This window comes from Ostrinia nubilalis, chromosome 2, assembly GCF_963855985.1.
Source record: "Ostrinia nubilalis chromosome 2, ilOstNubi1.1, whole genome shotgun sequence".
Lineage (NCBI taxonomy): Eukaryota > Metazoa > Arthropoda > Insecta > Lepidoptera > Crambidae > Ostrinia > Ostrinia nubilalis.
This window is the reverse complement of record NC_087089.1, coordinates 6,838,903-6,983,081: the sequence shown is the minus strand read 5'-3', so window position 1 is coordinate 6,983,081 and position 144,179 is coordinate 6,838,903. Positions and strand designations below refer to the sequence as shown.

Below are 144,179 nucleotides of genomic sequence, written 5' to 3'. Positions count from 1 at the left end.
TTTTGGGACCCACATTTATAAAAATATCAACTTTATCCTTTGTTTTAATTAACGAATAATCTATTTAAATGTATATTACATCAAATTCTATTAATATTTTGCTGTTTCAATAAACAATAATTTGATTTTCTTTAGTTGAAAAAGAGTCTACAGCTTTTAGCGTCATTCCCTCGCCACGCACTGATTTTATAATTTTGCGCTTTAATATGTATTTAGAGTGCATGACATTTAGTTGAGTTTAAAGTACGATACGAAGTTATCCTCAGACCATACTGGCTTTGCGGTAGCCGTTTTTTGAATTAGTGCAAACGTGCCAGTTGTTGGGGAAACATGTGTTAATCCAGTCACTTCGTCAGTCCCTAGTTGAGTAGCTTTATTGATTACAATAGGAAATTGTATATAATTTAATAGTATTTACGTGTGGTTTTTTGGCTATTTTCGGCACATCGTATTAAGCATCTTATAATATAAAGTTAATCTGCATTTGTGTTAAGTTTTACTCCAAATCGTCAGTCCCTAGAGCGTCAGGCCCTAGCTTTAAACGGCACTTGGGACTAAATTACTAGTTAGGGAATGATGTTTTTTATATAGTGATAATAACAAAACAACTACATTATGTATATTAACTTATCTGTAAATGTTAAGGTTATAAGTTTTATACTTTATTAGAAGTCATATAGGAGTAATGTAGTATGAAAAAATTGAAAATTATAATATCTCCTAAAATAAAGCATAAAGTGACTGGCCCTTTTAGACATAACATAATTAATTAATAACCTATTATTTACACTAATAAAGTATTCAAAAGCATCTTAAAAAAGTTACGGACAAAATGACGTCGAAAATATACAGATTTTTATGGAATGACCCTTATACATGAACTAAAAAAAACATACACTCGAATTGAAAACCTCCACCTTTTTTTGAAGTCGGTTAAAAACAGGGAAAATACTGAAAGATACTAATTAGACCCAGAAAACTCCAAAAAAATTAACTTAATTTGTAGAATTTTCACCGCATGGTGTCCACCAGTAAATTCCACAATTTAAAACTAAGTAGGTACTGAGCTGGATCATTTTGATTTTCAAAGAAAGATTCAAAAAATGCTCTTTACTTACATGACGCAGTAACACTGAGTTTTGGTCTTACTCAAGTAATTATTTAAAGTAATAAGTTAAGGTAAGTAATATTATTAAGGTACGAAGTCACGGACAAAACTAGTCAGCTTCATACTAACATAGTATAGAAATGACTATGTTAGTCTGAAGCTGACAATTCATTACCCAAAGGGCTCTTGTTTTACGTTAAACTATCACTGCCTAATCAGTTGGAGGCCAAGGCTGGAGTTGTTGGCAAAATTTATGGCTAGCCTAACTTTGACACTATTGTTTGAATCATGACTAATCTTAGTAGTAGTAGTAAAGAATATTTTATTCCCTTCTCCCACCGCCAATCTACCGCTGGGGGCAGATAAAACTTTTAACATTTTAATTATCCCATTTTTACCTACCTAAATATAAAAACAACCTTTGTCACCTGGAACTATTTCAAAATACAAAAAGCAATTAACCAAAGGCGGGTCATAAAAAACAAGGCTGAAACATCGTTTTAACTAATGAATGTTTTGTATCGTGAAATGTTTTATTTCACTAAAATAAAAACAGACAATCTGTTTGCGTGAGTGTACCATAAGCAAACTAAACAGTTTTAAATAAACTATACCTAGACGACAAAATACGTTACTAATGCATTGTAGTTATAAAATTATTATCAAACATTAAATCACTGTATAAACAGCAGCAAAGTCGACCATTTTAAAAATTGATTGAAACCTAATAATGGATACAATGAATTTCACAAATATGGAGGGCCGACCACTCAGCGATCGGGTTCAGTGATTAATGGACTCGTTAATTACTTTTGAAATCAATATTTCTATTTTATAACATAATTACAGATACGTTACAGTCTTATTAAGTGGTTGTAACTGTTCATCCACGTGTAATATTTGAAGTTGAGAATGTACCTAATATTTATTTACCTACGTACTGATGAGTAATCCATATTAATAGGTTGGTATTAGAGACTTTTGAAATTAAGTCTGTTGGTCTGATTTTATGCTTAAAACAATGAACACAATGTTAATAACCCTAGTTCAGGGATAAATTGAAACAGATGCAAGTAAATGGGCATCTGGGAAGAGAGTTTTGATCACAATTAAATAAATTGTTTTGATCGGTGGACTAAGCGTACATGCCCTTTTATGACAGTTCCAGTGGGTCTAGACAAGTGGCACTTTTTGATCGAATCGAAAATCGAATCCATTGGAACTCCATACAAAAAAAACTTCTCTACCATCTTTTGACATAAAAACTGTCACATTTAACATTTTTTGTCTAGGGTGGCTGTTCCTACGCGAGCAAAGACTCAGGTAAAAGCTAGTGTAGTTTAATAAAGATACCTACTTGATTTTATTTGTGGCACCGCTCGAGTCTAATATTTATTTATTATTTCAGTAATACCAAGAGAGAGTTGTCTCAAAGAACTGTACACATTCACAGAAGCAAGATTATGGCACTTGTTAGAAATAGTAGTTAAGTTTTCTACTGCAGAACTACCAGAAACTGAATACTAGTTCTAGTTATTCTAGCCTGTCTCTTAGAAACACAGAATTTCAGTTGCCTCTAGCACTGAATAAATACTGTTTGAAATTCGAGGAATGATAATAGTTATCCTTCTAAAAATGTGGTATGAAATAATTTAAATAGACAAAGTTTTATTAATAGTTCAAGTAAAACAACATCCTTTAGTTCAGTACGTATAATAAACAAACAAAAGTTTAACCAAACCTAATGAATCCACAGGAAATATGATCAGTACCATCAATACACTCAACCTAAATAAACTCTAACCCCCTTACTAATACAAGTTGAACAGTAGTTTAAAGGGACATTTCCAATACTAGACGTCACTTTAAACAAGTGTTTAACGAGTGGATAGCTTTTATTAGTAAGGGGATAAAAATCGGTGTACACTCAGTTACAACTGAGTTACTAAGTTGACTAAACTCAGTCAGAATCAGACTAACTCCAGCCCAACAGCCGAGGGAAGACTTCTGGTGTTAAATGCTAAAATGCAGATGCCCCAATTCAACTGAGGAACGTTGACCGCGGCCGCGCTCAGCATACCAATTAGAGGCGCTCTGGAGTACAGTCGGCCACGATAGCGAAAGGTAAATTGCAAACTAGTATGAGTAGGTACTACTAGTTTTCTCGAAAATCTACAAGTGAAGGTAACATTTCATAAAATGAAAATGGAAAACTGGTGAAGGTAGTAAACCGATGTTATAAAAATTGGATGTTAAGATGTGTTTATTCAATAATGTCCTTTCACATCATAAAGTGATTAATAAAAATCTTTTACCTAAAAAGAAAGGCCGTTGGGGCACAAAAGTTCTCGAATGGCGACCGCGGACCGAAAGACGTAGCGTGGGCAATCTACCCACTAGGTGGACCGACGATCTGGTGAAGGTTGCGGCACGTCGCGGGAAGAGCCTGGATGCGGGCAGCGCAGGACGGGTCATTATGGAAATCCTTAGGGGGGGCCTTGGTCCAGCAGTGCAATCATTTGGCTGAAATGAACGAACGAACCTAAAAAATGGGGTGCTATCAAAGCACTATCACGCAACGGACTGTACAGTGTATTCTCGCGCCGGAAATATTTTTGACACTTGAAACCTTCTGAACCCGCAAACTAATTAAAAAGAGACGTGACTGCTAAACAAAAAATATTAGATTAAATTTTTGGCCTAATTAGATTCGTGATCCTGTTAACAAGTCTGTCATTTTCAGTGAATGTCGGTACGTTTTTTACAGCCGTTTGTCAGATGTCCTTTTTGATAAACCGTTTTGTTTTCTCAATGTTTTAAATTAATCCAACCAAATTAAATTTTACTAATTAAGTAATTAATTGTATCCTAAAAAGTAAAAAAACATTAGATGATAATATTTTTTCTCCGAAATGTAAATTCGTTTAAAAGGGCAAAAATTTATTCAATAGGACAGCTTTCCCAAAATTTTCATGTCAGCAATGTAACATTTAAAACAGAAACTGGAGAGTTAGGTTTACAACACCCTTAGATAGGGTTTTAAATAATTAATTTGAAGCATATTTTATTTCAGACTACAACACACTGGACCCTTTAGTTATTAAACAATGTCTCCTAAAGTCCAAAATTTTGCAGAACTAACCCCAAAGTACATTAAGTATTTCTCTCCGCAAAGCATGATTAAACAACAATGAAAACAGAAACGAGTTCCAAAAAGTTTCCGACTGCCTTATTAGATTTTGTCCGCGGAGAACATCCTTGATGAAATTATATCCACCGAAAGAAAAAAATGTATTTAAGAATGAAGAATGTTCACTAATTTTGTTTTTTAGCTTTCTGTATTCTCTGTTAAAAATAAAAAATACACGTGAAAGAATTATTTCGATACGTCAATTAGTTTCCAAGATATTGAATTTTAAAAGTGCGGGCGGCGGCCGGCCCGCCATTTTATGCGCGTGACGTCATATTACAGTGACTGGCTCATATTTGTATGGGTGGAATCTTGCAAGCTCAATTAAGACCCACTTCCAGGCAACCGATTAAGCTGAAATTTCGCAAACACATGTGATTTGGATGACCATGCAATATTATGATGACATGGAGCTGATCTGATGATGGAGCTGGAAGGTGGCCATAGGAACTCTATAATTAAACGACTTAAATCCATCGAGTTTGGGTTCGTTCGTTTTGTATTGATGAGTACTTTAATTCTATATAGTAATCAGGGTCTAATGATGGAGCTGGAAGGTAATTCGCAATAAAACGACACAATCGCATCAAGTTTGGGTTTGGTTCAATTTTAATTTTTCTGATGGGTCTGGGTGTTAATATGTATAATAAGTTTGTATTTACAAAAAAAAATGTATTTAAGTATGTTTATATCCGTTTTCTAGTGAGCGGACACTGTGAATGTACGTCACGCGGGGTCACGTGACCGTCGGCGGCACTCAATATTTAAGCGAACTTTGAATGCCTATAAAATCATAACTACTGGGTATTTTTGAATGAAATAAAAACTAATGTATTTGTAAATGTAAAAGCCTAACTGTAAAATAGGTTTCAAGTGATTTTGCATACCTAGTAACATTCTCAATTCCGAAATCATAGCTCCGCTTAATTCTTTTCAATTTTAAGTTTTAATTTTCGCAAAAGGCCCCACATTTTTATTTTAACGAGATGAAAAATTGCCGACAGTAGTGGAATTGTTTTGTCATCCAGCGCAAAGCGTTTGCCTTTTTTTATTTTTCGCCGGCCCTTTTTATTTTACAGTTTAAAAATAATTTGAGTAGGTAGCTATCTACCTACAGGGTCTGGAACGCGGCCCTTTAGAAACCATTTCTTGCAGTAAAACCGTTATTTTCGTTGAATTAGAAACTTAAACGTTATTTATAACGTGTGGTTAAAACGAGCACATAAATCAACCCGCCCAATGTGTGCTGGACTGTAAGAGATTTCCATCGGGACCTGCAACATGTTTTTCTTCCCGTTTAATACATCTGTTTCCGTTGTGGCTTCAATCAACAGTTAACCCGGGCTTTCTTTGAATAATAATATAGGGGTTTGTGCTACAATAATAGTAATGCTGTGTGTTCTTTTAACCTCGGATAGAGTCTGGGACAAAATACCCTCCAACTAAACGCATACGATCAAGCAAAGTTACCACATATCTTGAATATGTCCCATATTGATTCCATATTGATATCTCTCCAGCATTCCATGAAATTTTTCAGCGAAAAATTCTACAACATACGCTCAATTCATCCTTATGGATCCAATTGGAATCCAAAAGACTTAAGTTTCTTTTTCCCGTTTTGGTTGACGTGACGTAATTAGGGATTACGTCACGTCAACCAAAACTTTATCTTGTCTGTTAAGGGTCAATAGAAGGTTGCTGGGCTAATCCAAAGTTTCCCAAAACGAATTATTTAATATTTCTAGGAAATAAAAAGGAATGAAAGCTTTTTAGAATTAGTGTTATATACGAGTAAGTAGGTACTTATCTGAAGATCCGCGCTTACACGGGAGCCTAATGTACAATGTCAAACTCGCTACATTTTGCAATTCAATCTCGTTTCATCCGCTTAATGGACGTGACTCAGATAATAATCCAATTACGATTTGCGCAAATGGCATAGATTCTTAGACTCGTACTGCTGTTTGGAGCAGGGTTGCCAGTTGAGACATTCCCACAGAAAAATAAATATTACCTATTCTATCTATGGGAGGTCAATTACATTTCTTCAAAAGTCTTCATTTTAATTGTTTCAAATTAGTGTTTATAGGACTTGTTACTTCAAAGAATAAAATATCAAATGATTTCTCTCTCTTCACATGGATCGCCACTTGTTTGTGCCGTAATATACTTCAATAAAACGAGAGTACATAGATTATAACATACTCGTATAATTTTCTCTCATTTCTGGTACCTACATAGACTTGTTTCACAAATCAAATTATCCCATTTTTTTTATCCACAATGAGGAAGCTCTTAGCCTGTATCTCACCTGATGGTAAGTGATGATCAGGCCAAACATTGCGATGTTTTACCTAACTAAACTGAAAAGCACTACCAAAAGTGCATTCTAAATCTTTCTGAAATGCCCTACATTACAGAAAACCTCAGAACATTAAAGTCGTTGCCAAGTTGTGGTTACTATCCATTTAAAATATTGATTTATTTCTAGAAGTTATATTACACTACAGCTTTTTATGTTATCACTACCCATTTTGGTAAATAGGCGTTTAACTGTTAATCGTATAGTGTTGTATTGGTGGTCCTTCAAACAAGAGATCAATATTATATAATATATAATAAAATACAATAATAATATACAATAATATTAATATAGAGAAGCAACCCTATTACAACGTTCGTTTGCCCTATCATCGCTTTAGAAGTAAGTTCCAATGAGATACCCTAACATAAACACGTAGACATCTTCTTATTCGAGAGAAACTTGTTACGAAAATAGTCAGCCCAAATGAAAATATTATAGAAAAATATTCAGAGAAAATACAGCCCCTGAAACTAGGGTAATTTTTGATTGAATATCATGTAGATTCAGTCCAAAATATTTCAGTAAATCTTGTTCAATTATTCGGGAAAACCCAACCAAAGTTAAAGATAGGTATTTTTGTTCGAAAAAATAGGATGATGATTTATGTGGAAAAAAGAAAAACAAACAGCATTCCGCGTTGTCGTTTTGCAAACAAACATACGTATGTAAATTCGACAAATATTTTACCAGTGTTATTATACGTGTTACCGAAATCTTGACTGTAACCGCTATGCAAACGGATGATGCATACTCACGCAAAAAATAAATGTGACCGAATCAAAAGGTTACCCGCAAGTTGGAGGGTAGAGTAGGGATACTATCCGATAGGATCCATCCGGACACTGTCCGGCGTTTCGGTTTGTCCGGAATTTCAGCTTAAATAGAGATGTCAAAAGAATTTGTTACACTTCATTTTGGAAATTGGAATTAATTCTACAACTTTACTATTTTCCATTACCATTTTGCTATTTACCTATAACCTGCTTTTTGCACACGTAAAACTGTACCTACTGGATGCGGGACCGGTCGTTGTTGAAATCCTTGGGGAAGGACTTTATCCGGCTGTGGACATACAATGTATTCTAGAATTTTATTCTTTAGAACTTTTTTCAGTAATTTAGTTTGCAAAGGAAATAAAACATATACCTACTGCCCAAATCCTTCAAAGAACAATGGCCTTTTGTGACCATATCACATAATTATTTTTAACGGCCGGCTTTATGCCAAAACCCTGGCAACCCTACCGTAGAGGAATACAACAAACGTGAATGAGGTTACCCTTTTATTTTGAAGGCGGTCAAAAGTCATAAAGAGGGATGTAGGTATGTCGGCGAGCTGCGTCCTCGCAACACACATTGTGTGAGAATACCATTTTCAAAACATTTTTAAGGCCGGGTAGCAGAGAAAATGGCGAAAATGAGGTTTTCATTTTTCATTTTTGAGGTACTAAACAGTAAAATTAAATGATAAGATTTTTTTTGGGCATAGTTGAGGATATTTTCTAGGGCTATTAACGGATGGAAACACGATTTGATGAAGTTGACTCGATAGAATAAATTCCCAAAGTTACCTCTATTCGTTTTCTATTTATGGTTTTATTTTTAAAATAAGCGATTTGAGATTCTGAATCTTTTACTAAACTAAAGTTCAGAAATAACTTGAGGGCTTTTAACGGATGAAATTTTTATATTGCGTCTTATTTAGTTGCTATGTTAAAAAATGTGGAAAAAATCGCCCATGACGGCTTGGACAATCTCAATCAGTCGCGCGGTGGCGCTTACGGAGGTCGGACGCGTGTCAGTTTTATGCACGTGACAGTTCGCAATTTGTCAATATTTTTGACAATGATGACTTTGATGAGTCACAGTATAATAATATCAGTGTTACTGGAGAAAGCTAAAATTTTGATAATTAAGAATTATGAATTTTGTCTACCTATTGAAATTTAAATCGTTGGCATCCTTTTAAACTAAGACTCTACTCATGATACATAGTACATTCCTCAAATATGAGACAAAAGCAATGAGTTAAAATTACATTTTAATAGTACCTACCTACATACAATCGACTTACACTCTTTAGAAGAGCACACTTACACAAATAAATAATAAAAAATTAGGTCAGTGGGTCAAATATAGGGGCAGCTGCACGTCACTAAAAGACGATTCTGTTTACTCGGCATCTGGGCTGGAGAACATCCTTCATCCTTGCTTACAGATGCAAATGTAAATAGAGTTATAACTGGACAAATTTTACATGAAATGTTTAACAGTAATCAGTTTTTGCGTGAAAGAGTAACAAACATCCAGACATCATGACATCCAGACATCCAAACTTTCGCCTTTATAATATTAGTAGGATATTTCACAATCCAAAAAAATATTTACTATTTAGCATTTACTTACAGTAAATATTAGTTTGGATATTGAAATATTTAAAATAAAAAAAAGAATAAAACAAAATAGGGTTTCAAATTACCTATCTATAAATATCTAATATTATAAAGAGGTAAAGTTTGTGTGTTTGTATATTTTTTAAATTGTAAGGGGTAATCTCGGGATCTACTGAACCGATTTTAAAAAATCTTTCACCAATAGATAGCCACGTTATATCTGAGTGTAATAGGTTATATAAAAACCGAAAAATTCCACGCGGGCGAAGCGGCGGACGGAAAGCTAGTTTATTTATAATTATGTAAGAGCATAATTATTAAAGTCGAAATCAAACATTCTTTATTTGTGTGGACCTATATTAACGAGAGATTATAAGACGTCAAATATTTCAAGAAAAAAATTAAAAACTATTATAAAGCTAAATTTTGCTCTCATGGAGCCTTTACCTAATCTGACACTGACAAATTAAGACTTAGTGAAGAAACTAATAATAAAACTATTTAACTGTCCTGCAATGAAAAGCTTGATCGGGTACAACACCTCAAGTTATTTCAGAACTTGATTTCATTCAAAGACTCCGAATATCAAATCGCTTAGGTATCTAAAGTCAAACGATTCTGAAATGTCAAGTGGCATAAAGTTGGGACTAATGAATAACCCGTTAAGATAGTAGCGCCCTCCTGTCAATGACATACCTGGAACGATAGAGTATTGGACAACTAATAAAAATGCTTTGTCCTAAATGACTGACGGATATCGTAGAGACCTAAAAGTTGGAAGGTGTGTTCTTTGTATGACGTAGGCATCTCATAAGAAAAGATTTTCCGAAATGGGGTCATGAAATGAATGGGGTGAAAAAAGGGGGCAAAGTTTGTATGGGACAAAGTGATTCCTTGGTTCGATCTACTTGAAATTTAGCTTAATATAATTCATGAAAGACGTGTGGAAAGGGTAGAAAGTAATTTTGGCAGTCATTTTCTTCGAAGTTGATATACTACTTATATCAATACTACTTAGTGCCTTTGATTTAATTACTTTTTATTTTTACAAGTGTTTGAAAACTCCATGTCAGATTGTGTTCAATGTCAAGTGAAATTTTAAATTCAAATGTCTCAATCTCAATGAGGAGACTCTATATTTATTCCTAAAATTCCCCTAACACCGTCAAATTACCCTTTCGAATTCAAGACAGTGCAGTTTCCCATCAGTCTACTTTGTAATGACTATAAACAAAGCTCAAAGTCAAACTCTAGGGACCTCTGCTTAAACTCCCATGAGTGCACAGAGGTACGCAGGTAACCGCGTGTGATGCTCATAGTAATTTTCGATACAGAACCTCGTACATACGTCACACATATTATAGAAAGAAAACACCCAGACCAATACAAACAAATATGTTTCTGAAATTTTAGTATGATATTTTTATTTATTAATAAACAAAGAGACTGAACAAAATTGATGCGTGTACTGATTAATGTTATTAACCACATGCAAAGCTTCGTGAATTGCAACAACTATAATTTATTATCCAAGCTCCAAATAATCGCTACTAAGAGTAACTTATCATAAAATGTTTTTCCAATCGCTCAAGCTCCCAAGGGCTTACCGATAGGTCGGGTGACGTAATCTTGAAATTCTTTAAGCCGGCGCAGAACTTCCAGCAGGTCGGGCGACGCCACGGCCACTTTGAACCGTGTTTACTTCTGCAGTTATATTTTATATTTATTCGATTCTAGAATATATTCCCAAAAAGTCTGAAAGGTGTTTTAATTTGTATCACTTGGATATGATTTGTATTAGAAAGTGTTGTGAGTATGACCAGGCTTGTTCATCTACGCGAGTTTACATCGAAAACAAAACACGCACCATGGCCCACCTACAGGATACTATTCGACAAGGCCTCACATACGAGCGAACATTGACTTACGCACGCGTATTCTTGTGTATGATGGAAGAAAATAAAGAAAATGGTGTACTAAATACTGTGCAGTATGAGTTTTTTTAATGAGCTTTTTAGTTTTTTTAATATTATTCATGCTAAATCATGTATTTCCTCCGCCATTTTCCGCAGTTTGGCACCTCACGTCACATCATTTTACCGAAGTCAGCCCTATAGCTTCGGCGCAGTGCCGATCACTGACTTTTGTCAACAAAATGGTGCTTGACTCTTGAGACAGGCTAAATTACACCATATTGTTTATGACATTGAGCATACATTTTTTTAAATACCTTCGCGAAGTAAAACTTCTGTACGTAGTACTTATTATTATTCTGTGGTATGACGCTTGAAGGGAAGGAAGTCAACCTAACCTAACCAACTGCGTATTTCTATACTGTGTAGCTGGAAATTGTGGCGGGAGCTCTTTGGCGCGCAGTCTTCGGCGAAGAATTGCGCGCGCAGATTTTGACAGCGCGAAATACCTACTTTAGAAGAAATACCAAGCCTTAATGATGCTGATTCACAAAGGGAGAATGGATCTGTATATTTACAAAGCCACTAAATTAATTGCTGCCTATTTAGCTAAAATATCTGAATTGTAATAATATTTTTATGACTCAAGGACTCATGGCGTTCAAAACCTTGGATTCTCCAAATCATTTAGGACGTAAAATCAATCAACATTCTCCCTTTGCGATAGTTAGGGCTAGTTCATTACTAGCCCCAACTATCGCAAAAAACATTCATCCCCGTCTTTACGTACCTAGTAGATATGACCATTAGGTACTTGTCACTCGGTATTGTGTTTTGCTAAGTCTATTTAGCTTATTTTCTTGTTAATTTATTCTAGCTACATCTTAGGTATTCTATTTATTTAATAAAGTAAGAAATACTCCCAACAATAGCCAAGTCCAATTACTGGTAACCGACATTGTGATGAGTTATCACAATGCAAATATAATTAATATTTAAATTCCAGTTAGTCTCACAAACAACACGACAAATTCAATTTGCACTCTGAATAATTAATAACAATAACCAAGAAAGAGGCGATGTATATGACGAGAATTTCTGAATTTTAAATAACTTGATTTGACACGTTATCTTTGAAGACTGTCGATTGCCCTTATTAAAAAGCGAAATTTCAAACTTATAGAGATAACCAATTATTATATCTTCCTTTGGTGCAGTAACTAAACCAGCCATTCCTTTTTAAATATTTAACCCGCAGGTGGTCTGCCGAGTCTAAAATGCATACCTGTCTAGATCTCTTTTAAAAATGTGAAATATCCGAGAAAAGCTCACCTTTGCATTCATCGCCAACAAGCGTGCAATAGTATACACCCCTCGGAGATCTGAATTACAAATCGTGCCACTCCGCCTAGCCTCAGCTCTGTAACTTTTATATTTTTCAACGAAAATGCTTACAACGTTACCAAATTGAATTACCCGCTTGGAGTAAGTAAAAACACGCCTTTGAGAGAATTCCGAGAGGGTTCTCATGATCAAACTCCAAACAGAAAGCTGAATATGACCGCAGAATTTATAATAAGTTTCCAATTCCAATAGTTGTCAAGAATTTTGAGAAAGATGGTTTGGAGATTAGACTAAAATATTATCGGATTCTAGGAAATTTCCTGCCAGGCCTAACAAGATAAATTTTGCATGCTGCGCACCGATTTAATTTGCGATTTGTAGTCTAACCCCATTTTGTATGCTTGTTCATTCGGGATGGGATAAGACCTAATGTTTCTTTCAATTTTCTGCCGCATTACCTTTTTTGGAAGGGAAACCCACTGAGGATCAAGTTTCAATATACGAGCCTAATATTTATAATAGTCATATTTATTTATTTAACAATAAAACTAGCTATCTACATTCCAGTAGGTAATCAATTTCTCAAGCAGTATCTACCTTAAGTATATTGAAAATAGGTAACGATAAGTAACTATAACTCAATGATAAACTAGTCATGATACATTTAGGACTTAGATAAACAAAGTATAAATAATGAAACTAAATAACTTGGAGATTAGATTTTCCCTTGAAACACCTCCTACATAACACTAACAGAATGACTAAACTTCTGAGCAAACGGGTCTTCGGCTCTATAACGGAGGCTGAACAGTAGAGCGTGCAGTTAAGGTATTCATCACGATTTACATGTAAATGAGACTAACAGTTAAAGGCTTTACCCAAACGTAGCCGGCTGGCTACCAAAGTTCTCTCAGGCAGGCATGCCACAGGAAAATAATTTTAGCTAGTATGATATCTCGAGACTTCCTGGCGGCGAAGAAGCGTGATGTTTGGCAGTTTTGTTTTATTTTCTAAAATGTGTGTTTAGCCGAATTATCATCATCAGTCAGTCGCCACTATAGGACACTATCCAATTTAATAAAGACATATGGCCTAGAGCTAACATACTTAACGCTGGCACAGGCATCAGCCTGATATTCGAATATTTCTCACTTTGTCGTCTCTTACGACATCCATGTAAAAGTGAGGGTAGTCTTATTCCACCACCGACATCATTAGGCTACTGTCGCCTAAAATTGAGTAGAAGATCGTTACATTCTTTGCATTCACACATACATACATGTACAAAAATTATCTTTGCTTACTATATCCATTTTACTATGGCACAGCTATCCCGTGCGTAATCGATTGGCTGAATTTCAGAGCAAATGTTTTAGTGATAAAACAAAAAGTTTGTTGAGTTTAGAATTTACATTTTAATATTGAATGCTTTTCCTATTCCTGCCTTTCATTAGAAAAAATTGGTAAAATGACAGATCAGTCTCTATTAGTACGAGTATGTAGGCCCTTATACACGTGCTCGGTAATCTATAAAATCCAGTAAATGACAATTAATCGATAGTTTATCCAAGTAACGATACCCAAAATAACCACAAACCTCTCGGGACAGAGCTCGAACAACACTTCGTGGTCGCAACTACCCGAAATTGTATTTTCTAGCGGCAAATATGGCAACACTTTTGAAGGGAAACGCCGCTCGAGCCGAATGAGATTAGTATCGAGTGACAGGAAAGTAGCGTACTTTGTCGCCAAAAGTGTCCGCCTGGGAGGTATCGAATATCTAAAGTTTTAAATTCAAATACTTTTCGAGCTTATTTTTAAGGGCCTATTAAAACGACTCCACGAGTTCAGGCTTAATTGGTATAGCTAGAGAGATTGTTTTATCAGGAAAAAACAAAAACTAGTAAACAATATTAATCATAATAGATGATTAGGCTATTAATTATTACTTATCAAATAATTTAGGAAAGATTTTAATAAGGATGATAAAGCACTACAGGTATATAGGAACCAAAATTAATCCACTTGACGTCTATTGCCGATTAAATAATCTACAAATTATAAAAATATCAGTTCACGTCACAAAATATTATGTAAGCTATCGTGGTATAGGTTTATTTTCATTTACATGGTGTTCTAAATATGGACTAGGTAAGTACTCTTTTAGACAAATATCTCAATACAAACATAAAAAAACACACAAAAAGTTTACTTCATGTTTTATGACATGCGGAAACAATAAATCAAAATCATCCAATATTAGATAACACGCAAAACAGAACCTCAATTCGCGAATTGAGTAAAAAACTAGAGTCAAATTCCATCAAATATGTACTTGTCACAGGTGCTCTCGCCAAATAAGGGTCCTGTTTTTCTACCCGACACCGCCAAAAGAATTGTAATGTACCTAATACATTTGCGCTACATACATAGATCACTTAGCCTAATAGATACCGCATGAAAAACCTTTCAGTTCTGTGTTCAACTTAAAATAGCATCACAGTTTAAAACTTAAGAAAACTACTTTTGTGTTTCAGCAAAAAAATACTTTAAGAAGTGAAAATATCGGACGTTAGATCGTCCGATTCAACCAAGTCAGAAGCCCATATCTCATAAACTAAAATTGGCATTGTGGCCTCAGTTTAATATTCTGCAATTTAGAAGACGATTTCAACTTTATATCTGTCCTAGAAGGATTATCAACTGTGCCTATTGTTTTTATAATCTCCGCGAAAAAGAGTAGTTACATCAAGCTCGTTATCAGCTCACTGCACTGCATTTTTCCAGACAAAAAGAAGACCGCAAATGAATCAAAATGGTGTTCGTTTTTTTGTAAGTAGTTGTATTTACAATGCTTTTTAGACTTAAGTTGATTGTACAACCAAGAAGGTGCTGGTGCCTATCAGTCAAAGTTGTCTGTGGTTACATACCAAATATCCCCGTGTTTGAGTTAACTTGTAGATAGGGGATCGCGGGAATCGGGGACATTTCGTAATGGACTCGTCGAAAGTGAATAGCTCCTATTTACCGGCTCCTTGTCGTGTTGAGGTGCGTTAACACTTCTTATTTGATCGGTGGAAGCTCGACTTTTTCAATATCTTATTGCTTTTTATTTTACTTATTTTGTGATTATTTTATTAGATAAATACTTTTTTGTATGTATATTATTATCGTTTCGATTAGACTTATTTTCCTTTTTCTAAAGGCGGGCTATATAACTATTTTCCTAATTAAGTGAATAAATGTATTACTTTCAGTTTATAATACATTAGACGATAAAACCTCAATCACAGATATACTTATCAGATTATCTCTAAGCAGCTCTGATAATCTTATTCACAAACAATTTGCTGAATAACCATTGATAATACACTGAAATCGCTTTTACACACACAAGAGTACAAGAAAATAAACGAACCTAAACAAAATACTCCTTGTGTTACATGCAAACTAAAATGGAATACCAAAATCATATTTTATATGAACCCATTCGTTTAGAATTACGTTCATTGCAATTTAACCCGAAGTTTGAGATAGCGAGGCATTTAAATAAAATTAGACTTTCCCCGATAACGATCTCTAGCGTTCAAGTAGGCATTAGGAGGAGAAAGTTGTAAGTATAAATTAGCGCCAGACAGCTGTTCATATCGCCAGATGTCTTTTTCCGAAATACAAATTCTTTTTTAGATATTTCGCTTTTTAAATCTCGCAGTTTGTACAACCTTTTGCCTTTGACAGTCGTCCTAGATTACCTTAATTTATTGAGGCATTTAGTAAATACTTCAATCTCAATATTAAATTTCTAACCAGAGGTAGATCAATGGTTAGCTGCTATGCTGGAACATAGGCTTATATGGCAATAGTTACCGTAACGAAAAATAGTATTTTGCTTCGGGCCATTCGACGACTAGCTTTCAAAAGATGTCGAATTTGACAAATTGACTTGATTTTCACGAGTCTAAATGCTTCGTTTTTCTCTATAACGTGATGATCTCTTTTGCTCTACCTGAGCGGCGCCATTTTGTCGCGGATGTTGTATTTTTTTTTCATCGTAGCGCTCAATTCAACAGATGATTTTACAGGTATGGTTTTGATCTTAACTAAGTAGTAAAATCCACCACCTCAAAGAACATAATATTATAAGAAAGAGGTACCGAAGCCAAAGAACCTTTTCCTTTATCACAACATAACTTAAGATGGACTTTACCGATTTCATTTTTGTCTTTTTTATTCAAGTTTGCTAATAATTTGTGGACGGTTTTTTTGGAAAGAAAAATTAAGAAAACTGCGCAAAAAAATTGATAATTTTCAGAAATCTTATGCGTTCAAAGTCGCGGGCACAGCTAGTATACATTATAACTTGCAATCCCAAGCCAAGAAAGCGACATCTGGTGAGTTAAAGATTTTTTGCCCTCCTTTCTTAAAACTTGTATAGGAATGGACCCGGCAGATGCAAAATGAACGTCGGCAGAATGATTGAGGTCCAGGAAGGAAAACGTATTGACAATTATCCTACCTGTGACCTACTTAAAAGTAGATAAAGGTAGAGTGTCCGAATTTTCCTCTTGGCTTACCTTTGTATGAATTTTCGAGTCTTTGAAGCTTATTTTTAACTGTAGCGGTAGGTGCTTAGCTATAAGCAGTTCCACTTAATGCAATGGCAACATTTTGGGAACTGAAGGTCTGATGATAAGATTAGAATGATGAATACATACAACATGATTTATTTTTGACACAAAATTTTGGCTCGAGATGTAAATACACACTTAGCATTGTCATAATATGTATTAACATACTTGTAAGGTTATCAGAACAATTTTAATTTCAATATATTAATAAATACCAGGAAGAACCTAATGCATCAATAAAAAAACAAATAACTTTTTCATATGCAGTTGACTAATTCTACGGAATCCCGAACTCTAACTGTTCATCGGAGTATATCACTGATATCAATTTCGCCTGTATTTATATTTGCTAGATAGTTGACTCGACGAATCGCCCCGGGGCTACATAAAAAGAAAATCGCGGTCGCGAAATAAGCGAACTGATAACCGTATCGACCATCCCAGCAGCAAGTATGCTGACACACTATGATTTCTCTGCTACGAAGTATTTATGAATATCTGATTCTGTTACCTACTTTAGGTTACCTTAATAAGGCTAATTGTTAATAACAAGTAGATAAACAGCCGTTTATATCGTTTCTGTGTCGGCCACAAATTAGGGCACACACCATTTTAAATAAGGTTGCTGACTCTACATATTCAATAACGAAGCAACGATAACATTAAATTATAAAATCAATAAAAGTAAGTTTCAAAACTTGTCTTATCAAAGTGGTATGAATATTGTAAAAAATCAATAAAAGTAGGTAAGTTTTAAAATAAGAAAGAAAGAAAGAAAGAAAATAATTTTATTTTGACAACCACAGATTCAGGCAATAAAGACATTACATAAAAAAAAATATATTACTAAGTTGCCAAAAAAGGTCACCCACTCAGTAATATCTTGACAGTGTGACTGCCAAGACACTGATTTTCAGTGGGTGCCTTTTTGCAGCGCTATTTATCAAAAACAAAAAAAGAGTAAAAAAATAATAATAAAAATCATAAATTAAGCATTCAATACATTGATCAATTATAAAAAATTTTAAATTAAATAATAACAAGATGCATAATTAATTAAATTAAAACATAAGTAACAATACTAATAATACATACATAGACATGTCAAAAACAACAAATAAGGCTTTTATCAAAGTGGTTTTAAAACGATATTTGTTCACAAGAACATCACTACGCCGCGTGCCCACCGCCCGCGCCCGCTGAGCCCCCGCGCGCGGCTGTCACTCATCTCTTTTGTTTTTTACATCGTTCACATCAGACTGCATCAGACTACATCAGAGCAACTACGCAATTTTAATGTATTTCCTTGTAACAAGATATTCTTGGTAGTAAACCGTTTGAAACACGAAACAGCGTCTCCTTCATTCATAAGAATCCCGAACAATTTTTGGCGACCGTGACAGGACTCCGCAAAAAGGAGAAATTCGAGGCGATGCACGGACTCGACGTGGAAGGCTTGGACAAAATGGCGGCATAGAAGAAAATGAGAAAAAACGGCGGAGGCTTGGCGTTTGGAGCGCTGAACTCGAGGATAGTGCTCGTTCCAATCCTATCATTTCATCCAAGATCCGTGTAGCTTTTTTCTGCGCAATTTTCACCGTTAATTTGCTCATAACTTGTATTTCCCAAAACATTTCTATGTAACATTGGATTCATATAATTTATTTCTTTTGCATTTGTCTTCAACATCTTTTAAACCCTAGTCAACTAGCAGTGCTGCTAAGTCAAAGTGCTTATCCACCCGGCTGAAATTTTCAGAACCGGTGCGCGCGCTCGCACCCAACGCTTTGGCTCGGACCCCACGCTTGGGAACCCCTTGTGTATGCTACGGCACCCAGCAATTATCCTCAACCTTCGCTACTTCACAGCTGCTTCAAGGGTTTGCTTCAAACAGAGGTATTTATAGTGCCTTTTATTATTTTGTTGTGCAAAGTGCGGTGAAGCGTTTGTTTTGTTCATTTCATTTTCAAGTGCAAGTAATTACCAAAGTTTGAGTTGTTGTTTAATTTGTTGCAATGGCTGACGCTAAGGAGCTTAGGATAAAGAGAGGGTCGATAAAGGGCAGATTGACAAATTTCAAAGGTTATTTGCAATTGTTAAAAGGTTTGACAACGTTGACTGCGCTGCAGACTAAAGAGTTACAAAATAGACTAGCAAAGATAGAAGAGTTATTCTCTGAATATGACACAGTGCAGTCTAATCTAGAGCTTAAAGAACATACTAGTGAAACTCCTTCAGAGTCTATTTTTGCTGAAAGATATGAGACAGAAAATATATTTTATTCAGTTATTGCAGAAGCCCAAGAATTGATTGAGAGGAATATTGTAGATTGTTCAGGAAACTCAGCGACTGAAACTATAAATAATGCAAATTTTCAAAATTCAATGGTAAACAATGTTAAATTACCCATTGTTCAGTTGCCTACATTTAGTGGTGATTTAAACAAGTGGTTGGAATTTCATGACGTTTTTGCTTCTCTAATTCATGAAAATGTTACTTTGTCAAAAATTATTAAATTTCAATATTTAAAGGGCTCATTGATAGGAAATGCTGCTTCAGTAATTGAGTCACTGGAGCTTTCCGATGCCAACTATGATATTGCATGGAACTTGATTTGTGATCGCTTTAACAATAAACATCAGTTGGTTCACTCACATCTCAGGTCATTATTTGATATTCCCATAAACAACAAGGAATGTGAGCAATCATTGAGGTTTCTAGTTGACCATATTTCTAAAAATCTAAGAGCATTGAGTAGTTTGGGGGAGAACACAGACAATTGGGATTCTTTAATAATTTTTATGTACTCTGCCAAGTTAAATAGTGTTACTTGTAGCAAATGGGAGGAACACAAAATTAACATGACAAACAAGCCAACATTAGAAGATTTTTATCAATTTTTAAGGAAAAGAGCAGATCTAGTTGAATTGCTCTCAGCGGGAGGTAGTGACAAAGGTTTCAAGCCACCCAACAAATTTCAAAGGGCTTTTGTTGCTGCGTCTTCTGATAGGGCCATGGCAGGCCAACAACAGAGGTCATGTATGGTTTGTGATGGTGAGCACTTGGTTTACTATTGCAAAAAATTTCTAAATATGTCACCGGAGAACAGACTTCAACAAATTCTCAAGTTAAAAGCATGCATTAACTGTCTCCGTAGCGGGCATTTTGTTCACCAGTGCAAATCAGGGCCATGCAATATATGTAAAAGAAAACATAACTCTCTTTTGCACTCAGATAAGTCCAATGAACCTGTACAGGGTGCAGAAGAGAGGTCAACAGTTACTAAATCTACTTCACTATCAACATGTATTTCAAATCAAGTATTGTTGTGTACAGCTAATGTCATATTAACAAACAATGAGACAAATCAAAGCCATCAGGCTCGATGTCTACTAGACTCGGGGAGTCAATCATCATTTGTGAGCAAGGATCTGAAAGACAAATTAGGTATAAAGGGTGATTTCATGAATTCAGTATGTGTCACTGGTATAAATAATATGTCATTTGAAGCTTTGCAGCGCTGTCAGTTACAGGTACAATCTTGCACAGGCAAGTTTAAAATTCAAGTTAATGCATTTGTTCTTAATGAGATAACCAGTGCGCTGCCAAGTCAGGAAATTGATGTATCAAGTATTAACATTCCAAATAACATACAGTTAGCAGATCCTAACTATTATCAACCTTCCAAAATAGACATGCTGTTGGGAGCAGATGTGTTTTGGGATGTCATAAGTACAGAACAAATAAGGTTAGGAAAGGACAAGCCAGTTTTGCAAAATTCTATTTTTGGCTGGTTATTAGCAGGGCCAGTCATGTGCAATGCAAATTCTAACGAGAGGATTGCATGTAATTTCAGTCAAGATATTAGTCATCAGCTGCAAAGATTTTGGGAGTTGGAAGAGGTACCATCCAAGCCAGTGATGTCTCCTGAAGATGAAGCATGCGAACAGCACTTCCTGAAATACACTCAGCGCTTAGAAGATGGTAGATTTTGCGTCAGAATGCCCTTGAAAACAGAGCCTGAAAAATTAGGTAATTCTTATTATTTAGCTCGCAAGAGATTTGAGTCTTTAGAAAGGCGTTTTCAAAGGCAACCTGAGGTAAAAGAGCAATATGTTAATTTTATACAGGAGTATCAGGACCTGGGTCATGCGTCGGAGATTGAGAGACCAGACAGAGCTGTGATTTTGCCTCATCATCCTGTTCTTAAGGAGCAGCATGAGTCTACTAAGTGTAGAGTAGTATTTGATGCATCTGCTAAGACAACTTCTGGTTTATCGCTCAATGATGTCATGATGGTGGGTCCCAGGGTTCAGGACGACATTTTTTCTATACTCGCCAGATTCAGAGAACATAATTACATACTTACTGGAGATATAGAAAAGATGTATCGTCAAATTCTCATACATCCATGTCAAAGGCATTTGCAAGTAATTTTGTGGCGAGAAAACACGTATGAGCCTCTGAAGTACTTGCAGTTGAATACCGTGACCTATGGTACGTCAGCGGCTCCATTCTTAAGTACTAGATGTCTAGTTCAGTTAGCATACGAATGTCAAGACCCAGCTATAAAGCAAGTAATATTGCATGACTTCTATGTTGATGATTTGAACACTGGGCACTCAGATGAAACAAGCTTAAAATACATTTATGAACAAGTCACTGAGAAGTTAAAATCAGCAGGTTTTAACTTACGCAAAATCAAAAGTAATTCTATTAAGCTGTTAAATTTTATTTCAAATGAAGCAAACGAGAATGCAATGCAAGAGAACTTAAAGTTGTCAACAGCTGCTAATGTTTTAGGAATAGAGTGGGATCCTAACATAGATTGCATTCTCATGTCAATATCAAAGCTGCCAAGTAGTAACAATATTGAAAAATGTACAAAACGGATGATATTGTCAATTTCATCAAGCATCTTTGATCCACTTGGTTTGTTATCTGTTTGTATAATTACATGTAAAATAATACTTCAGTTACTATGGACACAAAAAATTGGATGGGACGACAACATTCCCCAAACAATTAATGAAATTTGGCATAGATTCATAGCTAATTTGAATTGTTTGAAGAAATTGACAATACCAAGACATGCTATGTGTGCAAATCCTATTGTAATAGAACTGCATGTCTTTTCTGACGCATCTATGAAGGCTTATGCCGCATGTGTGTATTTACATTCAACGGATGCGTCAGGAAATACAACAGTGCGACTGTTATGTGCTAAATCAAAGGTGGCGCCTTTGAAAGCGTCAACTATACCCAGGCTTGAATTGTGCGGAGCTGTACTTGCTGCCCGCCTTTGTGATAGAGTCAGTAATACATTACGTTGTTCAATAAACAAAAAACATTTTTGGTGTGATTCTAAAGTTGTCCTGGGTTGGTTGAGCTTGTCTTCAAACAGGTTGAGTGCGTTTGTGTCTCACCGGGTGGCTGAGATTAATGATTTGTGTAATGATGTTAAATGGAAATATGTTCCATCATCCTATAATCCTGCGGATCTCGCCTCACGAGGGGTGTACCCTGATGAGGTGCAGTCCTTGTCGCTGTGGTGGGAAGGACCCGCGTTCTTGAGAGAACCAGCGGATCATTGGCCTAGTCAGCTGACCGGAGATGCACTGGCGAACTTACCTGAAATACGCACACATGTTGTAACTTGCGATGCACCTGATACAAAGAATTGTATAATCGAATTTGAAAAATATTCAAGTTTTCTAAAACTAAGACGCATTATGGCTTATGTGTGTCGATTTATTCATAATTGCAAGACAAAAAATGTAAATGATAGACATTTCAATGGATTAGATGCTGATGAGTTACAAAATTCAGAACTAAGGTTGGCAAAGTTGGCACAATTTGAATGTACATCAATTAGCAAAGATAAATATAAAACCGTACCTTCATTGTACAATTTGTCTCCAACAGTGGACGAAACTGGCTTAGTCCGTGTAGGTGGTAGAATAGAGAATTCAGACTATTCGTTTGATAAAAGGCATCCGATAGTTATTGATGGAAAGCATCATTATTCTAGACTATTGTTTGAGTATTTCCACATTAAGCTGATGCATGCAGGTCCACAGTTGCTGCTTTCAGTCGTTAGAGAACATTATTGGCCCCTAGGTGGCAGACTAGTGGCGAAAAGAACATGTAACAGATGTATTATTTGCAAGCGAATGAAAGGAGTAACTGCTAAACAAATAATGGGTAACTTACCACCTCAGCGCGTCAATCCTGGGTTTCCGTTTGAAGTCACAGGCACTGATTATGCAGGGCCTTTCCTAATAGTTAACAAGAAGGGAAGAGGCGCAAGGTTAATAAAATGCTATTTATGTGTTTTCATATGTTTCAAAACTAAGGCTGTACATCTAGAACTTGTAAGCGATTTGTCAACTGAAGCTTTTATTTTGGCCTTGCGCCGATTCATGTCACGCCGAGGAAAGCCTCGCCAAATCTTTTGTGACAACGGCACTAATTTTGTTGGAGCTAGTCGAGAGATTGCTCGGCTTGTAGAAACCTGTAGTCCTTCAATGTCAGACCTTGCAAACGAAGGTATTAATTTTAAGTTTTCACCGGTTTATTCACCGCATTTTGGAGGCCTATACGAAGCAGCTGTGAAATCAGCAAAATTTCATATGAAAAGGGTTGTAGGGAACACGCATTTAACTTTCGAAGAGCTAACGACTCTATTTGCGCAGATAGAAGCCATCCTCAATTCTAGACCTCTAGTTCCACTATCTTCCCATCCCAATGACCTTTCCCCTCTCACTCCCGGGCACTTCCTCGTAGGGAGACCTCTAACGTCATTGCCAACGCCTGATTTAAAGGACGCTAATCCAAGCCGTCTTCACAGATATGCCCGCATAGAGCAAGCCAGGCAGCATTTCTGGACAAGATGGAGCCGGGAATACATTTGCGAACTACAACAACGCACCAAGTGGCAGACCAAGCACCCTAACATCGAGCCGGGCCAACTGGTGCTAATAAGAGACGAGCGTTGCCCGCCATTGAAATGGCCACTCGGGCGCATCACATCGGTGTACCCAGGTTCCGACGGCGCCATCCGGGTCGTCGACATTTTGACATCGCAGGGTCAGATCCGTCGAGCTATAAACCGGGTCTGCCCCCTGCTCGACGAGGAGTAGCAGCGGCACGATTCTTCGAGGAGGGCGGAGGTTGTTCACAAGAACATCACTACGCCGCGTGCCCACCGCCCGCGCCCGCTGAGCCCCCGCGCGCGGCTGTCACTCATCTCTTTTGTTTTTTACATCGTTCACATCAGACTACATCAGAGCAACTACGCAATTTTAATGTATTTCCTTGTAACAAGATATTCTTGGTAGTAAACCGTTTGAAACACGAAACAGCGTCTCCTTCATTCATAAGAATCCCGAACAATATTCATTTTTTTTTGGAATACAGATAAATACGACTTAATAATGAATCAAAAAATCAAAATTATCTTTATTTGTGTAGACTATATAATATTTAATTAAATTAGTACTTACAAATTGTCAAATGCTCTTAAGGAGCCTATATATGACTCTTTTTTTTTGTCCTACTAGCGCTACCAAATAGGTACTAACTACGTGTAGCTTTCCACATCCAATTATTTGAATGTTGAAAGTTGCCTAAACTAAAGCCACAGTTTTAATCAATTGAACAGTATAGAGTAAACAGAGCTCTTATTTTCGTAGCAATAGGGTAAGGGGCCCTTTGAGCAACGAAGCGTAACATTAATTTCTCTGTTCACGTGTAAACAACAACAATCACTGATAAATTGAGATTCTTATCTCGGGCTGCTTCTGACGTACACTATGGAAGTTACATACGAGTACATTTATTGGTATTTCCTTATTTTTTATGAGTTAATTTGTATTGAAAATACGCGGATATTTTTACATTTAACTTGAAAAACACGCATCAATCTTTTAAAAATCATTTAGAAATGGAAATACTGAATATCCAAAGTTGTAAATATAATTGGGTTATTTGAGGTGTTTGTTTATATTTTTTGGTTTTCCTAATAAATAAAACAAAAATAAGATTTTAAAAATCAATCATTAGTACATTTCTCATTAAGAAAACCGGTTCAAAGTGAAAAATAACAATTAAAGCCAAAAAACATTGAGATTTAGTATGTAAAATAAACAAGTTATCCAAAAACAAAACGTGTGTTGTGGTTGCGACTCTAACGCGCTCTGATAAGACAGGGCAAGATATTTGGCACATGCCCTCGCCCTAAACGATAAACAGAGGTCTAGCAGGAATTCAATTTGGAAAGTATAACTCCCTCAATGATGGACACGAGTTTTTCGGCCATGTTTATTTGGGTCAAGCCCTAACAACGACATGTGAAGCGCGGTTCAACGGCTCTCAGTAACTACTAAGTAAATATTGACGTTTCCACAAGCCTCCAAAATTACATTAGCGACGACAGTGAATTCTTTCACTTAAAGTAAACTTCGGAAGTATTTTTTCGCTTAAAGAAAGGTGAGTACGTTTTAAGACTATTTTCCTGTTCGATGAAATAATATTAAGTACTTACACGAAAGAAAAAAACAGTTGCTATTTACTTTTACGCTTGTAGATGGTTTCAAAAGCGAAATATTATTCCTGTTTCTAAATTGAAGTACTATAAATTAGTAACTAAGTAAACAACAAGGATGGTAGAAACCACATTTCTTTTTGAAACTGAAACAAGAAAAATGATAAAACTCAACCCCAGTGAATGCGGAGTTATCCTTATAAAGCAGAAAATGCGACAATAGATGTGAATTTCACACCTATCATCCGCTCTCTCGTGATCTCTAAAAATCTCGCGATGTCTACAAGGAAATGAAATTCCCTCTTCTATTAGGTTCGGTGTTCATATCACGGCTGGGCGACTGAGCGTTCCGGTCCACTTGCCGATCGCTTCTGCGTGTTACCAACGTGTGACACATTACGCTCGTTAGCGAGGAACGGAACGCAATAAAACAAATTGTATTTATTATCTATGTTGCTACTACGTGTGCAAGTTACGTGAAGAGGAAGCGCGGGAAACGTCGGTTTCGGTGGACGTCTTTTTTTGGAGAAATTATTTTTTCATTAATTTTCTATTTATAGGATCAGATAAGTAGTGCAGTGTAGTTTGTTAACTTAATTTTTATTTATATATCATATTAGTGTATCATATCTCATCACATATTGGGTAAGTTTTAACTTTTTAACTTTCCATTTCGTCCAATGGACGACGATCCTCATGACCCGGGTGGGACAGCCCCCCCGGTATCTAATTACGTTACTATTTCACGTAATAGTTCATGTCTGGACACTGAAGGATCGGTAACTGATAATAATAACTGTGAGTCAAATGTTTCGCATGCAAAACGCAAACGAACTTTATCTAGAAAAGTTTGCAAACATTGTAACAAAAAAAGGAGGAGCCGTCATAATAAATCTAATGTGTTCGATTCAACAAACGTTTTTGAATGTCAGTGTATTCTTAGTAGCAGTACTAATGAATTACAGGATGCGCCCATAGTTTCTTCATTAGATCCATCTCCATCCACTGCGAATTTGTCGGCCAATGAAAACTTAACCAACTCCCCAAGTGCCCCAGTTGCTAGACCTTCTTATGTAGCTTCAGATTTGGCACCATATGTTGTTCACATACAAAGAGTTCCATCTGACCCTAATGAAAACTGCTCCATTCATCCTATATCATTTGGCTTTTTCTTAAAAAAGAATGGGATTAGAAACATCATTGATGGTAGTTTAAAAAGAATTGGAAGGAACCGATTATCAATATCTTTCTCCAAATTTGAAGATGCTAACTCATTTCTAGATAACGGGAGTTTGAAGTTCAATAAATATAAAGCGTTCATACCTTCTTTTAATGTGACACGTATGGGTGTGGTGAGAGGTGTGCCGACAGACTGGACTGAAGAAGAGATTGTGAGCAATATTTCAGTACCAATAGGTTGTGGGAAAATTCTGAAAGCTAGGCGTCTTAAAAGGAAAAATATAGTTAATGGTGAGGCTCAGTTTGTACCTATAGAAACAGTGGTGTTAACTTTTGACGGTCAGGTCCTCCCTAAGAGAGTGTTTTTATGTTTTAACTCACTGCCCGTTGACCTGTATATCTATCCCACCATTCAATGTTTTAGCTGCTGTCGGTATGGCCACGTGAAAAGTCAATGCCGTTCAACTCCTAGATGCTTTAAGTGTGGTCTAGGCCACTCAGGACATACCTGTTCAGTGGAGGAAGATGAAATAAGGTGTTGTTTATGTTCAGGTCTTCATATGGCTACTAGCAAAGTATGTCCTGAATATAATAGGCAAAAGAACATAAAGGAATCTATGGCAAAAGACTGCATTACATATGCTGAGGCACTTAAATTACATCCTCCTTGTTCTAAATCTTATGCAGATGTTTTAGTATCTCCTACACCTCAGAATTCATACAATCATGTGTCATCAAATTACTCTAATAAGACCTCATACAAAAAAACTGTTTTCTTAAAGCCTAGATCTCCTCCTAGGTTCTCTAAAGGTTATGACAAATCTGCTCATGATGAAATCATTCAAGGATATAACTCTGAAATCTCTCCAAGTAAAAGTATTTTAATTAACAGCGATGAGAAATACTCAAACTCTTTAAGTAATTTATCATTAAAAGAATTAATTGTAGCCCTGATTAATTCTCTGCAAACTAATTTGTCATCCCTACCGTCCAACGCTGCCTCAATCAAAGATAGATTATTAGACAAAATTTCACATAACGAACAAAGCTTCAGCAATTCAATGGAATTGCCGCAGCATTTTAACTAAAAAAAGTGACCTTTTATATTTAATAAATAAAGAAAATCCATTTATTATTGCTCTACAGGAAACATGGCTTAAGCCTGTTTCCATTTTTAAAGTGCCTAAGTTTTCCTGTGTTAGAGAAGATCGTAGTGATGGGTATGGAGGCGTGGCTATTCTTATTAGTCACTCTACTCCGTTTTCCCATGTCCCAATTCCTCAGCACAGTAGTGATTTTTCTATTATTGCAGTTTCAGTAAATCATATAACTTTTGTCTCAATTTATATTCCTCATCCTACTTCCCACATTTATGATGAAATAGATAACATTATTGGCAACCTTCCTTATCCTATTATTATTATGGGTGATTTTAACGCTCAACATGAAGCTTGGGGAAGTAGTAGTTCTAATTATTACGGTAATAGGATTTTAGAAATTTTAGATAACAATCATTTATGTATCTTAAACTCTGGCGTTGCAACCCGCAGGACTGCGCCTCATGAAGGAGTGAGCGCTCCTGACTTATCTCTTTGTTCTACTAATTTAGCCTCGTCATTATCATGGTCAACATTACCTTCATCGTATGGCAGCGACCATTTCCCAGTTGTCATTGAATTCCCAGATATTAATAGGAATGTGAATAATCGCGAACCTCGAATGAAATACAGACTGGACCGAGCTGATTGGAGCCTATTTAAGGACAAGGTGGAACAAGGGCTTTCATCTCTACCGGTAGTTAGTGAAAACAATCAATCAGCATGTGCTGAAGCTTTAGCCTCTTTATTAATCGAATCTGCTAATCAGGTATTTCCTATTAAAAACGGTCGTCATACTAATAAAATCCCCTCACCACCTTGGTGGGATAGCGAGTGCTCAGATGCTGTTAGGAAAAGAAAGGAAGCGGAAAAGAATTACTGTGCTATTTCAACAGAAGCTAATTTTAACTTATTAGTTGAAATAATGTCAAATACCAAAAAATTATTAAAACGCAAAAAGTGGGAAGGCTGGAGAAACTTTTGCTTATGCATCTCGCCAGATGTTTCCCCTTCTTTTGTTTGGACTAACATAAGAAAATTTAGATCTGCTTTTAAAGAATCCCAGCCGCCGTCTCTTAATGATACTTTAATTGAAGATTTTTTAGATAAACTTGCTCCACCTTCTGTTGCTGAGAATATTTCTATACCCAATGATGCTTTTTTATTTACAAACATTGAACATACAGTTCTTAGCGACCCTTTTTCACTTTCTGAGCTTAAAGGAATTTTAACTTATGTTAAAGACTCTGCGCCGGGTGGCGATGGGATCCCCTACTCATTTCTGTGTAACCTTAGTAATTCTAGCTTGTTATATTATCTAACTCTTGTAAATTCTATTTTCAATTCTGGTTGCGTTCCACCTTCATGGAAATCTCAGGAAGTAATTCCAATTTTGAAACCCCATAAGCCACGAGAAGACTCCAACTCTTACAGACCAATTGCACTCTCATCCATTCTTATGAAAGTAGCTGAGCACTTAATTAAAAACCGGTTGGAATGGTTTATGGAGAGTAAAGGCTTGCTCAGCAAGAGTCAATACGGTTTCAGAAAAGGGAAGAGTTGTGCAGATAGTATTGGCATTTTTTGCACTGATATTAGATTGGCGTTTTCATGTGGCGCTTCAGTTCTTTCGGCTTTTCTTGATATAACAGCAGCATATGATAATGTGTTGTTAACTGTTCTTAGAAGTAAACTTTTACAACTACAAGTTCCCGGTTTGCTCGTAAATTTCATCCTAAATATCTTATCTATGCGAACTATAAATGTTATTCATGATAACAAAATCTCATCCAGGTTATTAAGTAAGGGCCTTCCTCAAGGTTCCGTCTTGAGTCCTTTATTATTTAACATCTATAGCTATGATTTAGAACCTTCTATGAATAACAGTGCACATATTTTACAATATGCTGATGATCTGCTCCTCTATGTTAGTGGTAATAATATACAGTTAATGTGTGAGTCTCTTACATATTCTCTCTCCCTATTAAAATCATGGTTAGACAAAAATGGCCTTAGCCTTTCCCCTCCTAAAAGCTCAATAGTTTTGTTTTCTAGAATCCGTTTTCCACCCCCAATTAGTGTTTATTTTGATAATCAACCAATCCCGGTTAAAAATGAAGCCAAATTTCTAGGAATCATTTTAGATTCCAAAATGACAGGTCTTCCGCATTTCTATTACATCAGTTCTAAATGTGAGCGACTATTAAATATTCTCAGATGTCTAACTGGTGTCTGGTGGGGCGCTCATCCGTTCTGTTTAAAGCTTTTATATAATGCCCTTATCAGGAGTATCCTCGATTACGGAACTTTCTTTCTTGAACCCTGCAGTATAGTGGGGCTTCGTAAATTGGATTTGATCCAAAATAAAGCTCTTCGATTAGTAACTGGTGCCATGAAGTCGAGCCCTATTATTGCTCTTCAAGTCGAGTGTGTCGATCCACCTCTTAAGCTACGTCGTCAATACTTAAGTGATAGATTTTTATTCCGAGCATTACAGTTTTCGAATCACCCTCTCCATTCAAAACTTACAGCTCTTTTAGAATATGTAGAATCTTCCTCATACTGGTATCACAAATCTCCTCCGTGTCTAGTAATCAGTTATCGTAAATACATATCTCTGCAAGCTCCTACCCATAGTTCCTCTTATCTGCCAATTTTTTGTAGTAAATATGAAGAGTTAATGTTCTCCCCAGAGATTTATTTTGATTTGGGTGTTTACAAAGATGATCGAAATGCCCTCACAAACTTTAATTTTATGATTGACAGGGATTGGTCTAACTGGCAACACATGTATTGTGATGCATCAAAGCATTCTACCAATAGCCAAGTAGGCGTTGGAGTCTATCATGAGCAATTAAAAATAGTTCAAAAAATCAAATTTCCCCCAGAAACATCTGTATTTACAGCTGAATGTTTCGGCCTTTTCAAATCTCTTGAATACATCTTAATTATGAAATTGCAACAAACTATTATTTTCACTGATTCAAAAAGTGCTCTTCAAGCTCTTGTTAAATTCCCTTTTAAGTCAAATACTTTCTACCCTGTAATCATGGATTGCAGGCGGCTACTATACAATTGCTTCTTAAAAGATTTGAAAGTTGTATTTGGTTGGATTCCTGGTCACAGTAATATTCCCGGGAATGAAAGGGCCGATCGCTTAGCTAATGATGCAATTTCCTGTGGTGACCTGTTTCCATATAAAAATTACAGTCATGACTTACTTTCACTTCCCAAACTCTCCCTTAGGGAATCTTGGGAAAGTCAATGGACTGACAGCAGTCAAACTAAAGCGAAACACTACAGGAATATTCAACCACATGTTCCTCTCAAACCGTGGTTTTTCAAACTGAAGCTGGATAAGGCAGGGACTAGTAGCCTCATTCGTATGCGACTGGGTCATGTTTGCCTCCCCTTTCATTTGGCTAGATTAAAGATTGTAAACAGCGACAAATGCGACTGTGGAGACGCAAATGAAGTGGGTGACCTAAACCATTGTCTATTTTCATGCCCTAAATATGACCGCTCCTCTTTTATATCTTCCTTACTGACCCTCCGTGTCCCTTTTCCTACTTGCATTAATTCTCTTTTATATACGAACGACCTCTCTATATATAAATGTATCTCTATTTATTTATCTAATAATAATTTAAAGGTTTAGTTTTCCTAATTTCCTATTAACACTTCCTACCAGTTCCTACCTATACTGATCCTAGCCCTAAATTCCGAAATTCCGCTTTTTTATTGACATCCGTTTCCCTACCTTGACATTGGCAAATGCGCAAACCGCGCGAGCCATATATAAAAAAAAAAAAAAAAAAAAAAAAGTTACGTGAAATATGGGTCGGTAATAGGGGCAAATATCTGTCGGCGTTTTTATTGCTTTTTTTGTTTTAATTAGCTCACAACGCAATGTAAATAAATTAAAACATTTCGTAATGGCGCCGCTCTAGTGGCAATAATGCTTTTTAAAGCTTCACAATCCAGCCTTCACGAGCAGGGAAGGATCAGAAAATCATAGAACACGTTAAACATTCAACAAATAACCACATCACAATACACGCTCGAAATACAATATTACCCATTTATGCCTGAATACGCAACGACAAACCTTGCAGACGTGTTTGAATATAAATTCGCCGACGCAACGCAGCCCCCAATCCCCAATAATACTTTTATCTACACTCCTCCAAAGAAAAATTCATGAATCTTCATATTTATTCATGATAGTAACCGCAATGCGCTGGATAGATGACAGTGTCTTTGTTACAATTAAGGACGATTCGCATTTACATAGGGCCGCCGGAATTCGTAGAAAGACAAAAAATATAACAAGGATGATTGGCTCATCTTATTTTCATCTTCACATACATATGAAAACCACTATTTCACTCTAGCTGAAACTACTTCTGTATGAATATTCGCAAAATATGTTTATTGCAAATAATGTTACTACACATTTCTGATCTATTAACGTTTTAAAATGGAAAATAATTTTAAAGTGCTTCAGCTATAAATATTGTGCCTCTCAGTCGTCTTCATTCGATTAAGCCCTAAATCTTATTTTTCAGGTTTATTTCGACCCTAATCCTTCGGACGATGAAGAGAAGACGTAAAATTTCCTCAAACTCAGACATCTGTATCAACCCTTGCATAAACTCGGGGACATTATGCAAAAATATGCCGTTAATGACATTAAGATCTAAAACAACAAAAAGAGGAGTAAAACTTGACGTCATTAAAGCGCTGCAATTTATTATGTAAATCGTACGGTCTGTTTAATGAATTCGAGCAGCGATTGGATGGCGAATTTCTGGCCATTCATTTAGGATGGCGTAAAACCGTTCACTTTATAGATTTTATGAAACTCCCCTAACCTTCTTTTACAACATCGTAAATCGGTCATCTAGACAACTTTGTTTATTGTTTACAGCTAAATTATAGACCTTAATACTTTGAACTTGACCTGTTAAACCAGGCTCGGAACTTTCATTAGCAAATATTATAGTACCACTTTAAAATAATGGGCTTATAGTTTAGTCCTCATCAGGATTAACTTCCATTAGAGCTAATATTCACCTGGAAACTTCTGAAGCACGATCATTTTATATGCAGACCTCCACGACTAATGCCTTAGGGCTATGTAAAATCTAAACTTAGATTTTCGTTACAGATTTGTAATTTTAGATTTTGATGTTAGTTCTAAACTTCCATCAAAAGTTAAGTTAAAATAAAATTCAACAAATTAATCAGAAGCTAGCTACATGGATCTTTTATGTTTTTATGAAATAATTTACCTTATTAACTATGTTGATTGAACGTGCTGAAAAGCTTCTGCATTAGAATTCCATGCCACCTACATCAATTTCGTATTCATTGGTCCACTCACAAAAGCGGATTCGAATTCATGTTAATTACACACACATCGTTTTAGCTTTCAGTAGGTAAACTCAATGAATATTATTCAGAATTCACATGCAGGTTACCGCTAATTTATTTGTCTGAAGAACGTGTCTTGATTAAACTAGGTTAAACCTAATTTACTTTTACCTTGTGCTTTGCTATGTACCTACCTATCCTACCTGCTATGTTTATGTAGTTAATAAATTGTGTTTGTTAATAGATCTGATGTGCAAGATGCACCGCGGGCTCTTTACTAGGATTTGCTAAATTCCTCTTCTTTTTTGAAGTTTCCTTCTATTCCTCTAACTGTTCATTCGTTTCAGCCGAAAGACGTCCATTGCTGGACAACGGCCTCCCCCTAACTTAGTTGATCTTGAAGAAATTGCCTGAAAGTCCTGAATCTATCTGTCTCTTCTCTCGTCGCTGCTCAATTTTAAATGATGTCTCTGTTATTATGCAATAAAGAGTATCAATTAACCTAACTTCTTATGGAGTTCAAATTTATATTTATAGAAAATCTTTTTCTTGTTATTCCACCTACACAGAGCAAAATGGACAGTAGGTATATTGCAAAATTAATTAGTGAACTAGAAAACCATTGGGATTTTCGTATATTCCCAAAGTCCGATAACTTCCTGAACTTTGTTCAGCTATTTTAAAGAAGCTTTGCAAACAAAGAAGTTTCTTGAACTATGTCGATTACATTTGCACAGGTTCTTTTAAAAGCGTTTTACATTGTAAAATGTAAAAGTAAATAAACAGAAATATGGAGCAGGTTCAAACGTCTCTAAGTGTTTTTTTAATATGATCTTTGTTATGCCTTGCAAAAGGTGCTATTGGATTACTTGCAAGACGGTGTGCTATTTTTGGGGATGAGGTACAATTGGCATTTGAAACCAACATTATAAATACTGAATTATGGCATATAATATTTGTAAGAGGTTGTAAGGAAAATGGAAATTTATAATCTAAAAACCGGAAAGGACGACAGCCAAGACGGGGATCTTGAGCAATTAAAAACCCCCCATTTTATCAGGGGAACCCTAAACCAGCAGAAAGAGGGCAGGCGGCTGTAAGCCATTGAATAAACTCGAGAACAGTTAAGCGAGTGGGAATAGCTTTACTCACTCCTTTATCGGCTTCTCTCAGGCACCCTAAACAAATTTGAAAGCAATCGGAAAATTTGCTCAACGGAATTATAGCAACAAATTACAATATTAAAATTAGTTCGCGCGCATTATAGGCAGGTTGATAAATAAATAATTTGTTGTTTAAATGCTTCTCAATGATCGCTTTGAAATCATACCCAATTTCGAATGTAATTAACGTTTGTAATTCAAATATTTACTTGCGAATCGAGTTAGGCGAAACAAAGATTTACTTGAATTATATTGAAATTAAGTTTGGGATAAGTAATCGGGATCGGAGAAAACATTTACGTTCAATTTACGAAACAATACTTTTCGTATTGCAACTCAAATTAAAAGCTTAACATTAAATAAGATAAAATTGATAGATATCTTATCGAGAATGTCAATTTGACTTTCAAGGGTTCTTAGACCCCAGTTTACCAAGTAGTTGTACATATTATTAACAACTTTCTCATTTGTTTTTAAATATAGGTAATACAAATTCCACACAGCTTACGACCGCAGTCTTTGGAGGAACACTAGTTTATGTGGTCGCGATCCTCACCTGATGAGGGGCCGAGGAAGAAGAAGAATACCATCGTCACCATCATGATTTACAATTATTGTTCAAATATTGTTAGGTACTTCCTCTATGTATTTGCTCGTATTTTGCGCAGTTTTCTATTTTTCTATTTTGTACTTGTTGTAAACCGTATGGAACCATTAGGTGTACGTTACCTATTAACAACCTCTACTAAGTAAGGACGCCAAGCTAATTTATGTAGGTGTAATGTACCTTCTCAGTTCATCGTGATTGCTGAGTAACCACTGACGCATTAGTGCATCACTCATTTGAGCCAGAAATGGAGACATCACTAATCATGATGATACTATGTGATATCGTAACATACCTTCATGGTAAAAGACTAGAAAGAAGAATTATTAAGGTGAAAATGTGCCTATACAGAAGCAATAAGAACTCTAGTAACTCTAATGCACACAGATAAAATGTTCGACGTTTAGTTCGAGAACGGATGACACTGATACTAGAACATTTCATAAAGCGGCTCGTTGTTCTATTACAAGTAAATGCTCTAGCTCTAGTCTATACTCGCCTGTAGGTACTTATCGCCATGATTCGTAGAATAATGGCAGCTATGCCAGTGACTAGAAATATCAGCAGATTATTTAGCTGGAACCGTCATATAATACTGACAACTGCATGTGCTTCGTTAGCGGACCCGCACGTACAACAAATGGCCCATTATTGACCCGCAGTCCCTGCGTGTGTCGCCAAATGAATACAGCAGGGAAAAGTGGTGGAAAATTTCAATCTGAGGTCACCAGCGCGGGAATTTCAAACACCGACCCTGAGTCAGTTATATAGTGTCCAGTCGGAGTATGTAAAATATTTAAAGTGGAAGCGGCTGAGGCACGTACAGCACTCAAATGCCACGGTTGCCCGTTTTTATGGAACTCACTCCATAATAAATGTATGGCTATGTAGGTTTTCAGCAGAAACGTGTTTACAAAATGCTTATTACACGTACTTACAGGTCCATATTGTTGCAGTTTTATTCGAAAAGTTGACGTCGAGAGCTTTCGTGTGAGCGCCGAAATGATATTCTGAGCGTTTTGTGTTATGCAACTTTTGGCGAATTTTTAGCGAGTTTTCCTTTTGGTGGCACACGGAAATTGAACAAGTTGAGTTACTTGAAATAGTAGGTAACGAAAATAGACGTATGATGGAAAGTACGGTCAGTATTGCAACTCAAAATAGATTCAAGCGTTTTATTCTTTAAGGCATAAATATTGTAAAACAACGAACTCAAATAAGTATGTATTGAGAAGCAATCAATTACAGACTTTAATCTTGTTTTTAACTTTGAATCAAGTTACGAAAGTCGTTTTAAAATAAGAGCCTAATATCGAGGTATATTTAGATCACAGGCTTGAATCTGTTTTTGAGTTTCAAATTCAAGAATCGAATAAAATTAATATTTAACCTAACAATATTCAAATGTAATCTTAAACATCGAGTAGAATACATGCCTTTAATGACATCCATATTCGGCCGAAACTTTCGGAAACAACGTCACATCTCGCGAAAGATCAAACGCCTCCGTTTAATTCTGTCACACAAAGACAAAACGAAGTAACGTGCCTCATTGTTCTTTAGAACGGGTCAGGATTAAAATAATTTTAAGATAAGAGACAAAGGGAAGGGACGGGCCCAGGCCTAGATGTACCGCCAGATTAACTAAGTACACTAATTTTAGTAAGTAGATACTGGGCTTTATAAGGTATCTGGGTAGTTCTACAAATCAGGGAATTTTACAGGGCTCAACTTGCAGCTCCTTAAATTACCAATCAATAGTTTTCGTTTTTTAATAAAGTTTAACTCACATAGTACTTGGTCACTGAATTTCAACACGTTTTAATAAAAACATCCCAGACAAAAATGGCTTCAAATGGGAAAAATTCTCATTTCCCTGTGGGGTGACATTCCAGAATTCATGATGTAAATCACAATAAAAAATATATAAAAATATAATTAGTCAAAAATAACATTGTATTGAAAGTAACCATTAGTGTATCTTTCATTTAACCTATATGGATTATGTTTGAATTCCCTATTTACATAATTTTTTAATTGCTGAACAAAGGCGACACGAATTAAGTATCACTTCCCTGCCACCTATAAACACGTTAAAATCTGTAACAAAACAAAGGGTAAGCCACGTTGTCGTTCTTATGTATTTAAGTATGCAGTTAAGTTCGCCTAGTGAAACGTTTATTTCGCCCAAATCGTCAGTCAGTTAGACACAGCTACGCTGTTATCATCGTCTGTCGTGTCTGGGCCAGACAACTTCTCACTCATCTGTTACGTATTTATAACAGTATTTTATATTATTTTAGGGCAATTATGAAACAATATTGTCAAACTCGCTTGCGTCCATTGACTGATAATATTAAATTTGATATGAAGTTTATATATTTCATGATTTTGGCAAAATACATCAAAAATCTCACTTCCCTGTGTATCATTTCCCTGGGTTTACGAAGAAAATGGAAAAGTTAATATCGACTAACCAGCAAAACTTACTGCCATATAAAGGCATTTTACAAATACACTAAGTGCAGGCAAATGCATACACTCCATTGAAACTGGATACTCCATTTTGACTTGCTTGACTCTATACAAACTTTTAGCTGTTTTTGCAGTAACGTGTGCGAACACTTCCAAATAGGCATCGTAAAATATTCTTCCATGAAAGCAAATGTTGATGACGCTTAAACTGAATCCGAAACTGAGACCAGTAATGCCTGCAACACCAGTATTTTGATTCATCAGACTTGGTTGACCTTACGAGTGTACTGGGACTGAATGAACATTGATGATCCTGATGGATTGCTGGAGATGCCGAAAATAGATACTAACGAATTGTTTCCAGTCGAAGAAAAGCGTCGATGAAAGAAGAGGAAGATAATAGAAGGAGATACGAATAGTAGGGAAAAGTCAAAGAGATCAGGTGACGGAAAAGGAAGCAACCTAAATGAGTTCCATGTTCAATTGATAGTGGACCTTTATGATGCACATAAAAGTATTTTTTATTATTTTTAGAGTAAAGACTATAAACTCAAATGCATCTTTCAGTTACATTTTCACTATCCTGTATATGTTCTCACTTCCCTGTCCATCGAAAATAGAAAAACCGCTATAAAATCAATATTTATCATAATTTTGTCTGGCCCGTTAAAAATTAGATATGTTGTAGTATATTCTCGGTCTTTAGTCACTGTTTATACTGATTACTAACAAAAACTGGAGATTCATTTTATGGTCCTAAATAATTCCACCGTGAGTAGAACTACCCATCTCTCATACAGTCGGGGCTGAACTGCAAATATTGATGTTTGAGATACTTACGAGTAGCACCAGATCTTTTATTGCAATAACATATCGATACCTCTGGGCTCAAAGGTCGTAAAGGACAAAATACCGAAAATGAGTTATTTATACAGTTTTACTCAGAATTTAATTCTCTATCGATCTGTATATTTAGTTTGTCGAATTTCCCAAAAAAAGTGCCTTTACGACCCATCATTTTTGATAAGCTAAACAGAATTCAACGTGAAAATTGGGATGTAAATACCATTTGATTTTTTAGTACAGTTACCATGGTAGTAAAGAACAAGTAAACACAAATTTCTGGGCGTATAATATACATGTAGTATATCTATTGTCCTATAAGACCTAACATTTTCATACCAAAGTCTAAATAATTTGTCCTTTACGCCCTTAGATTACCTCAACAAATATTTTAAAAATCTACATTAAAATAACTGAAAAGGTAAAATTTATAGACGTTTCTTATTGTATTTAAGTATGTGCGTTTGGAAAACACGAAAGAACTAAAAAAGTCATCAAAAATATGTAATAAAACTATTTTAGAGTGTAACATTTATGTGATTTATACATATAAAATGATGACATCTACCCACATCGGGTAAAGTAAAGTTGCTTTTTATTATTTCTCATATTTGAAGAAACTAGGTATTTGTCAGGTAAAAGATAATTTAAAAAAATGATTTAAGAAAATAAAAACATGCTATAAAATAAATAACGTATTAAAAATGAAAAAGTTTGATTTGTTAAAAATATTATGAAAAAAAAGTCACCTTACTGTATGTACCTTAAGGTGTCATTATTTTGTATGCACAAATCACACAAATGCTACACTTTACAATTGTTTTTAATTATTTCCTAGTAATTTTGACTAACGCTCTTGGTCAAAACCACTTTTGAGTTTTGACTGTAATAATTATAATAAATAAGTGTAGTTTCTAAAGTTATTTGGATCAGCTAATAAAATATAACTAGTAGGAAAAACTTTTGAAACCAACATGGGAAAATATAGTGTCAGTTGAGACATAATCTACTAAAAAGCGTGAATGCACTTTTTTTCAAAGTTATATTTTTATATTAAAAATAATAATTAGCTTTTAAAAACGGTATTATGTAGGAGTAAAGTAAGTGGATGTACTTTACTGGAATGAAAAACTTTCTTCTTGTAATCTTACTTACCTAACCTTTCTACTTTTGTACCAAGTAGGTACAATGACATAATTTCAAGCTACTATGAACAATAATGTTTAATCTATTTAGAATTTAGAATAATTATAGTTTAGTTTTCGTTTGTCCTTAATAATTCTATCCTATCTGCATTATCATAAGATCAACTGGTTTACAGACTGCCCTATGAAATTAAGTCCGCCATTTGTAGTTTTTTGAAACAATAATAATGAATAAATAAATAAATAAAATCAAATTGGTGTCGCCTTTTCGTATAAAGTAGACATTTATGAAGTTTTATTTAAAAGCGTCATAATATTTATTTTCTAAATTCGCTCTTATTTCGGAAATGGTATCTTCTAGTTCGAAGATACCATTACATAATTTAATGCACACAATTTTTTGAAGCGACGAAAAATCATTTTGTTTCATTTAAAAGACCATAATTCATTTAAAATATGTGATGAAATGGTATATTACATATCAGATACCATAACACATTAAATATTTAAGCTAAATTATCAATTTACCCTTGCATAATACCTTACCTGGGTGTTCCGTTACGACCTATGAAAACCTATAAAACTATGTAAATTGTCATTGTACTACCTTGGTTTTGTAGTTTTGTGAAATAAAAATAGACTTACGTCCTGAGTAACTTGCCTAGGACGAATATTTGAGGGGCGTAAAGGTCTTTTTATTGTAATTTTGAGGGCGTAAAGGAAATTTATCTCAGTAAATACAGCTCTAGTCCAGTTTTTCAATTCCTCCTCGGAAAATGCTGTGAATTCTAAGCACTTTCTTCCTAGGTCATATTTTAATAGCTCTAAAAACAAAAAAGTTACTGTCGAATAAAAAAATAAAAAAACGTTTTTTGCTTCTCCTGAAAAGTCGTACTTTGTCCTTTACGACCTTTGAGCCCAGAGGTATCGATATTTAGCTTTTCCCAGCAGTCATATTTTTGGATTGTAGCACCAAAAGAGTTTCTATGACAAATAGTCTAACAGTTAAATCGTAATACTAACTTGTTTACTATTTTTCAAAAAATGATACTTCATGCTATGTATATTCATCATGGAACACGATGTTTTGTGAGGAAAATCCAAATATTTTTCCTAGCACTATTTATGGATATAGTAACACACCACACAGTTAACATGGTGCTAAATAGCTTAGTTAGGCACAAAGCCATAGCATGCACTGATCGATATTATGTTATGACGCCCCTCTAATGCGTCAATTTACTGCCATTTATTATTGCATGGCTTTGTTGGTAATAATTACGTTAGAAATGTGTGTGACCTTATTAGTGATAAAATACACAAAGCTGATTTGATTTTCTATAATAAGTATATGTGTCTGCATTTGGGAGTTAATTAAGGTAGGTAGAGATCGTAAAAAGTGTGCATTCTTAGTTGCGCAATAGTAACGTAAAGTTATCAGTTATGAATTTTAATTCCGATGCGGTATATTTACTTTATACTGAAAGATATGACACAAAAAATGAAAGTCGGAAGTAAAAACCCACAATCATGTTTCATGTTGTCAATTTTCAAGACATTTGACACAAACTTGCGCTAACATTAACAAGTGAACCTCAACCTTTGGGGAGCAAAGTTTCCGAACCTTGACTGAACAATTTATCTACCAGAAATGTTGAAACTCTCTAACATGCGGTAACTTATTCGAGTGTTACAGAATTTTTCCTGAAAAGTACTGAGATGACGTTCTTCTTTAGCACAACTTTCCGTTCCACTCGACCTCGGAGAAAATCAACGTAATAACTTCGAGCAAGTCAGCTGTCGTCCCTTAGGAAATACCCTTAGAGGATGTAAGCAAAACAACGTATCCAGCTGTTCTGTAATTGCGGGTTAAAGAAAAAAATGGAGCAAACACAAAAGGAAATTACTTTCCAATACGCCGCATGTGAATCCCCGCGTGGGAACAGGACAAATATTCCCCTGCAGCAGACCGTGTGACGTCAAATAGCGTTCAGGTTACCTAGCAGAACACTTTTAAAGCGAACACGAGTGAAACTAAAATGATAGACGGAGCTGAAGCAAATATTTTTATGCATGAGTGCTTCTAAACGGTAGGTACAATCTTTTCAACTGCTCGCGAAAGATGTGGTTCGTTTTCATATTTAAATCATTGCTTTTGAAAACCTCTCCAGGCAACCATATTTTCAATTAGAAAGTACTTATAACGTTGTTGGTGGGTTTAAAATTAATTTCCAATTAGTTATTAATAACTATCGGGCGACGTTTAATATGAATAGAGAGCTCTATTAATAGGCATGAATCATTTCTATCGGCCCATCAATAAAATTGCTTGTATTTGGGAGGCAGAATCACCGCTTAATGGAAGATAATGAATAAAACATGACTAGCGCTTGTATATGTAACGCAGAATGCTTAGAACTTGTAATTCTGCTGGGCTATTAATAACATTTGAATGAAAACATTCCTAATATTTTAGTATTTTTGGGCTTAGCTACTTTGTACTTAATTATTGTAATAGATTATTTCTGAATTCGATGTTAGTTAACTGTTTAGGGTAATTAATTGCAGACAATTTTTAAACTGTGCTTATGTGAATAATGAAGGCAAGAACGCAAGAAAATGAAAAGCAAATTCCATTCCATTTTGATTCCACAAAGCTTTACCCAACACATAAAATCCGCTGCAAACATTTCAGCGACAAACAAAAGATTTACACGGATTACTACCTGTAGTACGTTCTCTAAGGCTGGCTTGCACACTTGCACCATCTTACTTTAGTTTTGACAAACGTTAAAAATCTCTAAAACTCCATACAAAAAACACCGGTTATCGTTATAGTTACGGTCAAAGTTAGGTGGTGCAACTCAGCCTAAGGGCAGAGACTGCACACGAGCGGACACAAGACAGATGGGTATCGAGTTGGTACGCAAAGTGCTCGCTTCCGATAGACGCCAGCTACCACGGGGACGCATACTTACAAAGTTTGAATGCGTTCATGCTCTGAAATTATTGTTGGTCACATTTATTTTACCTTGAAGTCATAAAAATAGAGACGAACTTTAACTTTACACGGATTACTTACTACCTGTAGTCGTTCTCTAAGGGCAGAGGCTGCACACGAGCGGACACAAGACAGATGGGTATCGAGATGGTACCTATTACGGGGAGGCATATTTGCAAAGACTGAATGTGTTCCTTCCTGCTCTGAATTCATTGTGGAGTTTGGAACCCGGGACCCCTGAGTCTGAGACTGGTGTTATTACCACTAAACCACGAGTAGGTTACGTTGTATACTCTCAAAGACAAAATCTTTAGTGGAGATAGATAATAAAGCATGTGTCTCAACAAACCACAACTATGTATAGACATTGAAAATATGCCACCGGACGAAGGCAACATTCTAGATAAAAGATCCGCTTCGTACAAGTATTTCTACACGTAGTAATAGACACTCACTCTATTTCTTTAAACCATCATTTTATAGCATACAGGGACTAAGTACATACCTACAGAACTTATTTTTTGAAAGTTTCACCCAGAAATCTCCAAGCATCCTTGAGAAGAGTGATTTGAAAGTTGAAAGGAATCTTGGCAGTTTTAAAGTTCTGAAACTCCAAAAGCAGCAGAAAACATATCGCCTGCGAAAGTGTTCGATACGATCTCATATAAAATTGAATTACAAACACTCCGCTGTAACCTTCGTAGGAATATTTCGTTATCATTCAATTCAATTTGATGCATGAGTTTTAACAACGTTCCATCTTCAATCAATACGAAGCTCGTATGAAAACGTTTACTTCCACAATATCATTAGCTGGTACAAACGGACGGCAGGCAGTCGGCCGGCCTGAAAATAACGCAATAATGTGTCACATACCGCCATAATTCTGTTAGGGAGTGCTCGGATTGCAATTAAGTTCCGATTCTGTTATACCTAACACATGTACAGGCAGAAGCAGTTCAACCAACCCCAAAATTGGCAAATCAGAACTTTCTATGGAAGTAATAAGCTTCAATCTCAATGACAAAATGTGACGTTAAGGTAAGTTAAAGTGCTATCGTACTCATGCGCATTCGTTTCTGACCATGATATTCTGAGTAACCTTGCCGAAATCAACTTTATGTAGGATTTGAGGAAATGCAATATTACTGTTTTACGACGAGGTTCATTTAAAGGAGATTAGTCAAATTACCTCCTAATTCACGTGATAAATGATAAAATTAAGTTCACAGTGCAACTTGTCAATCCCTTAGGTAAGTGAACCTCAGTAGTAGTAAATATGCTATTCTCCTTCACACAATATGTTCCCGAAATTGACCTTTATTTTCATTATGATAAATTTAAAAGTGGTAAATCGTGGAATTTCCAGGTAAAATCCCAATCACATTAAAAATGGAATCTTTGAATACCAAATGCTCATTAAAACCGTTAAAAATTCCATAGAATTTCGTTAAGTCCATCTTAGGGGAATTTCATTATCGTCGACAATCTAAGAAATTCACTTTGTTTAGTATTCCTCCGGTGCATTGGAGCCAACTTAGGGGCAGTAGCGACTAGCGATGAAGTTTGCGGTCCCCGCGGTATAACTTTGCACCAAGTTATTCTGTCGCACCAAGTCTATGTTTGACAGAGATAAGTAGCTGGATTTATACAATGGACCCTTTTATGTCTACTTTGTCCGAGTACCCAGTCATTTTACAGTCCGTGCCAAAAGAAAATGGTAATTTTTCAAACAAATAAGTTAGAAAAATAACTTTGAAACTGACTTTCTCTCGCAGCGATTTGACTAGTTAAGGCTATTTTTAATTGCAAATTGAAATAATATTGAAGATACTGATAAAGATTACCTAATTTCTGTTTTAGTTTCTGACGTCCACTGCTGGACAAACGAAGACCAAGGATTTCCATAAGGTCCTGCGGTTATAAATTTATAAAATTACCTGACTCTATTTACATGGACTAAAAATCGTAGAAGGGACGGCATAGCACGTACATATCGCACATTCAATATGACCGCATCGCGACAAAGGCATTGTGGTAAAAGTTTGAGTGATTTGCAGCAAAAAAATATCTGCACCTCGACAATTTCTCTCGGACTAGTCAGGTGGTCTAGTTGGGGTTCCAATCACGTTCCACCCGATACGTAGGTGCTCGTATACACGTTGTGTGCCGCACCGCAGCGCTGCGATCTCTTTTGTGCACTGAACTCGATAACGATCCGACTGTTGCACTAACATCTTGTTCTTTTAGGTCTAAATAAAAGTCTTTAGTTTATCTAGGAGATTTACTCACGCGGCACTTGATAAAAGAATAAGATAAGCGATAAAACATCACTACAATATTAATAGTTGTTAAATTCAAGTACCTACCTACTCGTAAAATTCATTCAATTCAGTCATCGCTCAGCTAAGTTATTTTTGCATGTTTATTTTCTCTATATGTTGAAAGATTGTTTGATCTCGAAATTGAATCTGACCCCAATGATTCGTCTAGGGAGGCAGATCTCTTAAAATGTATTGTCAAGTGAGGTTGCGTGATATTGTAGAGAAGCTTCGAATTAGAACGATCCAACTCGTACGACATTCGAGAACATAATGATTAGTCTAGTCGTGATCTAATCTTGGAGGTAGATAGCACGCACCCACTCAGTTCGGAGTAAAATAACTCATAAAAGCTAAAAAAACTCATTTATTTTTGCAAATATACTTTTGAAAAGAACTTTTACACGTCCCAATATTAACCCTACCACTGCTTCGGGACAATAAATGGGCCAGTTCTGAGAAGAAGCAGCGCAAACTCGGTCACTATTGTCAGCCTGTACAAAAATGCTTCAACAGTAACAGTGTAAAAAGTTGTGTGTTTACTCAAATAAAGCGTAAACTCGATCCAATTAGCGCAGTTCCATTCGGAAGCGATCAGCCGTCAATCTAGTGTAATTGGGGGTGGGCAGCGTGGAAAACATTAACCTTACTTACTGCAGATGTAGCGAAGCGAAAAGCCTCTAACCAAAATACTCGTAAACACAATTTTTACTTTACTAGCGGCTGCCCGCGACTTCGTACGCGTGGACCCCGTTTTACCCCTTATTTAGTTTTGTAAAATCCGTTCTTAACGGATGTCTACTCGACACCCTATAAGAAACCTAGACGTGTCAAATTTCAAGTTTGTAGGTGTTAAAGTTTCTGAGATTTCGTGATTAATCAGTGAGTAATTAGTAGGTACACACATAAGTTGTTAGAGGTAATAGTTGTTATAGAATTTTAAATAATAGTACCCTCCATTCTGATTTGGGTTTCGCTTCTGATGGAATTTGATAACATTTGTTTAATATAAGTAATGTTATGATTGGCATTACTTCAATATTGACTCTCCGACCCGAGTTTAAAACTCTGTCCAAACTTGTTTGGCAATATTGGAATGTTAAAAAGCACTTTTGCTTTGAAAATATCTCAATGGGCCCCAGCCGACCGCACAATGACCGTATTCAAATGAAGCGGACTATCAAATTGGAAATCAAATCGTTTTGGTTCGGACGTAAGAGTAGCGATTGGAATTGACTTGTCTAAAGCCAAAGATTAATGAATGCTAATAAACCAAATGGAATTCTACGGAATCATTTTGGATCCTTACCCACTATCACTATACGCACATATTGTATTATACTGTAAACGTTTATACGTTACATAAGGAATAAAGAACTAGGTGACAACTCAAAACGTACTAGAAAACTTAGTATTTTTAATACCACGAGTAATAAAACTTTTACATGTTTTCCTAGCCAGATACTATTGTCACACATTGAAGTGAAAGTATTTAATTAAGCATAGCTTACTGAATAATCCAGACAATCCAACACGAATTCCTTGAGAGAAAAAGGGACGCCCGCTCGTGCATATAGTACCTACCAGCAACTTGTATGAACGCAACGTAACTATTCCTTTACGTATCATAAAAATTCAAGTTTTAATAGGCTACAAAATGAATAGCATGGCAAAATGAGACTTAAACATAAATCCGAATGTCCAGCGAACATGCCCCGAGCCTTCCCTAAAACTGGCGAATCACGCTCGAATTTTCCTCGATCATCCCACGCAGAATCCGCGCCAGTATCATCACATGAAAATCTCAGCGGTATAACATGAGATTCCAGTAATTACCCTTCCAAAAGTACGTGAGCTGGCTCACAAGCAGGAAACATAACATAAAATATTAACGATAAGCTAAATCTCTTTAAAATCTCCAATAAACCTTCACAGATATTAAATATCTTATCACGAAATTATGAAACTTCCCAATCAGTTTTCTTGACACACCACGATAAATATTAGCGTGTAAACAATCTGACTTGCGTAATGAAAATCTAATAACCTCCCATGTGTACCCATTAAGCCGGTGGTTTAATAATAATAAATTCTTTGTAATTAAACGCAATAGGATTAGCTTGGTTGGTACAACAAAGGCGTGCAGTATGTAAAGCCAATCCCCGCGGAGCCCGGAGCACGTTGAGACCAAAGTGTAGTTTGCTAGGTGTTAATTATACAGGGTGAATTTGAAATCTACGCTGTTATACCGCTACTAAAAGACCAAATCTATTCTTTTGTTAAAGTACCTAGTATACTTACTTATGACGACGTTGTGTTTAATGAAAGCTTTCTTTCTGTTCGTTTACAGTCATGAAATGTAAGTTATGTAACTTTAAAAGCCGAGACGTCGTGTTAAAGAGAATGCACAATTTATTTTAACTTATGTTATCCATTCTTTGGTGTTCAATACTTTCACAACCTTTGACACAAACAGTGATGGTTATTTAACCCGCTGTATGTAGAGATTATACATAGGTATTTTCTAGAACTAAAATCCTTCTGAAAACTATAAAACCTGTATTGAGTAAAAACTATACAGGGTGTTTCTTGTAAGGTGTCAAGCCGAAGGCAGGTGATAGGTGAGGACTAGACCTATCGATTTCACCCCCATGTATGTTCTACGATTTTTCGTAGTTTAGAAGTTATCGTTAATTTTGTGATTTTTTCAAATTTAATGACCTAGTAGGCTTTAAAGTTTTTTATCTTTTTTTTGAGTTGACTTTTCTCAGGTTTCTTTTTTTTGACAGATTCCCTATTAATTGCAGATGTTTAAAAAAAATAATCACCTTCCTATCTTTGATGCAAGATACAAAATTTTTGCTAGAAACATAAAAAATATGCTTTTAGCAGAACATTCTAAAATTTTCAAGTTGAAAAGTTCGAAAAAAAAAAAACTTCCATAGGTCCAAAATAATTTTAAAAACTGCGCAGTTTTCTGAAATTTCATAATAACACAAAAAAACATGTACTTAATAGGCCATTATTTTCTGTAATCGCTCCACTAAAGTGGTAAGTCGGAGATTCCGTTACATGTTTTTGACTTTCTTAGGACTAACTAATGTTTGCAATCTCCTAAGTTTACGTTACGTAGAACACATTTAGAGACAATAACTGAACAGAACATTTTTTTATCCACAACGAGGAAGCTCTTGCCCTTCATCTGACCTGATGGAAACTGACGGAATCTTAAGCCACAGAGGAATTGACTGTCCTAAATAGGTGGTCTTACCACTAGACCACAGTGGTGATTCTTACTTTACGATTAAATTTGATATACCTACCTATTAGTGTATGAGAGAAACGGAAAGTGTGTGTGTGTGTGTGTGTGTATGTATGTTTATGTGTGTGAGAGAGAGAGAGATACGCACATACACACACACACACACACACACACACAAACTCTTTCTGTTTCTCTCACACACTAATAGGTAGGTATATCAAATTTAATCGTAAAGTAAGAATCACCACTGTGGTCTAGTGGTAAGACCACCTATTTAATTTTAGGACAGTCAATTTCTCTGTGGCTTAACAGTCAATTAATTTCTCTGTGGCTTAAGATTCCGGGTGAAGCTCGCTGATCATCCATCAGTTTCCATCAGGTCAGATGAAGGGCAAGAGCTTCCTCGTTGTGGATAAAAAAATGTTCTGTTCAGTTATTGTCTCTAAATGTGTTCTACGTAACGTAAACTTAGGAGATTGCAAACATTAGTTAGTCCTAAGAAAGTCAAAAACATGTAACGGAATCTCCGACTTACCACTTTAGTGGAGCGATTACAGAAAATAATGGCCTATTAAGTACATGTTTTTTTGTGTTATTATGAAAGTTCAGAAAACTGCGCAGTTTTTAAAATTATTTTGGACCTATGCAAGTTTTTTTTTTTCGAACTTTTCAGGTTGAAAATTTTAGAATGTTCTGCTAAAAGCATATTTTTTATGTTTCTAGCAAAAATTTTGTATCTTGCATCAAAGATAGGAAGGTGATTATTTTTTTCAAACATCTGCAATTAATAGGGAATCTGTCAAAAAAAAGAAACCTGAGAAAAGTCAACCCAAAAAAAAGATAAAAAAATTTAAAGCCTACTAGGTCATAAAATTTGAAAAAATCACAAAATTAACGATAACTTCTAAACTATGAAAAATCGTAGAACATACATGGGGGTGAAATCAATAGGTCTAGTGCTCACCTATCACCTGCCTTCGGCTTGACACCTTACAAGAAACACCCTGTATACCTACTTTAACTTCAATTTCAAGCTAAACACTGCCATAATGTAAATTTTTCAACATATCGCCTCATTTTCCACATTTACGAATACAATTTCAATTTAGTTCCTCAAAAATTCTCAATTGTATTCTATTCGAATCTGAGTCAATTAACAAACGAATACGAGTACAGTACACTTAACCGATAAGCTCTATACAACTCTCTAACGACTATCCAGCGTTGCTCCTGGCACCACTACGTGGCCGAGTAGCCAATGTAAACACCGTAACGATGGTACGTGCCGAAATTCATACAAGCCCTCCGTCTCTCGTACACGTGTATTTTTAAAACACGAAAACCCAATATTCGTACAGGCAATACGTTTTGCGGCTCACCTATCATGAATTTATTGTGATAGCGATATAGATTTGTGAACGAGGCAAGCTGAAATAGATGGACGCAAATAAATTCTCCAGAAAAAATACGGGTTACATAGAATTGGTGGACCGTAAACTAAATAAATAAGCTGAAAACAATAGGCTTGCGAATGTTAGGACAACAGACGGGTTTGGTTATGGCCGCAGAGTACATAGTGCCTGTACAACTGCATAACTTACTGCCTTTGGCCATTGTTAGTACAATTGAGTTACTCAGCGTGGTGTAACTTCACCTATCTATTTAGATGGTCTTGCTAGTATTGATGAGGCAATGATCTGCTCTACATTATGCCAAATACTCTCACTAGGTAAGGTATAATCAATTTTGAACCTGAGCGACTCATTTCCCTTGGGTCCTTTCTTAACGCTCTGGGTTATGGTATCTTTTTCGTACGGGTAAGTATTTGGATGCGTAAAATTCTCTTTTTCCATTGAATTTTACGAAAAATGTATTAAACAAAAGAATAACGGCGACTAAATGTAGGTATTATGTCACACATTTATAATAATAAACACATTAGCGCCGAGTTAAAGTGAGTTAAATCTAATTTATGCAGGAAATAAAACATGTGAGGTTGTAAATATTCATAACCAGGAAACCAATTTATCCGCACATAATAAATCTAAATAATTGTCGCTCAACGTAAGACTAAGTAAGTCATAAGAATAGCTGAAATAAGTTACACGTGATTATTTTTATGTTTCGGGATAGTTTTCTCAAACTTTTCTGACTTAGTTACGAGCTCAGATCATAGGTTACGAGTACTAAGTACTACTACTACTAGTTGGCTTTATTAAAGAAGTAAGTAGTATGATGAATATGAATACAAAATAAGATAAGTATTATGAATTACCATGAGGTCACGGAAAAGTAAAATAGGACCATTCTTCCCGTGAATTATTGTACCTACGTACCTAGGTAGTAGGTTAGGTACTTACGTAACGTATGTAATAACTTAAAAAACATAAGTATTACGCAATGTATGACCTTAAGGATGGGATAATGTATGTTTTGCAAAATTCATGTTATTGTTTTAATAGCTCAACAGTATTTCCTTTAAGCGTACCTATGCTATTTTCATGAAGTATACCGTCTCCGGCACTTTCGCTGATGCTACTCTGTGCTTACTGGCTTATTAATAATGTACCGTGTGTGTGAATGCCAGCTGCAGCCAAGACATAATGAGATGTAAGGCAAACGCTCCTGGCACTCGCCTCATCATGCTTCAGTGTGCAAATTTAATGCGCCATGGCTGAATTCCATTCGGAAATCAAATTACTCTTGTGCTCATCATGGAGTTAAGTAGGTACGTTCAGCATATTAATAATAAGATATTATCGGTGTACGCACGGACATTACCCTCAGGCGACGCGGTCTCACTATCTAAAAGAAAATGTCACTCTGTAAAATTTCTTATAGATAGCTAAGAATTTAATCAGTATGGAGAAGTGAATTTTCTCCTTTCTGCATCGACTCTAGCAACTCTACTTCAAAACCACTCTAGTCTAAGTAGAATTTCAAACCGAGATGTTTGGTCCATGCCCAGCAGAAGTCGAACAGTCACTAATCAAATTCTGAGCCAGAAAAAATATTTCTTATAATTCTCCACAGAGAACGACACACTTGGCTGAATCCTTTCTCGTCATAAACAAGGGGCGGAACGGACCGAAGTAATCAATTCCCGCTTCCCCGATCTGCACGTGACCAAAATTTAGGCGCGAAAGAAAAATATCACGTCACAGTCGCTGTCAAAACAAGCCCATAAATATTATCCGGTCGTTGTTTACACTAGTTACGACTGTTTTACAGTTTTGCAGCTTTCGTGCTTGATGGAAACGAAAGGTTTTTCGGCACCCTCTTTCGTATTCGCTGACAACTTTTCGCGTTACGCTGATTCCTAACTCATTTACAAGTTTAACAGAGTTACCTTACTAAATAACCTCGTGAGGAAAGTGCTAGAGTCCTCAGTTAGTATAAAAACAGAAACTCTTTTGAGGTTTCGTGTTTTGAAGTCTTTTATGTCTCTGATGTAGAACTTTATTCATTTTATATTTTATGAACTAGAAACTGCGCTGATTTTCATAGATTTCAATAAAATTATCAAGCATCAATAACAAGAAAAAGATTTTTATCCTAATTATCTAAAATGACATTATTAAATAATAATAACATGAAAAATAAAGAAAGTAGGTACGTACTGTATTTTTTTGTAAACATGTTTGTTGGACAACCAATCCGATTCTGAAAATGTTTTCACATTAGTACAGATTGTCTTTACAATAAACCATTTTGTTTACCCCAGGAATAAGAAAGTACTATTACAGAAGTTACAGTCTTAAACTTTCTTCTTATTCTGTTGGGTTGTAATAACTGTTTAACTCAGATCACAAGCCTGCTCTAAATAAATTGTTATTTTAAATGACGTTTTCTTATAATTCTGTGGTAATTGTGGGAAAAAATGGCCAGTTTCACCACCAATTTCAAGACGTTTGGAATTTCGTAGTCAACTTACTAATATTAGCCCTAGGATTAATCAACGGACCACAATAACCTAGAAAACCGCTGGATGCAGGCACGGATCTAGGAGGCCAAACCGGGGCGCCCCGGGCGGCAGCCTAAGGGGAATGAAAATGGAAAGAAGAGGTGCTATGTGAGAAAAATATTTCACAAAGCGCAAGTTATTCAATCGGTAACGAAGGTTTGACTTATGGTCCACAACAATCCTCCATCGCGTTCGGTCTTGAACTTCGCGTTTGATCTTGCTCCAAGTCTTGTCGATTTTCTTCGTCTCGTCTGCTACAGTGCGCCCCCAAATTTGCTTGGGGCAAAGATCGGTAACGAAGTGCCCAGTTGGTTTTTTAACACATCTCCCGCATATGATAGTCATGAACGCGTCGTCCTTTTTTTAGGCATCTCAAACGATAGAACAAGTAAAATTTTGCCCCGGTTAGAAATAGCATAGATCCGTGGCTGGATGTGAACGAGATCACATGAATCAAGTGATGACCGAGATAGAATCAACACTCGCCCGACCTTAAGTCTGATTGGAAAAACTTTTCGAATTGAACTTTCCCCGCATCAGGGGCTCATTTCCTCTAATTGTTCGACCTCGTCCTGGCCAAGTTGAAACAAGACGAGATATTGTATCTTGCGGGAAGGAGTATTTGGAAATAGCTCGAGGCGCAAAATCCAATATTAGCTTTAAGAGTATTAAAGCAACATTTAAATTGAAATTTCGCAAAATTTCTAAACTCTATCATTAGTGTTTAGGCTGGGCGTTGATACTTAATGAAACTTTATGGTTATTCATAAGACAGATATCAAGTTATAGGGTACAAAATTATTTTATAACACACAAAAAGACACATTGGCTTTATTTATATTTTTAGGGTTCCGTACCTCAAAAGGAAAAAACGGAACCCTTATAGGATCACTTTGTTGTCCGTCTGTCTGTCTGTCAAGACCCTTTATCTCAAGAACGCGTAGACGTATCAAGCTGAAATTCACATAAAATACTCAGGTCTATTGTCCCTTTAAGCTGTGAAAATATCAAACTTCTAAGCCAAGCCAATCAAAAGATACAGCCGATTATGTCGATATTTTAACAAATTTTCGACACTCGCAAAGGAATCAAAACCTACAGGATACTTCCCGTAAACTCAGAATCTTGAAATTTGGCATGAAGAATTGTCATATAATGCAAATATAGGAAAAATTGCGAAAATCACATTTTTTTAGTTATATAATATAATAAAAATATTTTAATAAAATGAAACTTACTACCTTATTTCTCACGAACGAATAAAGGTATCAAATTGAAATTTATACCAAATACCTAGGTCTATTGTCCCTTTAAGCAGTGAAAAAATCAAACTTCTAAGTTAACGCGATCAAAAGATACAGCAGTTTATACCGACACCTTAGACGAATTTCCGTCACACGCTAGGGAATCAAAACCTACAAGGTACTTCCCGTGAACTCAGAATCTTGAAATTCAGCACGAAGCAACGTTATATAGTACAGGTAAAGGAAAAATTGCGAAAATGATAAATTTGAAGTTACATAAAATATTAAAATATTATTTTTGTTTCATCATCATCATCATCATTTCAGCCACAGGACGTCCACTGCTGAACATAGGCCTCCCCCAATGACTTCCACATCGCACGGTTGGTAGCGGCCTGCATCCAGCGCCTTCCCGCTACCTTTATCAGGTCGTCGGTTCACCTTGTGGGTGGTCCATACGCTGCGGCAGGTTATACAGAAGACTGAGGAGTATAACTTGCCACTATGCTTGGCGTTCGTGGACTATGAGAAGGCCTTTGATTCGATTGAGACGTGGGCAGTGCTGCAGTCTCTTCAGCGGTGCCGTATCGACTATCGGTACATCGAGGTACTAAAGTGCTTGTAAAAAAACGCCACCATGTCGGTCCGAGTACAGGAGCAAAGCACGAGGGCGATTCCTCTACAGCGAGGCGTAAGACAGGGAGATGTTATATCTCCGAAACTCTTCACCGCGGCATTGGAAGACGCTTTCAAACTCCTGGAATGGAAAGGATAAGGCATAAACGTTAACGGCGAGTACATCACTCACCTTCGGTTTGCCGACGATATCGTGGTCATGGCAGAATCGCTGGAGGACCTCGGCACCATGCTGGAAGACCTTAATCGAGTTTCCCAACAGGTAGGCCTTCGTATGAACATGGACAAAACGAAGCTTATTTTTGTTTACAGAACATAAAATATTTTTTTAATAATTATAAACTTACTACCTACCCTTTTTCACATGAACGCGTAGAGATATTAAAGTTGAAATTCATATCAAACACTTCTTAAATCTAATTGCCTCTAAACTGTGAAAAATTCTAAATCAACGCAAAAATTCATACCGCTGAGGTAGGTTCGCCACTACTCGCAACGGAATCAAAACTTAAAGACTACTACGATATCTAGTAAGTAATTTGATTTAATACGTCATAAATTGTAAACCGCTACGTTTGTACGGCGGAACCCTCGGTGTGCGAGTCCGACTCGCACTTGGCCGGTTTTTTTAAATAACAGTGAAATGTTTATACATATGTTTTATTTTTCCCATTTATCGTAAGAAAAATTACATTTAGAATGTAGCTATATCTCACCCACAGGTGTGACAGTTACAGTACTATAGGTAGGTGAGGCTACCAACGGGTTCTTGACGGTGTCATCGTAGCAGCAGACCAAGTCGCGCCTGTAGCAAACCCGAGTGAAATACATAATTTTCTTGCCCACACATTTGCCGCGTGGTATGCACTCTCCTCTCTTATCAGCGCATAATGGATCTGAAATAAAAGAGGACTTAAATAATTGCATTGGTAATAGATCGTTTTTCATCTGATAGAGGTGTCACACTCGACAGAATATCAACCCACAGTTACTTTTTCAGGTAGATAAAACAATAATCTTCGAGTTTTTAAATTTTGTGATAGGTATGTTTGATGTGCTGTCGATTTGTTTAGGTACTATTTGTAAAGCTAAAAGTGCTTCAGATCAAACATAAAACTGGTTTTACATACGTATGTTAATCGAGAAGAACATCTCTTGCCCATTTTTACTTAAAGTATGGTAGACATAATCTCTATAAAGCTGTGGATATTTAGTCATTGCATGGCTCCCATCGCCCAAAAACACGAAACAAACTACACAAAAAAATATCGTTTTCTTTAACATAATTAGTTAATTACGTTACCAATTCTTGCCAAGAAAATTACAAGTGAAACATAAATCCTTGGCTAGTGCAAGGCATGACGCAGGTAATGGAGGGTGTAACGGGCAATTAGTCTATTAATTGGTTTATTTTACAGCTTTTGTTAATGGGAAATTGTAAGGTAGGTTCGCCTAATAAGGCCTCTATTAAAACTCAATGTTATTGATGTTTTATTGTCAAATGCGAATGAGTTTAAAAATTTTACGGGACGGGCCACACTAAGCGAACCTACCTTTGTAATTAGCTAGATTTGACGAGGTTTTTGAGTTTCACTTTTATGAGGTTTTTATTTGTTTTGATTAGTTTTGATAAATTCTAAATCTACTAGCTAGCTGCGAGTAGTCTTGTACATTAAAATATATTATCGTGTAGATATTGCGTGTAACAGCGCATTTGGTTAATCTTTTAATAATAATCAAAGCTGATAATACAAAATAAATAGATTAGACATATTTATTTATGTATTAATGACGGGCTAGGAACAACAAATACCTGCCTACCTATGTAGGTAGGTATAAGTAGGTACAGCTCAGTGTTAGCGCACTAGGTTTGTCACTTTTCTCATTATTGGTAGGTAGGTACAGTCGCAGAATGAAAAGGTTCGTCACCTTAGTGTCGGTTTTCGCTTGCACTAGGTACTGTAAGAGTCAAACCTGCCAACATAACCGTGCAAGAAACATTGCTGCTAACATTTAAATAAATATGTCGTTTGCTAACGAATAAGGTTTTGTTTGTTTATTTTTCTATCCCATCAGTGCAATGTTACAAAATGTAGTTTTTTTATTTAATAGATAATGGCAGGTTGAATCAACAAGAAGGTTTTAGTTTATCAATCATAATAATCTTCTTGACAAGTTAAATCGTCAAACAACTTTGATCTGAATAATTTTGAACTTTACTGACGAACAGTTAAAGATTATTTTCTCTAACTCGAGATTATTCTGTAACATAGTTTCAAAAGGTAATATGTGCTCGCGATTCGTTGAAGGAATCAATTTGAAAACTGACGAACCTTTTCATTCCGTGACTGTACATATAGACAAAAAATGTATGAACAGCACATGCAAATCCACCCCTTTATCTCACAGCTGCCCTTTACTTACAGCGACCTACCCCGGCTTCACACGGATGTGCGGAACTTTTCTCTTAAATCACTATCTATTGACGAAAACCGCATCAAAATCCGTTGCGTAGTTTAAAAGATCTAAGCACAGACAGTACAGCTTCTTATTATGTTGAAATACTTAAGTACAAGAGGTCCCATCAACTCACTTATAAACTACAACACGAAAGTAGGCCGAGTGTACATTTTTCTTCACATAAAACGAGAGTAGATTGGCCCCGGAAAATATTTCCAAAACAGACATTCCCCGCATAAGCAGTTAGAGGAGGTTGCGGTTGTTTTGTGCCTCCGAAACATATATTAGCAATATTAAGGGAGTTATGATGCGTCGCAAACCGCGCGGAGTTCGCGCCGAAATTAGGTTAGTTTACGTTGACGCTCGGCCAGTTTACGAGGAAGGCAAAGCGAATCGTAAAACTTTTATTTCAGTGACATCAGCCTAGCAACTTTACTGTACCGTAAACTAAGCTGGGTTCTTCCAACGCACGCACGTATCCCAATACACGTGCCTACACGCGGTCAATTCAATAAAGTAGACCAACATAGTTCGGCTATTTATTAACGTGGCGAAAAGGGACTAGCACAGGGTGTACAAAATAAGAGCAGACTTTTAAAGTTACAATTTGTACGAAGTCATATTCAACAACAATCCTGTTAGCATAGTAAACGTAAATGTTTTGTTTTTGTTTAGTTGTTAATGAGTTTACTTACCTAAATAGAACAGAATTGGTTTAACATACATTCTATGCAAACGTGCCTACACAACCTACAATATACCTACACAACAAAACAGCTGTGAGCCCATTTTGTCCTGAAAATGTAAGTTCGGGGACATTGAATGGAGGTCTATAAGCGTTATCTTATACATATTATGTATAATCGATACGGAACTTTAAAAATCAATGTTGGAGGTATTGTTGACAAGTACTTACGTATACTTATTTACGTATTTCAGCTCGTTATCAGCGCCAGATAGAATCATTTTATTGATAAATTTTGGCTTTCTATCAAACGGTATGGAGACACGTACCAACGGATTGTAACCTACGCATGAATTACCTAATTAATTTAGACATTTAAGTTATTTCTACCTGTAAATTTATCTATACTACCTGTATAATACATAATTTTTTAAAAGTTGTTTTAACTTTCCAGTTATTGAAGTTTCATCGTCATAACCTTTTAAATTTTTTTGTCTTGTCACCTCGGACCTCTCTCATCATAAGCAAAGAACATAATTTTAAACTCTCTTTACTTGTAATTGCTACTTATTTATCAAATCAATTAAATGTACATTACCTACTTTGATTTATGTAAAATTTTTCATATTATGTAGTTGAAGAGAAGATTAATTTTAAATTTTAATTAAAAAACTATGTAGGTAGGTAGGTAGCTAGACAGCTAGAGACCTAATCGTGACATCAGCAAGATAAAATATAAAAATGTATTATTTATCGTCTATAAAAATTTCAGGCTAGCCTATTTAATACAATTATACAATATTTCCTCTTTATTATCAGTATAGTAGACTAGTATAGATTACATTGCAAGACCTTCGTCCATGACATGACCCACACCCTATCCTAGTAAAGGCAAACGTTCAAAACTGTTAGATTGAAATATTCATCGATAGTAACAAGTCAGATTGTTCTAACATCTTCAGTCTTACATGTTTATTTTCGAACCCTTTTACTTGTATTTCGCCTCGAAGTGTTTACGACTCTGCCTTTGTTATTTTGTTAGGTACGTGCAAAGTACGTATCTACGTTCGGTTCGTGGTGTTGGACTTCGGAGTCAATCTCGTGTAGGCCTTTGTATTCTTTGGTTTCTAAGATTAAAGATCGATCGATACAGAGTGTAAGGGACCAGTTGGATTAAAATTGAATCAGCGGGTTGAGATTATTTTAAAATAATTCATAGACCTATTCTAGAAAATCTGGTAACTCTAGTCGAAGTAAATATTCCTGAAAACAATAACGAAACTTAAGTACCATCCTTGACTGCATCTGGAATGCAACATCAGGTGCGATTCCGGTCAAATACCTGCCTTGTCCTGCATAAAAAAAGTAATAATTTTTTATTTTCACGCTTCTAAGTATCCAAGGATACAAGGGTTCATAAAGAGCTCTAGGATTGTAAAATAGGCAAAAAGTCATGTAACTATTTTTTACTGTTTTAAAGATTATATCATGAATATTATGATGATACACATAATCATGTACGAGTGAAATAATTTTTCAAACAAAAACCTACCCCTATAACAATTTTCCAGCACCTTCACACCCTGTATGATTTACGTATTAACATCAAAGAATTTTGTTCAGTTTAAACATCAGTCTCACAGAATCCTAATCTGATAAGCAGGGGCTCGGCACGATTAACTCAGTGTGTACGCAAACATTTAGCGGATCGATTGTGTTCCTTATAAATAGTTAGTGATAAGCATGTGGGACAAAATGTTCATGTTATTTCTGATGGGTTTGTTTTACCTTTTTTGGAAAGTAACACAAAAGGAGCACAGCAAACAAAAGTTTCATATAAAATTTTTACTATTTTACATTTATTCGTCCGCGTGCGCTTTCTTCGTTTGGCCATTCTTTCTTTTCAATCCGAAGAGTGTACATAATGCGAGGTAAGTAACAGACGAACATTCTAATGCTAATTGGTTCCTAAGAAATAATAAAAATGTCTTAATTTAATATTATTTAAAAATAAGTTTTCGTATCAATGATATTTAGCCACAATGTTAAATTATAAAATAACAAAAGCAACACACTCGTGGGAAACTGGTGAAATTACAGGTAATTTGACATGTTGCCAGACCCCCCGAATTCACATGGTAGGTATACAATCTTACACAATTTTTTATCTAGGTAGGCAAATAATAGATTACTCGTATAAGTATTATCTATCTTCCATGCGTAATACGAGTTCTCTGTTGTTTTAAATCAAAAATCTCACATTATACCAACCTCTTATTATACCATTTTTGGTTTTCATCCCGTAGAAACGGTTACAATAATTACTAAGTAAATAATTTTTAGGTATTTATTTTATTCACTGGTCGATCATTTCCTCAGCGATATTAAAACGTTATCGTTTTCTTTGTGTCACTTTATTATACAATACTATCAGTAATAGAATAACTGCAGATTGGTCAATTTATTTATCATTTATTTGCCTTGCTTCTAACTAGTCAAACATTTTAATCATTATAAAACAATGTTAAAAAATCCCCTAACGACACACAAAATTATCTACCATGTCTGTTGTGACAATTAGTTCTTTAGGCCAGGACTTAGGCTGAGTTGCACCACCTTATTTTAACCGTAACAATAACATTAACCGGTTTGTATGGAGTTTGACAGATTTGACTTTTGTCAAAGTTAAAGAAAGATGGTGCAACTCAGCCTTAGTAAATCACATTTAAATATTTATAGAGGGCTGGATCCAGAACTAATCCCTGCGGTACCCCAGCCACAATTGGATGAAAAGATGTAATTTTATACTGAGAGCCCTATATTAACTTTAAAGATATTATCTCAAATAACAACTATTACATTCACATAATGGTCACATCATGGTTTTTCCTAGTTTATAATTGCAATTGCAAGGGGAAATATCCAGCCATCATATTATTATAACCATTTAGCTCTATACAATACTTTGTCAGCATGTTTTGAATAAAATTGCATTGCCATGTATTAATTTCCCGATTTCCCGATGATCACCGTCGTCATTCCAAAAGATCAAACACAGATATTTCTTGTTCTCTTTTCCATCTTTCTTTTCTTTTCTGACTGAAGTCAGTAAATAATATTTTCAATACCTAAGTAAATCATGAATCAAAAAAATAATAAAAAACATTGCTTGATCCTGAAATTCATATCTCAAGTTTGTTATCATGTAGGTCGTTGATATTGACTTGTTATTTATATTTTAATTAAACATACATTAATTTGTTTCTTGCCTGGATTAGACGAAGTTAATAAGCAACTCACGGATATGAGCATATCATGTGAACTAATAACAGTAGAAGTTAATTAACATGAGTATCAGACGGGTCATAATAATAACCCTCGGGTAGGTGGATCCTGTTTTTATTATAAACGTCACTGAGTGTCACCGACTACGTAAATGCACTACACATCACTGCATCGCATCATTAGCAATTTAGTGAATACATAGTGAACCAAAGTAGTAATAATTCACGTATTGAACAATAATGCCAGCGCAGTTGATGATTCGAATCTCGCAGGAAGCAAGTGTTAAGGACGAAGCACACTTATCAACCCGGAAACGGATCGTAACCGTATCAACTCGAGGCGGTCAATATTCTTTGTATGAAACTCCGTACTGCAACGCACACTTATCCGCACCGTAACGTAAATTAATAAACGGTGTTGATCCCTTTCTTGGTTGATAAGTGTGCCTCATGACCTTAGTGGGATGAACACGAGCATTTATTTATATCCTGTCATGGGCGTTTACAGTTTCATCAATGGAGTCTCCATTGCAAAGCGACGACCTCTCTAATTTACCAGAGGCGGTGGGATGTTTACATTCATTAGCATCTATTTAATTATGTTTATCAGTCATAGCGCAGACGACAGCTCATCAAAATTGCACTATGGCATCATTAGTAGCTGTAATACTTTGATGCTATTTTGTAACAAAATATGATTAGCTGACGATTATTTAAACTCTATTTTCCTGCGGCCAAGATGAGCTGCTCATCTTCCATAATATCGTGATGTTATTGGTGGCTCATGGAGCAGCCATAAAAAACTTGACAGCTGTCAAGAGCCGAAAGGAAGCTCTCTGTAGTAGAAGTACCTAGTTGAGGCTGAAATTACTATTTAAATCGATTTGTACTTAATTATTTTCACACTTAATACATTTTAAAATTCACACTACTCTTTCTCTTGCTCTATGTCCAACTACCATTAGGTATGTGATATAAATTGAACATACAATTTGTAACATTGATTTCACCCAAAATCTACATTTCAGTAATGTATGTACTCGTATTTTTATTTACTGAAAAAGTATTCAACGAATTCTATGAGGAAGACATTAGCATATCAACACATTGACCTATTCTTTACTCAACAATATGTATAAATTGGGCTTTAAATTCAATTGATTGAGTAATCAATTAATAAAATTAAAGAAACAATAAAAAAGAGCTTGGTTTTTGAAAATAAGTAGGTAATTTGAATTTGTAAATCTTTCGCTAAAATATGTTCGTTTGTTTTTGCTGAAAAAGGGCGTAGTACCACAGAATAATAAGGCTGAGTTGCACCACCTAACTGTGACCGTAACTATGACGATAACCGGTGTCTTTTGTATGGAGTTTAACAGATTTTTGACGTTTGTCAAAGTTAAAGTAAGATGGTGCAACCCAGCCTTATAAGTACTTCGGTAGTACTTCTGTTATTTATTTATTAACTTATATCATATTTTTATTTATCACCATAGAGTTGCCAACCTAGTGACCTATAATAGATAAATTATAGATTTATTTGTTTGTATGACGTAAATTGCTATGTTAAACACAGTTGTGCGCATTATTTAATAAGAATAAAATTATTACTAACAGTAAATTGAGTCATAATTGTTCAAGTTATTATTCAGTAGGCATAGTAACAAGTCCGCCCTTCAGTAGGAAATCTCAGATTTAAATTATACGTTGTATAGAACATGTTTTTATCTAAATACATGTTGATTGAGCCGAACAAACCAACACAGAGAAGTGATTTACATACATTTGGGTATACTGCAGTGTTGCCACATTCGCATTGATGTGATTTCGTATTTGCGTACTCGCTGCGGTCTGTTTTCGTATTGCCATACCCACTAACAGGGCATACTGCAGTTTCATTATGACAATACAATACAGCCATACAGTGGTCAGTCCTTAGTGATATATTGCCATCAACCTATACTTGTAGTAAACAAGTTGGATATAAAAAAGGCATTTTTATTACGACGCCGTAGTAAACCACGAGGACACGTAAATTAAAATCCAAGAATAAGTTTGAAAGTCATCATTAATGTGGATGATATTATAATTTTATAATGTCATTATTTTGTTATTTTAATCCTAATAAAAATGAGATAATTACGTAAATCTCTCCCAAAAAAAATTTCAGGTTCGGTGCTTGGTTAATCAAGCCCATCACAAGGTTCTACGAGATAGAATGGGATCTGCGCAATGGCAAGGTCTTGGCCGAAGACAGGGGCGCCGTCATAGTCGCCAACCACCAGTCTAGTTTAGACATTTTAGGTAAGATCAAATGAGCCTCGAGTGAATGAGAATCGAGATCCGACGAACGTGGGTTCGAATCCCACCGCGCGCCGGTCGACTATTGTGGTGAGCCCACTCGTACGTAACACAAGCTTATTTTAGCTAAACATGAGGGGCTAACGGGACTATTAGTAATTTGTGCAATACAAATTGCTAATAATCTTTTAAAAAAAATAGTTTATTTAAATTATAACTTATGGTTCAAAACCAATCATTTATCTATACCAGTTAAATCAGTTCTTTTGCTTGAGCTGAATTAGTTCAGCTGTATCTAAAACGTTAATTCAGTCAAACAAATAATTAACTCCAATTTCGACACTAAACTTGCTTCCTTTTATAACATAATCATGACAATTAATTAATTAAATCAAGTTGCAAAACAAAGGACGTCATACATATAGGTACTTACGTCAAAAAATTCTGATACATTCGACTGCCTATGCGGTCACAGATTAATGATATCGATAAAAGAGAAATACTCGTAAAATAATCGACTTACTTATAAAGATAATAGTAATCATCGTGTCATTATCTGTAACAATTAATATGATTGTAAAACGTATTTTTCGTGTAAAGTGCCTACTCATTACAAAGTTGGGCCTGAAAATTGAAATATTTGGCTATAGCATTATGAAGGTAGAGTCAGCGGCATCAGACAATTTAATAACAAACTCGCATTTTAACAACCACTTAAAATACCAAGTTATTTAACATTATACTGTCGTCGTGACATACACCAAAAAAGTATGACTGTAAATGAACTTTCACTGAAAATGCATTTTCTTTCAGGAATGTTCAACATTTGGCACGTGGCGTACAAAATGACAGCGATAGCCAAAAGCGAGGTTTTCTACGTGTGGCCCTTCGGGTTGTCGGCGTACCTTGCTGGGGTTGTGTTCATTAACAGGTCCGACGCCAAAAACGCCTACAAGAAGTTGGAGATCACGTCGAAAGTGATGGTGAATGAAAAGGTAAACAAAATCTACCCTATTATTGAAAATTTAACAAAAAAAAAGAAAAAAGAGATCTCTGGGTTCGATTTCCATATGGAGCACATGAAGTGTTAAATAATTTGAATGGACTAAAATAGTATCAACCTAAAAATAATACGAGTGCGTCATGACCTTTGCTCAGAGAGCACGTCAACATCTTTTATCATATTTGTCATCACTTAATTTCCTTGTATTATTATTATGTGCCGTGTTCTAATAACATCTCGCTCCATTGTAATCAAGGCTTTGTATACCAACCTTTCCCAAACATCCTTAATAACGCCATCTGTGAAACTGGTGAGCAATTTCATGTAGGTGCGAGAATCATGAAACATGAAGGTTTAAACCTAACCCATAGTCACTATTTAACTTGAGAGTTTCGATATAGATGGTAGTTACAACAAAAAATAAATAGGTCTATGTTTTGAGAGTACTTCATATCTAGTTTTGGGTTTATAATTATAACTTTATCTCTCAAATCATTGAATAAAGTAATAATAACCTGATAATATTATAACCCGATTATCGATTTTTGATAAAATTTAACGTGAGAATGTTATCAGTAAAACTTCTTATTACTCAATACTCGTACTTATTTATGTTTATTTAAAAGCATTTACAACACTACAAACACACATACAAAACTCAACACATATATACTGTACTGAAGAATGACTAATGCTTGTTGAACATTATTAATATACATTGGCATTTTATTTGTAGACGAAGATCTGGGTGTTCCCTGAAGGCACCAGAAACAAGGACTACACCAAGCTGCTGCCTTTCAAGAGGGGCGCGTTTTCCATGGCCGTGGCGGCGCAAGTGCCCATCATTCCCGTGGTCTTCTCCCCATACTACTTCATCAATAAAAACAAGTACATCTTCGATAAAGGTAAGCTCTACATACATTGATTTATCGACACATTCTTTGCACTCTATGTAAAATCTGCTAACAGTCTAGAAACGAATGTTAACTAACGCCCATATTCACAAACGATGCTTGCTTATGTGAAGCAGCAAATCGAACGCACAGCGTTATATAAAGCTCTGTGATTGGTTCGTGTGTGACCCTGTGCATCCACGCGTACTGTGAGACCTCATAGTAATGTTTGTGAATACAGGCGTAAGTATACGACGTGAAAAAGACTTGATATTGACAAAGAAACTTGTAAAAAGTATCGCGAAATATATTTTTCGTGTAAGCATCATCTCTAGCTGACTGAACCCCAAGGCTGCAATAGCTTCACCAATCCATTTTTTACATTCCAGGTCAAGTGGTAGTCCAGTGCCTGGATCCAATAAGCACCGAGGGTTTGACCAGCGAAGATGTGCCAGATCTCATCAACCGAGTCCATGAAAAGATGTCAGCTGCTTACAGGGAAATCGCCAAAGAAGTGATAGACAAATTGCCAGCCAAATACCCTTTCACTTTAAAAGGATAACTAAAAATTATGTTAATTTTAATTCTAGATTAATTTTAGTATTATTGGTTAGATTTTTGATCTCATACAAAAAAATCTAATGGACGTAGATTATTCAAAAGTAGATCTTTTTATATCTAATTGATCACAAATTATTAAACCACACTGTAGGTAATGCAATCATGATTAAATATGCTAACTTTGGATCAAGTTGAATAACTATTCGTTATGGTGATAATTCCGTCTGTGAAGACAGATGATTCTCTATTTTATTTTTATTATATTGATTTAATTTAACCCTTTCAATGAGGTTCATTCGTTTCAGCCGAATGACGTCCACAGCTGGACAAAGGCCCCCCATGGATTTCCACAACGGCCGGTCCTGCGCCGCCCGCATCCAGGAACTTCCCGTGTTCAATGTGGTTCAAATCAGCGAAAATAATGCGAAATCGCATGTTTTGAAAAGAGGACAAAAATACAAACACCAAAGATAATGTTAGTAGAGGCTTGAAAAACTTTTATCTATAACTCTATCTTCTATCTTATCGTTACCTTGAAATTGTAGTACTGTGACTGACATTATATTCAGGCAAGTTAACTGTTTTATGTAAACTGTTATTTTTGGAATGCCAATTAATGTGGACAAAATCCTAAACACTATTTTGTAAATAACTGGTAGGTAACTAAGTAGGTATTTACTCATATGGGTATTTAGCCTTGAACACACAACGCCGTTGGATATTATTTGTCATTAATTGTTAGTTTTTAATAGGTACTTATTTCAAAATATTCAAATAATTGATAGAAGCAAGTTAACATGTTGTTGATATTACCTTATTTTAGTGACGGGCATGCACTATCATGCCGAAAACCGTAAATAGGTAGGTATTGTAGGTAGGTACATATAAAATAAATATAAGTAAATTATAATAAGTTTTTTATTACTAAAGTAATTAAAACAAAATTGTTGTTTTTATTTCTTCACTAGCGGCCGCCCGCGACTTCGTACGCGTGGATCCCGTTTTACCCCCTTCATCTATCTCACGCGGTTTAAATTTTTTCATACAAATGTTTTTTTCGCGCTAACTCCCGTTCCCGTGAGAATTTTGCAATATCCTGTTGTAACTAAGCTTTAAGTTTACTAAGGTACCTGCATGCCAAATTTCAAGCGTCTACCTTAAGCGGTTCAGATTTTTCATACAAAAGGATTTTCCCGCTAATTCCCGATCCCGTGGGAATTTCTAAGTATACTATAACCTGCCCAGGAGTATGAAGTATAATTGTACCAAGTTTCGTTAAAATCCGTCGAGTAGTTTTTGTTTCTATAAGGAACATACAGGCGGACAGACAGACAGACAGACAGACAAACATTTTACTGATTGCATTTTTGGCATCAGTATCGATCACTAATCACCCTCTGGTAGTTATTTTGAAAATATATTTCATGTAGGACAGAATTGACCTCTCTACAGATTTATTATAAGTATAGATAACAAAGAAGATATTGGTGTCCTACCCAACAGTTTTTGATATTTACTCGTACCTACCAAGCGTTTGAGTAAACTGGTTAATATTATGATGAAAAGTATAGTAAGATATTACAACAACCTAAGTATTAGTGCTACTACTACTACCACTACTACTTACTCCTAGCTAAAAAAGTCAGATAAATTAACTAATGGTCCAAAATAACTTAAACTGCCATCCGGGTATAAATATCTTATTTATAAATCACTGTTAAGTTACGCTAAGCATGTTTATTTATTTACAATCTGTGCATATCGCAAAAGGCCGAGGTCGCACGAGCCGTAAATAGAATTATTATATTAGTTACATAATATTAGAATATTAACAGGCTTTTTTAAAGGTGAGGCTTATAGCAGTGGTAGAGGCCGCATCTGCTAATGGACGAGAGTCAAATCATAGGCTAATCAGACAAATGACCTTATTGGTACAGAATACAGTTTATCTAAATAAAAATTAGTATCACAATCCTGTTTTTAAAAAGGGTAACGTAACGACTCTACCTGGTACATCTGGTAACTTCTGCATTAAGAGATGCCTGTGTCGCAGTAGCCTTGTGGTTTGTTTTTAAATAAGCCTTTTCTAGACACAAACAGTTCAGGAAATTATAGAAGATCTTGAATTTTTGCTTAAGACGTATCGCTATCTATAGTACGGGGTTAGCGAATTATTATAGAGAGAACGTGACCACATGATGTAGGGCACTCACCGAACGATACTGATTGATATTGGACATTGAGAATTTAAGAGTTCATCCAATGTGCAATAATTATCTACCAAATAAGTATAGTTTTTGGTACGGAAACCTTCATGTGCGAGTCTATCTTGCACTTGTATGTTTTCGTGTAAATGCACTCGGCGGCTTAAAATAATAGAAATGCTCTCAACAACATAATAAATGATTTATTGCTACAGACAGCTAATATGGCACAAGTGCATGCAACCAAAATTATTATAGGTATCGTAGAATCAATCATCAGAATAGAATAGAACAGAATAGAAAACACTTTATTGGCAAAGCACATTAAACAACAACAACAGAACTAAAATAATAAGTAAGTTGAATCATTAAAATAAACAATTAATCACAGTGTATGCCTCAAAATTATCATCATTATTTACTTACCTGCAATATAAAACAATTAAGCAGCCAAGGTCAAAATAGCATTCGTGCCAGATTTGCATTAATAGCTTCTAATAAAGTGCTTAAAAGTTATAAGCTTTGTTGACGGCCAAATCAGTCCTTGCCGAGGTAATGGAGAGTGCGGTAGTTTTATTTGGAGACCTAGTATCGTACTACGGGTAGTACAATATGTGGAACAAGGCCGTAATATTTTTGGCGTGCGTGCTAATTTACTTCTACAAACGATCTGCCCGGGGTGAAGGAACGTCGATACTTTTCTATTACAAGTTTTTCTTATACTATTTTGCTACGTTTATTGTCACCGCATTATGCTGGCCACTGTTCCTGCTGAAGCCCAGAAATGTTCAGAATGTGATGTGAGTAACCCTTCCATACTGGATGAACTAGTTAGAGCGAATTGGATAGTAACATCACCAATTTAAGGCACAACCAACTTCTTAGTAACACCACAGAATAATATTAAGTACCTACCTCCTAACACTGAAAGCCCTCAGTTTCAGCAATGAAGTAATTTTTCCAGTTACTTTTAAATCAATTAGTAAGGCAACTGATTCGAAAAACAATAAAACGTAACGTGGGAACAATAAGAGAAGCATGGAAACCATTGTGCATTATATTTTTTAATGATTAGTGCCATGGTGGTATGATTTAACTATCAAATTATTAATCTAAACAAACGTTTAAATATATTTTCGGGCAATTTTCATTCAAATGCTACTAAACTCTCGTAGCATTTTGTCGTAGCATACAATGTTCAGCCATAGGTGTTCATACCTCTAACATTACAGGTTTCCCCAATGCGTTAGAGCAGATTAATTAGTAATATATTTATCTAATTAGTAATATTAGTTTTATCAATTAAAATTTCCGTAATTTTTGATAACTCACAGTTATTAAGTTAAATATTTTTAAGTTATAGTACCTACTGTTATCCGAATCAATCAAATATTTTGTAAATATTTATGAATTGTTACTAATATCCTTATATCCTACTAATAATCTGGATGCTTGATACTCTTTCACGTAAGAACTACTGAACGGATTTTGATGAAACTTTACAGTATTATTGTTTATAACCTAGAATAACATATTATAGGCTATAATTTATGACGATCTGTGACAAACTAAATTTCACGCGGGTAAAGCCGCGGGCAAAAGCTAGTAGGTCAATAAAAAACTAGTAATACTTATTAATGTTTGAACTTACTTAAGTAATCCAAAAATAAACGCATTACATTACTTACACGTTTCAGGATAACTGTTCCGATCGCAAAATTTGTTTCAAGGGCTATTAACCTACGCTGGATAGTTCGGGGAGGAGGGGTTTTGTCGGAGGACCGCGGGGCAGTCGTGGTCAGCAACCACCAGTCTTCTCTAGACATATTGGGTATGTGCAAGGATGATTTTAGAATCCCTATCTCGTAAAATGTTTGATCACTCCAAGTGTTTACAACAGTTTAAAATAGTGTTCTGCTGCACTAACCAACACGCAACGTTTCTTTCCACTCGTACAAAAATCATGATGCTTGTGTTTTTTATTGGTTTATATTGTGACAGAAGTTTATAGGGAAAATTGGAATAAGAAAGGAATACCGAGCCCCATTCAAAAAAGTTATCTTACTTTAACTTTAACAAACGTCTAAAATTTGTCAAACAGCATAAAATACACCGGTCATTGTGCGTACCGATAAAGTTAGGTGGTGCAACTCAGCCTTACTATGTTCCAAGTAAAATTTTCGCAGTTAGAGCGTCTTTATGCAGACACATCTATCTTAGGTTTTGATTAAGATCTTTTTGCAAATCTTCATATAAGTGAAATTTTGCAGAACAACTCAACATCTGGGACTTGGCTGGTAAAATGACTTGCATCGCAAAAAAGGAACTGTTTTACTTATGGCCTTTTGGATTGAGCGCTTACCTCACTGGGATTGTGTTCATAGATAGACGGAAAACAAAGGAAGCCTACAAGACAATGTTCGCAGCTTCTGAAGTTATGACGAAGGACGAGGTAATAACAGAATGTTTAATGAAATCTAAAATATGAGATAGGAGAGACGGCTCTCCGCCGGAGAGTCTCCAAATTTACAAGTCGATGTTTTGTGTGGTATTTTTTTTATTACTATATTTGGTTAGATATAGGTGATTATTGTATTACTTTCCTCCAAACACACTATTTAAATTCTATATCAAGCTGCAATGTTTTACGACGCATTCACGTTGTATAAGATCGAGGGCGCATTTGCATCGGTCCATTCCATTTGCCTCGTAGTTTCCATTAGCTTATATTATAATATTCATTTAAAAAAAAATTAACATATCCAGAGTTACAAAAATATAGTTTTTTAAAATGCTTATTTTTCTTCATGTTTCTAGACCAAAATATGGATATTCCCTGAAGGCACTCGAAACAATAACCCGGAGTTTTTGCCGTTCAAGAAAGGTGCATTTAACTTGGCTGTTGCGTCACAAGTGCCGGTTATTCCTGTAGTTTTCTCTCCATACCATTTTCTTGATATTGAAAAAAAGACATTTAAAGAAGGTAAAAGCGTAAAAGTGATTAAAGTAACTTTCTGCCTAAGAATTTATTTTGAATCTTTTCACGGCAGTTTAGATGAAAATCCAATTTTTAAACCTTTTTCAGGTCACGTAATAATTCAGTGCTTAGAAGAAGTATCCACGAAAGGATTAACTCAGGAAGACGTACCAGCCCTCATAGAAAATGTACGAAATCAAATGAGCATCGTCTATAAACAGCTTGCGAAGGAAGTTATGAACGATCCGCCTACCAAATTCAACTTACTGAAAAACTGCTCTACTAAGGCTCGTACCCTAAAAGACTGAAATATTCATAATTTTATCCTTGTCTACTAGTAAAGTGCACTACTTAAGTACTAACTTGAATATAATTTAAAATATAATAAATAAGTAGCTAATTAATAAAATTGTCCTTTTCTTACATCGTGAGTACCTAAGTAGTCACAACCGAGTCTTTAAATCAACATTTTTTATTTATAAGGAGACAAATCATTCAAGTTATTTGCTGCAGTTTTCGTGAGTGATGAGCATTAAATAATTTATTTCCTATTTGCAATGTAAGCGCAGCAGTGATTTGGTCATGTTAACTTGTTTTTGACTTCTTACACACCAACTACTAATTAAAATTATGTGAAGTAGCATAGCTACTTCATTCATTCATCATTTTCTACTACAATACTACATGATAAGTAAAACCCTTCCATAGAAATCCTGGAAACATGAAGGAACCACTTAGATCAAAGAAACTCCATTCCATCCAACTCATCGAGGCTAATAATGGAGACGTTATATGGTAGCTTATTATTTAATGTAAAATTATTTTGGCTCAACTTGTACATATTTAATGATGAATTTAATCAAACTCGGTTGCTTGCTGAAATGAATTAGGTAGAAGTACTTAATTTTATTTTATTTTATTTATTCTCAAGAAGTTTTGTATAGCCCTTAAATGCATGCGTAAAATGGAACGTGCACGCCGCTTTGTAGTACCCCCTCCTCCTGCTCCACCTCCCCGCACCCCCTTCGTTCGTCTGTCAGTCAATCAAATCGACATTCGACAACAAATCAATCCGGAATGCAAAATTATACACTAAAGTTTAAACTGAAAATTCTATTTTAAAACTGATATTGTTTATAGTTTTTCAGTGATTATATTTCTTGATAAATCATACTTACTTTTTGCCTCTCCTAATCATTTCGTGTGTATGTAATACCTGGAGTTTTTTCAGTCTTTAGCAACAAGTGTTTGTGTAATAAATGTGTTAATTTAATGTTAAATTCAATTTAAATACAGTCACAAAATGTGGGATAAAATAATATATATTCTCATTATTACATTGGTGACGTACATTTTCAAGCAGCTCTTTTCCGAAACACCAAATTTCGTGAAATTTAAATCAAAATTTCTCATTTTTTATATTTGGACTTCGGTTACTGCTGTATTTTTGCTGCCGTTCTTTGTATTCAATCCGAAAAATGTAAAAAATTCCCTGTAAGTATCATACAAGCTTAATATTAAAAATGTTGACTTACCTTAATTTATTAACCTGTATTCTGTATTGATTAATTTCAGCCATACTTCTCATAATTACTAAAAGCTCTACACACAATCACTTCTATAAAATGATTTATAGAAGCATTTATCATATCATTTTCAATTAAGTACATAAATGTTTAAATAATCAAAGACACTTTTTGTCATTTCAGACAAATTAAAATTACAAGCACACATATTTCATGATAATTTTGTTCATAGATTTGGATCTCAAATAGTGAAGCATGTTACCAAAATAATTGAAGTTAAGTGGCATCTAAGGAATGGCAGAGTTCTTGCTGAAGACCGAGGAGCTGTTGTGGTATCTAATCACCAATCATCAATTGATATATTAGGTGAGAACTATTCAGATCTATTCATATTTAGATAGAATCATCTTCAGTACCAAATAAGACCAATAATTACCTGCCTGAAAGGGGCATTGTTATATCTGTGATAGTATTTATTACGAGTTAATTACTACTATGAACTGTACGCATTTCAAACACTCATTTTGGAAAACAATAAACGTACCCTACCCCAGATATAAATAGTCCTAAACTGATAAGGGAGTCTAATGACCTTACTAGTGGGCTGGTTGTTATACTGTGGTAGAGGGTTTGAATTCCACAGAAAACATTATTTGAGTGTGATGAATTGGTATTTTTAAGACCTACCTACCTACCTTAAATGAATAGTTTGAGTAATGTGCCATTCCAAGCCTCTGTGGACCATACCCAATATAAGTGTCCTAAGACTAGAGACAAAGAATTTTCCTAATTTACATTACTTAAACACTTACACCCTTATGAGCAAAAGAAGTATCCATCTCGGGCGACACATCATGCACCCGGATGAGATAGCAGATATCACGCTCCAAAGAATCTGGAAATTTATAGACTCAATGGGACTAAGCAGTGAACTCTAAAGACAAGGGCTGCCACAATAGATCAAACCTGGTCGAGTTGGCGCAAGTAAAGGCCCAAAAACCAATAATAAAATAATAAATACACCTGTATTCACAAACAATGCTTGCTTAAGTGAAGCAGCAAATCAAACGCACAGCATTGCATCCACGCTCACTGTGAGACCTCATAGTAATGTTATGAATATGGGTGTTAGTACCAGTTAGTACTTTATTGTGTGTACATACACTGTATTATTAAATTAAATATGTACATGCAACATCCTTTATCATAGGTCAGTGTTATTATCAAGGAATAAATAAATCATTTACCCGAGTATAGTTCAGTAAATTGTGTAATATGCAATAAGGTTATCAATTTAAAGTGATTATGTTTAAATATATTCCAGGAATGTTCAACATATGGCATGTAGCTGATAAAGTTGCAGCTATAGCACGGAAAGAAATATTTTATGTGTGGCCGTTTGGCCTTGCCGCATACCTAGCAGGGGTTGTATTTATTGACAGAAATAACTCAAAAGATGCCTATAAACAACTAAAAATTACTTCAGAAGTCATGATTAAAAATAAGGTAATTAGAACAGCTGAACATTATTTCTTCAGAATAAGGTCCGACATAAATTAGTCTATGATGTGATGTAAAGTACTGGCATGCATGACTACCCAGTGAACTAGTAAAGCAATTGTGTAATTACAAGAGCGCGACTTGCGCTACCTAAAGTGAATCATGTCCAATTAATATCTAATTAAATGTTTTGTGTACTTCAATGTCCCAAGAAGTTTTTTATTTATTTTTCAGACAAAGATATGGCTATTTCCAGAGGGCACTAGAAACAAAGACTTCACCAAACTATTACCTTTCAAAAAGGGTGCGTTCAACATAGCAGTTGCCGCACAAGTGCCGATAATACCTGTCGTATTCTCTCCATATTATTTTATTAATAGGAACAAAAACATTTTCAATAAAGGTAAATTATCCCCTACATACATATTTTACTACATAATCTTTGTAAAATGATCTGATGATGAATCTCCTAATGCTTGTATGTTTTTGCTTTGCAGGCCATGTTGTTATACAGTGTCTGGAACCTGTGTCCACTAAGGGTCTGACAATGGAAGACGTTCCTGAGCTCATTATACGTGTTCGCAATATGATGGACGCAGTTTACAAAGAACTATCAAAGGAAGTACTCAGCGCATTGCCACCTAACTACCCACTAGCCACTACAGATTGATCACTCAGGTATGGGTGAGATATCCAAACATAAGTATTAAACAACAATACATGTCTACATTATTATTGAATAATAATGCCAGACGCAAAACATTATAGCCATAGTCATTATAGTTTTATTTAGAAAGGAACCATTCTTATTGTCATTTATTAATTTGGTTGTTTTGTCATGTTATTTTAGAGAATGTGTGTACGAGGCTAATTAAACTAAATACACAAACACATTAGTAGAAACTGATACTGATTTATCAAGTAAACAACCGAGACAATAGTTTTCCGGCTTTCTTTTGTTTACATTTCTTATATCCAATTGTAGTAAACGATGTATAATAACAATTGTTGCAGCTAATGTGTATAGCGTAACCGTGTTACAAAACCAGTTTCTACCCTGAATACAGAAGTGAGTTGTTAATCATAGGCTACACTTCCAATTGCATAAGTTACTGAAAACGATCACAGAATCTTAATTAAACTTTGTCCCTTACATATTAATTAAGTACTTGCGAGAAGAATCTGGTTTTTACTTTGTAACACATTCATTTATCAACCAAACATTGATTTCTAGATTTAGTTTATAGTCTTATTTTATGAGTACCTATGTATTGTGACTTAGGTACCAGTCATTATCAGCTTTTGTGATAATTATTATTTAGCTATTAAATAGCCGCTTTATATGACTGAGCAATAAACTTAACATAGGCACTCTGTACTATGATTTTTTATAATTATTAATTTAGTGTTTGTTAAGTTACTCTACACTTGCATGCCCGCTATTTTTAGCTGCTTTAATGTTAGTCATTATATTTTTATAGTTGATAGTTATAATTTGAAAGCAAATTCTTGATTAATATTTCTAGGGTTATTTTTATAATAACACAAGTCAAAACGCTAATTCATTCTCGAATTAAAATGTGCCATTTAAATTTTTATTAATTAAGCGTCACATTATTGGACCCAAGATGAAGTGCGGGACCAGAACACATACATAAACTGCAGTGATTTAAATTGTTTACATTTTATGTAGTCAGTTTCAAAGATACATAATATCTATCAATTAACATATAAGTACTGTATAAACCAGATCATTGGATTGAATTTTGAAAACACATCATTCATGCACCACCTATTTCCAATCCAGAGATCCCAGATAAAATATGATTCCCAGTGAGGGCAAAATTCTCTTCTTGCGTTGTAGTAGCAATAACTAAGCAAAGGTTACTTTGAAGCTGACGGAACATATAAAATTATTTGTTTTATAATAATTTAAAGCTTTATGTTATGGTCCAAGTGATACATTATTATATTCAAACCACCGAGAGTGTATAATAATAATTATTAGAGGCTATAAATGACAATAAGTAATAAAAATATCTAATTATTCAAAGCTCTTTTTCAAAATATCTCAAAAATGATTTATTTTATTTCGAATTATTCTTATAATCACTTTGCCCATAACATTTCAAAATGGTCCTCATAAAGGTATCTAAGCATTATAGTCCTCAAGTATGAAATCAAGCCTCAGTAAAGTCAGTCAGTCTCAGGTAATTCAGGCCTTTGATTGGTTGAATATTTAATATTTATATCAATTACAGGACCTGTACGATTGAGATTATATCGAATTTTCAACCAGAATATGAGCCTTTAAGATATCACTCATTTGATTTATGATCATTCCTACTTTCCTGTGACAAAAATCAACAATCCCAATGTGATTCTTTATGCCGTGTCTATATGTTCCTATATGTATAGTGATTTTATGTTAGTACCTAACTACATGGTGTTTATTACATAGAACAGTATTATTTTTAAATAATTGTCTTTAATATTTTCACTTGTGCATGCAAGTATTATGTACAGTGTTTTTAATATCGTGCTAATTTCATCACGGACGCGGGATTGCGTGACATCCGTAAGTGTCCATTTCATACAAGTACCTATCGGGGCATGATGAAATCCGGACGATGTTAAAAAAGAACACCCCAATGTATGGTGAAAATGCTTAATATTATGCTATATTTGATAACTTAAGTTAGCTTACTATTAAACTAAGTTATCAAATATACTCGATATAGAAAGTGTTTGTATCAATGGCGATGCACCAGGATTAAGGCATTTCTTTTTTATCAACCACTCGAATTAGAACGAAATTGATATCTATTTATTTATACAGTATTCAGTTTTACAAAACTGAATACTGTATAAATAAATAGATATACTACAATATTAGAGTGTTCCTTTTTACAGTTTTATAAGCGCGTCAACCTACAATTTCTTATTATGTTTTGTCCTCTGAATTTTGAACTCTGTCTCCGAGTCAAGGTTCAAGATCAGTTGGAGAAAAGTCATTTGGGTTGATGTTGCAAGCTTTTTTTAGTTAACTACCAGGAACATTCCCTCCTAACACAATTTTCTTATAAGATGAACACACTTAGAAATTGCACAAGAATAAAGATAATATAGGTACGTGTATTTTGCTGTGTACTGTGCCGTGTGGGGACGGCCGTAAAGAATACCATTCCCGCCGACCTCATGTCATTTTTCTTTGGTTTTTTTCTAATATAAGGCTAAGCGTAAGCTGCGATGTGGATGAAATTTAATTATCAATGACGATTATAACAGAAAAGCATTATTTTAATGGCAGACTTTGAGATACTATAATAAAAGCAATAAATTACCGTAGAAAAATGTAATGTCTCATGAACATACCGAAAACAAATCGCAATGTCTTTTCTGCATCGCAACATACGCCCAACTCAAGAAAAGTGATAAATAGGGCTTGAAATAAGGTAGCTTTTATTTTTATACTGCCCTAACAGTAATATGAACTTACATTACCTAAACAGTAATGAAAACCTGAGTGCTACATCGTAAAATATAACTAATGCACAAAAACCTACACGTTTGTATTTGCATTGTTTTTAAATCGCTCGTAGACAGTCGGATTTTTTATTCGAGATCACGACTTTAAAAAAATGTTACTCAGCCTAATACTTATAGGTAATTTTTACACAACGTCGTACTTAATTCACCACACTCCCTTTAATCGAATAGTTAATCTGTAAAATACAGTAATACTACAGTACATTGCATAAATTAGGAACTTAACTTCTTAACAAGCATTCAAAACCTTGATGAAAATTAAAATGGTAATACACACTGCATACATACACAGACAAAGGAATATTTTAACAAAGACACATTTACATTTCGTGATCTCAAATGAAAAATCCGTTTTAAAATACCTGTAAGTTTAGATTAAGTATTAAAACACGTCATAGTGCTTTTAATGAACCCCCTGTATTTAATCACCAAAAATGTATCTTATGTGATTTTTAGTCCTAAATTTTTTACTTGTGTATGTTATTTGAGACAAGAACAATGAAATGTGAACTATTTTTCCATATTTTCATATGTGCAGTCTTTTAATAAAAAAACAACACACAGGGTTAATGTTTTTTTATTTAAGAAAAAACAACCTTTTGTGTATTTTTAATACAATTTCATTTTTGTATAATATTTACAAAACTTGTACAATAATAAAGTATTTAACCACCAACAATAAACTTTTCTATTTATGACTATCACAGCTCTTTACGGATTCGGTTTAGATTTACCTGAAAATAATAAATCTACTTAAATTATTTTTGTACAAAATATGAAAATATTATAGAATACTAATACACAAGAATATTATAATTTATTGATCGAGAAGAACAATATTTGTTACCATCTCTCATTATTTTAAATGCTGTCTTGTACGAATTATAAAAGATTGTCTTAGGCGGAGTTTCACCACTTAACTTTGACCGTAACTTTAAAGAGAACCGGTGTTTTTGTATGGAGTTTGAAAGATTTTTAACATTTATTTATTTAAAATCTTTATTGCACACATAATAAATAGTGGTACAACAGGCGAACTTAATGCCATGTGGCATTCTCTTCCAGCTAACCAGAAAATTATCAAAGTTAAAGTAAGATGGTGAAACCCAGCCTTACTTTTTTCCAACAATAGGTAAATCTACGTTGTTTCTCAGACTAGCTGTAGGCGAAGCCGCCTAAACTTATCACGAAAGTCATTAGACACAAAAACACGCAAAAATAGTTCTTCGAAAACGCATAATTAGACATGAATGTTATCTTTTGAGTGATTAGTATAAATGATTAAAATTTTTAGAATACCTCATTCAGCCTCAGCGAATTTGGTGCGGCGCGCGAGCGTCTCAGCGGAGGTATTGGAGAACATCTCTTGCATGTCCATCTGCGTCTTGTCCACCAGTGCGCTGATGTCGTCCTTGTCCACACCCTCAGTCTCGATCAACGGCATTATCGTTATTATGATTTCGCCTGGGGAATGAGTAAAATCATTTGTGAATACTTTTATATTGGCGTACAGAAACATTGCGATTCACCATTGAATTGGGCAGTTGACTCCAACAATGATCATACTTTATGAGTTGTTCAATTGCGATTTCTCCGTTTAAAACTAGTTTCCCATGGAAACCTTTCCAATTGAAATCCTGCAGCTGCAGCAGCTCTAATACACAAACGCCAATGCATGCTCCCTTTTTCTAAATCAGTTGACAGGAATCTGTTATTATTACGTTTGCTGTCGATTACCTGAACCAAAACGGCGTCTCTTGGAGTCCAAGAAGTGGTACTTGGAGACCACGACGGGCTGGATGGGCGCGTTCGCAGCAAGCGCCACGTGGAATGCGCCTTTCCTGAATGGCAGCAACCGATCTCCGCAGTGCCGGGTGCCTTCAGGGAATAGCAGCAGTTTGCGCTGAAAGAAAAAAAGGAAAATGTTATTTTCTTGCAAATAAATAAAGGCGCTGTTTGTCGTTTTTGCTCTGTAGAGCAGTCTCTCGGGATGGAGGGTGCGATTTGATTAGTACCTATTATGAAGTATGTTCTACTTCTAAGATTTTCTGGGGTACTGCACTAGATGACTAGACCATTACTAGACAAAAACTAGTATTACCTATGACTACTCACTCGTGAAGTGTTGATAATCAATTTCAATAAGGCGCTTAGTTAAACGTTCCAATAACATCAAGACATAATAAGTCGTCGGGCGGTATAAGGAGCAGCATGACAAACTCACACTATTGTCAGTAGGCTTTAAAAAGTTTTGAGTTCCTAATCAATCATAATAATATACCGACCAGTGCATTCCATGCAGTTTAATGACATCATGACACAACATTGGCAGTGCTTTGTTTATATTACTAACGCCAATTCGGCAAAACCAATAGGTATGTGGAAATTAAATGTTTACACGTTAGTAAGGTAAAATATTTGAACATTAATTAGTATTAACAATGCAAATATGACGTTAGAAACGTATTTGTAGGTGGTAAAAAAGATTTAAAAGAAGTGGCGGCATGTAAAAAATGGCGGCAAATTGCCAAAAAATATTAGTTACCTACCTACTTACTTAATTATCACTAACAAATTAACTGCGGGTTCTTGTACATGAGCTGTGTCACTGACCTAGGCTATGATTTATGATGATTAGTTAAAATTATTTACGTAAAAATGTGTTTTAAATACTTTTTGTGTTATGCTAATAGGACAGGGCAAGGTACGACGAAGACAGCAGATTTCAAATGTATGAAAATAGGTGGAACAGCCATTGTTTAATTCAATGAGCGGTCAAAGGTGATGTGCCTACTAATTCTGTTGAAATTAGTGGCATAAATTACGGGTAGGTACTTAATACGTTTATTTTTAATCGGATTTACTATCGATAGATAAGCCAAAAGATACTACAAATTATGAAATTAGTAATCGATCTTTGAAGATTAGTATTCGTGGATTTTGCTTTCTTTTAACAATGAATAAATCGAATTACCTACTTATGTGTCTGTTTGAAAATAACGACCAAATATCTTTTTTGGTCGTGATCATGAGCCAATTTATTAGAATTGAACCCATTTTCTTGGTTCAAAGCGATTCACCACGTCACTCATCATACCGATCGCGTTGGTTAAGTTGGTTTAGCGGCTCGGTAGTCATAACTAAAGCTTCGGCTAAAGTTTAGCTTAAACTTACCGATCCAGTAGATTTAAAATAAATGAGTAAACATTATTTTAGGAATTTCAAGATTTTTTCAGTCTATCTCATTGAGCTGTGTCATTTAAGCACATTCAAGGTTTATACTGACGAAGAAATTCGTTAACCTAGAACGTTAACATACCTAGATAAGGTCCTCAAAGTTCAGAGGATGTTAAAAAATATCGAATTGCCAAACGCATTGTTACTCAACCCAAGCACGGTACATAAATCGTGAGCGGACTTTCAACGGCAGCCGAATGAAAGTGAACGCGTGTATTTCACGACCCGACTAACGAAAACAAGACACCTCCTTGTCAAAGTTTAAATTATGCTAAACATAACATTCTGCCATGCCAAGCCAATGAGTCACGCGCACTTAGGTATTAATTAGTTAGTCTATTTATTATCTATGCCTATGTTTCTCAAACTAGAATACACGACCCCCCAGAGTTCGCCGGTGATCGTAAAGGTTTACATTAATCACGTCAAATAATAATTAGTGACGTGATGGTCTAAAATTCTGACAAATACAAGCCCTTAGCTTAGACCAGCGGTTCCCAAATGGTGGTCCGCGGAATCCTGGGGTTCCGTGGAAAGGCCGCAAGGGTTCCGTAAAAAATATTATCCTACGTTTCGTGACCGACGTTGTTCGCGCGCACCAAATTGTTTACAAATAATTGCATAAAAACTTTATAGTTTTTCATTTAAATTTCCATTTATCAAAGTAGGGTTTCGCTAGGAAAAGTATAATCAATTAGGGTTCCTTGGCAAAAAAAAATTGGGAAACCCTGGCTTAGACTACCCATCACATTAGCAATCAAAATCATAATTAAAAAAAAAACAAGTGTGTGCACTGTGCACATTTTACACTACTTAACCGACTTAGTACAAAGACTGAAATTTAAACATTCGCAGTCGTCCAAAAATTCAATAGAAGTGGGATAGGACGGATGGATCCGTATGAGATTGGAAGTTTGAGAACCCTGATCTACATAAGGAATTAATTCACATGCACGCGCATCCTAATCAAATGATGCTCATAGTGATAATAAGGCCAACCTTGTGCGTCTGTATCGCCTCCGCTTGCTTGTTGAGGGCGTCTCTCGCGGACTTCGCGCCCCGGTCTATGAACACTGTGCCCCACATCCAGGCAGCTGTTCCAAAAGGCACCAAGTACTGCAGCGAGCGCTTGGCCACCACTGTGCACCTTGCCATCAACGGCCATAGCACTGCCAGCACTGAAAAGGTTGAGGTTGTCCCTTTAGCACGATATTAATGAAGTGCAACAACATTATGTGCATGAAACTATTTTGTTACTTGCTTAATGACAGCAATAGTTCCTAAATGTTCTCACTTTTATGCAGGGTTAGTCTCTACAATACTGCCTGATGCCTGTCGACCAACCTACCAGTCCGTTACAGTCACTGAACTGCTGATATTAAAAATCAATGAAGAAAATAGTATTGTACAAGAACTGAAAGTAGCACAGAATAGAACAAAAACCACGTTTCTTGCTTTACAAAATAATAAACTGATGTAGAGCTTTTGGATTGAAATTTCAGAAGCATTAATTATGTGGATTGATATTGCAACCCATCATCATTTTGCCAATCAATATTAGATTCATATCTAACCTGCTGTAGCCAACGAACCCGTTTAGGACTATTAAGTAGGTAGAAGCACCTATTAGTTAAGTCTCTTAAAAAACTGCCATACCTCTATTTTTTCTTGAACATCAATCAACACAACGTGCTAGATCCTTGTAAACATTAATAAATCTGATAAGTAGGTACGAGTCAAGGGCTACACGCTAATAACCATAACTTGTAAGTAGTCGAGAAGTTTTAAACCATTATTTTTATTATGAGTATCGATGGACAGACCTCTCACAATACTCCATTAGGACTCCTCCTAAACTTAATTTTTTACTCTTCAACCTACAGCTTGCGTAAGTAGGTACCTATTGTTTTGCCTTGTCCATCCATGCTGCACTTACCAGATGCCAAAACAAAATTAGTGTAAAAAATAATAAGAACAGTAATTACTGAAAAAGTAGAATTACTTAAGTGTGACTGAAATACCAGGAAGAGGAAAACATGCTGCACCGACTCTACCTCAGATAACAGAGCATATAAGGCGAGCGAATGACGATAATAAAGTAGCAAAATGATACACAATGATTACCTATAAGCATAATAATATGAACTTTATTTTGAGTTTGAAAAACACATCATTAATCTAAAGGACAAAATCCACTTGACCACCCGTCCATTTGGGTCAAAGGTCGCTAAGTATATCCTTGGATCATAAAATCAAATTCGATTCATTCCCCATCATACGTCATAAAAGATTCATTGACAAGATAGGACCCTTCAAAGACGTTCATCAATCAGTTCCCCGGTGACAATCACCACTTTGTAGTGCCTCGGTTGCGTATTATTTGCACAATAGAAACCGTACTAACAGGAAACTCCTCAAATGTTTTATTGCGTTTGCTTAGTGGTGATCTCAACTCAATGGCCATCATCACGTCATTATGCTATTATGAAGCCGACACATTGAATGCTGGCGATTTCGAACAAACACAAACAATTTGTATCATCATCTCTGGACTATTTTGTTATTACTCATAGACAATAACCCCACTGAGCACGCGACAAAGATTTCCTCTTAACGATTTTCCTATTCATCGCAATCGCAAGCCTTTTAACTCGATACTTTTTTCTTGTGTCGCTGTTTGGTTGTAGGTATACTTACTTATGTCACTAAGTAGGTACATAAGTAACAATTACGTGCTAAAAGGTGTTCTAATTTTTTTTTTTGCACACCCTTAGTTGACCTTGGATTTTACAACATCCGCCGTATTTTTAAAACAAATACAAATACGAAAATCTTTATTTGCGAAGCATATTAATGGTGGCATGATGTGGTGTTCCCCTCAAGGGATTACCCCCGGCTTGTATTAGAACGGATATTAAGTAAAAAGACTTACATACCATAGAGATCAAGTCCACTTTGATGGTTGAGAAGAATGACGGCTCCTCGCGAGTTGTCCACGTTCTCCAGCCCTCGAACAGTCCACCGAATGCCGAGGGACCTCGCTGTGAGCCGCAGAAGTGCCGCTGGTATTCTGCCAACATTATCAATGAATTTCGGTAAAGTTGTTAGCGGGAAACACTTAGCACAAAAGTCATTGAGACATCATAGTTAAAACTTAAGAATTCGCAACATGCGTTGAAGAAGCACAAGCAGGGATTACCTACATAAACACCGAAAGAACCTACGCTCAATAATCAAAATAATGTCAAATGTTGATTCTTATAAAAAATCTAACTTGAAAAAATCCGATTGCCACAATTTACCCCTACTATCTCCATATGAAAGATCGTAGGTTCGATTCCCACTCCCACCTGAGGCAATCGATTTTTTGCAAGATTTTAAGAATTTAGTTTTGAACTATATTAAACTTACTAATGCTACAAATTTTAATAACATGACATTGAATACGTAGGTACTTATAACATAAACATCGCCGGGTTTATATTTAAATAACATTAGATGTAGTTCAAAGTTCATAAATAGATACGATGGATCGATTACCGAGTATTTTTCCTAGTGCAAAGTCCATATGAGTAATATCACAGAATAATAATAAGTACTGGTAATATTAAATCATTTGTTGAAAACTACGTCGACTCTACCTTGACTTGATGACAAGCTAAAAATTGCAAGGTATCTTTTATCGGTAAAAATGTTATCGATCTAATAAGTAGGTGTGTAGGTAAGTACTAAATCACAGGATGTGTGATTATCATAACTGAGTAATATAACCAATAAAAATATAACTACTTTCTTATTAATCACCTACCTACTCCGGATTCGCATTAATCGCCCCAAGGTTGTTTATAGTACAAAACAAATTAATTACCCACATTTTGGGCGCAGCCGCACTCAACTTAGAGATAAAAGGGTCGAAAGTACGTCTAATAAATAACATTAATAAATAATACAAGGGTTAATTCTTTCCTGATGCTTAATGAATGCAAATAGTTTTATTTGGCTTATTGGTTATGCATGAAAGTAAACAAAGGCCTTTTATCCTAACTTATAAAATACCTAAACGTCAATCTCTCTCTGTAGCTATTTACCTATAAGGTATGATTGATTACATAATAAGTATGTACTTACTTACTATTTTCATATTAAAAAAAAACACAAAATAACAATAATACGATCAAAAATCATTCAATTAAGTAAATAAATAAAGTAGGTAAATAAGAGCTGTAAAGGTAACGTTACTGCTATTAAACTGTAAGCTAATACTTTGTGTGTTATCAGTTACTTATATTTTTAAGTACCTAGGTAAGTAGTCAAGCCAGGATTGCAGTTAGAACTGTAAGCGAGGACAAAAGTATAGTAAACTAGCTTTCCGCCCGCGGCTTCGCCCGCGTGGAATTTTGTCTGTCACAGAAAAACATTATCGCGCGCGTCCCTGTTTCAAAAACCGGGATAAAAACTATCCTATGTTCTTTCCCGGGACTCAAACTATCTCTATGCCAAATTTCATCAAAATCGGTTGCGAGGTTTAAGCGGGAAAGCGTAACAGACAGACAGACAGACAGAGTTACTTTCGCATTTATAATATTAGTTGGGATAATAAACATAATACAACGTTTTTAAGACAATTGTGAAGAAAAATCACGCAAATTGCATGGACGTTAAAAATTAATTCGTGATAAATAGAGCGCTCATATTTAAAAAAAATGGTATAATTCGATTCGTAATCATTAATTTAAATAAGTAAGTAAATAAAAATACTTACAATGCATTCCTCGGGTCAAACCGCTTAAGCAACATTAAAGGTAGCGGTGCCGAAGCGAATATCAACGATAAAACAATAAATAATGTAAACTGAAAAAAAAGAAACACTCTCTCAGACTTTCAGAAGTCTTACTTAGTCTACTTAAGACTTAATTAAAACTCAGAGACTTATTTTGTTTGAAGCCTTAAATCCAATTAATCTCATAATCTAATTTGAAGAATAAATATTGCAAAACAATACTTTTCAGCATAAAGGGCTTAGTAACATTTTATAGTTGACTGAAAGTGATACTTAAAGAACAAAAAAGCAAAGATGATTTTATGAAAACCAAAACACTGTTAAAAAAAGTAGTTTGTCTTAAAATATTACTTAATGTTATTTAAAAATTTCTTTGTCACTATTATGAAGTTCTCTTACTTACCTTGATATAATATCTGGCAATAGAGCTGATGGTAAACAATATGATGAGGAGTGCCATAATGCACCCAAGCACGACGTTGACTGCGTTAAGTGCCGTCATTTTTGTGTTTGCTACATTCGTTCCTGAAACAAAATACATTCACTTATAATAATTGCAATATAACACGAAAATATACTAAGTACCTAATTACTTAGTCATTATGTAGACTCCAAAAGAGCTAAGTTCTTTTCTAGTGACTAGATCTCTTTCGATTCCTCCATTCCTCAATAACAACTCAGTCATTTTAAGGTATTAAACTCTATTCTGTACTAACTATATCTTCAAATAACAATCTAAAAGTATACTTAGCCCTACTTATAGCAAACTTTAGCTTTCAGGAAAAGCTTTTTTAGTAAGTACCTACTTTTGTTACTTAACTACGTTCGAGAGATTTCCACTGACTGAATTACATTGTTATTTCAGCTGATTTCAGCTACTTACATTCGATTAAGTATTACGATTAACATCACCTGTATTATGAAATAGTTTAGATAAAATGATATCGACATGTAGGCAGGCGATTAGTAGATGTGAGTGTTGATGACTTGGCCATTATCTATTTGTGGGTTATGAAAAATTATGGTATACCTATTCATATGCACTATTTGTCATGCTATAGTAAGTATGTCATTCGTTATCTAAGTAGTGGTCACGTACCAACTCCATGTTGTGTCACAGATTATCGTGTAAGATCTAAAAACATGTAGGTACTTGTAACTTACATGTATTTTTTCCGCCTTTTGTTCTCTCAGTACCTAATAACATACCTATAGTTGCGTAAAAAGCATGCATTTTAATTGACATAACTGACCTTTGTATCTATTTTCATTGACCTATCACCGGTCCCTGATAAAGTAACAGATAGTTACTTACCTGACGTAAAGGGGGCTTATTACCGATGACTCTACCAGATAGTATCTCTACTTATCTATCTATGACTGTAAAACTGTTTGAGAGATGGTATGATGGTATCTGAGAGATAAGTTCTTATTTGGTTGCAAAGTACTTAGACCTGAATCTCCTGTAGAAGTAGAAAACGCGTGACCACAGAACGGATTACTTAGAATTACTTAGCTAAAAAACTACGAGGAAAATTGAGGAAAATGCGGAAAACCCTAAAGGTTTTATAATCCTTTGCATTGCAGCTATAAAGTTATTCCTTATCTTTCAGGTCATTCCATATCTTATAGAGATGAAATAAGGGAATCGAGATAAATAGTCATTGGTCTAACGACACCCTGTGACGTGAATCGTCCTTGTTTGCGCATTGATATGAATAATTTATCTAATTAGTCGATATTATTAGTACATAAATAGGTAGGACATGGGATTTGATCTTCTCGTTTTAACTTAAAGGGCTGTTTAGAAATGTTTATATAAACTATTGGTAATTAATCGTACCTACCTAAATCAAAATTAATTAACACATTAAGCAAAAAGGGAAATAAATATCCAATTGAGCATCAGTGAGAAGCTATAAGTTTTTCAAGTTTTCTCGCTTTCCACCTGTTTTTGTTTTTAAGACGTGTCAATTACTTAGCACTTAGCAGGCAGACGTCACTGAAAGACGTTTTTATACATTATCTTTTATAATTATTGCTTGCACAACAATGGCTGTTTAACTTAGCTGTAAATTATTTTAATGACTTTAATATCTCATGCATACTTACATGCCAATAAAGACAAGTAGGTATTAGTGATTGTGTGTTACGCAATCACCTACCTTGATTATCGTCTTTAATTAATCATTTCACTAATACCTAGCAGGTAGGTAATCCTTTCATTTTCATGTAAAACACGGATGTTTTACATGAAAATGAAACATCCGTGAATGAAATAATCATGTTCATGAGCGGAAATAAGTATACCTACTTAACCTAGAAAATTGTAGGTAAATAAACAAATCAAGATATGACATTATTAACAAATACAACTTTATCGTGTGATCTACACATACATGCAATAACATGGTGTCATAGGCACCCTCGTACCTACTTTACAAGTTGGAACGACTAACATAACTTTATGGAACTCTATCTTCTAGGTAATCTAGAACTTATCACCCGACTAGCATAGCCACTCACTAGTGATGTGACTAGTGGCAGATTTGACCAAAATGATAGGTATCTGCTGCGACCTACTTCTACTTAAGTAGAGTAAGAAAGGAAAGGAAAGATAGGGTTACCAGATTACTACCTAAGTAGCGAAGTATTAGTACTTACTTATTAAATAAGAGCTAATTAACTTAGTGGAAAATATTAATAATAAAGTAGATAAGCTCGGGCATTATACAGGACTCAATATAAAAATGTAAGATAGCTAGCTATCTTATGCATAATTTTCCCTAGAGTTTTAATTGGATTGGAAGCGGACCTATTAGTTTTTATTGGCAGATTGATAATAAAATCACACTAGCGCAATGTGTTGTTCAGTGATTATAGATATTTTATAAGTAATAGTGTCAAAGTCAACCATCTCCCACTTTCCATGCACGTGATTCTATTACCTACTGACCGTGGACCGCGGGTTCACTATCAGAAAGATAACGCGCGTACATCTAGCGGTCATGAGGGTGTACGGAAAAAAACAAACATGACCCCGGCTTCATGACTGAACGTGGATATTTATTACGTATTTTATCTTTTAAAATATAAATGTATTGTGGCATTTAAAATAAAGAAAATGCAGTCAATTGCATTGTAGAGTTAATAATAATAATAAATAATATTATTGTAGAGTTGGTATGAATATTGCAGTGTTTTAGATCTACTTACAACAATAACGTAACAAACTAAACTAAGCTACTTATTATCTACCTACTTACCTACATAAAATATAAAAACTACAATGCAATGAATTGCATAAGTAAGCACTGATATAAAATAATACTGCCTCTCATTTCGTGTTTCGCTGAACCAATATCGCTATCTATGTCTAGACTTAATTTTGAAGTGAAGGGATTATAAAACTTCGTAATAGTACCTACTTTCAGCTTTTAGCAAGTAAGTAAGTAACTCAGCAAAGCAAAGTTGTCTGTAGGTGCATTATAATCTTGCGTAAAAACTCAAAATTGTTAGGATTAAAAGCTAGTGATGATTTTCATACTAAATTCAATGTTTAAGTATAATGCAAGAAGAAAGTTCAAATTGTATTACATCAAAACTTTCACTAAGTAGTGGGTGTGTTCTTTGGAGAATGTGCTATTATTACTTTATTAGGAACCAGTTAGATTTCATAACAAATTAGATCTTTCTGTCATTTATTTTGTTATAGCTCTACAATACCTACTAGAGGCCTAAATTTTCGTTTTCGTAACTTTCGTTCATCTCTCATTACCCTTAGTAAAATTTCAGTTTTTCAGGTTGGTCCTTCTGCGTTTGTGTTATGTGAAGCAAACATTAAAATAATCAATTTATAACGTCTAGTTAAAACAGTTCTTGAATGTAAAGTTGTGTGTTAAATAAATAATGAATTAAAAGTTACCTAGTAAATCACGCCTGAAGTTGGAAAAATATGAAATACATAAATAACAATCACTATCAAATATAATAATCATTCAGTTAGTTAGTAACGCTAACAGGACTGTTTTTAATCTTTAATCCGGTTGCAACATAGCAAAGTAGGCATTAAACTACTGTTATGAGGACATGAACATGTTAGTACATAAATAATAAGTAGATAATCTTCAATATCTTTTTTATAATCTACGTAATATGGCGCACCCAAAAATAAACTGTTGCAAAATATTACTTGCGTACGTAACTAAGTACGAAGTGGTACGAAGTACCTTTGTGAATATTGATTTTATTGAAAGATAGCTTACAAGATGTTATAGCGATAGTACCTACCTAATGTAAGTAAAAGTAGTAACCAGACAAAAACTAGAACAACATCCCCTCCCATCCCATTTTACAAGACGAGATAATGTATTTCGGTAGTTTATCCTACCTTCAATAGTGACCCCACCCCACTGGAGCGAGAATCGAACCCGGGCCGGGCAAACCCATGCGCTAGAGATTGGACACTGTCAAATTACACAACAATTTGCACTGAGTACAAACGTGTTAAACTGATTATAGTTCCCCAGGAATGTTTATTATAAATTACTTTATAGATAAGGTTTTAAGGCTTTTAATCCAATGATTAATAAAACATTTTGTTTCTATGCAGTTTAGAAACCTATAAAATGACTAAGCATTTTGTTTTGTAGGCAAATAATATAACACGCCTACTAAGTATGCCCTTATTTTCCAATTCAAATTCTTTTTTCACATTATTAAAATCCAAAATAGAAGTAAATAAGTAGTAGGTAAGGTAATTAATATAAGAAAGAATCTCGCAAAACTAATTGTCCACTTTTTTCCCGATAAAAGTAATGAAGGAAAGTAATGTTTCGATTGTTCATTAATTATTGTGCATTTTAAATATTAAATGCTTGTATTAAATTCCTTTTATTACACTTCTCTGGTAAAATGTTGACCATAATTAATCCGGTTTCGGCTATTTTCACGTTCTTTCCATAACTTCGTGTTCTTGAGAAGGAAATCCTTCGGTAAGGTCACAGCTTATCGGGATGAATTAATTTACACACGGTCTGTCTTCAAACAAATGTAAAGTATGTTTTATGACAGCAAACAACATGCAATTTGCAAACATAAAAGAATTATTCAGTCAGATCAGGTGATGTTAAAATTTTGCCAACTTAAGCATAACCCATAATTCACTGCCTACCTAATAAGTACATAGTAAAAAAGTAACACATGTTAATATAATAGTGAAGTAAGTAGGTACTTACTTAATAAAATAAAAATATTAAACTGTTTGTTAATAAATGTGCTTTAAATTGAATTAAGCTTTAGGTACTGACCTGTTAAGCGCAGTTCAAAAGAGCAGTTCGCTCTAGTCGTACGATCCTATAACAATATACTTTTGTTCCCTTATTGAGATTAAGTATTAAACTTACGACCACCTAAACACCAATGTTTTGGCACTCACGCTCCTAAACGATTAAAATTAATAACTTGGTAATTGCATTTTTCTTTCATAAAAATACTTAATCGAGTTTTTATTTTTATTTGGATTATGCGCACAGACACGCCACTGTTGTCCGAAAGCCAGCATTACACTGAAGTCGAAATGTCGTAGTACATCACTACTCACCGCACGCTTGGGCCGTATGATGATGACCGAGTGCCTCGCGATAGCTTCATCCGATAGTACTATTTGACGTTGGCAACATGGTACCTACGTAATGTTAGTTAGTAGGTCTGAGGCGCGCCCACGCGTGTGAATGGGCCGCTTTGAGACACACAATAGGGCTAGGGCTGGCTGACTGACACCTTCCAATTTTACAGTTAATAAAAGAAAAATAAAAGAACAACTAACTTATTTAGCTACCTAAGACGAACCGGTTAGGTCATAGGTAGTTCAAGTATTAAATAAATAATAAATAAATACTATCCTTGGATATTTTACACTACGCCTCTAAGTAGTCCCAAACTAAGCAAAGCTTGTACCTACTTATGTAGTATTGTTTGAGTACCGCTCGCTCGATACATTTCTGAAGTGCAGTTGAAATAAATAGTAACATCATTAATTTACTTTGAAGAAATTCAATAAGAAATCTTTATGTTGGGCCCCAAATCGTTCTCCCATAAATGATCATGAGGTGTAACCTGTAGCTGTACCTCCTTTAATATGCTTGGTGTAGCAAATATAACGTCATGTTATAACGTCCTATAGCCAAGGACGTCCGTGTATAAAACAAGCTTAGATTAATAAAACCACGATAATCGACGATCCGATGACATAATTGACACCGAATCACCTTGAACTGAGCCCCATGTTCGATTCCCGGTCGTATTACATAATTTGAAAATCGACCAAGCACGTGTCTCTCAGAGCGTAAGTAGCATGTTTGATCGTCAAAATAAGCAAACTGAAGTAAACTTATACCTTTTTTAGGGTTCCGTGCCCAATGGGTAAAACGGGAGTCCAATAAGACTTCGCTGTTTGTCACCAACCAAGCTGTATCGCATGAACCGTGATAGCTAGACAGTTGAAATTTTCACTTTTCACAGATGATATTACCTATTTCTATTGCCGCTAAGTATAAAAACAAATACTAAAACTCGTACTTGGTCGGCCTTTATAGAAATTATGTGCCGCGCGCCGTCTATGTTCGTATAATGGAAACAAGTTTGAGAACACGCTTATTGAATTGAGAGACAATTTTTTATTTTAATAATTTATTTACCCACATACAAAAGCCGGAATTGATTAAGAATGAAAGGAAATTATCATGTATGTACTTATTAACATTTTAGACAGATTAAAAAATTCACAGTAAACACACTTATTTTGCCTCAATCAAAATGCAATTTGATTATAAACACAGAACAGAAAAAATTAGAATTTCAATCAAGGAATTATTATCACATTTTTAATCAACCATGTGTGTACAAATAGTTTAGGAATGTATGGGAGTACAAGTAACTTTGTGGTTAAATCTAAGATGTTATTTAATTAACCATCTAAAAAATATTTGCTATTTATTCCATAAAAAACATAGGTCTTGTATTATGGGTAAGAATTTAAAATTATTAAATACAAGAATTAGATATTTAATGACACAGACTGTTGCTTGTACTTATACTGGTGATTGCCATAACATTTGAGCATAGTTATTTTTAATATTCTAATATTATTATTGTATAAATTAATATTTCTTCAAATTATAGATAACATATATTTACATAATTTCAGTCTAGCTAGGGTGAGTAATAGTAAAAAGCAATAAATTCAATAAAGTGAAAATAAATTAACATAATTGTGGTGTGTACATGTTTATATAAAAATATTATAGTTTAAAGTAACTAGTGATATTTGGTATAAAGTTAAGATGTGATAAATACATTCAAACATCAAAACATTTTTTTCTTCATAGCGGTGTATCTTTCAGTGTATTCATTGTATCCTTCAACAGAAGCCAACTGCTTCACTTCAAATAAGTTACCATCCAAATTCATTGTGTGTATTTTTGAATCTCTAAGCAAACTTGGGTTTATAGCCTCAAGACTCAAGCAGTTTTCTTCTAATCTTAATATTTTCAATCTTGGAGCTAGATGTAAATCTTCACTTAATGCGGAAATCTCATTTTGACTTAAATTTAACTCTGCTGCAAAGAAGTTTGACATGCCCGTTGGTACTTCAGTGATTTTATTGTGAGAGAGGTCCACTACCTCTAAATTAGAAATACCCAGCAATTGCACTGGAAACCGTTTGAATTTATTGTTATTCAAATAAATTTGTTTCAAATTGCATAATTTACAGAATGTATGTGGCAATGATTGGATGGAATTATTAGAGACGTTTAACAGCTCCAACTTTTGCAGATTGGCAACATAATCTGGTACCATTTCTAATTTGTTGCTTTCCAAATTCAGTTGCTTCAATAGTTTAAACTTGCTTAATTCCTCTGGCAAAGAAGACAGTCTATTCTTAGATAGATCTAGATTTCTGAGTTTCTCACTTAGACTTATAACTTCTGGTGGAATGTCTTTGAGTTTGTGGTCAGATATTTGTAAAACACCTGTTTTAGAAGCAGTTTCATAGTGTTGTTTCAAGCCTGCATTACCCATTGTTGCTTGTTAAATGCACTACAGCATGTCCGTTTAAGTATATGCGTACTTTTATTAACTCCACTTCTAAGTAGGTTCTGGTTACTATTTATTCAATTAATTATGTATATTTTTTTATTATTTTCCAAAATTAAACAATATTTTTTGACAGATTGACACTGACGCAGATTGTCGCAGATGACACTGACATCGACGCAAGTTGCCATTGTAAAAAATTGCAGCTTAGTGTCGTGCAAATATGCCCCAAGTGCCCAAGCACAGAGCACGTGCCCAAGGACAATGTGACCTTAAGGTCATAGCACACTTACAAGCTCGAAAAGGAATCGTAACCGTATCGTCTTCCAATTCGCCGTCAACTAGGCATCAAACCATAGCATCAACCTAACGTAAACGAATCAGCAGCGCCTGTACGTTAACTCGGTTATGAATAGGCGACGACGCCGCGCATATGGCTCGCCGCTCGTTGACCACCACCACTGAAGGCACCAGATAAATTGAATCTCATTCGTACGTTCATATCAGCCAAATGAGGTCCACTGCTGGACAGAGGCTTCCAACCACACCATGGATTTCCACAACGACCGATCCAGCGCTGCCCGCATCCAGGGACCTCCCGAGACCTATAGCCTAATGCCCTCTAAAAATTGGCAATACCTCAACTAGGTTATTAAAAGATCTTTACGTGCAAATAAATGTAGTGTGAATATTTTATTAATTGATCTGATGTTAAGAAGGCCGCAGGCCGCTACGCTAACATGGAAATCATTGGAGGAGGCATATGTTCATGAAGACACCAAAAACTTCACTTTCTTCATCCTGCACCCCTTTTGATGCTAACATCCTACTTCCTACTAATATTATAAATGCGAAAGTTTGGATGTCTGGATGTCAGGATGTCTGGATATTTGTTACTCTTTCACGCAAAAACTACTGAACGGATTTTGACGAAACTTTACAGTATTATTTTTTATAACCCAGAATAACATATAGGCTATAATTTATGACGATCTGTGACAAATTAAATTTCACGCGAGTGAAGCCGCGGGCAATTTTTAATAATTTGATCGTTTTAAAGTGTTAATTGAAACCATTCTCCAATTTAAATAATATCTCTCAATAGTCATGGCAACATTTAGAAACGCTCCGTTTCAAGTGATTTTATTCTCATTACTATGTAAATGCATCTGTCTCTCTTTGTAACACAATTTTAAAAAGAGACAGAACTATCGTCATTTTTGGTTATTGTTCGTGTAATGGAACATAGCAATGTAAAATTGAGTTGAAAGGCTGATCGAGAATTATGGGTTATTTTTTAATTTTAAATGTTTTCCTATCATTTTTGGTAAATTTTTATTAAAGTAAAGTGAAGAAGTGAACTGGTTATTAATATTGTTCTATTTATGAAGACACAACTTAGAAATCTTAACTTGTTATTTTGTACCGCGGGAAAACTGTGAAACGTTTGACTACTATAATGGCCGCAATAGCGCCAATGCTCTTCATGTTTGTTCTTCAGCATTATTTAGGCTAGGAGTGCTAGTTATGATTTTTATATCATGTTTATGAGTTAGAATCCCTTCATTGAAATGGACATCAACGCAGGTAAGCATTATTATTTTATATTTTTATTGTATTGAACATGGATACCTTTTCGTTAGATTCGGAGTGATCGCCTAACATTGAGGTACTCTACTCAACGTGTCCTATTTCAATAGATACACAGTTATTTACTATTCTACATAAATAATTACAATGGTTTTCAATACGCCATGATTGACAAATGATAAATGAGCAATTAATAAACGAGAAAGAATTTTGGAAAGCTGAACCTAATTGATTCGTCAACATGCCAATGGCTACATTACATTCCTCTAATTTAGATGAAAAACATTCTTCTCACCATTGGTTTTACTTGAGGGCGGCGGGGTTTCATGTCACTTGACAAAATGACATTATTATTTTTAAGTAGATAAGTTCCACAGCTAACAAACAGTGTTGGACCTGGAGGAAAAGAGGATTTCACAATAATTTATATTCATAGAAGGTTTAATTGTAAGCCACTGGTTTAATTGTATTCTCTTTGGTATATTTCCTAAAATCTCAAGTTGTGTGACATGTTGGGTCAGAGTTTCTGAGAGAACATTGAGCCAGAGCATTCTGTGAATTCTTCAAAATATCCAGACTGTTAGTACTTGCCAATGGTACTTGCTTTGTAAGATAGAAGTTATATTAATAATACTAGTTAGTATCACATTTATGAATGACCATGAATCATATGGATTAGTAAAAGTTTGAAGTAAGAAGCAAAAGTATATCAATATTCTCCACTATAGTCTTTTTCACCTAAGATGATCCGTATGACGTTTCGAGTTTGAAAGATTTAGAGATGTCACATAACTAAACCATAGCGATTTATCTATCGATTTTTTTCGAAGAGTTAGTAAAACCTACTTTTAGAGAAATATTTTGTATAGGTGTTATTTAACAAAAAACATGTTTTTTTTAATTACAAATATAATTGTAACAATTTTTTATTGATAATATTCAAATTTCATGGTTCGTGTTCAAAAAAACGATTCCTAAAAAGTACTGGTTCTGTTTCTATAAATTAAAAACTATTAATTTATTTTCAATGCGTTTATTAAAGTCAATAATCGAAAAATATAGTTGATTTTTGTGATGTTTTTAATAACTAAGTATTCACTGCAATCGATTAATGAACCGCGGAAATAATCGATTTTATTATACAAGAAATACCCCAGCACTAAATCTATTCCGTTTCACACATTGCGTACATTAAATAAAAAATATGTTTACATCGTATTTAATTAAAATATAACCAATAGACTCAGATTTTACTATATATTTCAAGACAAGTAGTTAATTTTTTTTTATTATGTTGCTAATAAAATACAAATATTTTTTTAAAAATATTCTGCATATGTAGTATGCGTAAAATGGATAACCTTGAAGTGTCATACGGATCATCTTACGTGAAAAAGACTATAGTCTCCACTATTGTAATTTCACACAGCATCACCAACAAATTATTAATTATTATTGTTTTTATATCTGCTTCTTTGGATGGGAAAACAAATTACATGTAAGTATTTTAAGTTAAAGATAATGTCAATGTAAATATGTTTATCAAACCTTATGAACAAATTGCATTGTATTAGTGTGATCAAGATGCTCAAATATTGTTAAATTTTAATTGCTATAAACATAACCTGTAAACTGATATTACTGAATCTACACCATGATTATCTTGCATAAAAATCAGTTGATAAAACAGAAACTATCATTATATCATTAAACTTACTTCTAGATTAAATGTTTTTCATACAATTTCATTCATAACTCGTTTTTCTTTCTCAAAGAGGTCACCACACAATTGTCACTGATCGATGCACTCCTGAGCGACCTTGACAAGACAATTACACCATGCGCAAGTAAAAAGAATGAGAAAAAAGAAGAAGAAACACAGGATGCGATGCCAGACTCTACTACCAACACGGAAAAGAACAATGCCAACCCATTCCACTGCGGAGTTGATGTCCTTGTCCCCAACAAGGATGGCCGCTACTATTTAGGTATGTATAGGTCTTACTTGTTATTGTTTTTAATCTATTTCATGAGTAATTCAATCAATATAGGGTGATTGCTATAGTAATTGGCCTGTACATAGCTATTGGCCACCTTGGCTAAAATAAAAATAAACAAGCATATGTACGTTATTAAGAGTGAAAAAGAGACACAAATACTTTCTCTGAGCAATACGCTGTCCAATGTAGTATGTCAGAGTAAGAACAGATGGCACTCTAAACAGCAGAAGCTTTCTTTCGACAACGAGTCGTCCGAGTAGCCGCATGCTTGTCAAAATTTTAAGGTAAATATTTATGAATATTGTTCGTAATTTAATTGTTTTTGCTTGTTATAGTAATTTTACTGTTTTTTTTTGTAAAGAGATAAATGGTAGCTTATGTAAATAGATTAAGTTACTTTGTTTTGGAATAAAATAACTTTAAAATTATACCGGCCAATAACTATACCACGTTTCAATTTATTTCAGTTATTGGCCATGGGTGGCCAATAATTAAATTTTACTTTTATTGTATTTTTATTCAAGATTAAGTTAATTTAACCCTTTAATATTTGCTATTAAAATACTAACGTCCTAACCTATTAGGATCAGTAATTAGCCGGGGGGCCAATTACTGACACTTATGCACGGCCAATAACTATTTTTATTGATTTGTGGAAGACTTTCTACGGATTCCCCCAGAGCCAACTCGAAAAGGGAAGAGAAATATATCGCGATTACCGTTTCACATATCAGGCCAAAATATCAGAGGATTCTGGAAGAAAAAGCTTAAGAAAAAGAAATCCTCGAGAAAGAAAAAAGGGAACGGAAAATTGAAAGAGAATAAAAAAGAGAGGACAGAAAACTGAAAGCTGAAGAAAAGAAAACTGCTAAAATAAAAAAAGTAAGAATAATGTATCTGTATCCAATCAAATCTGTAATATTTGCAAAAAGCTCATAAAAAATAGACTTTTAGTATGCTCTGAATGTCACCGTGTCTTTCATAAATCTTGTGCAACAGCATATTACTGAAGAAGAAGGAGACAGTTATCTTTGTCACAATTGTTACAATGTTACTGAATGTACTGACGATGATGAGATAGATGAAGAAATCGATAAGAGTGATACTGATGACGAATTCTTAGCTAATCTTAAGGAAAGACAAAATGAGTTAGGTTTACAAAGTGTGAAGTTTCAGTGATTTTTATGGGTTTTTTTCGGTGGCTAATAAATGTACTTCTAGGAGCCAATTACTGTGTTTTTGGGGCCAATAGCTAAATTTAATGTGATCTCTGTTATTTTTAAAATTATTATTGTAATTCTTATCGTATAACACCAAATAGGTATTAGCTTAAATAGCAGCAATATTGTTTTCTCATAATAAAATATAAAAAGTAAACAAAAGTCGAGTTTTTGTTACATTTTACACAAGTTAACTTACACAACGCTCTTAAAGGGCCAATAACTGTAGCAATCACCCTAATATAGGTTATGCCTGTAACATTTTTGAGTCATGTTATTCTTGTTGCTTAGAACATGCAGTAATTATAAAGCAATATTTAATGACATTATAATGGCTCTGTTGACTCATTTTCAGTACTTATTAGGTATGACATTAATGTAAATAAGTTATGCTAAGCATCACTAATAGAGGAATTATGGCATAAGGTAAAATAAAATTAGTAAATTTTAAAGACCATTCCTACTTTATTTAGTGATCAAGTTACCACACAAAACACACCACCAGAATTGTCAATGATGTCATGTAATAAACCAAGTGTAACTGTCATAAAAAAACGTAGGTGCATTTCTAGTAGTTTATTTTAGAATGCTGCATTTTTAATTTTTACCGTAACCGTTTATCAATACAGGCACAATTGTGGAATTGAGCACAAGCAACGACAACGATTCGTGTGAAGTTGGTTCGGGGGTGGCGCGATGTTTAGTCAATTTCGGAGATGGTACCCACGCGTGGGCATCGGTGGCTACTCTCAAGCTGCTGAGTGCTCCTCCGGCGGACGACGGGCGTATTATGTGCGTGGTTTGCAAGAGGCGCGAGGGCCCCGCGGCCAGCCCTGCCACCAACGCGATCATCGCTTGCGATATGTGCGGCAGGGGATACCACGCGAAGTGCCACTCGCCGCCTGTGGAGTCGTGGATCAGTGGTAAGTAACTAATTGGTATTGTTATGCCCGTTTTCACCATCATCCCTAAGTTTTAAGTGACCCATATGAAAACAAAATTCCTGTTGTATGTGTTACCAAGTGAGCCCTCACTTAAAAATTAGGGATTGATGGTGAAAACAGGGAATAGTCTATTCCATAGGCATACTCAGTAGAGAGCAGGGGAAAACAGATTGCATATTTCTACATGGGCACTCCATGTTACGTGTTTGTGTGTATGACCCAGCCCCCTAAGTTAGAAGCTGGATCTATCTGTCTCGTAACAGTTTCAGTCTGGCATGTCCCTTTTCCCATAACTACTCAGCATTTCAGTCATGTTATCCTTCAATAACAATGTTTTTGTATATGTAAATTAGCTAAAAAAAAACACGTATGTGTTTTGATTCACGACTAAATGTCATTTAAAAAAATACTTTATTTAATTGAAATATTTTTCATTTTTTTGTACATTTTATTTGGTTATTTGGTTCGATGATTAAAAATGTTAATTTCTTCCAGGGGCGTCATGGCATTGCAAGAGATGCGTAGACCAAAGGTACAGAGTGGCGGCGGCCGAGAATCGGGCTCTGAAGCGATCAGATCTGTTTAGATTTAAGGGCGGGCAGCAACGGAGGCAGCAGCAGGAACTGACCCCTCCTTGTGATGTACGTACTTTTAAGTTAATAACGGGATTATTCCCACCTCTCGTTCCCAACTTCTCACCACTGCAGCTCCTGTGTAGCCCGGATTTACAGCTTGACCGCCAATAAAACCCAATCAATAAAGGTCGAGTTTGTCCTGAAGAGAAGTTAAACTTTTAAGTTTAAATTTTTATGTAATAAAATAGCGGTCGTACTTGTCAAATAGCCCACTGCATATGAGTGCTACAGACGAAAAAGGTGTTTTTGAGTCCGCTGGACCCGGTAAATAAAGTGATACAGGACTGGTAAAGCAAGGCTTAAGAAATAAATTTATTGATCACCAACCTTTCAAAGGCCAACAGTCAGTCAATCCAGAAAACTTAAACTTAATCGTTTGTTTACAAAACTAGGCATTTAGTAAATTCCAGGAATTAATATGTAGACCCCTCACAGAATGGAAAAAGAACATCGATGTCCAACTGTATCCTACATTTCAAATGGTTTAACTGTTACCTTCATTTCATAACACCTTAAATATGTGACTATATTTCAGACCGCATCATCCACGGCATCCGATGCGGGAAAGGACCAAAATGAAACTAACTGCTACTGCGGAGAAAAAAGCGATTGGCTTGCACAGGTACTTGCCAACTCAGATTCATCTTTGGGGGAATATACACAGCGATATTCATATGACTTGGAACATTTCCAGATGCTGTTATGCTGCAGATGTTCTCGATGGTTCCACCAAAGATGCGTGACCAGTTTGCAGTATCCGTTATATGCGGGCGATAAGTAAGTAATAAAATAAGCAATAAAGAAAATTTATTCTCATTAATACTTATCTTAAGACACTTTGATAGAGAGCAATAATTATAAGTAAAAGTATGAAATTAATTAATATTGTTATGTTAGGTATAATATTTTACATCAATATCTTAACGACCTGTTAATACTTTCATCACTATTGTATTTTATTAGTCTTGTAGCCTAACCACGGACTATCTTTTAGCTTTCGCATACATGAATAGTGGACAGGCCTATCCAACAAGGATGCACTAAGTTGCATTGTGAGGAATGTGTTTGTCAAATACCAATATAATTATGTAGTTCATGTACCTAGCTTCGCTCAGTTCGGGTCTAGTGGAAAAGGTTTAGTGGAGCGATGATTTTTATAAATATGTGAAAAAAGTACGAACACGTCGAATGTCATCCTTGCACGCTTCACTGAGCACCTTCCGTCTCTCATTTTCCTCGCACATCTCACGGAAAAAAAACACCCTAATAACCTCTATTTCCACCACAGGTTGTACATATTCGCGTGCGCACACTGCAACGGCGGCGCCGAGTACCTTCGTCGGCTCGAGCTGTGCTGGCTAGAGTTGGCGCATCTGGCTCTATACAACTTGACAGCGTACAATGCGCCCAATTACTTCGATCTGGACAGCGTCATCATGCCCTACATCATGGATAACTGGCACGCGCTGCAGCTTCCCGAAAAAGTAAGAAACTCTTTAGACACACTCCCTCAGCTTCCAGGAACAGAGACCGAATGGAACTACTTACTACAACTTGACAGCGTACAATGCGCCGAATTACTTCGACCAGTAGGCCTAAGATGCGCGCCGCGATAAGCGGTTATCACGCCATTTTATCGATTTTGCCCATACATTTTGACGTCGATAAAAGTTATCACGGCGCGCATCTTAGACCTACTGGACAGCGTCATTATGCCCTACATCCGTTTGTTAGTCGTATACCTCGAAATCAAAAAATCCTTGTAGCTTTTCACCTATTCGCATTTCGCCGCGATATCAAAATTTCTGAATAGATTTTTATTCTTGTAGTATAATTTTTGATCGCTAATTACAATTGTCTATTCATAGTAGATTTACTTTCCTGCCTGTCTTCACTGTAAATAGGCTATTGATAAAATACATGCTACATCAAAATTTGCTACTGTTGTAAAAATCTGTTAAAAATATATGCTAGTAACAAAATATACTACCGATATTACACGCTACAACAAAAAACGCTATCACGGTGAAATGCGAATAGGTGAAAAGCTACAAGGATTTTTTGATTTCGAGGTATACGACTAACAAACGCCTACATCATGGACAACTGGCACGCGCTGCAGCTTCCCGAAAAAGTAAGAAACTTTTTAGACACACTCCCTCAGCTTTCAGAAAAAGAAACCGAATGGAACTACTTACTACAACTGACAGTGTACAACGCGCCTAATTACTTCGTCTTGCCGGGCTAGGATACACGCCGTGATATGCTTTATCGACGTCAAAATGTTTGGGTAAAATTGATAAAATGGCGTGATAACTTATCGCGCATCCTAGGCCTACTGGTCAGCGCGTCATCATGCCGTATATCATGGACAAGTGGCACGCGCTGCAGTTTCCCGAAAAAGTAATAAACTTTTTAGACATACTCCCTCAGCCTTCAGGAACAGAATCTGAATGGAATACTTACTACAACTGACAGCGTACAATGCGCCCAATTAATGACTCGTCAGGTCTTCAAGTTTAGATTGGTCTTACGAAATTATAACACCGATGTGCCCATATACTTCGGTCTGCTGCAGTTGTCCGAAAAGGATGGAGCTGCACACTAGATACAGAATGAGCTATGAGCATAGGTATGCTTCTGTTGAAATTATTGTCTACTATCTGATAACGCAGTAACTACAGCCCGTCATAAATGTATGACTTAAATCTTGTCTGTGGTCTATGTGCATTGGCGTCTGATGGCGAAATATACGTCTTTATTATTAATTATCATTTTAGGCTCTAATTATAGGAATGAAATCACCGGCATATAAAGCGGGATTTAGTTGAAAGCGTTTCAGATAACATCGCATTCTCGTTCGGTTCCGTTGTCATTAGTAATGACCATTAAGTATAAGTAGTTGATTAGTTAATGACTACACTTTTCCAAAATTTTGTCACACAAATCATTTCTTAACTATATTTCCATGTTAGCCCCGCCCCTTCTATTCTTCACAAAATAATACCATAATGCCTTCCATTTAAAATTTCATTGTATTCGCAACTCGAGCCACTCATTTACAGAAGCAAATGAAATACTCAAAATAAAATAAAACTTTACAAGTATAACATAAATCAGTCGTAATGGTAGCATATTTTTTATCTTGCCCCAAATACTTACAGTATACAAAGTATGTCAACTAAATATACTCTGTAGATGTGGCGGACTCCGGTGAACGAGCGGCGAGAGAAGATACTGACCGCGCTTACATCGTCGCGCAAGCGCTTCAAGTGCGGAAGGGAGATGAAGAAGCGTGCGACCATCTGGGGGCTGCGCCTGCGTCGTCCGCCGCCGCCGCCCATGCAGCTGTCGGCATTGGAACAGGTATACCAGTCAACGAAGTCTCTAGTCCAGTGGTTCTTAACCGGTGGTCCGCGGCCCACTGGTGGTGGTCCCTGGAAGCATTCCAAGTGGTCCACGAAGTGCACTTGTACACCTTGGTCAAAACCACTTTTAACTGATTTTTGTAGTCAAACTGGTTTTGTCCGATTATGAGGTGGTCCCTGACAAGACAGAAATTTGGTGAAATGGTCCCTCATGACTTTTAAGGTTAAGAACCACTGCTCTAGTCTCTAGCGTAGGCGCATACCACCGACTTTTAGTTGGCCGATAGTTGGGCCCGATTCTAATTCGTGTGAAGAATCGGCCGATACCAAATCGGTGTAATGTGCGCACTTTCATACAATACATCTCCATACTGATCAACTGCCCGACTAAACTATCGGCCGACGAAAAATCGGTGGTCTGCGCCTAGGTTAAATATTGTACCTAGGTTCGAAGACGATCGCATACCGCAATCGAAGATAACTACTGCTTTTTCACGTTTTAAATTACCTACTGAAACTGATGCTATAGTTGCAATTTGTTAGTGCAGATGCTAATCTGAGCGGAAATGTTTGCGGAGCGGTCTGCGATCTTCTTCCAAATCACATTCTAAATCGTGCTTGAAGAACGTTCGATCATCGTTCGTTCTATCATTGAATGTTAATAAAATTGCTTATTAAAACATATGCTGTATGTTAATTTTGCCAGCTACTTTGATTTAATACCATGTTAATAGTAACCATAGACAATTAAAATTGTTTTAGCAAATATTTGAAATTATACAAAATATTTATTCTTGTCATTCTAATCAGTTTTTGTTTGCTTTTTATCAGATAAAGAAAGGAGAACCTTTGACTGATGATATGGTTAGAGAATATGCACCTAGGCTTCGCTTTTTGTCACGGCCACCCTCACCGCAAGCGCAATCCATCGTAGATGACAGGTATTGGTTGGATTTATTTCATATTCAAATTAATTTTTACTTTCTTAGACTACAGTATACTTACAAAGTCTCTTCTTTTGCAGTTTACAACCGTCAAGTAGTAACCCATACAAAAGTTCCTATAAAAATCAGCACATGATTGTCCCAGTCGATGGCCACTGGTTGAATTTAATGATGGGAAAACGGTTTCATGAAAATTTGAACTCTAACTCAAATTCAGAAAATGACTCCACAAGTTCCTATGAATCTGTTAAGCTTTCCGAGAATGAGGAGCAACGCTCTCCTGCCGTCTGTACTTCTTCCACTAGGAAATCTGATGCCAAAGATGATAAATTAGAAAACATATCGAAAGTTAATGAGTCTTCGTCTCTGCTAGAGACCAGTAAAGCTAATTCTGTCTGTGAAACTCCTTCTGTGCCATCGTGTAACACATCATTAGTTCCATGTTCTGTAAAGTTAGACAAAATACCCAAAGAGACTCCTGAAGAGAAAACCGATGACAAAACTGATAACGGCAGTTTGAATATCAACACGCATTCGACTAGAATAGCGACTATGAACTTGGAGGTGTCCAAGTTGTCCACTAAAAACATTATTGAACATTCCAAAATAATGTCGCTGCAACACATGGACAGTGTGCCCGCTTACAGCAGCAACTTCATAGAGATAGAGTCGTCAGGAGACGAGACGTCCAGTAGAGGCACTTTAGATGCTATTATTCCACCATTAAAAGACTTTCAAGGAAAAAATAATCCTTTCTTGATGAAAAACACTTACCCATCGAAGTTCAACTCATTAAATATGTATAAGCATAGCAAACAAAATGGGAAGCAGTATCCGTTCCAGTCAAGACTTTCTTTGCCTGTGCAACTGAATCCCCTGATGGGTCCTCTTGTGAGGCCGCTGAAGAGAAAGCTTAGTGAAAAGGACATAGTTATATTACCTAATGGCGAAGTGAAACGCAGAAAACATCGAAGACCTAGGAAATATTTGCAAATGCAGGTGAGTTTATGCATGGTTTACCATTTTAAAATCCTACAGTAAGCAGTTGTCTCTAAAACTATATTTGCATTCTACATGTTCGATGACCAAGAACATTACATCCCGCCTTCATTTCTTTTAGTTAGGGCTCCAGGAAAAAACAGTAATTTAGAATGAAATGTTTTTTTTTCTGTACCTTCGTGTCATATCTATGTAACACACTCCTTGCGATTTACAATTCTAGGCCGATATGCACTTTACGATAAGCAATTAACATACTCCTATGTTTGGTTTACAGTTAAACAAGTCGTGTCCCCTTCCCGAGGACGCGAATAAAGCAGTCCAGGCGCAGAACGAGAACGTGGACGTCACCCCGCCGCCCGCTCACAACAACACAAAATTCCACGGCAGAAGACTGAGACAGCGGCAGGAGAAGAATTACTACGAGAACGCTCGCCGGAACACCACTAGCAACGCAAGCAATAACAGTAGCGTGAAGAGTTTGCAGTTGAGCCCGCACAAGAGCGGTGGAGGCAGCACCAGCGTTGATGCTCTCCAGTTGTCGGCACTGAAGTCCAGCGTTCAGTCGTACTTCCGAGCCGGGCAGACTTTCCGCGTGCTGGCACGTCGCCTCGCGCCCGGCGCGCAACCCGCCTACCTCATAGAGTGGGACTCCAACGCCTCGTAGTATTGTACGGCGTTATATGAATTTATTTAAATATACATGTAATGTAATAATATATATTATAAGCGCTTGTCTGTAGTCTAATTTAGTTGTACAGATCGAGGAATGTGATATATTATAATTCCATTTGGATCCGATCGTTTTATTTTTAATTTTACCTACAATTCCAGATCCATCATGTTGCTTCAGAAATTACTGTACATCTTAATCCCCATTATAAGCTCCAATTGGCGTTAACGGGGATTAATATTTCATGTCAGCCTTCTGTATAGATGACCCACGCTGAACTGTCCCACCAAACTCAATGACAGGGGGGCGCTACCATCGTTCAACTATATGGTTTCCATGAAGCTACAGATAAAAATGGAGGCCACACTCCGAATACCTACTTGAAGCACAAACTATGTATCACTATCTCGCTCTCTGTGGGCAGACTCCCTCTTTCTAAATAAACAAAAAAAATATAAATTTGCTCAAATTCAATGAAACTCAATGTAAAATCTTTATTTCTTGACATAGGTATCATTAAAAATGATAAGTGTAAATACTGGTAAAACGTTAAGAAGAAATTACTGTAAAAAATGTTTACAATGATCCAATGTCGGAAATCACGAAATAAACACTTACGCGTGGAATCTTATGTCACTTCCAGGACACCACGTACTACCGCAACCACGCACTACAAAATTTTGCATCATTTCTTGTGATAAAACAATGATTATTTCCTGTAAACAATCTCAAACGAAATTAACTGCATAATAAACAAAATAGTAAACAACCGCCATGATGGGCCGGATTGGGCCGATGTTGCCACATGGTACCGATTCCCCAGGAATTGGGATTGTAATTCCCTGATTACAATCCCCAACACATTAAACCTAAACGGCCGACAATTTTGTGATTTTTAATTCAACTAGGTAATCGTAGTTCAAATATTTAATTATTTATTTGTTTAACTTATGATTTGGTTAGGAATTGGCTATTTCGAAGAATTTACTAGGAGATTTAAATCAGGAGATAGCAATACTACAGTTCACACTAGAAAGAGAGGTAGGGCCACAGAGAGCGAGATAGATATAAGTAGGTATTTGACTCAAGTTTTTGTTCCAAGTTTGCCCTCCATTTTTATCTTTAGCTTCATGATGGTTTCCAACATGGCAAAAATCTGAACCAGCGATCCGGTATTGACGGTGGCGCCCCACTGTCAATGTCATCGACAGGACAGTCCAGTATTTTGGAACTATAACACATTTCAGGATATAGATTTTTTTTTTCGAAATAGGCAAAACTATGCACAGTGCATAAGATAATAAATCTAACAGTTTTCTGTGTGGTTTAGGAATTGGTATCTAGTCTTGGAAGTTCCTGGCTAACTACACACAATTTGCTATTACCTATGCAAAAAGTAATTGAAGTATGAATACTTTTACATGCATCTAACTCTAAATATGACTGGAAGTGGTTACCAATCCATTACCTGATAGTTGATAGTACAAACATAAGAGCTATGATAATAATCATGGCATGTCAGGGGCTAGACCTTAGATACGCCAATGCTAGAGGAGCTGCTACTCTTGTCTATCATGTGGATTGCAACTTGTTAATATGAGATGAGCCATGCATGGTAGCAGCACGAAGTTCTTTCACGTCATAATATGTCAATGTCACCTCTCCCGTACCTCAGGCACTGACTTGAGTAAGTGCTCTAATTAAACCTATATAAAAGCATGAAAGTATTCGCATCCTACTGGAGTTACTTTTTGCATAGGTAATAGCAAATTGTGTGTAGTTAGCCAGGAACTTCCAAGACTAGATACCAATTCCTAAACCACACAGAAAACTGTTAGATTTATTATTTTATGCACTGTGCATAGTTTTGCCTATTTCGAAAAAAAAATCTACCAACCTACATTAATCACAAATATCGACGCATCTAGCTTTTCGGAATGCATGGTTGTAAAAGCTTTTAGTTACATACTTACTTAGTCAGTGGCATTATGGCGGTTTGATAAACATTCTGACAGTAAAGTGTACCGCCACATGCCTTACACGCCTCTGGAACAGTGTGCCGCGATGTACAGATGTCCCAAATCAATACCACGTCCACCCGTTTGAGAAACGACAGGCCTGCGCATCTTTTCTTTGCGTGGGATGCGGGCACATAGGTACTATGTAGGTTCTAGCTTTTGAAGAGAAGTAGCAGTCAATAGTTTGAAAATTACCCTGACTCCGGAATATTTTCTGCAAGTACAGTACCCGGAGCACGAACAGGTATCATTCTCATCATGGATTTGTCACCGCTATACGGTTGTCTATGGAATGAGTAGTTCTTAATTTAGATGTTTATGATTAGAAATCCAACTTTACATTGATATACCCACAGATATACCTATATAGCTTGATAAATATTATATTGCTACTGTGACAAAGTAAGGGGTGTACTTGAAGTCAAGGGAGAGACGATCTATGGTGTATGCCACGGTCCCTCCACCCTGCATGCGCTAAACAGAAAACTGTACCCAATCCTACCTACCCGTTATCTGAAACGACCCATTCCTAATTTTGTTGGTTGCATCACTAGCTACGTAAGGAGTCCTTACGTGAATACCTATTGGAAATAGGGATTTGTATCGACTTTAATAAATATTTAATCTCCCTAAAATCAGCAGGCCAAAAAGTTGTAATGCTTTATTAATCTAAGGTTGTAATGATAGCAGGATTTTTGTAACTGTCCTCTAGCCTTTGTCTAATCCTTCATGCTGTATTAATGGTGGAAAATAAATAAGTAGGTATTCAATTTCCAATGTATTTGCTGCAGTAATAAAAAAGAATTTCTCAGTTAGTTTTAAAACAAGACAAACACGAGGTTATTTATATTAGGTATATCATCAATCGATTCTCAATTAGTTACACACTTTTCAGCAGTCTTTTGTCGACATTTTAAATAATTACACACGTTTAGTTTTTTAATCTGTTGATTATCATTATGTAGATTTCCTATGATTTAGGTAACCTATTATTTAAATTTTCACTCTAAACAAACAATTGAAAAGAGTAATAATAAGTATAAACATGAATTTAAACAACACAGTACATTATGGAATGTCAATATATTTTACTTTATATCTACATTTTGATTTCGAGTTTTTGAGTAATGACTGAAATTAAAATTTTCTTAACAATATACAATTCTTAGGATGGGTTTGATATTCCATGCTTATTACATACTGGTAAAGTATGTTAATTGGTTGTTACTGTACTAAACATCTGTCTACAGTAATGGTGTTATCTATCTACAAACATAAAAAGACATATTCCAATGTAAAATAAATATATTTCAAATCAAATGTATGACATTTGATCTGTTTTCAAGTGACAGACTGATAAAAAATCTACTAACATTAAGCAATATTTATCGAAAATCGAATACGTAACAGAAATTCAATCTACTAATAAATACATATACACGTCCACACCCTTGCTCATTGTATGATCAACTTGAAGCGCTAATGAATTGTACAGTATGTCTTTATTTGGGTTTACACCTACAATGATAAATGTTATTTGCAAAATACGCGGTTATAATAATAATAACCATACAATGAGGAAGTATGTAGAGAATTAACAGATTTCATGGTTTAGTCGATTGTCTATTGATCAATTACATAAAATAAAACATTTCTGATTCTTTTTCCAATTCAATCACTACGACGCTAGTCATTAGTACGTACTATAAAACAAATTGCGGAAGGTAGAAGACACTTCTAGAACGAAATATAAATATATAGGCATACGAATGTAAAGAGAGTTGTTTACTATAAGAACTTACATACAAACTTATATAATACACGTTATTTAAAATGCAACCCCCTAAAAGGCCCATAACACGACCACAAAGTCTAGATTGATGGTACAACAGTTTAATTTAATATAAGTAATCTATTCACAGCACTTAACCACATGTTAGTCAACTTTTCACACACAAAACGATCACAAAATCACTTTGGTGTCACATCACCATACAAATCGATTGCATTGCTCTATTTATAACTATATCATACTCATATGTACATATTATTATAACATTCTCGAAACATATTACAACGATTCCTCAAACGCGGCCATCAAATCGCTCTGCAAATTCATGTCTATCTGTCCGGCCATCTGAAACAAGTTGAAAATCATTATTTACACATTCATTAATGGAAGTCAAAGGGAAATTAGGCAAAGCCTGATTGTCAAAGTAATCACTAATCAGCCTGTCTCAAGGATGTCACTGGTTAATAATTTGATTATAAATTATCACTTTTCCTAAAATTAGGTACCTATAATAAACTATGCAACAAACACGTAAGTTTAGCTCTAATAGAAATTCGTTATTGAATAATATTTAGAGGTACTAATCGAAAATCAACAATCCTACTAATATTATAAATGCGAAAGTTTGGATGTCTGGATGGATGTTTGTTACTTTTTCACGCAAAAACTACTGAACGGATTTTGATGAAACTTTACAGTATTATTCTTTATAACCCAGAATATCATATAGGCTCGTGACAAACTAAAATTTAACGCGGGTGAAGCCGCGGGCAAAAGCTAGTAGATAACATAAAACAACAAACATTGTTTAAAAAAAAATCTGAAATGCACTTACGGCCTCGCGCCGCCGGCGCTCCTGCTCTCGCTGCCGCTGCCGCAATCGCTCGCGCTCCCGCTCGCCGGCGGCGGCCGCGGCCTTGTCCGGCGCCGCCGCCGCCGCCGCGCCGCTTGCGCCCGGCGGCGATGCTCGCGCGACCGGCGATACGCTCGGCGACGCCACCTCTGCGCTCTCAGGCTTCCGGACTCCTTGTACCGCTCTGTAATTAAAATGTCGTTTAGAGAACGTAGCACATTTAACAACTCGGAAAAGGATCGTAACCGTATCAACTCGAAGCGGTCAGTATCTATAATTCTTTGTATGAAACTCCATACTGCAACGCATACTTATCCGCACCGTAACGTAAACGCCTCGCTTCGCAATTGACAGCGCGCGAAAGGCGATGACAACTCGCGGAAGGCGATACGGTGTTGATCCTTTTGAGAGTTGATAAGTCTGCTATGACCTTAGAACGTTGTATGATAGTGCGTTCAGAGTTCAGACGGAAAGTACTTTTCTTGACTTTGGAAGATATTTTACCCAATGTCAGATCGATAAAAAATTACAGATACTAACAGGATTTAATAACAGCTCAAAATCTTTTGAGAATTATATCCAGGTGGTATTATAAAAAGAGAAAGGGAGGCCACTTCAAGGTGATTTACTAGTATTATAGTTTTTTTTAAGTACACTTTACGTTTTCGTAATCGGGTTCGTTATAAAACATACAAAAGTATCTACAGGATGCAACACATGAACACGAATACATAACATCAACTATTACATCTCACTCACCTCATCGTATCTTCGTCAGGATGTCGTCGTTCTGTTTCTTGTCTTTGCCTTTCTCTTTCCGCTTGCTCCTTCTTTCGTAACTCCTGTTGTTCGATTAGTGCTCTCTGACGATCTATCTTTTCCTTGGCTTGTTTTTTGAACGCCTGTAAGAACAATAACCATTATGCATGATCTATAAACAACAACTAAGGTCTTAGGCATGATTGTCTAATAAAACAGTTGAAATGCTAAATAGATTTGTTGTGAACTTTTTTAGATTTCTTATATCATGCCACATCTTGCAGTCAATATAGGATCTTACGCAGCTACAACTACAACTGATTGACTAGTTAATCCAATAGTATGTCTATCAAATTATAGCGAGTAAATTCGGAACACAAGAATACTTACTTGGAAACTATCCATGACTGGTTTAGGTTTCATTTGATTATTTGTGCTCACGTTGGGTATACTCTGAGGACTACCAGCTTGCGCCAATGAGGACCATGAGCTAGCATTTTTCAAATTTTGTTCCTGTTTCATTTTAAAAGCTTGTACAAAGTTAGAATTTTTCGCATCTTCCATCTTTTTGTCCATTTCATATTTAGCCCTATCGTACATTTTATTGCTCGCCATGTTCGTAACACCGATAAGATCCTCGATGGGCTTCGGCGTCAGCAGCGGTTTGATATCTTCCTTCTTGATGGCGGGCGTCATCAAACACGCGGCTCCGGGCATGTTGTGATGCGACTGCGCGATGACACTGTGCGGGGCCGACGGCACGGGGTCGAATATCGACGACACCGGCGCCACCGGCGCTATGTCAGGTATGGTGGGATTCACATCAGGTCGTAAAATGTCGCGGTCGTGCTGCATCGTCTTTTCCACGAACCCGTTGTGAGGCGGGATATACATCTCGCTCTTGATCTGGTCGGGCACGTGCGCTATGTCGGTGAGGCCGCCCAGCTGCGCCATGAGGTTCTGATGCGCCGCGTCCGGCATCATCTGCGTCTTGGGCAGCGCGAAGTCCTCGAGCCGCATGGACGACTCGGAGACGCCGACGCTGACGTCCATCGGGACGTCGGCGTTGAGACTCCTCTCGAGGCTGGCGAGCGACCGCTCGATCGGGTCGATGTAGTGCGAGGGGTCGACCACTTTGTCGAGGCCGTTCCGGGGGGGCTCGAGTTTGGGGACGGGTTTCTGGTCCTCGACGTCCCGGGTGAGGGGCGCCACGGAGGAGTCGGGCGGGCGCTGAGGCGGCGCGGGCGCGGGCGGGTCGGCGGGCGCGCGCGGCGGGCTGGGCGCGGGCGCGGGCTCGGCGGGCGCGGGCGCGGGCTCGGCGGGCTTGGCGTCCGCGGGCGCGGGCTTGACGTCGAGCGGCGCGGCCGGCTGCGGCTCGGCGGCGGCGGCGGCCGCGCTCGCACCTATGACGGGCGCGATCGGTGGAACGGTCTTCTGAAACGATCGGAAACGGTTACGCCGTGTGCCGTTTGAGCCGATGAACGAATTGACAGTTAAAATAATCGATATTTACTATTGGCGGTTGATGTTGCTGAGACTGTTTTTTGAGTTTCTTCTTGGGAGTTCTCCCGGATCCGGTACCTGAAATGAACGTAGTCGATCATAGCCACGACACTCATAAAAACAGACATTCTGAATATGATTGTCAAACAAATGTACTTAACTTTGAACCTGAAGTATTCTTTCACTCATATTCAAAAACACCTATGATCGTAATACTTCCAATCGATCACAAGCTACTTTCAATATAATTATCAACTTAATATTATGATGGTTAAAATTATTTCATGATATTCACTGATATTTGTCGGCGCCGTATAAAAACATGATAATTTTTGCAACAGTAATATTTAATAATTCGCTTATGTAATATACTAACACGTTTAACACATACTTGTTTCAAAAATAATGTAATTCAACGCTTTACCTTAGGTACTGTACCTAATCACACTATCTACACACGATAGAAAAATATCTTCAGATCTCAGGGCAAGGCAAATAAAATTCAAAATAAATTACTTAAAAGATTTACTTAAATTCTTGTTATATACTGAAATATATACACAGTTTATCTCCACTCACTCTTATAATCTAGTCAATTTAAGTCATGAGTTGATTAAATAAACTTATAAAAATTTATTTTAAATAATTATTATTATTACACATGGTGTTCTGTTACAGACTTGCAACTTTCTACATAAACGGATCAACCAAATGTTGCGTCAAATTTACTAATTGTACCACGTGTATTGATAATTTCTTAACAAATTCAACCCTATGGCGACTGATCCTATACATGTCATTTAAAGCAAATTATGATGAACCAATATTCATAACCTGACAATAATCTCCGCTACAATATTGGCAAAATATTATTCAGAATAAAGTATACAATAGACTTGCTTGTTTGTTCTTTCCTTTTGGCCCATTGGAGGTGCTAAGGAACTCTAAAATTTTATATTACTAAAATCTAACTTACAATAAGATCTCTCCAATCAACCAGCAAATTGTACTTAAAAATAGGAGCGCTTATGACCTGTTGATAAAATATAACTGAAAATGTGAATTCTTCAGGAATGTACACTTGTCTACATTTCGAACATTTTAAACTCTGCAGCTAACAGACATTGGACATCGTCAAAATGAAACAAAGACTCACATTGTAAAAGCTTCTAAACAAGGCAAATAAATATATAAATAGAAGAGTAAAATGGTCAACATTCTACAATTTAATATGCTTTGACGTTATAACATCGGTTAAAACTTTTTGCCTGGTATAAAACTATAAAACAATCATTTAATATTTAGGCCTGTGCAAATAACTTTTAATAATACAGCGATATTATATCTATATTTTACATCGCTACACTATGGGTAGTTTGTTGTTTTAACGTATTAATATTTTGAACTGCTTTATTTTTACAAAACATTTCCTATCTTGTATTAATTCTTTAATCTTCAAAGAAATCATTCTAAAGTGCTTCTAAAAGGCCTGTGACTTGACAGCTATATAAAAAATATCTAATACAATGCTTTGAACAATTAATATATTTGTATATAGTTTAGTGAATAAGTATTTATTTACACACGGCAACTAAATAAATACGAGATTTGTCTTTTCATTATAAAGTACCAAATAAAAAATGACATAGAAAATCATATACAAAACTGAAACCTACGCGGATACGATAGGGTAGATGAATCTATCCTCAAGATTTTATCAATGTGCATGTACATATTATTTGAAAAGAAAATCCAACTTGAAATTAAGTCTAACGTTTAACCGAGACGTTTCAGGAGATAGAGCGTCCAGTGCGGGAGAGAAAACTGAATACGCATCGCGCGCTACTACCACGCACCTATCCCAAGAATTGACGCAGTTCAACGGTAGCACTACATTCAAATAAATATATTTATAGGTTTGGAGCTCATACATTTACACAATGTTTCGTAAAGCACCTGCACTGCCTGTAAACATTTAAATATATTTAATAAAATAGTTCATCATTATACAAGGCGTAGTGCCCATGACATGTATTAAATTTTAAATCGGTTTATTTTTACATAGGACAATCCACGAATGTTTAAATTATCAATATATTGACAAGTTTGCAAACAATTTGTGAAGGAAGGAGGCCAGCTTTAGGTTTGGTAACATTTAAATATAATTTGGATCACACATTAAGTTTCTGGGAGCAAGCATTGAAGAGTAATAAGTACCAAGCATTAATTAAACCAATAAAACCATACCTTTTCAGAGACCATAATTTTTAACTACAACATGTCATAAAGTTACATCCTCGAGCGTCCCGCACGGGACAAACAAAACAATTTTGCTTGCAAAGTTGGTATCCGTCCTTACACAATTGTTTGCATTACTCGCTAGCGACTGCACTCGGCTCGTCGGGCGCCTCGTGGATGGTCCTCCCCGCTCGCTCACTGGACGTACCGACACTACTATCGATCTTCGAACTTATTCATTGCCTCCACGGCTCATACGAGCTCAAAAATAATCACGTTTGGGTTTAAATTTCACACTCAAAAGCAATTAGTACCATGAGATCTGAAGATTTTCCAATAGTATATTCATAACAGTAGATCGAAATTTTAAGGATGCAAATGAAATAACGTCGCACTTGAGGACATGATATAGTTAAAAATATTAATGTGAAAAGGTATTTGCTATTGGTTTATGAAAGCAAACCAAATAAAACTGCTCTTACCGGCACCATTACAAAATATCAGTGAACACCAAAGCTGGCTTTCTCCCTCTTATAACAACTTTTTGTGCCTTTACATAGCATAGAGAACTTTAGATTCATACGGTTCATATTGAATCAGAACTTCAGGTGGTATCCCTCTCCATTATCACAGTGTAAAATCATACTCAGAACCACTTTTGCAGCTCTCACATTCTTACTACAACTTAGATCAAATAAAGACGGCGAGTGCTAATTAAAAACTACTTTGCTCTTATTTATCTGAAGGTCTTAAGGCCTTCTATGATAATGATGATAAATCCTTTAGTTATAACAAAACTCGAAATTACTTGAGTTTGAGGGAATCATAACATAATACAGTCCACACACTACACATACTTTCATCCATTTAACAAAAAATCACATTTAAATAAAGTATTCTATTAAGACAGTCAATCGCGCGGCCAGTGTCTACTGTTTAGAGTACACTCGCACAATAGAAGCGCGGTTATCAACATAAATAATTAATAACTGCCAGAAAAAAAATAAAGAAACCTCATCCTCAGAAAGGAAGGATTCAATTTCTACTCCAATTTGGTCTTAATTTTTCTCTCATTTACTTTAAAGGTTCATTTCCTCATTCACTCGGCTGTTGACATCATATTTCAGACTAGAATTGAACATTATTGAATGGGTAAAATTGCAAATATTGCATTAAAATTTTATAAAACATAAATAAAGTCAGTCATACTATAAAAAAATACTGGCTAAGGTAAAAACTTTCACTCACATTACGAAAATGTTGCCGACAAACTTATGTAATATAGATATCAAGCATTTGAACATTTACATACAAGTTGTAAGATTTCTCTTAATTTAAATGCACATAACATTAAAATCTAATAGTAAAACTGTAATTTACATGTGGTACATTTGGTACCGTTCAGTACTATTTTTGACTGATTAATGTGAATTGATAGAAGACGCTCAAGAATTGTGCCGCTATGTATCTAACCTGCTTCACTATCGCTGCTGTCCGACGAACTGGTGTCGGTGCTGGACGACGAGTTGGACGAGTCCGAGGAGCTGGACGACGACGACATGCCTCCGCCGAGGCCATCTTTGCATCCGTCTGCGGGCAATAGCATTCATTTACAATAGGCTCAAATACACCCAACTGGGCAAACGTCCTACATAGACCTAAACGATTAACACACTACAACTACATGATGTCTTGCCCTACGTGCCCAAACAACTGCGAGCAGGAAGATTTACTGAATGCTACTGACAACGCCACTCTTGTAGCGGAGTTTTGGGCTGACACTGTAGGTTTGTTGTCGACACGACAAGAAGGAGAACATACTACAAAAGTTGTTGGCGGATTATAACAACATAGTAATTAACACTTTCAACAGCGATTGCGCTATATCTGAAACCACTAGTTAGCTAGAGGCAATGTCACTTCATTGGATTGGACAACAGTTACAGATCAATAAATAGACGCTTGTGGAAATTCCTTGTAACCACTAGTTTTTCTAAAAAAAAAAAAAATACTGAGACAACAATACTCAATTTGGAGTTGGTAAAAGTCATTTTCTGCATTCAGTTTTACATAAACAATAAAACAATAATTTTTAACATTTTATCTATTTATTTTTTAATGTTTGGTACATTAAAAAATAAATAGATAAAATGTTAAAAATTAATAATTTACCTTTTTTCTGCTGTTGTTTCTTATTTGCTCCCAGTTGTCCAGATACATCCTGTAACCTCTTTTCTAACTCCTGTTTTTTCTCTGCCATTTGTTCATCTTTAGATTTACCTGACATTTTACGATCTGAAAGAAAATCACAATCTAATTTCTTTCCTTTCCATAAAAAAAAATACAATTTAGCAGCTACATTAAAAGCATGAAAAATAAGTACCACCAACATTATTTGCCTATACATTTACAAAAAATATTCTGTTTTCAAGCTTCATAATTTCAGAAATTCTAAATAAAATCAATCTAAAAATATAATTACAAGAAAATGTGATTCTTAAAATAATGAAAGTATAAAACTTTCTAATTTTAATGACTGAACAGACTAAAAATAATTTACTATAAAGTAAACAAAATAATGCATACTGAAAATCTGATCGTTTTTAAAATAATCAGAATCTCAGACGCCAAAACGAAAACAACTACATTACAGATTCAAAATACTTGAAACAGTAAGATGGAGGGAGGAAAATAATGTCGGCTCGACTCACAATGAGGCTTACGTGTCTTTTTCCGTAGACATGAGGCTACATAATTTTCTAGTTCCCTCAGAGTAGAAGGCTTCAACGTTTCAAAGTCTATTTCTATTTCGTCGGGATTGGAATCACGAAGCGAAGGCTCCCTGCTCTGAATGATGTGGACCACCTTTCCAAGTTTGTCGCCTAAAAAAACAAATAAAAATTCTTAATCATATCAATACTGGCCTAACATTTAACAAAGTCGTCGTTACCCGAAATTGATAATAGATTCATCAAATCCTGTCTCCAGAAAATAAGTCCAGATCAAGCTAATTCATACAGGCTCCCAGGTATTCTCAGTCGATGTTCATTATTGTCTATGACCGTAGATACCATAATAAAATTGATCCTTATACCAACACAATAAGGTACAAATTGGCTTGCACCTAATAAAGAGATTTGAGAGGTCCGACAAACATCAAGTTCGCTCATTCAATCATACAGGCTCCCAGAATTCTCAGTTGATCTTCAACCTTTTGTCGTTGATGACCAGTAGCAACAGTAGTTAAATTAATCCTTATTGTAAACATAATAAGGTACAAATATAAAAAGGTAAGATTGTGTCTCTTGACTTGGCTAATTAGTAAAGAGAATTGAGAGGGCGCGCGGGTGAAAACCGCCTCTTGAGTTCTTAGCCTAAGGGTGGATTCGACCAAACAAGAGTAACTAGTAATTCGACCAAAAATCGTCAGTTATTCGACATTTTGACGTCATATTTCCCATACTGAAACTGTCAATGTGCCAGTTATACCAGGAGTTATTCTCGGATAAAGGCTTCGGCAGACCAAACGTGGGGCAGTAGCAGCGATGTTTGAATGCGGGCCCGCGCAAGTTGCAATACAAGAAACTCTTGTGTCACACCAAATTTAAACGCGGGCCCGCGCTCCAACCGCTCCGCGCCGCGGCGCACTGCAACTGCCGAACGACATACCAGGCGGCGCGAGAGCGGGACAAGCAGCACATGCGCGGCGCGAGCGCGGGCCCGCGCTGTTGTATTACTATGGCGGCCATATTAGCATGACTCACCGGAGGCAGGGCGGTAGCAGTGTAGCGCAGCGCGTTGAAAGCGGTTGACGAATATTGTATTTTTTTACAACCGCTCGCGTTGCAACTGCTTCGAAACTGCCGCTGCCTACTGCCGCGCTGCAACTGCAACTGACCCGCTCTGCTACTGCCCCGAGTTTGGTCTGCCGAAGCCTTAAAAGTTTGGTCGAATCGGGCCTAACGAGGATAAAGAGACTTTCATATCATACCTGGCAGCTTATTGATGTCAAGCGACAGCTGTCGTTTCTCGTCGTACGACATGGGCTTGGCGACGTCCTCGTCCTCAGAGTCGGGGTGCGGCGGCTGGTGCGCGGCGGGCGCGGCGGTGGGCGTGGAGCTCTTCTTCTTGCCGGCCGGCGCCGCGCGCGCGCCCGCCTTGCCGCCGCCGCCGCCGCCGCGCGACCTACCCGTCTTGCCTCGGACGGCGTTCGCCGCTGGAAATGTTCGAGCTGGTTAATGTGTTGTAAGACTTACGATACATGGGACTTCTTGGCGGGAATCTGAAGCGTCATGTTAGCGGTTTTGTTTTATTTCCTCAAATTCGTGTTTAGGCGACTATTAATGTGTAACAATGGTGGATTATTAACCATTAAGTGTTCGTGAACGTGCATGAGTGTGGGCAAGTGAAGCAAAACAGTGCATCGTGATTCTTCGGGTTCTCTCAAGTTGTCCATAGGAGGTCTCAGTAAAGCACCACAACTTTACTGAGACTCAAAGGGTGGGAAGGGGTATCATCTATCATCCTTCATTATATCATTACTTGATCTCATTTTGTAACTCGTATCACATAAATACTTGAAAATGGCACAAATCAAGTCGACCTCGACGTGTATTGCCAACATCATCAAAAAAGAAGAAGAAGATATAGGATACATCAGGGCCCTCGCCTAGGCATCGCATCGCTACTAACGCGCGTTAGTCGCATTTGCAACGCACTACAGTGATGCCAACGCGCTACAGTAGCGCGACTGCATCGCTACAAAAAGTCGCCGTGGGCGAGGGCCCTAATTAAGCATTTGCGACAACAAATAGGATCAAATGCCGTCGGCATAAGGTGCTGATTTCATTAACACGTATTTCTACTTGCTATGTACGCAGTAAACAGGCTGATGACGATGTAAATCGACGTTGTTGAGTCAGTTCTTTACTATTACCGCCAAAAATATCTTTGTGTAAGAATTTGTCCTTACAATCTAAGTTCTTGGCTTGAGAAAATATAACAAAAGTAATATGTAATAAAATTACATGCATTCAGGATACTTTTCGTAAAATTTCAAGCATAGCTTAGGCATTCCGAAAGAATTTGATGAGATAAGATTACAAATTGATGCTATCAGAATTGATGAAAAATTAAACAATGAAGCATTGTTAGCAAGTAATATCCGGGATAGTTACTCACCTAAATTTTCTGCTATATTGTTTGCTTTAGCCGCGTACGCCGCAGCTGCAGCGTTGGCGGCTTTTGGAATTCCAGGCGTAGGTACTGGCTTCTTCTGCTTTTCTTTTATTTTCTTTTTAGCTTTTTTCTTATTGTTAGATTCCTCTACAAGCTTCCTCATTTTCTCTTGTAATGCAAGAAGCTCCTTTTCCAGTAGTTTCACTTTGTTTGTTCTTTCCTCTTCAGAGTCATCGGATTCGGAATCCGACTCTGATCCAGATTCTGAACTAGACGCGGAACTACCTTTGTCCATGTGTGGCACGCCAACGTGAACAGGTTCGTCGGGAATTTTAGCATATCTGGAAAATTACATTGAGTTTCATTTTTGCCATTTGTATTCCTTTTTGTTTTGTCACAAGTCACAAACCTATGCGCAAAAAAATTAAGATTAATAATAAAAAAACTTACCGCATTTCAAACACGTCCTGTAATTTTCGCGCCATAGCAACAACATCGTGGTCTGGAGGGTTATATTTATAGCAGTTGGTAAATATTAAACGAACATCGGCAGCAAATTCAGTGGCCGTCTTATACGCCCTATTGTCCATCTTCTGTTTTACAGTCCCGAGATCCATAGGTTTTTTGATTATATCAAAGTAGTCGTGAAGACCTAATAACTCTGCGTCCACCGGTTTGTAAAATGGCCAAGCATATCCCTAAAAAGAAATAAATGTTAAATAAACAAAAAACATCAGAAATATCGTGATGTTAGTCGAAAAATAGAGATACTTACAGAGTGTTTTTTGGAGAACAGTTCTTTTAGAATTTCATTGCAACTTTTTAAAGCATCAGACAACTTTTCTTTGCCCTTGGCTAATTGAGGTGTCATGACGGAGTGATGTGAAGCGCCGGCCCCGGCAATGCCCGGTGAGAGACCTCCCATTTTGAAACCATCTTCACCTGCTCTGCTAACCTGAATTAGAAATAATATTTTATCTAAAAGAACTCAAAAAAACTAATGACTGCTCATTTTCCCATTTATGAAAGGGTCATGTGAACAAGCTATCGAGTGTTTTTGTTACTTCAACCTTTTAATAGTACAAAAAACAAACCTTTTTCTGGCGACCGCTTTCTCTTCTTGTTGATATTTTAGCTGGTTTCGGCCCGCTCTGCTGGTCTATGGTCGGAGTAGTGTAACCACCCTCAAAGGAACTTCCCATAGGCGTGGTAGTATCTGCTTTTCTTTTTACTCCCTTTTTCACCTAAAAATGAGTACCATATGAATTCAGCGCAACATCGATTACGACAAAGTTCCAGACCAGATATTAACTGAATGGCAATTTCCAAATTAAATATGCAGTACAATTTTTATAAATACACTGTACCTTTGCAGGTTGGGTTTGTGATAAAGTGACTGCAGGGATGGTAGTGACTGGAGGTGCGGCAGCTTGCGTCACATGGAAATTGGAAGGTTGCGTCGCCACCTGCGTCGAAACAAAACTTTGTTTATGTACCTTTCTTTATTACCAAAAACTCTAGTTAATTTAGTAGTGTTAATTTGCTCTCAAACGGGTAAAGAAAGATCATCTGACGCCTTGGCATTTTGTCTGCTACTTGGCTAGTTTTGAGATCATTATGCAATCATAATTTATCACATCAAAATAATGTCTAGCTAGACACATAATAGAAGGGCCTGGATGCGGGCAGCGCAGGACCGTTCATTATGGAAAACCTTGGATGTCATTTGGCTGAAACGAACGAACGAACGAACGAAGGCACATAATAAATGCAGTTTGTATGGCCATTACGTCCATTCTAGCCTAAGCGACCTCGTGCACTAGGCAGCCTGGCTATGACAGGCAATGCGGTAATGAACACTCATGGCTGCCTAGCGCCGCACTGTCATATGATCGACTGGCTGCCGCAATCAGGATAACTAGCGCGCGGGGTCGCTAAATGTTCCAAAAAATACTGAAGAGCCTAAATACTATCAAAGAATGTGTTGATGAATCACAGTAGTAAACAGAAGTATAGTCTGGTCGCTGAGCTCGTAGAATTTTGTCCATTGACCCCAAGCTACCCATCCTTATCGCTCGCGCGTAATTATATTGCTGTCGCGACTGGCGACGGGCGCCCGCAGTGAGTGTACGAGCGCAACAGCAACATAATTACGCGCGAGCGATAAGGATGGGTAGCTTGGGGTCATTAGACAAAAAAGGGATGTTTCCTGGGTAAAAAAGCAAGAGTTTTAATAAGTCCGTCAGTTATCTTATCAAAAAGTATTCAACACGTATTTTTCACTTTTTCATACTAATGAAAATTTAAAGAGATACAGCGCGCCAAAGTTCAAAAGAAAAAGCCCATGACGTCAGTGAGTGCTTAAAAGTGCAGCATGACGTCGCGCGGAACTTCAACGCACTTTTTAATTATGTGTTTGATTGACAATATTTTTTGATGTTAAAATTGTCGGACTAAACATTTTTAGGAAACTAGCCTACCGGGCTTTATTTGTTTACCTGCTGTGGCAGACCGGTGTGTGTGGCGGGGGGCGTGGCGGCGGGCGCGGGCACGGTGGGCGCGGCGGTGGTGTTCCCGAAGAGCGCGGTGTGCGGCGGCGCGGCCAGCGTCTTGACGGGCGCGCGAGGGGGGGCGCCCGGCGCCGCCGCCGCGGGGGGGGCGCCGGTTGTGCTCGTGCGCTTCTTAGCACCACCCTTGCCGCCTTTCGACGGCATTTCCACCTCTTTCTCTTCCTTTTCCATTTGTGCTATCTACAATGTACAATCACAATAAGTTTCATATCTCACAGTAGCGTCTTTCCATTCTATACATAGCCAGAACGCAAGGGTGTGAAAGTATGTAATCGAGTATAGTTTGGAAATGACTTTTTTTACTAAGCTCTTCCAAACCATACATAAGCAGTACGCATGTACTGCGTACTGCTCGCGTATACTTTGTAGTGACTTAGGTCCAGGGCCGCAAGGTGCCCTACTGCCTACTGTAGGCCTAAGATGCGCGCCGCGATAAGCGGTTATCACGCCATTTTATCGATTTTGTCCATACATTTTGACGTCGATAGTTCGAAAGTTATCACGGCGGGCGTCTTAGGCCTACAGGACATAAGGATCAAGGGAGGCCCTTCTCATCTGGAGAAAGATATTTTATGAGACAGGGAAAGAGGGGCCTGATCTCACTACGCTTTCAGTGGAGATGCGATGACCGTCTGGGCTAGTGGTTCGCGATTCGGACATCTATGCCTGACAAAATATGTTTGTATGCAGAACATTGTAGTGAATTCTATGTATGAATGTATTTACAAAATAAAAGTATTTACGTATGTTTATATGACAACCATAGTACTAACTTGGCTTAGTTTAGAACTAGATGATGCAGTGTAAAATGTTCAAGGATATTTGAATTTAAAGAAATTGATAAATTTCACACTTACCCTATTCAAAAAAAGTTTTTCTAATGTCTGCGCCATTATTACTACATCTTCGCCAGGCTTATTATATACATAGCAGTTTGTGAACATGGTGTTGAAGTCTTGGATACATTCCTGAGCTGAATAGTAGTAATTTGACTCGAGGCGCTTTTTGATTGTTCCTAAATCCATTGGCTTTTTTATAATTTTATGGTAGTCCTGTGAAGGTATAAATGATTTATTGTAGTTTTCCATTCCTGTATGAAGTACACAGAATCATGTAACTATTTCTTTTACGACCACTTACCGGAAGATTTAATTTTTTTGCATCGACAGGTTGTTGAAAAGGCCATGCTAGCTTATGTTTCCACACTGCTTTCATGACGTTCTTTTGGAGGAATTGCAACTGATTGGTCACCCGCCCTTGCCGCCGGAGGCCCTCCTCTGGCGGCGCGCCATTGACGTGCTCCGCCGTTGGCTACAACGAATTAAACGAAAATGTACTCAAATGTAAGAGCACATAAGGTGCTGATTTCAAGCTCAGTAGTCTGAAAACGTTAACTGAACTGGCCGAGGTGAAAAATAATCTACATACCGTGCTCGTCGTAGCAAGAGGATCAACTGCCTGCTGCATTGTGCTGGAATCAGCAATCTACCTGCCAAAGTGACACAACAACTGTAGAAGGCACTTACAAAGCAGAACAACTTTAGGAAAATGTTGGCAATTGTCTCACCTCAACTGTGACAAGAGGCTCATCCAATTTCTGACTAAGAGGCATCAGCTAAATCCCCTGATGACATTAAACAGCACTATCATAATAAAAAAAAATGGTGCTGATGCACCTAGAGTAAACTCATCGCATTCATATACTAGATATCTCCTACCTGCAATGAACACAAAATGTACAATATTAGTTTTGGGTTGATTTTATCTTCTGCCTCAACTTACAAAAATTGTTTCAATAGACCATCACAGAAATAATAATAGACAAAAAATACCTACCTATGCAAACAAAAATATGATTATTTGATTTCATTCAATGCTACATACCTTGCAAGCAGGGTAGGATTGGATTTTTAAGCACCTAACCGCCACCAAAAACGTGCGTCACAATCTGAAAATAAAATAACTTTACATGAATACTCCATTGTATAACCAACATCATGCTGCAGAAGTGAATAATTTATATTCAGTTGTAAATTAATGTATAAACCTTTCACATTGGTACCCCAGGAACCGACTATGGACTCAAGGTCGAATACCAAAACAAAACATAAGACTGTTCTTTCGTGCGTCAATGCAATATTAATGTTATCATGGAAACATGGAATTTTGTGGCCTATTTACCAGTCCCTAAAACACATTTTGTTATGGTCAAATTGGTATTACATTGGCACAACTGGGGATACATTGGGACAGAACTTCCAGTTTCATTGTCGAATTTAATGTTTTAGCAATACTACAATGAAATATTTTTTTATTTACTGTCTACAGTATGCAGCTCACTACGACATCTTAATTAGATGCAATAAGTGTTGTTTTGCAACAAAAATTCATTGTCAGATATTTTGTAGAGTGTACCTAAATTGTTTAAATAAATATTTTTACATCATGCCCATGCCCAAGTTGAGTATCAGCTAGTAGTGATAACTATTAGAACAGTAGCAGATTTACACATTTGATGCAAGTGTATCTCAATATTATGAATATTTTTGTAATATTTGGCCCCAAAGCCACCCTAGGCTCTCCCTATTGGTAAATCCACCACTGAATAATGCACAGTTTGATCACATTGAAACTACTTCGTCTAATTTAGTATGTAAATTGCATTATATTGTGCAATTACCTTATGAATTTGGATCCATATTAATTCAAAAAATTAATTTAAATTAACGTAGCTACTTTTTGATGTGGGAAAGAAAAGAGGTTGTTAGGGTCTACAACAGGTTTTCTTCTATGTAAAAAAAGTACTTGAGATCTTAATATTGTACATCTAAATGAAATAATTTCATTATCAATTCATCTAATATAAATAATCTGCATTACCAAATATGTTTTTTTTTTTATTAGGAAGGAAGGAAATACTTGCTGCATCAAGGCTTTATCGGGAACAGTTGGAATTTCAGACTTTTTAAATTTATCACTACACTCATTCAATATCAAATGGTCCTCCTACACCACATCCAGTTAACGTTCGAAGCCTAATTTCCTCCTAATTTGGACAGGTATTACGTAGGTATTCAATAGCTTTCATTAATTGGTCCACAATTTAGGCAGATTTCATTGTCATTTAGGGAATATCTTTAGTTCTAATGAAATAATTCCTCAAAATAGCCTTCTCTCTCACTATCTCTAAAATCAATTTATTGTTAATCAACAATGTTTGAGTACCTACCTACCCCAAACAAATTACATATCCTAAGACATTGAAAGTTGTTATATGAAGGACATCTTGTAAAAATTATAACCTCAACATAAGCTTGATGTTTAACATTGGTTATTACACAATATTTTGAATGTCTGTATTTTAACGTTAACATTTAATTTTTTTTTTTAAAATGTTGGATTTTTAAATTATGTTGCGTTTACACCATTATTAGGCAACATTTAATTATAAAACCCAAAACCAGTGTTTGATTAAAGTTAACATTACTAATGTCAAAGGTAAACATGCATTTATCTATTCCCAAACCAATGCAATTCCAGTTTTAGTCATTAAAAGCAAACCTAGAACATTAAATAATTATAAAGCAAGTTTATATTACCAAAATGTCAGGTTCTAAACATTCTGGTAGTCTAAGTAAACAAATACACATTTTTGGACTTTAATGAGAGACAATAAATGTTTTCAACAGACATTGTAGTAATAATGGTGAAAGAGTGTATTTGGAAAGTCTAGAATGTTCTGTAGGCCACAATCTTCAGATGTAAATCCCTATCCAGAAAGTAGGTGATCTTAAGGAAATATATGAATAAAACGCTTAAAATTTGAAACAAGCAAATACATTATATTTCGATATAATATCTGCTACGAAAATATGTATTGTACAAAATTAAAATAATGGAAAGTCGTTCTACAAACAGTTACAAAAATAAATGCACTTCCATCCATTCAGACTCTGAACAAAACATTCCAAATAACGCGGATACTACTAAGAACACAATTACAGCTGAATAGATACAACCAAATCGAGGAATTAACTCAAACCAATATAAAGAAATGGGTGAAAATTACTTGGGTCTAAGGAGGCCAAGAACAATGTTGAAATTATGCTCATACATCGCATCATGCACACATTTTTTTCATTACAATTAAGCCCCTTATAATGGGCAACTAAAATTACACGAAAAAGTTACGCTACACTACTTTTAAAGCTAAAAATTATCAAAAAAAGACTTACGAAAAGATATTAACGCCAATATGGCGGATGAACTAAAAATACGACGTTGAGGATGTTGGAGTGCCTTCTTCAAAGGCAAATTCTATCGATTTGCTCAGATACATTAAACACTCCACACATTTTGTAAGTCCATAATTAATTAAAGTTCCTATAAATTCATTGTTCAAAAACTACAATACCACTGTCTTTTTTAAACAATAAAGAACAGCACAACGCGAATTACAAAGACGCAGCCGAACATAGACATGGCGGACCAAGCGTCGAGCAATAAAGGTAGGAGCGTCCGTCGGACAAAATTACACTTATTTTAGGCTGGAAAAGAAAATATTACAAAATCTAGTTAGGATATTGAAAAATACACATCTATTTTGAATTATCATTCACAGATGACATGGGTTTCCTTAGTATTTTTTGGATAAAATTCATTACGAGTTTGTCACTCGAAATTGAAATTTTGCATCAATGGTCTATAGTCTTTGATTTTGTGTGTCACGTTCAAAGATGGTGGATGTAGATGAAGCACCAAAATACTACGTTTTTTTTTATAATAAGTACAATTTTATATTTTATTCAAATTTATTGAAAATTATGATCAGCCGGAACAGTACTCGCGCAATATTGTTTCTTTATTATTTGATACTGGCCAATCAGTAGTACCCACTGCCCGAGAACGGTAATAAAGCCTATTATAATTATACTGGTTTTAAGGCAAGTCTCAAGCGCGTATTTTGCCCTACACAAATAACGCAATCATGTCAACATTCAACATTTTTGTAAGCAATTTTGTTTAATGTTGACAGTCATGTTTTTGTTTCTATGGAACTGTCGGTGCATGCTATGGGTGCATGCATGAGTCCAACTCGCACTTGACCGGTGCCCCGATTACGCTAATTTTTAGGGTTCCGTAGCCAAATGTCAAAAAACGGAACCCTTATAGATTCGTCATGTCTGTCTGTCTGTCCGTCCGTCCGTCCGTCTGTCCGTCCGTATGTCACAGCCATTTTTTTCCGAAACTATAAGAGCTATACTGTTGAAACTTGGTAAGTTAATGTATTCTGTGAACCGCATTAAGATTTTGATGCAAAAATAAATAAAAAATAATAATAAATATTGGGGGCTCCCCATACTTAGACCTGAAACTCAAAAATTTTTTTTTCATCAAACACATACGTGTGGGGTGTCTATGGATAGGTCTTTAAAAATGATATCGAGGTTTCTAAAATACTTTTTTTCTAAACCGAATAGTTTGCGTGACAGACGCTTCCAAAGTGGAAAAAAGTTTGTCCCCCCCCCCCCCCCTCTAACTTCTAAAATAAGAAAATGAAAAATCTAAAAAAAACATAAATTGTTTTGAACGAACGAGATCTAGTAAGTAGTTTTTTTTAATACCTCGTAAATCGTAAACCGCTTATTACCGCGTAATCTTTCATACTAATAACTTAAATAAAAAATAATAATTTTAATTTCATAAATCAATGGTACGGAACCCTCGGTGCGCGAGTCGGACTCGCACTTGGCCGGTTTTAAAGTCTCCAATACAGACGCGCTTCTTCGATTTCTTCGATTCTGCGATGGGTATTTCGCCGAAACAGTAAATTTTCTGTGTCCAGGCAGGCGAACACATGTTTTTTTATATCTATACGTATAAAACTATTTTTATGGGAAAGTTCATTAAAAGTTTTATTTGTTTTTGCTATTACAATAGCAGAAACTACAAATAATACCGTAGAAAAACTTAATCAAAAGTCGTTTTTCTAATTATTTGTTATGTCCATTACTGTTGTTTGCCAAAATGAAGGCACATTATAACAAATTGAAGCGTAATTTCATTCTAATAGCACTCTCTTTATATTTGAGAAACGTTTGGCTATCGGAAAATAAAAACTTTAAATGTCAAATACTTAAAGGAAGGAAATAAAATGAAGTTAAGTTCTTGTCCGAGTCAAAAGTATAATTTCCCTGGGTCTTCTTTTCGACCATTGTAGTAATGAAACGAAAGAACTTAGAATGTAATGCACTGCACAGTTACACTCGGCCATTTCGTCCCAAGAGGCCATCGAGGCAGGACAGTACTTCGTTGATCAGTTTCGCGACAAATCGCATAAGTAGGTCCCTCCTTGGGTTTTTGTTTACTAAAAAGTCAATTTCTTTGGACGGCTTTTTGCAGCTAAACAATGGATTAATTTTATTGTTTATTTACACAGATGTAGTGTCTGTAGGGGTAAACCCATGATTTAAATAGTAAATGCATAGGGTAAATAGGTTTTTGTCTGTGGTGTCTTTTAGACATAAATCTAATTTCTTTGGCCCTAATTTCCTTGTTTTCCGTGGCATAAAATGACCTAGCAAATTATAAAAGACCATTTTTAATTCGGCGTAAAGTAAAATTTTGAGTATTGGAATAAGTTTAAAATTGACATTTTAAGAAATGGGTATCAGAATAGATACATAACAACTTGTTTTTAACTCTAAACTCAATCTACTGCATTTATCTTCCTTAGTTGTGTAAAAAAGTCGTAATGATACAATATTAATTGGTATGTTGGCTTGCGAAGGTACACAAAAATTGGTCAAACAAAAAAAAAGCAAACCACAGAAGAAAACTTAGAGAAAAAAATATTTATAATAATTTCCTTGGCTACCAAAAATTCATGACCTTATAACTTTGTTTCTAAAACGAATTATGACACCCCTTTTAGATATATTAGCTTAGTTTTTGCTACTTAATGCAATGGGAAACTAAAAATAGTTAAAAACAAAAAAATATTTTGTACCAAGGAAATTAGGCAAAATTGACCATTTTTGGCGAAATACCCCGATACGGATTTCTCAAAACAGCTGACGTCCGGGCACGTTGAAGATGAAATTTTTTAGCGTAATGGGGGCCCGGGTTTTTAAACTGCTTTCTACTTTTCTTTTTTTTAATAGAATTTTATTTATTGCGCTATTTCTGTGCATTTGCATTAGACATAAAATTCATTACAACAGCCCCCCTAGAAAACTGGCAAAATGTGACTGTTTTAATAATGTCGAAGATGGTCGAAAGGCCTCTTCTTTGTATGGAGCTTAGTATGGAGTTACAACGGATTCGATTTTCGATTCGATCAAAAAGTGCCACTTGCCTCCTATTGCTCAAATCGAGCAATAGGAGGCAATATAAATTTACTTGTACGGGAGACGTCATATCAAGATCAACTTTATTTCTACGTAGTAGAGGTAACTTTGCTTGTGGTCATTATTTTTTTTATTTAATTTTGAAATAAAAGAATAACCAATATTTTTAAAAAAGGAGTTGACGACAGCAATAAGCAGTAAACATCCATTCTATTCTTAAAATGACCCTTCCTATCCTACTAATATTATAAATGGTTTCCGATCACCCTGTTTAAAGCCAAGCATTTTTGCGCCATACTGTGCGAGCCAAAATGTAGTCAATCAACGTAACCGAAGTTGCTATGTAAAAGCTAGTTACATTGAGCATGCATGCATGATAGACAAGAAAAGGTTGAATTTTTTTGGAAAATTTTAAACTGCATTTCTGGGCCCCGATTACGCTAAAAATTTTCATCTTCAACGTGCCTGGACGTCAGCTTACAAGCTTTTGACAAATCCATATCGCAGAATCGAAGAAATCGAAGAAGCGCGTCTGTATTGGAGATGCTCTTTAATAATTTAAGTGGAGATGTTTAAAATTAGCGTAATCGGGGCACTGTCGTTTAAACCATGCAGCAGCATTTTAGTATTTTTGTCTCTGGTATACGGCCTATTACATCTATTAATTACATAGTCACTGGCATTTTTAATTTTCATCAATCGTTGAAAAATGGTTGACAACTTTTTATAGTATACACTTTATAATTCGATTTCACCAACTGGTACATCACTAAAACACCTGTTTGACGTATGTTTAAAAAAACACCTGTTTGACATTTTTGACAGCTGTGTTTGACACATGGTCGGGCAAATGTCGAAATCAGCGAAATAAATCGAGCATCAGAAAAAAACTGTCTCTTCAGTCAGCGTAATGTCTTGATATTGAATCAGATTGAACGTAGCAAAAACTTAAAAAGTGAGTGTTAAATTTTATTTGGTAATGTTTTAGTATTAAATCGACGAAGTTGTGGTAGAATTTTTCGCAGTACCTACTTGCCTGGAACTTCCAACTAAGGAAAGGTAAAAATGCAGTAAGTGAATGTGTCTCATTCATTATATAAACTGCTCGAAAGTTTTGTAAAACACTAAGCTATCACTATCCGTATCACCACTCTCTATCTGCCTACTAATATACAGTCCAATTATATGCTTAACATTTTGGATCTCATAATAAAATATAATTTATTACTACTACTGATTTCCAATATTATTATTAAATTTACCTAGTACGGTATGTAAATAAGTAAGTTAAAAATATTGATGTAGATTTTCCTTACATGACCAGAGTTTGAACTATTTTATTTTGTAGTTGGTACTCCTACAAGGTTAAAGGTTAAATTTTTAAACAAAGCCCAATAAAATTTATTTTACTCATAACGTCCTGTCCGAGTCACTTTTATGTTTATTCTCTGATTTCTGTTGTATTTTTAATAACTATTGAAAGTTTAATGAGAGAGATGTATCATTACTTAACAGAGCATGTTACCACCTAATATATTTTTTGTGATCCTAAGACTTGTCATCTATTCTTAAAGACATCTACAGTACCTTGATTTGATAAACAGGAAAAAATTATACCTACCTAATCATAAAATATGAATCGTCTCAGCGAATAATATTATTTGAAAATCTTTAATAAATCTCTGATTCTCTCTGATATTATGGTATGTTCCTGATTAATACTGATATAGGTTTCTTTTGCATAATTTTTGACTTGGAATAGGTGAGTTATAATTAAATTTCTTCTGATTGCATTCACTCCTACCTTTGTTTCCACCTGCCAATAACAGTTTATGCAATTTCTGTTGGCATTCACCTAACACAGTTCTGCCTGGCATCTTTGACTCAGTGAACCATGAACTTTCCCTGTGACGATTTTTTAAAATAAAATTCGTATTTGTGGAGTTCTAGAAGTCCTAAAATAAATATTCACTTCATTCAATATTTTGTGTAGTAACCAGCAAATTCCTCTGCATTAGAAATTAACTTTATTTAGGGATTCCCTGTGGGCCCACCAGCAGCCTGCAGAAACTCATTCAGACAGCGAATGGTAACATTTTAATCTGCTCTTCTTCATGTCCTGAACAAGTTTTATTTGCTAGACCGATTTCAAAGAGCACAGATTGAATGGCGTAATGCTTCATGAATTCCGAATTTCCGACATAATACGGCGCGGTGTTTTTGCCGGTACAACTTTATTGGGTTTTCGTATGTTTTTACCTGTTATGTATTCATAACTTCACGACAGGTAAAGTTGGCAGAGTTACATTCGAATAAAAACCTGTTTCAGACTTCGTTAATCCATTAACATCTGCATTAAAACATCCTCAACAAGCACACGACATATCACGGGCGGGACCATTACACATCATTCAAATTCTTTAGACTAATGCCCGTTTTCACCATCAATCCCTAATTTTTAAGTGAACCTTATGAAAACAAAATTCCTGATATGTGTTACCATAGGGATCACTTAAAAATTAGGGATTGAAGATTAAAACGGGCATAAGGCTCCTTTCAAAGTAGCTGAGTTATAGCTACAACTCTTTATCCTACAAATCTTACGATATCGGACTTTACATTCTCATGGATATTGACCAATATGCATCGCCAATTTGAGTTCAGCAAACCAGACTTTGTTATTGTCCAAATTAACAGTCGTTTAGTTTGACCTTTCCACATACGACGATCTTTGGACAGATGGGATATTCTGTAGAATCTTGCTTTTAGATCATCAAATCGTGTCTCTCTCTAATGGGCAATATTTCTAGCGAATGTTCCCACTTGTTAACGATCGGTAATACAGTTTGGTCTTGCATAATTTCACAAAGGAAATGGAATTATGCAAGCATATAAACTAAAATAGCTATACACTCAAGAACCTTATACACAACCGATAGAATTGTAACAACACCGTCATCCAAGGTCCGTCCAATAAGGGATCATGGTCGCACGAATGATGGCAGGCCACTCTACTCTGTCCATCGGACTCTCAAACTTGGTTCCGTTGGTTGTCGTAGATCAAATTACTAAACAAACTACAGCCTGTATAATACATGGCACGTGTAACTTTTGCTCGTAAAACTTTTCTAAAGCCGCACTGCAATGAGACAAAGTTTTAGCAAGTGAAAGTGATCTCATTAAAAAGGTCAATGCTATGTAGCCACCCAGTTTTAATGTGAATGGCCAAGCGTTTACAAGTACGTTAAGAGTGTACTTTCATAAATCTTACTTGCCTAATCCAGTTCAGTATCGAATAATTCTACCTCGGAAACTTGGACAAAAAGAGGTTCGTTGACCAGTCCGTCACGCGCGGTAACGGCGTTACAGTGAATTTTGGCGTGGTGCGCTGTTGTGTCCATTACCTCCTCAGAAAGTTACATCATTGGTAAAGAAATTAAGTTTACAACAGTGCTTTACAAGCACACTAACTGAGGTAGTATTATGTAATAATTTTATTGTAGACAAGCGATCTTATTATTACCCAATTAATTGATTCATTACGATATAACACGTGGTCAAGCAACAACGCAGCAAAATTTTAATCGAGTCATTAAAGTGTAATGTTGCATATTTTGTCATTGTTAACATAATATACGTCATAACCAATCATTGTAATATTTATTTGGCCTATGATTAAGAGCGTGGTAGCTAAATCTGTTTTTGGTTTTAACATACATGTTTAATAAACTTCCACCTGCTTCAAGACTGGTTTTTAAAACAATCGAACTCCCATTATGTAGTTGAACCGTTCACTGTATCACTATATTGCTTTTGAATTTGGAGGTGGACACTTGTTAAGTTTAACATTAATCTAAATAATATTAGTTTTAACGTTGAATTTACCGTTAAATGTTACAAAAACCTCTTCATAAATTAAAATAAAATGATTCTTTCCAGTAGCTAACGGCTAAAATGGATCATCATTTACATATGGATCATTCGAATCATGAAACGGGGCATGCGGATCATAGCAATATGAACCATGATATGGCACACGCAATGCACGAAGAACATCAACGAAATATCACCCATCTGATTGGGAACACAATAAACGTGAGTTTTTGGACTTTTGCAAACTATTGATAGAGTTTTACATCATTTATCATTAATTTTGGCAACTTTCGTACCTTTACGTCATAATTATGATCAATAAAAGTTACTTTTAAAGTTGGGTTTCCCAATCATGACAATTAAAATTAAGGATAAACTGATAACTTTCCTGCTAACACGGATATCAATTAAAATCAGGTATCTCATGAAATACCCATTTATTAGAAGAATTCTACGGAATTCTCATTAATAAATTAATGTTTCATTAAATTTCACTTTGCAGGAAGTTTTTGCTAGATGTGTCATTAAAGGGACCATCAACCATTTCAATTTGTTTGACCTGCCATTATTAATATCGTTTTCGCACTATAATTCTTTCATATTTTTCACAAATTGATGCTGGCACTGTTTTCTTTATAACAGTCGTAATAAAACTTTTTTTTAAATTGCTAGTTATTAATTTTAAACAACGAGTACGATGTCTAAAGTCATTATTTTGTAATTCGTTGATTCAATATTTACGAGTTATTACGATTAATTATTTATACTCCGTTACTGTTCAGACTCTGATTTTGTCTAACATAATATCTTTAATTGGATTTATTTTACCCAGGATATGTTTAATACAAGTGAAGACATGAGCAGTATGAACTATAGGTCCGACGTCAGAAGCCCTGAAAGCCATAGCGGTCATAGTGGCCACGGAAGCCATGGGAGCGGACACCACGACCACGGTAGCGGCAGTGGTCACAGCATGATGTCGATGACTGTACGTATGCTTTGAAGAACGATTGCCTACTAAACTAACGGTTAACAGATGCCTAGTCTTGTCCCTTATAGACAAACTTAGCTTTCTTTCGGATACTTGGAGATCATGACTACCAGGAGTGGCAGCAGAGGGAACGAGAGGTGGAAATAGTCCCGATAAACTAACCGTCAACCTTTTCTTTCACCTAAATTCTATTAAGACTATTGCTTGCGTTGCCATTTTTAAAGTTAAAGTATTGATTTAAAATAACAAACATGATATTATATGTTACGACTACTTCAGCAATCAGTTCCTCGTAGATTTTGTAGACAAAGTATCGCCAATACTAAACCTAAATTTCCAAATTCCGATAAAGTGTTGATAGAATGTTGAGTGTTGAAATTATATTACAAGCACGTAACTATACCTACTGTCGAAATATAATAATTTTGCAAGTTGAATTGTATGTAGTTGTATTAAACTACCAAATTAAGATATACTGAAACGTCTTTAATGTTTCCAGTTTCATGGTGGCTACGTTGAAAAGATTCTATTTTCGTGGTGGGATGTTACTGAAGTAGGAGAATTTGTTGGCTCATTCTTTGCAATATTTTTCATGGCTCTACTTTATGAAGGGTAAGTTTCTTCTATCATTTTTTTCTTGCAAGCCTATTTGCCAATAGAATTGTACAGCGATTTTTCTAAAATTTTGCGTTAGGTTGACAGTCTGTATTTAACGTTCTACTTGTCGATATTTACTGTAATGGTCGTAACGACAATAATATCCGCCTAAATATTTCTGTTTCATTACAACAATCTGTTCGATAGTTAGTTATCAATGTTGGGTATTATATCCAAATACTCAATAATACAGTAAGTATAAATAAATACCCACGCCAGCGATGAGATAACATTTGTTTGTATTTTCTGCTTTACTGAACTCACTGATAAAGTGAAGTGAACTTATCTCCTATGTAAGTACTTATTCGAAACGGTGATTATATTTTTGTATTTTCTATTTCAGACTCAAATATTACAGGAAACATTTACTTTGGAAAACATATACAGGGCTTCAGTATTGTGCGGTCTCGCCTCCTGACAAAGGAGTTTCTAATATTTGTGCAGCAGATGAACCTCAAGTTATACAGTTGAGTAAATTGTTCTTTATTATTATTGCACTGTTTTAAGGTGTATTATGTGACTTAGCCTTGCGCGCAAACCAGTTCCTCAGTGATTGATCTACAGTGTTTCGTTTGACACTAACAATGAACAATAGTTCGAGATAAGCGGATGTACCTATGTCACTGCATTGGAAATTGTACCCACTAATTTTATGGACATGTTGTCCTTATTAGTCACGGATTTCTAAAAGTAATAAAGTTTTACCTTCATTCTTAGGCAACGAGTAAGCATGGTGAGACATAAATAGGTTTTAATATAGTTAATATTTATTGGACAAGAGTTTTGGCACAAGTTAATAGTACCGAATTTTTTACTTTATAAAATCGACCCACGAATATTCCCTTGCCGGATGACTGCTCTGTCAAAATTTTCAAGTGGTGTGAGGTGTGGGAGCACTTACTTGTATTTAATATAGGTGGTTAAATAGCGGTAGATCTGCGGGCATCGACTAGTCATTAAAATGTAGCGCCATTGCGGTGCGAACAACACATGATAAAATAACAATAACCACGTTGTTTACAATGATAAACATACAAACACTCACTTTACATGCAAATGCAATACGCTACTTTCCGTTTCGCGATTAGAATACGTTTTAAACAGCTTATATGCTCTAGATAGTAACTTAGTTAATGGCAACGTCATTAGGTAGGTAATAACTAAATTTCATAATAATAATACTTTCATTTAGGTAATTTAAAATTAATTAGTACGAACTATTTTGTTCGTTACTCGTTTTCAATTCTAATACCTACCTCCTATCTATTAAAATATTTTGCAAGAATTTAATAAATGGTAAAACTTTTAAATGTGAATTTTGCTTTTTGTAGTCATAAAATAACACGCACTATTAAAAATAGCATGATGCCGACAGTGTTAACATTCGTTCTAGTACCTACCTACCTACTGTTATGAGTTCGTAATCGCTAATTACTTACCATAAAAGGTAACATATTATGTATTATGCTTTAAGTAAAGTGGCTACGGCCATTAAGTAAATCTTACTTTTTTCCTTTATTAGAAAGCCATGTTATAAGTTATTATGTTTTGCAATTACGTATTTTTGTTAATAATTTGTGACCATTTAATTTTTTTTATTTACAGGCCAGTTCCTCACGTGCTAGAAAGAAATGTGTAAGTAAATTATGTTATTAGTTAATTCTGTGGTATTATTTCCCTAAAAAAATATTTGAAATACCTATCTATTTTCTCCTCAACTTTTTTTTGTGATGTTCTCGATGTTATTTGTTTATTGAAATCGTTCGGAAGATGATTCTTGTGCCCGAATAGCGATTTAACTAAGTACTTTTCGAACACCCTGTATTTTAGATCAATTTTGTATTTCTAGTAGGGCGATTCGTGGATAAATGAAAATAGATTAGTGATAAAATAACTTGTCTGACCTGTCTTAACTTTTGCAGGCCAACAATGCTGAGTACAGCCCACGCGTGGCAAACGTTTCTGCACGGGGTCCAGGTCCTGGTGAGCTACATGCTCATGCTTGTGTTCATGACCTACAACACGTGGCTGTGTGCAGCAGTAGTGCTCGGCTCGGCCACTGGCTACTTCCTCTTCGGCTGGCGCGAATCAGTCGTGGTCGACTTCACTGAACACTGTCACTGATACACCGAATACCGCGAACGTGAACCAGACTAGTATTATTAGTTAATTACGACCTCGCTCTGTTATACGCTCAAATCGTGAACCGACTCCATGGTGTATATTATCACGTTATAAGAGGACAGATTTTGTTTAAGTAGGTACTTTTTGGGCAGCATTGTTTATACCAGTTATATACGTTTTAGGATAATATACATAATATTTTAGGCTAGTTATATATGAAATATAGTAAAATATGCTTTTAAGTTTCTTTGTTTTACTTGAACAAAATTATGGTAACCTTAACAATTTTATTTGACAAATTAATTAGGTATATTAAAGGCATGGACTAATCCTTGAACATCCTTGATTGAGAAAAGCTTAAAAATAATTTATATTTACGGGGCCTAAGGGCCTTGCCACACTGGCGAATTACAAGCGTTTTCAAAGCGGAGCGAGACGCCGAACTCGAGGCGGAAACATTGAGAATCCGCGAAAACGCTTGTAATCCGCCGTGTGGAAAGGCTGTAAGTAGGGGTTGCAATCGAATATTCGAATTTAGATTCCAAATTTAATATTCGAATAGTAAATTAACATGTATTCGAATATTAAAAAAATAAACAGAAAAGATAGAACGAAGACAACTTAGTGTTTGCAAATGTGGTCGGAGGCATCAAATACATATCACCAACTAAAAGAACTAGTCATTGATGCTTCCGACTTCATTGGTGAACACTAAGTTGTCTTGCGAAACCAAGGTTCCAAATTACCTGAAAGAGACAACTATTAAGCAAAGTCAGCTAACGATGCTGAAGACGGCGGACGGTAACGTCAACAAAAGCCGAGGTTCTGGGTGAGATCGAAAAGATTTATGGACAGCTACATACCTCCAAACCTGTTAATAACTCCGCAACAGATGCAAGAGCTAGGTTAACGCGACACTATACCAAAGACATCCCGTATATCAGCCTATACGAGATTGATTAGGAAGGCTCTCAAACAGCTAAAGAACAGCAAGGCACCGAGTGATGACGGAATAACCTGGGAGCTTCTGAACGCGGGTGGAACACCGACACTCGTTCCGTCTTACTCTAAGGAACAACGCCAGAGGCATGGGATAGAAGTGTGGTGATGCTTTTCTTAGACTATGAGAAGGCCTTTGATTCGATCGATACTTAGGCAGTGCTGCAGTCTCTTTAGCGGTGCCGTATTGACTATCGGTATATCGAGATGCTGAAATGCCTGTACAGAAACGCTACCATGTCGAGCCGAGTACAGGAGCAGAGCACGAGGGCGATTCCTCTGCAGCGAGGCGTGAGGCAGAGAGATGTTACATCTCCGAAACCATTGACCGCTGCATTGGAAGACGCTTTCAAGCTCTTTGAATGGAAAGGATTAGGCATAATTACCTTTCAATAGCGAATACATCACTCAGCTTCGGTTTGCTGACGATATTGTGGTCATGGCAGAATCGCTTGAAGACCTCGGCACAATACTCGAAGACCTTAATCGAGTCTCTCAACAGGCAGGCCTTCGGATGAACATGGACAAAACGAAGCTTAGGTCTAACGTTCATGTTTCGGTTGGAGCTCGATTCTCGAGACTGTTGTGCTGTGTTGACAAGTATGTCTTCCTCTGACAAACGATTCGGCTAGGTAGATTAAATTTCGAGAAAAAGGTAAATCGTCGAATCCAACTCGGCTGGGCAGCGTTCGGGCAACTATACAACATCTTTTCGTCCAAATACCTCAGTGCCTAAAGACGAAATTCTTCAATCAGTGTGTTACCAGTGATGGCACACGGCTCGGAAACGTGGCCTCTTACAATAGGCTTTATAAAAAAGCTCAAAATTGCACAGCGTGCTATGGGGAGGGCTATGCTCAGTGTTTCTTTACGAGATTGAATCAGAAATGAGGAGATCCGTAAACGAACTAAAGTCGCTGACATAGCCCGACGGATTAGCAAGCTGAAGTGGCAATAGGCAGATCACATAGTACGCTGAAATGATGGCCAATGGGGCAGCAAGGTTCTGAAGTGGAGGCCACATACCAAAAAGCGCAGCGTGAGACGTCCACCCACACAGGTGGACCGAAGACCTCATATAGGTAGCGGGAAGGCGCTGGATACAGGCCGCTGCCAACCAGTCATTATGGAAGTCATTGGGAGAGGCCTATGTTCAGCAGTGGACTTCCTATGGCTGAAATGATGATGATGATGAGAATTTTATAACTGTTTTAAAAACTATATTGTTAAATAGTTAAAACATAGTTCCTAAAGCAATAAATCCAGCAATAAAACATTGATAATTTAAGTACTTTTTATTTTTTTTGAAAGTATTCGAATATTCGAATAATATTCGAATATCACTGAAAAAATATTCGAATATTCGAAATAGAAAACTATCGAATATTTGCAATCTCTAGCTGTAAGATCTAAACCAGTAGTGTCCAAAAATTTTGTGGAGGGCAAGGTTCAGTTACCTACTTAGGCATGAAAATGAGGTGTATTTAAGAGATGATATAAAAAAGTATTTTTTATAAAGTTTTCACTAATTTAAAAGGACAAAATTTTTGTACAAATAAAAATAAATGTAGATTGTAGGTACAACTTGTCTTTATTCACTATAATATTTTAAATATGTTACATTATTATTTTTAGTCTGGATTTGGCATCAATATTATCTTCTCTGGTCTATCAACTATTGTAGAAATATCTCTATGCTTATGTTTACAGTGCTTTTTTAAGTTAGAACTGCTATTGCAGCGATAACTACAATGTTTGCAAGCATACGGTCTCTCAGCTGTATGTATCCTACGATGAACTTTCAGTGAGTTAACAAAATTAGATCGAAATGAACATAAATCACATAGAAACGGTTTTTCTGATGTATGACTCCGTTTGTGCTTTATAAGATTACAAGACAATTTACACACATATTTACAGTTGGGAAAGTCACATGAATAAATTTTAATCTTTTTGTCTTCACTTTTTATGGTGGTTTCAGTAACATCCACTTCTGGCTCAGGGTCACTGAAATAGGGGAAATAAATAATGACATTATTTAATTTAAAAAAAATTATAACATTGGATAATACAGGAATTCTAACGACTTTTATAAGTTATGAAGTTTAGAAAACTTGATTTTTGCAAACTTACGTCTGAAGAAAAGCTGAATCACAATTTTCAAGTCTTATGCATTTTTCTTGACTTTTGTATAATACTTCCAAAGAAACATTTAATTTTGAATCTTCTTCACATTCTTCTTTGATTTTTTTTAACATCTGTGATACAAGAGACACTGGTTGAGGACCAAATCTTAATAAGTTTGTTTGTGATGATGGCCTTCCACTTTTATTTGTGTGGCTGTGGTGTGATTTAGATAAACTATAACCCAATGGGTTTTTTTCATCCATGTTCTCCGCCCAACAGTTAGTTACTAGAATGCTAATATAATTTGTATTTGATTCTTTGGGATTTGATGAAGAAATAAAAACAATCTCATTTTCAAGACTTTGACAATACAATGACATTGATAGATGGATAGACCATGAAGCTACAGATAAAAATGGAGGCCACACTCCGAATACCTACTTGAAGCACAAACTAAGTATCACTATCTCGCTCTCTGTGGGCAGACTCGCTCTTTCTAAATAAACAAAAAATATAAAATTGCTCAAATTCAATGAAACCAATGTAAAATCTTTATTTCTTGACATAGGTATCATTAAAAATGATAAGTGTAATTACTGGTAAAACGTTTTAGGAAGAAATTACTGTAAAAAATGTGAAAAATGTTTACAATGATCCAATGTCGGAAATCACGAAATAAACACTTACGCGTGGAATCTTATGTCACTTCCAGGACACCACGTACTACCGCAACCACGCACTACAAAATTTTGCACCAATTCTTGTGATAAAACAATGATTATTTCCTGTAAACAATCTCAAACGAAATTAACTGCTTATTAAACAAAATCATAGAGAAAAGTAATACATAGGAAATAGAGAACCCTCTCTGTCAAATTTTTGAACCTACTAATTGACAGCCTGGTGTTAAATTCCCTGTACTTAACCTACGTACGTAACGCTCACATACATACATAGTCCACGCACACATACATACATAAAGTCCACGCACACATACACACAGTTCACGCACACATAGGCCCTCATAACCTTCAAAGAATTATTGTTTTTTTGATGTACAATGTAGATTTTTTTCAAATCCATTATTTTGAAAGTATTTATCTTTATGGTGTACGTATTGTATTATTTTCAAAACAATGGATTTGGAAAAATTCTACATTGCACATGGAAATGCAAATAAACAAAAACTTTTCAATTTAATAATTTTACTTTATTTATGAACACACATAATATTATACACCAAAAGCGTCTTTTCGCAAAGTTTTCAACAACACTAAAAAAGCATTTGCACTTTGAGAAAACTCAGATCACTTGTGAACATAACAGAAAGTTTCTTCGCGATTCACGAAGGAACGAACAAAACTCCGATGAACCAGAACAGCAGCAGGTACGAAGGAATGAACTTGAATTTGACTCGACTCTTCAATACTTTAATAGGGCCACAGAACTCATAAACGATGGCTAAGAAAACAAGAATGCATTCAACCTAATAAAAACAACACCGGCCATTTTGGAGGAAAAACAAAGTTGCCATATGTTAAATAGTAATTTCTACTACTCTATTATGTAAATTATAACAAAAAATGTCACCGTTCAGTTTTAAATTAAAACAAATTAATTTCATTTTAAAAAAAGTTTTCACATTGTAATTAACAATATTCTGAAATATATTTTAATTAAGAAAAAAATGAAAATATGAAGGAAACAGGAGCAGCGACATCTAAAGCGTTTTAGGGTAGTTAAAAAGTATTGCTTCCTCATTGTTATAGCATTGCTGCAAAATCTGAAAAGCTTTTAAATATTTTAAGATGTGTTTCTGGAGTCTGGTGGGGTGCTCACCCAGCGTCATTAAGACTTTTATACAATGCTATTATAAGAAGTGTACTTGACTATGGCAGTTTCTATCTAGAGCCTTGTAATTTAGTTGGTTTAAGTAAATTGGATGCGATTCAATCTAAAGCGCTAAGGATTATAGCTGGTGCTATGAAATCGAGTCCAATCAATGCCTTGCAAGCTGAATGTGTTGAGCCCCCATTGAAATTACGCCGCCAATATTTATGTGACAAGTATCTTTTCCGTGTACTTCAATTTGCTGACCATCCTATATATAGCAAACTCAACAGACTTAATGATTTAATTGATACTTCCTCTTATTGGTCACGTAAATCTCCTCCTTGTGTGATTATTAGTTTTCGTAAATTTATATCAATCCAAGCCCCAGTCCACAGAACCTCCTTTCTTCCGATATTTTCTGTAAATTTTGAATCCCTTATTCTTACTCCGACAATTCATTTCAACCTAGACATACATAAGGATGACTACAATGCTAACATTAAGTTCAATCAGATCGTAGACGAACACTGGGGCGATTGGCATCATATCTATTGCGATGCATCTAAGCACTCTCCAACGGGTCATGTTGGCGTTGGCGCATACCATAAACAATATCATATTGTCCAGAAAATAAAACTCCGTCCAGAATCATCAGTCTTTACAGGAGAATGTTTTGGACTGTTTAAGGCTTTAGAGTATGCTCTCCTTATGAAATTAAACACAACTGTAATATTTTGTGACTCTAAAAGTGCTTTGCAGGCATTACATAAATTTCCATTTAAGAACAATACTAATTATCCTATTATTACAGAATGCAGGAAATTACTTCACAAATGTAGTCTTAACAGTCATTTAATTAATTTTGCGTGGATTCCTAGTCATACCAATATTCCAGGAAATGATAAAGCTGATAAGCTGGCCAATGAAGCGGTTGAGTGTGGAGATATATATCCGTACACAAATTATTGCCATGACTTAACGGCAGCCCTTCCCAAAGCTTATCTCAAATCTGCCTGGGATGAGAATTGGGAGTTCACTAGCCAATCTAAGGGGAAACATTACAAGCTCATTCAACCATCCATCCTTTGTAAACCATGGTTTGTTAAAATTAATCTTTCCAAAACAGTTACTACCATTTTAACTAGAATGCGACTTGGTCACGTGTGCACTCCAGCACACTTGGCTAAAATTCATGTACTTGATTATGATTTGTGCACTTGTGGTTCTGGCGTCGGAGACTTAAATCACATATTTTTTTACTGTTGCCTATATGATCGTTCCTCTTTTATTAGTTCTCTTTTAGCCATTAAAATTCCTTTTCCTACATCCATCACTAGCCTATTATATACCAATAACATTGATGTTTATAATATCCTAGCCGAATTTATTACCCATAATAATATAAAATTGTAAATAGTAATGTATATTGTACTTATGTAAATATTATTTTATTTTTATTATTTTGTACTTATATCACACCTAAATTGATCCTATGAAAACCATCCTTTGTTCCGTTTCCTTCCGTAATTGATTCGTTTCCCTACCTTTTAACTTTAACCCAATCCCACCCTGTCTAAACGCAATGTCCGCAAAACTTATGGCAAAACTGAACGCAAAAATCAAGAACCCCGTCGTGGCTAAACGCAATCCGCGAGAGCCATAAAGAAGAAAAAAAAAAAAAAGTATTGGAATTTATCGACTGAAGTCGCTGTTTGGAAGCAAGTTTGATCGTAGTATGGAAGTTTCCGTACCCTGAACAAAATAGTAAACAACCGCCATGATGGGCCGGATTGGGCCGATGTTGCCACATGGTACCGATTACCCAGGAATTGGGATTGTAATTCCCTGATTCGCCAACACATTAAGCCTAAATGGCCGACAATTTTGTGATTTTTTATTTAACTAGGTAATCTTAGTTTCAAATATTAATTATTTATTTGTTTAACTTCTGATTTGGTTAGTGAATTGGCTATTTCGAAGAATTTACAAGGAGATTTAAATCAGAAGATAGCAATACTACAGTTCACACTAAAAAGAGAGGTAGGGCCGCAGAGAGCGAGATAGATATAAGTAGGTATTTGACT

At 35.8% G+C, this 144,179-nt stretch overlaps 8 protein-coding genes and 1 long non-coding RNA gene across 12 annotated transcripts; 5 read left to right on the top strand and 4 right to left on the bottom strand.

Annotated features, from left to right (window-relative positions):
• Positions 1–54,445: 54,445 nt before the first annotated feature.
• LOC135086389 (uncharacterized) lies at positions 54,446–55,186 on the bottom strand. Its single transcript, XR_010260465.1, has 2 exons — positions 54,932–55,186; positions 54,446–54,697 (listed from the first exon to the last, which is right to left on the bottom strand). It is a non-coding gene; the product is annotated as an uncharacterized LOC135086389 (long non-coding RNA).
• Positions 55,187–58,619: 3,433 nt separating this feature from the next.
• LOC135081271 (1-acyl-sn-glycerol-3-phosphate acyltransferase beta-like) lies at positions 58,620–65,545 on the top strand. The gene is made up of 5 exons (XM_063976014.1): positions 58,620–58,877; positions 62,401–62,534; positions 63,345–63,526; positions 64,271–64,439; positions 64,817–65,545. The coding sequence occupies exons 1-5, from the start codon at positions 58,690–58,692 to the stop codon at positions 64,987–64,989; spliced, it is 846 nt and encodes a 281-aa protein (XP_063832084.1). The 5' UTR covers positions 58,620–58,689; the 3' UTR covers positions 64,990–65,545.
• Positions 65,546–67,748: 2,203 nt separating this feature from the next.
• LOC135086383 (1-acyl-sn-glycerol-3-phosphate acyltransferase beta-like) lies at positions 67,749–70,496 on the top strand. The gene is made up of 5 exons (XM_063981123.1): positions 67,749–67,992; positions 68,890–69,023; positions 69,463–69,644; positions 70,010–70,175; positions 70,278–70,496. The coding sequence occupies exons 1-5, from the start codon at positions 67,805–67,807 to the stop codon at positions 70,475–70,477; spliced, it is 870 nt and encodes a 289-aa protein (XP_063837193.1). The 5' UTR covers positions 67,749–67,804; the 3' UTR covers positions 70,478–70,496.
• Positions 70,497–71,220: 724 nt separating this feature from the next.
• Positions 71,221–76,039, top strand: LOC135081260 (1-acyl-sn-glycerol-3-phosphate acyltransferase alpha-like). Its single transcript, XM_063976004.1, has 5 exons — positions 71,221–71,663; positions 71,928–72,061; positions 73,020–73,201; positions 73,430–73,598; positions 73,693–76,039. The coding sequence occupies exons 1-5, from the start codon at positions 71,473–71,475 to the stop codon at positions 73,863–73,865; spliced, it is 849 nt and encodes a 282-aa protein (XP_063832074.1). The 5' UTR covers positions 71,221–71,472; the 3' UTR covers positions 73,866–76,039.
• A 44-nt stretch (positions 76,040–76,083) lies between these two features.
• On the bottom strand, positions 76,084–90,428 carry LOC135081229 (1-acyl-sn-glycerol-3-phosphate acyltransferase alpha-like). Of its 4 annotated transcripts, none has more exons than XM_063975985.1 (9): positions 90,364–90,381; positions 90,071–90,116; positions 85,165–85,286; positions 84,744–84,832; positions 82,918–83,051; positions 80,981–81,159; positions 78,482–78,647; positions 78,044–78,208; positions 76,084–77,478 (listed from the first exon to the last, which is right to left on the bottom strand). In XM_063975985.1, the coding sequence occupies exons 3-8, from the start codon at positions 85,261–85,263 to the stop codon at positions 78,045–78,047; spliced, it is 831 nt and encodes a 276-aa protein (XP_063832055.1). In that variant the 5' UTR covers positions 85,264–85,286; positions 90,071–90,116; positions 90,364–90,381; the 3' UTR covers positions 76,084–77,478; position 78,044. The 4 variants fall into 4 exon arrangements, with proteins under 4 accessions (XP_063832055.1, XP_063832051.1, XP_063832063.1 ...); XM_063975981.1 differs by lacking the exon at positions 90,364–90,381 and adding an exon at positions 90,199–90,348; XM_063975993.1 differs by lacking the exon at positions 90,071–90,116 and having other exon boundaries at positions 90,364–90,428.
• A 1,554-nt stretch (positions 90,429–91,982) lies between these two features.
• LOC135086370 (leucine-rich repeat-containing protein 57-like) lies at positions 91,983–93,016 on the bottom strand. Its single transcript, XM_063981120.1, has one exon. The coding sequence runs from the start codon at positions 92,841–92,843 to the stop codon at positions 92,127–92,129; it is 717 nt and encodes a 238-aa protein (XP_063837190.1). The 5' UTR covers positions 92,844–93,016; the 3' UTR covers positions 91,983–92,126.
• A 1,087-nt stretch (positions 93,017–94,103) lies between these two features.
• LOC135081220 (uncharacterized) lies at positions 94,104–105,354 on the top strand. The gene is made up of 11 exons (XM_063975970.1): positions 94,104–94,445; positions 96,224–96,436; positions 98,298–98,591; positions 99,108–99,253; positions 99,783–99,869; positions 99,942–100,024; positions 100,536–100,731; positions 102,446–102,613; positions 103,447–103,556; positions 103,640–104,558; positions 104,836–105,354. The coding sequence occupies exons 1-11, from the start codon at positions 94,430–94,432 to the stop codon at positions 105,223–105,225; spliced, it is 2,622 nt and encodes an 873-aa protein (XP_063832040.1). The 5' UTR covers positions 94,104–94,429; the 3' UTR covers positions 105,226–105,354.
• A 2,658-nt stretch (positions 105,355–108,012) lies between these two features.
• Positions 108,013–126,836, bottom strand: LOC135078370 (bromodomain-containing protein 3-like). Its single transcript, XM_063972966.1, has 21 exons — positions 126,378–126,836; positions 124,027–124,090; positions 123,710–123,860; positions 123,571–123,627; positions 123,283–123,453; positions 123,000–123,194; positions 122,071–122,322; positions 120,940–121,038; positions 120,667–120,816; positions 120,348–120,527; positions 120,023–120,270; positions 119,576–119,913; positions 118,386–118,610; positions 117,118–117,276; positions 116,567–116,689; positions 115,868–115,984; positions 112,167–112,234; positions 111,044–112,087; positions 110,654–110,796; positions 109,877–110,078; positions 108,013–109,386 (listed from the first exon to the last, which is right to left on the bottom strand). Exons 3-21 carry the CDS (start codon positions 123,752–123,754, stop codon positions 109,321–109,323), a joined length of 3,882 nt encoding a protein of 1,293 aa, XP_063829036.1. The 5' UTR covers positions 123,755–123,860; positions 124,027–124,090; positions 126,378–126,836; the 3' UTR covers positions 108,013–109,320.
• Positions 126,837–132,865: 6,029 nt separating this feature from the next.
• On the top strand, positions 132,866–137,378 carry LOC135081212 (high affinity copper uptake protein 1). The gene is made up of 7 exons (XM_063975961.1): positions 132,866–132,966; positions 133,434–133,586; positions 134,197–134,352; positions 134,855–134,967; positions 135,356–135,478; positions 136,618–136,647; positions 136,935–137,378. The coding sequence occupies exons 2-7, from the start codon at positions 133,446–133,448 to the stop codon at positions 137,134–137,136; spliced, it is 765 nt and encodes a 254-aa protein (XP_063832031.1). The 5' UTR covers positions 132,866–132,966; positions 133,434–133,445; the 3' UTR covers positions 137,137–137,378.
• Positions 137,379–144,179: the final 6,801 nt, after the last annotated feature.

Coding starts and splice junctions, on each gene's coding strand:
- LOC135086370 (XM_063981120.1), bottom strand. CDS start 92,843: ATGGGTAATGCAGGCTTGAAACAACACTATGAAACTGCTTCTAAAACA.
- LOC135081229 (XM_063975993.1), bottom strand. CDS start 85,263: ATGACGGCACTTAACGCAGTCAACGTCGTGCTTGGGTGCATTATGGCA. Junction 84,833..85,164: donor TTGCCAGATATTATATCAAG/GTAAGTAAGAGA, acceptor CTTTTTTTTCAG/TTTACATTATTTATTGTTTT. Junction 81,160..82,917: donor AAGTGGACTTGATCTCTATG/GTATGTAAGTCT, acceptor CAACCTTTTCAG/TGCTGGCAGTGCTATGGCCG.
- LOC135078370 (XM_063972966.1), bottom strand. CDS start 123,754: ATGCCTCTTAGTCAGAAATTGGATGAGCCTCTTGTCACAGTTGAG. Junction 123,628..123,709: donor AGCCTCTTGTCACAGTTGAG/GTGAGACAATTG, acceptor TTTGGCAGGTAG/ATTGCTGATTCCAGCACAAT. Junction 119,914..120,022: donor CAGGACGTGTTTGAAATGCG/GTAAGTTTTTTT, acceptor GTAATTTTCCAG/ATATGCTAAAATTCCCGACG.
- LOC135086383 (XM_063981123.1), top strand. CDS start 67,805: ATGTGGAACAAGGCCGTAATATTTTTGGCGTGCGTGCTAATTTACTTC. Junction 69,024..69,462: donor GTCTTCTCTAGACATATTGG/GTATGTGCAAGG, acceptor GAAATTTTGCAG/AACAACTCAACATCTGGGAC. Junction 70,176..70,277: donor AAAAAAGACATTTAAAGAAG/GTAAAAGCGTAA, acceptor AACCTTTTTCAG/GTCACGTAATAATTCAGTGC.
- LOC135081260 (XM_063976004.1), top strand. CDS start 71,473: ATGTGGGATAAAATAATATATATTCTCATTATTACATTGGTGACGTAC. Junction 71,664..71,927: donor AAAAATGTAAAAAATTCCCT/GTAAGTATCATA, acceptor TTTTGTTCATAG/ATTTGGATCTCAAATAGTGA. Junction 73,599..73,692: donor CAAAAACATTTTCAATAAAG/GTAAATTATCCC, acceptor TTTGCTTTGCAG/GCCATGTTGTTATACAGTGT.
- LOC135081271 (XM_063976014.1), top strand. CDS start 58,690: ATGTGGGACAAAATGTTCATGTTATTTCTGATGGGTTTGTTTTACCTT. Junction 58,878..62,400: donor AAGAGTGTACATAATGCGAG/GTAAGTAACAGA, acceptor AAAAAATTTCAG/GTTCGGTGCTTGGTTAATCA. Junction 63,527..64,270: donor AAGTGATGGTGAATGAAAAG/GTAAACAAAATC, acceptor TTTTATTTGTAG/ACGAAGATCTGGGTGTTCCC.
- LOC135081220 (XM_063975970.1), top strand. Junction 98,592..99,107: donor TGTGGAGTCGTGGATCAGTG/GTAAGTAACTAA, acceptor AATTTCTTCCAG/GGGCGTCATGGCATTGCAAG. Junction 100,025..100,535: donor CCGTTATATGCGGGCGATAA/GTAAGTAATAAA, acceptor TTTCCACCACAG/GTTGTACATATTCGCGTGCG.
- LOC135081212 (XM_063975961.1), top strand. CDS start 133,446: ATGGATCATCATTTACATATGGATCATTCGAATCATGAAACGGGGCAT. Junction 134,968..135,355: donor ATGGCTCTACTTTATGAAGG/GTAAGTTTCTTC, acceptor TTTCTATTTCAG/ACTCAAATATTACAGGAAAC. Junction 135,479..136,617: donor GATGAACCTCAAGTTATACA/GTTGAGTAAATT, acceptor TTTTATTTACAG/GCCAGTTCCTCACGTGCTAG.